Raw genomic sequence first — 103,773 nt, forward strand, 5'->3', positions numbered from 1 at the left:
ACCTGACAGTTGTGCAGAAAACCATCATTGACACCCTCCATAAGGAGGGAAAGCCCCAAGAGGTAATTGCAAAAGAAGTTGGATGTTCCCAAAGTGCTGCTCGTCAATAGCACATCAATAGAAGGTTATGTGGAAGGGAAAAGTGTGGTAGAAAAGGTGCACAAGCAGCAGGGATGACCGCAGCCTGGGGAGGATTGTCAGGAAAAGGCCATTCAAAAGTGTTGGGGACTTTCACAAGGAGTGGACTGAGGCTGGAGTTAGTGCAACAAGAGCCACCATACACAGACGGATACTGGACATGGGCTTCAAATGTTGTATTCCTCTTGTCAAGCCGCTCCTGAACAACAAACAACATCAAAAGCGTCTTACCTGGGCTACAGAAAAAAAGAACTAGTCTGTTGCCCAGTGGTCCAAAGTCCTCTTTTCTGATGAGAGCAACTTTTGTATCTCATTTGGGAACCAAGGACCCAGAGTCTGGAGGAAGAATGGAGAGGCACACAATGCACGATGCTTGAAGTCCAGTGTGAAGTTTCCACAGTCTGTGTTGATTTGGGGAACCATGTCATCTGCTGGTGTTGGTCCACTGTTCAGGGTCAACGCAGCCGTCTACCAGGAGATTTTGGAGCACTTCATGCTTCCTTCCGCAGACAAGCTTTATAGGGATGCTGACTTCATTTTCCAGCAGGACTTGGCACCTGCCCACACTGCCAAAAGTACCAAAACCTGGTTCAATGACCATGGGATTACTGTGCTTGATTGGCCAGCAAACTCACCTGACCTGAACCCCATAGGGAATCTATGGGGCATTCCCAAGAGAAAGATGAGGGACATGAGACCGAACAATGCAGCGGAGCTGAAGGCTGCTATTGAAGCATCCTGGGCTTCCATAACACCTCAGCAGTGCCACAGGCTGATAGCATCCATGCCACGCTGCATTGCGGCAGTCATTGTTGCAAAAGGGGCCCAAACCAAGTACTGAGTACATATGCATGCTTATACTTTGCAGAGGTCCGATATTGTTCTATTTCCAATCCGTGCGTTGTTGATGTCATGTAATATTCTAATTTTCTGAGATTGTGAATTTGGGGTTTTCATAAGCTGTACGCCATAATCATCACAATTATACCAAAGTAAGGCTTGACATATCTCGCTTTGCATGTAATGCGTCTATCTCATATATTGGTTTCACCTTTTGAGTTGCCATACTGACATAAATGAACATTTGCACGATATTCTAATTTTTCGAGTTTCACCTGTATATACTCACAGATAAGCCCATCTGCGGATAAGCCAAAGCCAATTTTTTGGGGTGTATTTTGGCACCTAAAATTCTTGGCTTATCCGCAAATATACACGGTATTTAATTCGGACTTTGGAATCAGCTCAGAAAATTGATCTGTTCCAGTTCAGGCATTCAAGCTGATGAAATGAATTAGGAGTTTTGAAACGGTTCAGTAAAAGTTCTTTTATATGTGTGTTTTAATTGATTCCAGAGCATCCAATTCTGTTTGAGGCTTCAAATCCATTTGGAACTTCCATGCACAAATCTGAACCACCTTTGAATCAAATTTTTGATTGCATCTTCACTCAGCCCTAATACACAGACACCCTGGAATAAGATGGGGCTTGGAAATCTGGGAGATGAGAGATTCCTATGGCCTTTGAAAGTATAACAGTGGGAGGACTAAGACAAAAAGAAAAATTGATACAGGTAGTCCTCGACTTACAATCATAACTGGAACTGGAACTGGAACTGGAACTTCCATCACTAAGTGATGTGGTCATTAAGTGAGTTGTGCCTGATTTTACAACCTTTTTTGTTATGGTCATTAAGTGATGTGATCATTAAGTGAATCACACGGTTCCCCATTGACTTTGCTTGTTGGAAGCCCCCTGGGAAGATCGCAAATGGCAATCCCACGACCCTGGGATGCTGCAACTATGGTAAATACATGCCGATTACTAAGCACCCGAATTTTGATCACATGACTGCGGGGACACTGCAATGGATGTAAATGCAAGGACTGATCATAAGTCACTTTTTTCAGTGCTGTCAAATGGTTGCTAAACAAATGGTCGTAAATTGAGGACTACCTGTTTAGCATTCCAAATTTGTTAGAATTATGTCCTGCCTTTCCTCCAGGAGTTCAAGGCAGTACTTTGAATACCTACTACCCTTTCCTCTAATATTTTCCCCACAACAACCAGCCTGTGAGGTAGGTTAGGCTTGCATGGGGGGAGAGAGAGAGAGAAACTGTCTCTAAGTCAGCTTCCATGTCTGGGGGTGGACCAGAATCTGGGTCTCCTCAGCCGCAGTCCAACACCTTCATCGTTCCATCACACTGAGTCACTAGTAATTCATTAGTCATATATTTAATACTATCTCCCCTCTGCTATATTAAAAATTACAGTTTTGATGCAATCTGTGAAGATCTTTGGGGATGTGTCTGATCCATGAAGCCCATCTATGATTCTCCCACTTATTTGTTTATTCTGGAAGAGACATGAGGCTAGTCTTCTCCATCAGTAAACTATTATTATTATTATTATTATTATTATTATTATTATTATTATTATTATTATTACAGTTAGTCACACAGTCAACCAGATGTTTAGAATGGATTTGGCATTTTTATCCACCTGTCGAGTCTATCATCATCATCATCATCATCATCATCACTATTATTATTATTTTATATGCTGCCCAGTTCCCAATAACTCTGGGTGGTTACAAATAAAAACATTAAGAACAAGAAAAAAATTCAACAGCAGACAAAAATGAAGAGTAAAGATGATGAGGATGACAAAAAAATAAAAAAAATGGAAGTGGAGAAACTTTTACATAAAGGAGAGCTGGTGGATTGTTCCAAAGTACATTTAATGCAAGCATTCCTGCTGGGGTGTCTGCAAGGTATGGTCCAGAAATTCAAGATGGCACCACAATGATGTGATTGAAGCTCTGCCTGTTTTTATGTGTGTTGTATGGACTTGGATCACATCATCATGGCCACCATTTTGACTTTTTGGACTATGCCCTGTGGACAACCTGCTTCCCTGTTTTCAAAACCATGGCAGATGCTTCTGAAGAACTGTCTACAACTTGTGAAAGAGAAGGGAAGCAAGGTACCAAACAACCCTCCTCCTCTTCCTCCTCCTTCTCCTCCTCTGCCTCTGGACACAGTGCAAATTTCACATGGCAGTGGCATACCTAAGCTTTTGGTAGAGGCTAAAAAGCAGCTGGTAAGTATCCCCACCCCTCTGCAGCCCCAGAATTCACAATCAAAAATGGTTTTGACTATAAACTCATATTTTTTTAAGAGAGAAAACAAGGAACATCTGGTGTGCATTCCTGTTTTAAAAGCAAACAGGTAGAAATCTTAAAGCAGAATGTGAAACTGTAGGAATAAAATTCCAAATTAAGAAAGCATTCTTGTTTTACAGTCTGCTGTGCCAAATTGTCCCCTCCCTCTGAATTCACATTCTTCATGAAGTGGGTGGGGGGATTCAAAGTGGGGAGAAGAAAAAGGAAGTCACAAATTGGTTGGTGGGTGACAGCCTTTCCTTTTTTGAACTTCTTTTTAAAAAAATCCAGGACAATAAACTGTCACCACCAAGACCTACGTGTACTTCTTGGCTCCTTCTACACTTCAAAGAGGTTTTCTGAACTATGTTAATGTAAGACTGGAACCTCAAAGTCAGAGATATGCCTCCTGGCATCTGTTTAGCATTACTTATTTTCTGATGTATGGTTTATTATTTATTTCTTTTCCTTCTATTCATCTGCAGCAGCCTAAAGATTCTCCTCTTTCTTCTTCCCCCTTTCTAACCAGGATCACTTGGCCAGCCAACCATTACATGGTCAGGTCATCCCCTGAGGCTTCAATCATGCTGTTGAGACCACCATCTTGATCTTTTTGACCTCCCCTCCTCTTCCCGCGCAAAAATGTTGCTCTTAGCAGACATTAAGGGGTTGGTTTTTTTTAATCATAATTATTTCTTCCAACAACACTGGTGATTGGTCATTTTCTCAAAGTTCCTAACATACAGGATTTCTTTAGCGGCTACTTCTCTAATTGAGTTGATGCTAATATAAGGATAATATTGTAGAATTTGGTAAGTTAGGTGTGGTTCTTGTTACAGATTTTCCCTTGGTTATTATCTCAACAGTGAATCTTGCCTTTCATTTTTGATGTCTTAAGCCAGACTATCCAAAATTTCCTGAGCCTTAGCTCTAATCCATAGTTGAGATGAAATCAATGTCAGCCATGCTCTTTCATGGATTTTTAATTATTTACGTATAATAAAAATCTAACTTCCTGCTATACATATTCATAAGTTCTTAATCTTGTTAACCACATAGCAATGCTGTGCTTTAAGGTAGAAAATGCCACTGAGGCCTTTTGCCACTTTTTATTGACTGGCACCATGCTGGCTGGGGAATTCTGGGAGTTGAAGTCCACACAGCTTAAAGCTGCCACGTTTGAAAAGCACTGATCTAGATCAACAGGCAAGATTCTATAAGAGGCTCCCCACCTATCATAGCCCAAGGCCAGGGGAAAAGCAATGTTTTAAAAGACCTTTTAAATGAGGTCAGGGTAGGGGCCATGTGGATCTCTAGAACAGGGTTCCTCAGCCTTGGCGACTTGAAGATGTCTGGACTTCAACTCCCAGAATTCCCCAGCCAGCCATGCTGGCTGGAGAATTCTGGGAGTTGAAGTCCAGACAACTTCAAGTCGCCAAGGCTGAGGAACCCTGCTCTAAAAGATGCTTTTCCAGAGGGCAGATGAGATGAGATGAGATGAGAAGGTCCACCTCCTGAGTCTCATCAGACATTTTTAATTGATAGGACCTGAAGGATGCCAACTCTGTCAGATCGAACAGGATGGCAGACATCAAAGACAAGATAGCCCCTCAGATACCCAGGCTCCACAGGATGGTGATAGATAGGTAGATAGACCACAATCATATTGGATAGGGATAGGCAAGATCATATTGTCTGAATGTCTTGAAGTATAACTTCCTATAAACCCTAGATAACATGGTCAGTGATAAGGAATTATAAAAGTTGTAGTTCCCAAAATCTGGAGGGTAACTTTTTTCCAATTGCCTAGCCTTGTTTTATGAAGTTTTTTTTTTTTTTTTAATTCTAGTGTTATGATAGCACCTCACTATTGGAGTGAAGAAAACTAGTGGGAAATCCCAGGACTCTAAATTAGAATAGGAAGTTGAAAAGGGTCCCAGAAGAAGACAGTAATATGGATCTCTGTTTTGTTGCCCAGAAAATTCAAGCCACGTCCATAAAGTCACTGAGAGTGGAGCTCAACAAAAAAGAGACTTGATATTGTACCCCAAAATAATCAAAGTGGTACATCGCTGAATGCGCCACTGAGTTGCCTAAAAGCAGCTGGAAAGAGATCACCTTGGAGAGAAGTTATCGAGGTAGCTGCTAAAAGTCAGCGCTGATTTGATGGCACTTAATTAATCATCCTCAATCAATCACCGAAGGAGAAATGTTAGCTACAAGAATGAACAAGTTCTTCCATTTTTTTTCTCTGATGGGTGGCATTTGTCAGGCGTCCAAGAGTCTTCCATCTCTTTGGGGGTAGAAATGGAGCTGGATTTCACCCAACAATCAAGGTCCCTCACCTGCACATGTCTGACATGTCTGTCCAGGCCTGTTTCCTTGCTCAGCCTCTATCAAGAGCCATTCTATCCACAGGAATCCCTCCCACCCCAAGGTTTATTTACACCAACTCTATGGCTGTTTTCCTTGCTCTGATCATAAAGGTTAATACTACTTTCCATTTCAGTTCTTAAGATTTATGGAGAGCATGAAATAAAGCAAAATACATATCTATGTATATAGAGAGATATAGATATACCTAATAGAAACAGGGAGAAAAGGATGCCAGAGGAGCTATTATCCTTGGGCATTTGTTTATCCTGGCCTGCTGGTGGGAGTCAGGCATAAATCAAGGTTTGGAGACTTCTCTTCCCAACCTTTGTTTGTTCTCTGTTCCTTCTTCAACCCAAGGTGAATCGGAGAGAAGAAAAACATTATTTATTCATTTGGTCAAATAATTTTTACCTTGCTTCTCTACCAAAACATTTCCCAATGCATTTTATAATTTATTCAATCAGTACAAGAGACAAACCCTGTTCTATAGATGCAATCCACTGAACCTGATGGGACAACCTTTGGAGTGGACGTGGACAGGGCAGCCTCGCCTAAAAGATGCAACATCTAAAGAAGAAGGATTGGGGGATGAGGAGGAAGAACACTAGTCTGTGTGGTTCTTCTCCATGCAAACATCCCAGTTTACCCTCAAACAATCTTGGAAAGTTGGTTGGGTGGAGTGATAGCAAGCTATCCAAGATCACTCTGCAAGCTTCATGTCTGAGATTTGAATCTGGCCTCCCTTGTCCTCTTTTGACCCTGTAATCATGACCACTGTTTGTCCATCTCCCTGGCAGAGGATATACTGGGTGCAAGCTGGGTAGAGTAACAACAGAATGCAATACTTACTACTCTACATTGTTCAAATGCCCCCAATTTAGTTATAATAGAAGCCACAGGCTGACCTTTTTTTAAAAAAAAAAACCCATTAAAAAGAGCTTCAGGAAGGATTATAAAGTATGTCTTTATTAGCTCATAGTCTTGGTAAAATCATTCATTCACAGAAGGGCTAAAACATCATAAAGGGTCACCAGAAGCTACTGTGAGAGCCTCGACTTGGAGCAGGACTTTCCTCTTCTCCCAGCGAGAGACAAATTAAAAGATCCCTCTGCTGCCCTTTCTCTGACTTAATCACAGCTGGTTTAGTGGTGCAGCCTTCTTGCCACTGAGCAGCACACTTCCAACATTGCATGGATCACCAAAGAAAGCAAGAGGAAACATACCTTATTTCACCACCAAAATCTACATGGGTGTACAAGCTTTCTGCAGATCATTAAACTCAACACCATGGTGGCTGTCTCTTCAGTGGCTGGAGCTTCATCGTTCTTTGGGGGGGGGGGAGCCATCATTCTATTAATTGTCTTTACACAGAGATGTCTCTTTCAAACACCCCCATCTCCCTAACTCTTCAAAAATCCCAAAGTTGTAAAATAGAGGAAAAAGACACACTTTGTGTCTAGTTGAAGTGGAGAACTGTAGTATAAAAGGTATCCAACAGAAAGTATTTGGTGAAAGCTGGCTTGGGAGATTTGACTTCAAGTTAGATTGAAGTTAGATGTGACTTCATGTTAGATTGTCAGATCTACTAGATGGATTCCATCTGCTAGATGGATTCCAAGAGTGTCTGTGGGGATGGTCAAAGAAGCAAAGTGGGGCTTTGCTCCCATGGTTGTGGCTGCCATCTTGATTTTCTTTCCCCTTTGCGGATCCCTCGGCTCAGCAGCCTTTCTGAGTGCTTCTGCTTCCCAAACTAAAAAAGGCTCTCAGGAGTGTTCTCTTCTGATGACCTTGGTTTTTAATAGAAGCATACCTTGGTCACCCTATCCCTAACATAATGAAAGAAGGCCACCATCCTGGGAGACGTTCTTTAAAATTCTCAAATCCTTTGAAATTTTAAAAGTAAATTCTCTTTTGTAAAACTCATATGGAGTTGGTGGTATGCAACTCATGTAATATACAAACTAATTGACCAGAAGGGGGTGGAGAAAAATAACTAATGAGAGCTCTCTCTGCACAGGAGACTTTACCAAGCCCCAAAGTTGCCAGAACTATCTACCTAACCATCAAAGCTCAGAGAGCCGAAAATGGCAAGTCCCTTATAGAGACTGTGGTGGTATCATTTCTAGAGTGAGGTGGTCGTGTTTCACCTGGTTGAGGCATTCTGGATCACTTCTGAGCTTCCTTCATCGTTCCAGACTGCCAGAAGCAGCTTCTGCACATATGCTGAATCTGAATCTGGGGAAAGTTTCAGGTGTATTTTGGAGAAGTGCCCAGAATGGCATAAAGTGAAGCAATGCAAACTTAGCTTTCGGAAGTGTGAAGAGGGAGGCAGTGCTTTGCAAAACTGCTTCAAAGGGGTATTTTGCTCAGTGCCATTGAAGCAAAGCCCTCTCTTCAAGATTTTGCGCCGACTTCATCATTTCAAGGCTCTTCTAAGATTCCATTTTGGCACCTGGGGTGGGGAGAAGTTTGGCAAGAAGCACCCCTGAGCTTCGCAGGTCTGCCTCCCATCAGAAATCAAGCAAAAATTCTTTCTGGCTGAGTTGCAATTTCTTACACTCCCAGCACGTCTAGTAGGATGTCAAGTTATTGGACTGTGAACTCTTTGTCAAAGACCAGAGGTAGTATTCTTTGCCAACAGGAGGAGCTGGACGCAGGGAGGACACCCGGGGAAGACATGGATTTAGAAGCTACCCAAAACTTCTCTGTGCTTTTAAGAGCTTATTTTCTGAAGGGAACAGGCCATCTCAAAAGGATAACATTGTTCATCCTCCCAAAGCCAACACGGGTCAAAATTAACCCTCACTCACCATAGGAAATGGATTCTTTAGCATTATGATTAAATACATCAAGAGTTTTTTAATCTGACATAATTATCTTCAAGCATATATATAAATAAATTCCCCTCTCACCCCTATGGGTGGTACGTGTCTTCCTCAGTCTCGGGTCCTCTACTAGAGGCCTGGGAGTTTGAGGGTTCTGCGCAGTATCTTAGCTGTTCCTAGCCCTGCGCTCTTCTGCACAGAGAGCTCTGATGTTGTTCCTGGGATCTGTTGGAGCCCCTCCCCCAGCTTAGGAGTCATGGCCCCGAGTGCTCCTACCACCACTGGGACCACTTTGGCCTTGACTTTCCACATCCTCTCTATTTCCTCCTTCAGGCCCTGGTACTTCTCCAGCTTCTCACACTCCTTCTTCCTGATGTTGCTGTCACTTAGCACTGCTACATCTATCACTACCGCTGACTTCTGGTCTTTGTCTACTACCACAGTGTCTGCCTGTCCACCTGGATCTGGAAGTCCCACCGGATCTTAAGTCCTATTATTCTCCATGGCCTTCTGTGGAATCTCCCATCTGGACTTGGGGGGGTCTAGCCCATACACTGTGCAGATGTTCCTGTACACAATGCCAGCTACTTGGTTGTATACACACACACACACACACACACATACATATATACATATGCATATACAGATATATATACACACATATATATGTAATCACATACATACTTAGACACATGCATAAACACACACACACACACACACCTCTTCCACTTCCTGATTTGTTGGTGGTGGATTGCTGCTTGAAGCAAAACTTTTTTTTTTTAACGCTACTGATGCTTTCCACTTGTGAAAATTAATATTTAAATTGATTTAGGGCTTTATCCTCATTTAATCTATTTTCCTTTGCCTTCTAATTTCCTGCTTTCCTTACAGCTTTGCATTCTGTCTACATTATTATCTTTTTTTTAAAAAAAAAAACACTTTCATTTGATTGCTGTTAATAATAAGAACATTATATTTTGGCAGTCCCAGGCCCGTGCAAACAGATTCATTTCAACTTTTCATTTTTGGGAAACGGGGGGGGGGGGGGCGGGGAATCAAAAAGGGATGGAGGCTGAATTATTTTTTTCAGAGATAAAGCATATAAATAAACGCATTGAAGCTCTGCAGCGATAGATGTCCAATTCGGTTATGCCTGAAGTAGATGGTGGAAATTGAAGTGCAAGAGGCTGGGGAACATTGGTCCAGAACAAGTAATATGTTTTGTTCCTTTTAGGGTCAACATTTCATCTGCATGAAAGATGCTGCCCAGAGTCAGCTGGACTTGGGCAGCATGCAAATTAAATATAATTATTTATTTCTTTATTTTTATTTATTTGTTGGATTTCTCCCCCGCCCATCTCCCCCACAATGGGGGACTCTGGGCAACTAATTAACTAATTAACTAATTAATTGCCAGGAGTGTCCATTGGGGGTGGTCAGAACAGTTAAGTCATCAGCTGCAGGGATGTGACTGGATATTGTCCTGTTTTTATCTAAAGTGCCTATAAAAACCATTTGAGCCACCATCTTGACTTTTTTGACCATACCCTGCAGATACCCCTGCTGCTGAGAGATGGAAAGAGGGGTCACAGAAAACAGATATACCCCCTGTAGAACATTCTGCCCCATCCAGTTATAAAATCAACTCCAAAACCCTGCCAAGGCAAACTTAAAGAAAATTAAAGGAATTCTCAAGCATCCAAAGGAAAAAAGTTGAGAAAAATATCTTCTTAGAAGGGAAACTTCTGGGACTGCAGATGATTGATTTTCTCACCAGAGGATCTGCTCTGTAATTACATATTATAATGTAACATTCTTCTGGTGCACCATAAACATTTCAGAAGTGGACCGTCCAGTCACCAGCTGCTACCTCTCAGCAAGAAAAGCTGGGTGGTGAGTTCAGAACAGCGGTGTCATGTCAGAGGTTCCTTTAGGAAAAAAACAGATCTGAAAAGGTCTCCTGATATTCAAGAGTCTGGAGGGGGAAAAAATCCATCACTGTGCAAAAGAGTTGGACTGAAGCCAAGGAGCTAGGGTTAGCCCTACTATTATGCATAGTGAGACGTTTTAGGTAGCAGATGATGGATGGGCAAAGAAATGGAAAAGAGCAGAAAGAGTGAGCTGCATATTCCAGAAGGCCTATCTCTGCCCCCTAAGTAACCCTGCTGCGGTGGGGAACAATGGAAGACATTTGCCTTTCCCAAGAAACATCCAATTCAGCTGTCAGCCCAGTTGGATTCTGTCCTTGAAAGGGGAGCAGAGAGCATCATCTTGCCCTTGAACTTAGGGACAGCCCAACAAGGAGACCCAAATTCAAATCCTAGATGAACATCAAATGATGCCTTGAATTCCTTGGAGAAAGTATAGGAGAAACACAAACAATAGAATGAACAAGCCAACCACACATGCCACGGAAGGGTATTTCTTAGTGGCCAGCAATCTGCTCTCCAGTTTGGTCACCCGCCCAAGGAATAAATTTCCTTCTGGGTCTTTATCATTTGAATCACTGCTCTTTTTCCCTTTTCTGTTTCTGTGTCAGTTGGATCCATACACCACCTTATCCACTCGGTCAGAGCACACATATGAGTAGCCTGCTTTCCATGCCTGATGCCTCTGAGAACCTGCTCTTCAGAATAAGCATCTTCATGTTCCTCTTGCATTTCCACCCTCCTCCAGCCCTCTCAGATAATTTTTAAAAATCCCAAGCTTTATGTGGATCAATAGCTTGAAAAAAGGAAGAACAAAAAGACACACACACACACGCACACACATGCACAAACACAAATCTCTCATCTTACTAAATTGCTGCTGGTAAAGCAGAAACACTAGCAACAGAAGAGAGCTCCTTGTCATCTATTTTTCCATTTCAATTGTAAAGTTAAGGTGGGAGGAACAAGAAGATTCTGGAATTATTTCTAAGGGAGAGAGATTGTTTTGGTCTACATAGTTTGGACTTGTGATTCTTGATACTAAGCAAAGGAAAAATAATTTGGAGGCTCTGGAAATCACAGGAGAAATTACCATTTCAGCTCACAACCATCCATGGCACAAAAGGAGGTGATGTCTGGAGAGTAGGAATCTTGAGGAACATCAAACATCGATCAACTCTTCAACGAGACTAGGCAGATATGTGGAAGCAGGAAAGGACAGAGATCAGACTGTAGGTGATATCCCAGGAGCTTTCCTGGCCTTGTGACCTCAGTAGATCTTCATCTGACACCAATCAGAAAGAGGGCTTTTTTAGTTATCCCTTCTCTGGAATGACCTGCCCTTCAAATAAAGCAAGAGTTGATTAACCATGCTACAATGTTTGGGTATGCTAAGAGCATTCTTGGCCTTTGAGAGCCCATTATGGTTCTGCCAGACTAAGTTTGATAGTTGTTATAGCTAGGCTTTTATTATGTCTTCTTGGGTATTTTATGTGTTCTATCATTGTACTGTATTGCTTCAAATGTATTTTTAATTGTACACACTGGAGTTGCACGGCTTGGCAACTGAATTTTAAATACAGTGAAATCAGAATAAAACATGCTGATCCATTTAGAAAAGCAGGTACGACTGGGAGCGTTTCATACATTCTTAGTGCCCTTATTTGGTGAATTCAGCAGAATGGTTATCAGAGCGAGCTACACTAGAAGGATCACAGCATCCACATCTAGAAACTCACCCCTTCCATGAGCACATTTAATGACCTTCAGCAAATCTGCTCCACTTAATCAAGTTGGTGTCAGAATTCCAGCAAAGTAATGTATGATTCAGACCTTCTAGAATTCTATATAAAGCTCAATAGAGAGGTCTGGATGCCTAGGTTGATAAAAGCAATGTTTCTGACATGCATTTGAGGGACACCTTTTTAAAAAGAATAGTCACTGTGCAGTCTTCACGTCGCAGAATGATGTAACTTTAAAAGAAAAAGAAAATGAATGGCACCGCATAGACTGATGAAGAATAAATTGCACACTGAAAAAGAAGGCTCTTTACCCCCAAATCAAAGTCAATCCCCCTATTTTCATTTTTTAAACCAAGGATGAAGAACTCCTTTTTTCTGGTAGGGCCACATTGCTTGGGGCAGAGTGTCCCAAAGCATTTCGCTGTCTTAAGATGAGCAGCCAATGGTAACCTTCTGATCAAAGTCCATAATTGTCTTAGTGTCATAAGTGCATGAGAGATGCAAGATATTGGATTCACCATGCTTCAGAAAGATCTACTGAAACGGCATCTGGGTGTCTGGGTGTATACACACACACCTCCATCTTTTTCCTCCTGGAGACTTAGGTAGACCCAATCAACCATCCCCTTGAAAAATACACATCTGCCTTGGTTGGTGACTAATAACAGTTGAACAAAACTGAGTATATACAAATCAGAACTTCAGAGAAATTGTTGAACTGTGTTTTTTAGAGGGTGGGGGAGTGAGCCAGATGTGTGAATTAAAGAATGTTGCCCAGTACATCAAGACATTATTCACTGTGTCTCATCTTTGGAATTCTGTTATGTTAGAGCATCATTAACTGTGAAGAATGAAAAAATGTGAAGAATGGCTATAGTTAGAGAAGATAATAGCTCCAGGTCTGCAGGGCTTAGACTTACTTCAGTGCTTACATCTAAGCACCATTAACATTAAAGAGAAACTAGCCAGATGAGTTGTGAATTAGACAGGCATGTCATCCCAGGAGAAGATGGGGAAAGGAGGTGAGGTGGAAAAAAACACGGGAAAGGGAGGGAAATCCCCATCCTGGATTTTAAGCAAACTTATAATATGCTGCTGGCAATTATTTACTTTTCACCTTGCAAAATACTTTGGCAGTTGCCTTGCATTTGCCATTGTAACAACGCTGTGGAGTAGGCGATGTTATTCTCGTTTGACCAAAGGTATTTTTCCTAAGGTGGTAGACCAGATGTTCATGCAGAGAGACCAACCAGGCTGAGAAATGAATCTTGCCTCAGCCCTGAAGACTGCAGGCTGGATCTGTCCTCCAACATTTCACCATCCACCGCCTTAGCTACTATCTCTGTCTAATGGTGTGGCAGGTCCATGTTAATGATCAATGAAGGCTGAATATTAGTGACTCACCCAGCATTGCACTACAACTAGAAATGATTCCTCTTGATTAATTTTGGTCTAATTCAGTTTCCTCTGTACCTATCCATCTCTAGAGCCATCCTTCAAAGTGCTGTTTTGAATTCCTCTCCCTGTTGAAGTTTGATGGCTGGCTCCATCTTTTGGGAAGACTCTCCCCCCAAAAGCCTATTTGATGCCAAATCCATGCTGAATTCATTCTCTGTGCTTGAGCTTTTAGCAAGGTGTAACTCTTTTTTTTTTTTTTTTTGCTTATCTTGAAGTGGTTTTATCATTAAAGCAGTCAGATGTTCTCAACCTGCACTTTTCTACATGGATAGCCTATTGTCCAAGTCTACATAAGATCTGAAAATATCATATGTTTCAGGAAGCCTTGGAAAAGTGTGATACTCAATTGCACATGTGTACTTACACCTTGAGCACATCTTAACTTCTTCAGAAGGGAGCTCATCATCCCTTCTATCTGTTCACTCAATATGTGAGGGGCTGGCAGGAATGTCTCCAGTGGCCCATGCCTTTTTTCAACCTTTTGATGACTATGCACATAGGATTAATGAAGAATAAAGAAAATAATGCAGGCAATAATATCTGCCATACTTTGGCATAGGAGAAGCACAGCCAGTTGCTGCCTTCCTGCCATCTTTAAATATGCCAAATGCATGTAGAAGGTATTGTGGGCAAAGTCAATCCCATTTCCCCCTTGCAGTGCATCAAGAGAGTTGTATTTGAATGCAACTGTGTCTTGTGTCCTATCCTCTTGAAAATACCATTTTGGGTCAAAGCTATTGAGAAATGTCTGGAGGCAACTTACATGCGCTTTTGCGTTGTGGTTGGTATGGTAACAGTAGACACTGGGAACCCTGAGCAGTCTTGGAGGTGAATCCAATCTCAGAGACAATCCTGAAGATCAAATGGGGCTAGAGTAGGAAACGCTCAGTGAAACCTCAATGGTCTGATAGGGGTTGACAAGCCTGTCCCCACATCATTCATGCACAATCCCCTTCTTTATGTGCCTGAGTCATGACACCACTACCTGGCAGGGCTTGCACACCGTAGCAACACATTGCCCTTATGCTTAGATGTCACAAAAGCACCTCTTGGTCTTTTGTTTTTTTTCCTTGCTGGCCAAAAAACAGGCCAACAATTAAGCAATAAATAATTAAAGCACCATTAAAAAAAAAAGCGTTTGCTGCTCACTGCTTGGATTTGTTTTTAAATTTTCTGGGAATCAAGCTAGGTCAGTTGATTTCCCTGGCTACAGCACAAATACATCTGATTCCAGGGTTGGTACCGGCAAGCTGGCCCATCTCCATGGCTTCTGATGCTCATTTCGTTCTTCTTTTTTAACCTTCAACGGGGTATAATGTTTCTCAGCCAGAGAACAGCATTTCTTCTCCAGTAAGACTTGCCTACCATTGTGACCCCCCTTCAGATCATTAAGTCCAGGAAGTCAGATTTTCTAGCTGCATTTCAGAAGCCCTCTTATCACACAGCCCATTTCCTGGGAAGTAAAATCAGGAGAAGCTGGAGATTCCATCTCATTTGTGGTGCATATTAATTTTTAAATGTTTCTGGGGAAAGAAGGAAGCCCTTGAAACCCTGCATAAAAGGCCCCCGTGGGAGTAACTTAAGCAATCCACAAATTGCACATTGCAATTTTATTTAGTGAACTGTGTAAGCGCCTATTGACTAATGGAGCGTTTTCTTTAAAAAAAGAGATCTGCATCTGTACAAGCATGGTGCACTTAATAAGCAAACAAGGGGGCTGGAGGGGAAGTAGATTACTGTCTTCCCTGCATGTGGTGGTGCCAATCCATCTTGGACCTCCATGGGTCTACACATCAATACCCTCCTAAATAGAACAGGAGGATACATACTTTGGATATCTTAGAACACCTCAAGGATGATGAATGATGATGATGATGATGGACTCATTGTTGCAGGATCAAGAGGTAATATAAACAATGGCATCCTTATTTATCTCCAAGGCCATTTGGGGGTGGGCGGGTGGAATGTGCACTGAGATATGATCTTTCCTTTGAGTAATGACTTTTTCTATGCAGATCTCATGTCGCCCTTCTGTCTCTCTGCTGTTTTAGCAGTGCCCCACATCAGTAAAAGCAGGCAATTAATTGAGGGGAAATAAATCATTAATTAGCCGGCCAGCCTAATCCATGGGACGTTCTTGTGGATGGATCTTCACAGCGATAATTGTTTGTCTTCCTTCAGCTCACTCCTGTGGAGCAAAAAGCAAATATTTGATCCATGCCTGGCTGCAGAGCACTTGAGAATTAATTGTACCAGCAAAACCTCTTTCCAGCTCATTATCTATATTCTGCCCTGTCACTGGGCTTGATGCATGCTCTCTGGGCTGTAAAATAAACTCCTGTAGAGGAGCGGGTCCACCCAACAAAACCCAAGATCTCTCAACACTCACTTTCCCAAACCTGTGTTTGGCAAGGCACTAGAGAGATGGATTGGCCATTGAGTTGGAGGAGAACAGTAGATGCCAGAGAGTAGAGCTTGGCCAAGGCATTGTGTCTTTATTTTAACTCTGCACAACTGGGAGTCTTTGGGAAATAGGTTTGTCAACAGATAAATAAATAAATAAATAAATAAATAAATATTTCTCCCCCCCCCTTTACCTACAAACACTATACATATTTGGCTGTGTTCACACAACATACAGTCCCATTTTTAACCAAACCATGATTCTCTTAATCCAACTGCCCAATTCATAAGTTATCCACACTGGTTGTATTTGTACAACACACTGAGATGCAGACTAGTTCCTTCCCTTTCAGCCTAACCTCTTATATCAGTGCTTCTCAACCTTGGCCACTTTAAGATGTGTGGACTTCAACTTCCAGAATTCCCCAACCAGCATGCCACTCACCGATCAATCCCGAGGAGCCTATTTTTCCCCTAATCATTTCTGCACATCTTGGGATTTCTGTGTGAATGGTGCCATTTTTGCCTGGACATTGGAAATAAAAGGAAAGTCTCTCTCTCTTTCTCTCTCTCTCTGCCCCTTCTCATTCCCACACATATTCTGACTTGTTTTGATTGATCCTGAATGGAAATGTTGGCAGTTGATTCAGAAAATAAAGTCGTTGTTCGAAGTCTGTATAATTTATGGATTGCACTCAGACAACTTCACGGCAGACGCAATAAGGAAGTGGAAAATGCAAAACCATTAACCGTGTCCCCCACTTTCAGCTAACCATGGCATCATCATACCTGGCCAAACAGACTTTCCCTTTTGCCCCCAAGATCTTGCTTTCATTTCATCCCTAGTCTATGAACGAAGCAGGGACAGGTTGTCCTTGACTGTACCAGTGTTAAAATAATCCAGCGAAGAATGGTTTTCAAGAGATGCTTGGCTCCCAAGCTATTGCTGAATTCCATCTGTTTCCTCTCTTGCCATGTGATTCTGGCTTGCAACGCTGACAGCCGTGAGATATAAAAGTGCACCAAACGGCCACAAGAGCTGCGTCTTAAACAGATGTTCCTTTCTTTCTTGACAACCTTTGTGGTAGCTGTTGTTTTAAAGGTATTTATAAAATTAAAAGGTGGTTCTTCCCAGGCCATAACCAGCCACCCATGCTCTGCCCTTGGAAAGCAGACCGTTGATGAAATATTTATTCCTTTTTTCCTTTTATGCCACGTTTGTCCTTGAATTCCCTGGACTGTGCTGTTATCCATACCTATTTCCAAAGAGTGCCAACATCCGACAAAGAGATGAATTTAATTTTTGCTATTAAAGCAAGAGCTGTTTAAAAAAAAAAAATGAAAGGAACAAAAGTCCTCAGTGTGTGGAATAGCTAATAACAGTCCATTTTAAATAATTTTTACCTTTCTGGCTTTATTACCCCACGGTGTTTCATTATCAACCTCTCTGCTTCATCAGCAAAATGCAGCTTCCTTTGGAGGACAGAAAGGCAACCAATTTACTCACATCTCTCTTTTTCTTCTTTCCGGTTACAAGAAAATTCGTAGAGATAGTGACATACTGTAGTACCTTCAGAAGAACAACCCAGGATCATAATATAGTGTGCGACCTTCCAAATCCAAGCCAAATGTTCAAAACCTTTTTTAAAAAAAAGGGGGGGGGTTCTAGGAATACAACCTGGTGCAAAGTTTTATTTCAGATGGATGAAGATAATACAGTAATAGAGGACAGTCTTGCAGATCTGTCTGGTTAGCACAGTCTTGCAGATCTCACATCATCTTTCAACATCTTTCATCTCTTGATGAAAATGATGGAGAATAGGTTAGCCCATCTGTCTTAAATTATAACACAATGTAAATTTAACACCGGTTCCCCACATTTTCTCCCATATGACCATATTTATATTATAACCACAGTTTGCAGTGCATTTCACCGTACTGTACAGCAGTGTTTCTCAACCTTGACAACTTGAAGATGTGTGGACAGAAGTCCACACATCTTCAAGTTGTCAAGGTTGAGAAACACTGCTATACAGTCTTTAACTTGTTCGTCCTTTGTTTCAAATCTTCGTAACAATTTATATATCTATTATACAATCATCATTTGTACATAACTCTATTTCAAATTCAGTTTTTCTTCTCCATTCCAACTGTCCTTTGGCCCGTATTAAACCTCTCTTCATCTGATCATAAGAAAACGATTGAGAAGAAGGCCCTTCTACTGCTCATGGTTCCCTCTTTTCATCTTAATTTCTTCCTTATCTTGTATTAATAAATCCTCATATGTTCACCATCGTTCTTTATCTGCTGTTTCTCTTCTATAAAAAGTTCCTTGTATGGATGTCAATAATGATACCTTTGGACACAGTCTGGGTTTATAATTATTCCATATTCTTAATAACATCTGGGCTGCAGTGTTCCAAATGTCCACATGAGGGCAGCACATAGTTATAGGGGGACCATGTCTTTCTTTGCTGCCAACTAGTGATTATTCAATGGTTCTGCAGCTCAGAAGGAAAGGTTGGTTGACTATCTCTATTTTTTACTCCCAATCTCTCCCCAAGCAATTTGAAACCATTGATTTGACTCAATGGAAGTGAAGTTAATCTAGGGAACCTTCAGAGAATGCCATAAGCCAATCAATGTTCACTCTCTTTCTCTTTGGCTCATCTATAGAAGGATGCAAAAAATCAGGGTCCTAAGCTCCATCCAGCTGGGAGTATCAAAAAGCCCCGTATCCCTTACTTTGTTGAGAAGGAAGTAAAATAAATTGCTTGCCACCCACAATCCATGTGTACAGTCCATTATTTGTCTGGTGATTTGCAAAGTATTCTGAAAGATCACTATGATGATCAGCTATGACAATTCTCAGACTTTGTGTAAAAAATGTAACATTGCCCCAAGAATTCCCAGCTGTTTTGTTACCATTCCTCGGCTGCATTTTAAAAGCCCTATGAATTAAGAAAGGGAAATGTAGCATGCTGGCAATTCTCTTCTCCTTCTCCTTCTCCTCCCAGTTGTTATCACCAGACTTGTGTGTTGTTATGACAGCTGGATTAGGAGAAGGGAGAGCTACAAATCCCTGTGTGTGTATATGGTCTATTCTCCCTTCTGGAGTAAAAGATGGTTCTGAACAGAAGCACAGAGGAAGAACTCCACTACAGTAGTTGCCTTTTAGAGAAAGGAATCTTCAAAATCCAGGGGTTATCTTTTCTTGTTAGAAAAACAGATTTGGAAATTTAAGGGGAGAAAGCAGGTGGTGCAGTTGCAGCTGAAAATGCCAGATGGGGAAAAACAAATCACCTGATCCTTTGTTGTTACTGAAAATTGATTCCCAGACATCACCCAAGCCTCGTCTCCCTTCAGAAGTTGCTACGCCCTTGAAGAAGCAGCTGGTGTTCTTTCATAAATAGCCAAGAGAGTGGTTTGCAATTGGATCCTTTGAGATGCTACTGAGTGAGGAGTGTACCTGTTAAAAAGGCAGCATGCATGGAGAGAGAAAGACCCAGAGAGAGAGAGAGAGAGAGAGAGAGAGAGAGAGAGAGAGAGAGAGAGAGGGAGGAAGGAAGGAAGGAAGGAAGGAAGGAAGGAAGGAAGGAAGGAAGGAAGGAAGGAAGGAAGGAAGGAAGGAAGGAAGGAAGGAAGGAAGGAGAAGAATGATAGCACAAAGATGAAACAGCAGTTCTGCTCTGAGATGCCCCCTCTGTTACTTCCAAGACTCCATTCTGAAGATAAATCCCGGTCGGAGCTTAACTAAGTCCAGGTTCAAGTGAAGTTCAGGCAACCAGCTTGCAATTTCTCACTGATAAAAACAGCAGGGCGCTTTCCACCACCAAATGCATAAATGGCGGCGGGGGGGGGGGGATTGAGAATATGAGTGCAAATAGCTTTGTGCCCTAATAGAGATAATATTGTTTGCCACTCTCTTCCTCTGCAATAATCCAATTCCCTCATTGTGATAAAGTACTTTGCCTCTAGCAATGTAAGTTTATCCACTCCGCAATTGCATTCCAACCTTATAAAGGAGAAGGGCCAGAAAGAGTCTTGCTTAATTAAAAACCTCATCCTTCAGGCACCAGCCAGCTCGTCACCCAGGGATCAGACAGAGGACCTGGGCTCCAAATGTCCTCCTTACAAGGGGGACATTCAGGAGTGTGGAGAGATGGAATTAGGAAGATGAAAGATGAGATGCCCAAAGGCCATCAATTCTAACCTTTGCCAATAGATAGTGGAGGGAGGGGATTTCTATTTTTAAAAGTCGATCCACTTTGCAGCAAGCTATTTTGCTGCCTGAGGCCAAAAGCAAAGAATATCTAAAGTAGTCCATCAAGGACCCCAACCGCCCCGATTATAAAACACCCAAACCTCACCGAACCTTCTTTCGCCTAGCTGTAAATGTGCAATAATAACAACAAATAATTCAGAGCCTGCACCCGTTCCCTCCCCTTGCAGAACTCCAGCTTTAAATAAGCAGAACTTGTCTCTCAGTTAAGCTATTAACCCCTGGCTTGTAACACATGTGATTGTATTTGTAGATATCACATTAAGCCAGGATTGATTTAACTGGTAGTTTATGGAATAAGCTTTAGTGGCCTGGTTCAGACCCAGTGCTAAATCACCGAAGCAGACTCATTTCTAAAACCTTCCTGAAATATATTCCAATATGTATGTTTGTTTCTGGGGGGAGGCGGGTGTTCCTACCACTTGCAGAAATGTACTGCCAGGAAGGCAAGTTTTAAAGTAATGACTTGATGCAATTAGTTGACTAAAGTTTTAATAGCAACTGAAGTTTTAATAGTGCATTAAAATCCACCTACCTTCACCTCGGCAAGTTGGAGTTGGCAATAAATATCTTTCCAGATGATCAATTTGTAGCCTCCTAAATGGGTAGGTATTATTCATGGATTGCATGGGACACCTTTTTTCAAGGAAGCACTGAAGTTGGGAAAATAGTTCCTGTTCTCTGCATGCCTAACCATAATCTATGGTTGCTTCAAAATGCTGTTCTTCCATCTGTTTGACTGAAGGAAGAAGACAGATCTCTATCAGGCAGGTCCTTCATCTTTCAAAGGTTGGTCATACCTTCAATTTCTTTCATGCGGAGCATTTCTAAAATTAACTTGGAGCCTTTCTAAAATTCATTCCAAAGGAGAACACCACACTCCTTGGCATGGTTTGAAATTTGCACCTATCCTCAAGGTGACCCTTCCCTTCGGAGAAACTATAAGGACAAGTTTTTGGGTGTGCAGACTGAGATTAAATCCCAACAAAATGGAGAAGCTGTTGTTCACTTAGAAGTGAAGACTGGGATCAGATTTCAGCCTGTTTATGGCCTCCCCCATAAGAATGGAGTCTTGGTCTGGGAGGGTTTTGTGAGCTCCCAACTATGTCTGGACCTCTAGGTGACAACACTGACAAGAAGTGAATTTGCACAAGTATGTATAGAGTGCCAAACAGTGTCCATTCCTGAACCCCTGAGCCCCATAACTTAGTAACATCACAGTTAGGCTGCTGCTAGGTGTTCTACATAAAGCCACCCTTGAAGACTATCCAGAAGATTCAAATGATGCAACAGCAGCTAAAACATTAGCCAATGTGTGATGCTGCATTGAAAGACCTGAACTCATTACCAGCTGTTTTCCAAGCACCATTCAACCAACGATTGGTTTCAAATGTTATTTTAAAGCCAGAGAAACCATCTCTTTCGGCATGAACTTGTTCAGGCGTTCAGAGTGGCAAGAGAGACCCTATTAAAAATACCAGCACATCCAGAAGCCCATTGTTGGACATGCAAAAGAGGATCTTCTCTTGTGTTTCTCCTAAAATGCATGATGCCATGATGACTAGGTCTGGGAAGGTCTCGATTTAAGTCCATTGTCAGCTCTGACTCTTCATGGAGTGACTTTGGACCAGTCAGTCTGTCTCATCCCAACTCTCCTCTTGGGAATTGTTATTGTGGGGGAAAAAAATTGGAGGAGGGAGCACTATGGATGTCATCCTGACCTGCTGAAGGAAAGGTGAGATATAACAGTAAATAAACCAATAAACAAATTAATTTTACTCAGATCCCTCCTTTTTCATTTTAGACTGTTTTCTTTAGACAGGTGTTTTGTGCTGTATGACTACCATTTTAATGGGTCCTACCAGATTGTGTCTATATCTTATTTGGACATATTAGCCACCTTGAGTAGAAAGGTGAGTTACAAACTGAAATAAGAAATACATTATCCCATCCTTCCAAATGAGGTAAGAAAAAAAGGTATCCTTAGAAAAGATACAAAAATTGGAGAATATCACATCCTTGTGGCTACGGTACTCTATTACCCTGGACATCACCTTTCTGATATACTTCTCCAGAGAAAGCAGAATGAAGAATGTGAACTAAGACACACAAGGAAGTCTTTTGCAAGTCGGGTTTGAAAGGACTGGCGGGAACACAAATAATTAGGGCAAGCCAAGAGAAGGTGAGCTACCACTCCCATTCCTAATACATCATTAAGCAGCTCATTTTTCAAGGAGACCCAGTGGGAGGAACAAAAGTGAAGCATGAGATGCATCCATGGCAGAAGGGACTCAACAAACATCGATGGTACTATGCAACGAAAGGAATAAGCCCATGATACCTTGAAGTTGTCTTTTATTGATTGGCAGTGCATTGCAGCAGATACACAGACATTACCCACCATCCATCAAGGTGGCTTTCTGGAACCAAGGAACTCAAGAGGGAGAACACCAGTGAACACACTCTTGCAGAACTGGTGATGGGCTGGAATCAGATCTGCTATTCTGTTGGCATCCCTCTCTTTTTCATTCACTAAATCATTTAATTGTTTATCCTCAGGATCCCACTTTTTTCCCCCCCTTAGGCCTTTTGTTGGTTACCTAGGAATCAAACTGATTGTTCAGTGGTAGGACTATATACCAATGAGAGGTCCCAGATTCAGAGTACAGCGGTGCTTGGCAGGGAAAAGATCAGAATTGCAGTCCGTGGCACTTAGTAGTTCTCTAGGATGTAGCTTTGGAAAGAGTTCTTGGAGAACAACTGCCAGAAGAGGTCTGTTTTCCTCAGACTGGTGCCCATAAGAGGTTTTGGATGACAGCTCTAATCAACCTTAATCGGTATGGTGAAAGAAGAGAAGAACTGTAATCCAATACATCTGGAAGGCACCATACTGAGGAAGGCTGAAGAACACGTTATTGGGCTTGGACAATGTTCCTTGACCTAGGACTCTCCAGAGTATTGAGATCATATTTTCCAGGATTCCAAGAACTATCTTCCTTGGGAATTCTGGGAGCTATACTTCTAATATACCTGGACAGCAAAAATTTTGGGAAGGCTGAGCTTACAGATTCAGATCACTATTTATCTGATGTAGAGTGAGAGGCAGTGAGATCATACTAGGATTATATATGATAGTAAACCATAAATGTGGCTTATTGGTTTTTCATGGCATGCAGTGTAAACCTAGCTATTGAAGTTTGTCAGTCATGGCTTACACTTGAGCAGATTAAGCAAATCCAGCCATTAGCAACTGTAAAACCAGGAAATCGGACTTAGCATGTTTACAATCCCAACCAATGGTTTTTTATTCAACAAACCAAGGTTAAATGAACCATGAGTTCATTTTGGGAATGAACTGATTTTAGAACGACTTACAAATATCTCAACGGTGTGCACATACATGCACATATAATAATAAATCAAGATCATGTATACATATATGTTTATCTAGATGTACGTGACTTCCTAAAGCCTTTGGTCAGAGAGTGGGGCATCATTTGAGACTGAATTCCTACTAGCCCAGGCAAATAAATTTGCTTGACACGCTGACCCTGCTCGATGCCATCAACTTCGGAATATATTAGCGACTTCCATTCCACTCCTAGGCTGCCACGAAGGTTTACTTTAGCGTCTGAAATTAGCTGTGGTCAGTGACTTAAAACACACGCCGAGAAAGAAAGAGAGAGAGAGATCTATTCAATTAAAAAGAACTTAATAATGGCCTTTGGACTGGATAGGAAATTATCTTCCCTTCATTATATAATTAGCTTGGGGGATGCTTAATGAGCATTCAGAATGCTCCTTCGTAATGTGCCAGTTACAGCAAACTCATGCCACAGGTGACTGGGTGTGATGTATAGGCCTAGCGCTGTTATTAATGCTTCTGAATATAGTATACAACTATGTTTTGTATTGCTCCCTAATGGTGCAGTTATTCCAGTGTTTGCCTTTGCAAGCAACAAAGAAGCGTGGACAAAATTATCCATTGGGGGGGTGGGGGTGGGGGGGAACAGGAGGATCTAAACTCAGGGCAGCCACGTGGTGTAAAAGCCATGGCGGGGGGCCGGTTTCCATGAACAAAATTCCTTGTGAAAAACAAATCCTGGAGAATTATTCCCCACCAGGGGTGAGTAAACATTTGGGGGCCACTTTGGTGGGGAGGACCGAGGACCTCAGTGGCCTGGGAGTTGTTGAAAATTGGGTGATGTTGCTCCCACTCTCCTGGCCTTCCAAAAAGGTGTGAAACCATGGCTATGCCAGATGGCCTGGGGGCCTGATGGGGGCTCGCAATGCTGGAATGGGCTCGTGGGATGATTGATACTGCTTCCCCCATCGTCTTGATTTGTATACTGCTTTTATAGATTTGTGATTTGAGATTTAATCCAGGTGGGGGGGGGGGTGATATTTTTATTGTTTCTATTGTCTTGGTTTTTCATTGTAAGCCGTCCAGAGTCAGAGTCCAGATGGGCAGCATATAAATTTAATAATATATAAATCAATAAATACAATCACACATACAATGAAACTGGACTTCTGAGGTTTACAAGGGGTTCAAGTTTTTTTTTTTCCTGTGCTTGCCTTTTTGTTCAAATTAGCCAGCATTATAGTTCCATCATAGTTTCCATCTGTCTCAGAATGGCTTGCTGCCACAATCCTGTGGAATGATCACAATGGCTTCCAGAGGGCACTGAAAATGGATTGGTTGGTTCTGGTGCAGACTAAGCAAAATAGTGCTAGAAATACTCAGTACTCTACACGACCATTAGAAGGCCTCAGAGAGTTAGACACATATTTATCTCTCTGCTACCACCTGGTGGTCAATAGACGTTTTGCAATCAAATTCCCAATACACTCCACGTTCTCTAATCTGGGGACATTCTCTCTCCCAATCTCTTCCACAGATGGTATTGCTTTGGCATCAAAAGAGTTTGTACAAATGAGTAACACTTTTGCACAACCTAAGTACAGTTTGGATTGCTGTCCGGCTCTGGATTCGTCAGAAGGAATTCCTGTTGCTTCCAAATGGGTGACCAGCCCCATTCAAGGATGCGATGTCCCCATTTCTAATGCCAAAGAATGGCTCCCCACTGCTGTAATGGAGGCCTTCATCTTTTTTTCCCCAATGGTTTAGTTATTATCTGTTGGTACAAAGTACTTTGGGCAGTCAAAGTACATTGGTACTCTCTGAACATCACCTGGTTAGCAAACCTCTAACTAGAGGAGCACATTGACTGAAGAACAACTCATGGCTTACCACATCACAGGCCACCACCAGCACCACCACCTTCTTCTAATCCAACATAAACCATCCCGTTCAAGCTGGTGACTCTCCTCTTCTGCCTTGTCAGATTGTGAATCCAATACTTGGCTCCTCCAGATCATTAAATTTTGTGTTTTTTGAGGCTGTGTGTTTCACCACATTCCTTTCTTCTCCATTGGCATATGCTGGCGATATCTTCCCCTCCTTTCCATACTGCTTGTTGAGACAAACTTTCTGGTCCTTCCTTTTCCATTTGTAATGTTTGTCTTCTCTCCCTGCAGCTCCTCCAGTTGCAAGTCCTTCTTTTGCACCAAGTGTTGAATACTTACCCACAGCATAACTGAGAAAATTAGCACCACTATCTTCCTTTCACGCCTACCTTTTAATTCCCCCATTCCATCGGCAGCTAGCACTGACTTTTCCCAATGAAAGCATGAGCAGGTGACCTCACATGTACCACGATGCCATCACGCAATGACACAAACTGTATACATTGCCTGCTTTGCACAATGACATCATGATGCAGCAACCTCATGGAGGTTTTGGTGGTTGTTGTTGTTCAGTCGTTAAGTCCTGTCCGACTCTTCGTGACCCCATGAGCCATATCGCGCCAGGCCTTCCTGTCCTTCACTGCCTCCCTGAGTTTGCTCAGTTTCATGCTCACTGCTTCAGTGATGCTATCTAACCATCTCATCCTCTGCCGTCCTCTTCTCCTTTGGCCTTCAATCTTTCCCAGCATCAGGGTCTTTTCCAACGCGTCCTCTCTTCGCATTAGGTGACCAAAATATCTGAGCTTGAGCTTCATTATCAGTCCTTCCAATGAGCGATCAGGGTTGATTTCCTTTAAGATTGACTGGTTTGACCTCCTAGCAGTCAAGGGGACTCTCAAGAGTCTTCTCCACCACCACAGTTCAAAGGCATCAATTCTTCGGCGCTCAGCCTTCTTTATGGTCCAGCTCTCACAGCCATACATTACTACTGGAAAAACCATAGCTTTGCCTGTGCAGATCTTTGTCGGCAAGGTGACGTCTCTGCTTTTTAATATGCTATCTAGGTTTGCCATAGCTTTCCTGGAGGTTTTGGACAGGCACCCAATTTGGACATTCCTCCTAACTATAAACAGCATTTCAGAATTATCCAGTCATCCGGCAACCATCAGAGCCTGGCCTCACTGCTTTGCTGGTTCGGAGTCTTCATTGGAAGCCTGTCTGTACTTGCCAGTTATAACCAAATATTCCAATGGCAAGGGTTGCCTGGTTCCACAGCGTGCTAAGTCGTAATGTGACTTGCTCATTTGTAGCTTTGCCTAGCACGTGAATTCAGTCACTGAGGTTTGTCAATCCAAGCTTAAGGCCTTATGCAAACCCCTTAATTGTCCTCACTGGGCTGTTGACACAGGAGCATTACCCTCAGCTGTTCCCTACGTATTTGCTAAGACAACAGCTTACTCCATCCAGTGGTAGGCCTGGGACTGGTTTGGATTTGTTCCAACTGAAGTAGGCTTTGAAAAGTAGCACAAGATAGAAGGAATTACTTGGAGGCAAAAGGCGCCTCAGAACTTTCACCCCGACTGAGAATATCTTGCAAATTCAATGTTGTTTGTCAAAACCTTGACCGATTCAGTGTTCTTGCAGATGCAGGCAAGCATGGATGGTTTGGTTTCCAAATAATATTTAATAGGAATTGTGAAGCACAATATAACAGCATGGAACAGAGTCTCTGAAAACACACCTGTGACACTAGGCAGGAAAAGCTGTCCCTTCTATTACACAGATCTGCTGGAATTAAGCTGGATAAAGATGTTTCTAGCTGTTACCCGTAGAAGATCTCCTATCTGTTAAATGGAACTGATTCATTCATTATACACCAGAAGCCAGTTTTGCCGCCTTGGTGGAAAAAACTTCAATCTGAATTTGCAAAGGACAGTATGGCAAGATGACCTCTGGAAAAGCTTTCTTGATAGGAGTGTCATTAGAAGAGGGTGGGCAGGATGGATTTCTCCCTGTTCTGTGACACAAAAATGAATAATCTCGTAATATTTAATGTGCGTGCATTCAAACATGGAGATAATTTTAGGTTTTTTTTTTTAAGGTTCTACTGTTGGATATTCCTGAGAATAAATGGGTGAGAAAGCATGAGGAGTGAGAAAACCAAGTTGATGGGTATTTTACTGCAGCTTCTAAGGATTGGACTCCTCATTTATAAAGGTATCGTGCCAAACAGTCCCTTTCTGCAGAAGAATCAAAGATGAATTTAGCAATCCCTTAGTGGCGACCTCAATGAAAGATCAGTGGCTCCTCCTGATCTTCACCACCTTGTCTACGAAATGGCAATTCTGAATTCCAGGTTCCCAAAACTAGAGACCCCCTCCTTTTCTTTTAGGAAACTTGCAATGCAAACTTGAGATACCCCTTCCATCATTCTGACAAACGCAGCAAGTTCCGGACAATGCCACCCGTCTGAGCTTCCCGTTGTCTAAATCACAACCACACCACCTTTCCCAGGCTAAGAAGCCCATGGGGCTTTGAATGGCTATTGAGAACCACCACCTCCCAAATGCCATAGATGAGGCCAGGGCAAAAATTGCATTTGATTTCCATTTGACTGAATTAAAACTGCAGTCAATATGGTTAGCCCGAGGCATATATTTCATTCAACTCTGTTACCTTAAACCAGTGTTTCTCAACCTTGGTAGCTTGAAGATGTGTGGACACCAACTCCCAGAATTCCCCAGCCAGCCATGCTGGCTGGGGAATTCTGGGAGTTGGCGTCCACACATCTCCAATCCACCAAGGTTGAGAAACACTGCCTTAAACATTACAAATTCAGAACAACTTTTGGCGGTCTTGGAGAGTTGCAACCAAAGATTTTGGTGGACAAATGTTCACCTCTAGCCTAAGTTAGACTATTATATCCTAGGGCGGTGGAGTGCTTTGGATCTAATTCTAAGAATGTGGTTCAGAGTACAAACCTAACACTGCTCTACAATGTCTTAAGGCTATCTTTTCTTTTCCTGAGAGTAAACAGCCCTGTTAAGTACTAGTAGTTGAATTTATTTATATATATATAAAAATTAAAAAAATAGCCTGGCTGCTAGGTTCAAGCTCTACCCTCTCGTTCTGCTTGCAGGATGGACCCCAAGCACCTCTTCTTGCTCCACACCCAACACGCATTTTCCAACCGCTTCCTCAATCTGTTTACTGATATGGATCGGATAACTGTCAAAACTGAAATGGGTATAATTGCTCTGTGTTTCTTATATTCCCCACTTCAAGGGAGGCTTCGTAAAGATTCTTGTTGCTGTGGGATGGATTTTTATTAAGGACCTTGGTATTTCAGGGCTTAATGCACTCCAATATTTTTAGGATGGTTTGTCAGGAAGAATTGATTGGCTGCTCACTCACCTTGACTTGACCAAGTGCGTGGACAAGGAAACAGACAAGCTGAGAAGAGAAGCAGTGGCTATCATCAAGAGTCAGAATGGAAGAACAGCACAGCCAGTTAAGTGGAAGCGTTGAGGATTTAATGGCTGTTGCCCTGTTCTCATCCATACCTCCATCTTTGCTAGACTAGTTTTCATTCTAGAAAACCATCTTTTGTAAGCAACACTACTCATGATTCTTTTAATTAGTCAACTGATGAACCCAACCCACAACATTTGGAAGTTTTGAAAGGCAGGCCTCATTTCTTACTAGAAAGGCTTCCTTTTCTTTTCTGTAGGAGGAATAAAAATATCCAAAGAGGCTAAACACTGCCTCCTGTATCAACCCATTCCCATTGTTTCAAAATTTCCCATCTCTACTACAGAGAGAGAAAACACTCTCCAACATAACTGAACGTTTATTAGATCTTCAAAGGCACAAATATTTCCAGATTCAAATTTCTTAAATAGAAAATTTTAAAGTTCATTAGAAAACAAGTTTTCAGCCCCTTTGAGAAACCCAGAAAGACAGGGGATCATTAAACTTAGAAAGCAAAGATATTCCAGGGAAGGGTGATTTATTTTTTTTCTGAAGTAGAACCCTTCAGCAGAGGTTAGGCCTCCTCTTAGTTTTCAACTCTCATCTGAACCATTCTACTTATCTACTTTACTTTGAAATATTCTACAAAAGAACATTTCCCTCCAACCAACCCAATCTTTGCAAATATTAATAGAGTATACTAAATCTATACTGTCTTGGCACTGAATTCTAAACTTCTTTCTTATTATAGGTTACAAATGGAAGAACAAGAAAAACATCTCCTATATAGTTCAAACTATCAGCATGTCCTACCATGTAAAAGGGAATTATCTGGCCTGCGGATTTTCCCCAATTAGCATTACAACCAACTTTATGTGTTGACTGCATTCACACAACATAATTATTCTGGTTACTGAATTCGCTGATTTTCTGAGTTTGCATACGATATCCAACTATAAACAAATGGGTTTCTACAACAGCACACAAATAGCTAAGCCAACAGAGTTGCTAAATCTTCTCCTATCCTGGGAAGTGTGTTGTGCAAATATAGCCATTCAGTCCACTCTTTTTAGTGAAAAATGGAACGGCCACATCTTCTCCAAAACCCTAAAACCCAACCCATTTGGAATTCAGTGGTGAACTGGCAGGGTTGATAGCAGGGAAAAAAAATTAAAACTAAAGAAAATCTGGATGGTTATACTGGTTGGTGTAACACCATACCCTGTTGCGCCATGACAAGGAAGTCTAGTGCAGGAGATGGTGAAGTAGGCTTCATGATCTTTCACCATCCAAGCTTTTTAGAGTCCTCTTGAAGATTTCTCTCTCTCTCCTTGCTCCCAAATAGCCTTGACTACTGGGGATATGTCTTAACCAACCTCTGGCTGATCTTGAAAGGCTAACTAGGACTGGACCTGAGTACTTGGGGACTACCTAGAAATCCCAGGGCCATTCATTACACTGGGAAGTTAAACATCCAGGAATAAGGCAGTGGCAAACCAGTTTTGTAACATTCCCAAGGAAACTGCACAGATGTGTTCATGAAGACATCAGGAACTGAGCTGGGCAGGTGGAAGACATTCCTCTTTTCAATCAATTGTCCATTGCCACCTAAGATTCTTTTAAGTGAATCTGAGGGTCTGAACCTAACACCTTCATCATTCAAAGAAGATGTCTACCACATAGTTGGATTAAAGGTAGATTTGCATCTACTAGCAGATCTCTGGTGATCTGCAGTAGACCAGTATGGGTTACACACTCCCAAATGGATAAAAATAGTAGCAACTGAAATTGCTCCCCACATTTCCTAAATTGTACTTCCAAAATTAAATCAGTTGAATGCATCTAAGTGAGAATTCATATGTGGAAAGACAGCAGTCCTTTGACCTCTGGAACTCAGGATTAAATTCCTGGACACTGAAAACATTCATTCTGAAATCTGTAGCTTTTGCACCAGGCTCTGGTTGATGGCTCTTGGGATTTCTAGTACAAAGAAAGTAGATCCTATAGGATTTTCACTGTTCCTCTATGCTTCATCCCATAGTTTCTGTTTGTTTGGATTTAATTTTGCCTTTCTTTGCACTGTTTTCCTAGTGGCTCTAGATTTGCTCCCTATCCTGTCAAACAACTGCTGAACATGACTGAATTCCCAGTTACAATATCTCAAGATACTCTTTACAGCAGCAGGTGACATAAACAGAGAGGAGACTTCAAATTCGATGGCGTTCTCATTGCTCAGAATCAAAGGCTGACATTTTTGAGACTTGGGAAAAAAACAGAGACCTCTGACCATGTGCAGACAAGGTATTCTGGCTTTAATCTCAGGCACACTTAAAAGTAAGCCCCATTCAACTAACTGGGATCGGCTTTGAGGTAAACATGAACCTATCTGCAAAGTCTACCGAAGACAGATTCTCACCTCTGTTGCTTGTTGTGGCTGTTTCAATTTTTTTTAAAAAAACTGCAGCTCAGATTGTTCATTCTACATGAAGTTCCTTAGTGCATGGCAAGAGCCTCTTGTCCAAAGGCCATATCCCACAAGGCAGTTTTGTTATTTTTCCTAAGAGGGTTTTTTTTTTTTAAAGAACCCCATTACTTGTTTGCCTTAACGGTTTTAAGTGATGGCTCTAAAAGAAGATGTATAGCCTCAGGTTATCCATCCACTTCACTCGTGCCCTCTATGCTGGCAACAGCTTTTGGAAGATCCCATCAGAAAGAGTTTTTAGGAACGTTTTCACAAGATGCCAGAGATACGGAGATCTTCTCTTTGCTAATTACGGGCCCTGAATCCCAGACTATTTTTGCTTCTTGGTTGAATTGTAAGGGAAGGTAGGATCTCTTCAGCAAGAAAGAAAACCCATTCCCAGATGCACTGGCTTAAAATCCAATGGAGGAGTCCCCACGGAGAAAAAATTGCAGGTAGAAGATGACATCGCAGGCAGCTCCAAGAACCACGGTCAAAAGAGCTGAGCTGTTTCATGCTGTCCACCCTCCTTGTGGGATCCCCACAAGCATCCCAGTTATGATCCCTGGGCTGGCAGGGATCAGTTTTTGCCATGCAAGGTGAACAGTGGAGAGAATAAATAGCGTTGCACGAGTTGGATGAAGAAGGACTTTGAACATCTCAAAGTCTTACTTGCTTGGGGCATGGGAAGGAGTAAGTTGAATTCCAGCCTCTTTCTAAGACCATGGTGAGGGAGGCCAGTTCTATGGAGAAGGAACAAATCTGTAAGAAGGGGGCTAGAACTTCTAAGCTGTAGGCTCCAAGGAAGAGGGTTGGGCGTGTCACTCCTGCCTTTTCTATAGTCTATTGCTGGAGGAAGATCCCAGGGGGTCTGCTTGCCAACATCAGCCTTGAGATGTTGCTACTGCTTTGCCCTCCATTGTTGTTAATCAATTTCTTCGCCCATGTCTGGAAAGAAAGATGAAAGAAAAATAACTTGTCAGACACGGGATGGGTGTACATCTCAGGCAGTCTGCAATGACTGCTGCCAAAACACTGGGATGAGGCAGATGGGAGGGAGACCTCAAAGGACAACCTATCGCAGTCCATTCCTCACTCTACTCACTTGTTTTGACAGCCACTCCTATTTGGGATAGGCCCTGTAAACAGGGCTAAATATTTACACAATATTTAGCTCTATATTTCCAATGGTTCCTGAGCATGTGTTCTCACTCTGATTTAGCTTTGAGATGAAAGGGTGAAGCCTAATCAGAGTGAGGGCAAAGTGCCTTACTCTTGTGTCTCATGGGTAAAATCAAGACAGGGGGAGAAGTCTAGCCAAAAAGTGGGGTTTGGTCGTCGCCAAACTTTGCGAGAGAAGACGAAAGTGAGAAAATGGTATCAATTCTCCTGGAGAGGCCACAGAAAATAGTATCAATTCTCCTGGAGAGGCCACTTCTTTAATCTGGATCACTCTGTATGCAAAACAAATGGACTTCGTTGCTGAGCGATGGCCCCATTCCCATGGTTTGAAAGGACCTGGAGCTACGGCATTCGATATATATTTGCTGTGAAGCACAACTGTCCTTACCTTCTTTGATGTCCATGTTTTTCAGAGGTTGCAAGGCTGTCAAAGCAATGAAGAAGGGAGAAGGGATCGGTTTATTGAGCCCCAGAGGATGGTGCCAAACACACAGAGCGAAAACAGTAGCATGAAGTAGTAGATCTTAGTGGGTCTTAACATCTATCTACAAGTATTTCAAAGCAGAAGATTTGGCTTCACCATGTTCCAGGCTGGCCCAACTTTCAACCTTTAATATCATGTATAAAAGCAAGTATTGTACTGCCCCCTGCTGGACATTGTAAAATCTGTAATATTCTCCCTTCTAGACACCACTACGATGAAAATTCTGAGCTACCCATTTTGATTTATCTGGGTCCGTTTTCTGGGTCTTCTAAGGAAATATTGGGTGGGTTATCACAGGCATATGAAATATAATACAGGCCAGAAATGGAAGCCTCTCGAGAATATGTTGTTTCTTGCAGAAAGCTAACATATTCACAGACATCCCCCTCCGCTTCTGAATACTGCAGTGAGCCATTTGGTGGTACCGAAGCAGGCAGTGATGCTCAGCACCTAGGAAAGTGTTGACAGAAGCCAACCTGAGCAAGGTGCGCGCTTTGCTGTCCTACACAGGGAATGCCTGGCTTATACTGAAGTGCAGAGTGCAGTAATCAGACTTCATTAAAACATTTTCTTCATCTACAAGAGACCTTTCAAATACAAGGAAATATGAGGAGTCCTTGGTGCTCTCTGAGCTTGATTGTTGGCTTACAGACGTTTCATTACCCAACTAGGTAACATCATCAGTGCAACGGAGTGTGAGGTTCAAACCTCACACTCCCTTGCACTGATGATGTTATCTAGTTGGGTAATGAAACGTCTGCAAGCCATCAAGCTCAGAGAGCACCAAGGACTCCATGGTTCAACCTTGAGTTACAGATATTTTCTTCTATTGGAAGGAAATATGAGTCCAGGTGAGCAGGGTACCTCATATTGAGTAAGTCCATGAGCTCATCTGGTTCAAGCAATGGCTAAGCTCAAGTTGCGTTTGAGCAGCTGGTGGTTCTGAATTGTAGCAGATTTCACGGTGACTAGCAAGCACGAAAACAGGAGTGGGCGGCCCCAATGGCTTTATTATAGCCTTCGAAGTCCTTCTAACCTTGCTGTCAAAATGCAGGGATTTCTTGGTAAAAATCAGCAGCATGGTTTCTTAGCATTTGGGGTCAGAAAGCAATAGAAACTAGCTGCTTTAAACCTTGGTCACCAGTGCCAGAATCAACTCCACTGTAGCTACCCTGACAAAGCTAAGCAGGATCAGACCCAAATCTAGCGCAGCTCTCAAAGCCAAAGCAAAAACAAACTCTCTGTCCAGGGACAAGTTGACCCTCCCTGGGCTCAAAATGACGTCCTATTTCAAATGTTGCTGCTGAAAGAAAAAGAAAGGGGAAACCAGAAAATATTTTTTCCTGGTCTCCACATGGCTATTCATTTCTAGTCTGTTTCTAGTTCACTGACCCCTGTCTCACACCTGGATCTAGCTGATGGATCTCTGAAAGAAATTAAGAATAAAGTAGATCCCACAGAGCCCAAAATCCATCTACTCTGGATTTGGTAGGAGAGGAAAGATCTGGCAGCTGCATTTCTAGATTCCAAGCAGGAATTTCTTCCCATACAACGTAGAAGTAAGCTAACCAGAGACATTTCCGGGGTAAAATAAGTGCTTCACCACTGAGTCCTCCTTCATTATGTCCAAACTGGTGCTAATGCTCAGGGACGGTACCCTGGCAATAACCTAGGGCAAATCTCTGCCGAGAAGCATCCATCAGGAACGGACAGAAAATCAAAATGCTGACTGACCTGTCTTACATCCTTCCCCATCATTCTGCTCCTCTATTCCTGAAGGAGGAAAAAGATCAAGTTAAACAATTAAGTCACCACAGAGCTGCTGTCAATGCCAATGCTGTGATGGCTAGCACTGTTGAGGACCACCCTGAGTATGCACACTAATCAGATGACGCTCTTGAGACTCGTTCTTAGAGAATCACCTCTATACACACAAGCATGGGACTATAGATGTCGTACAGCTACTCTACTTTGGGCTGAGAGATCTTCTGCAGTTCACTGCAACTACTGATTCAAACCAAAGACTCATCTTACCCACCTTCCTACAGTGGCCAGCCAGACGTTTCCAGAAGCTTGCAAAGGATGCATCAAGCCAGAAGATTGGGCCCTGTAGCTTATATCCCCTTCCCCTATACATGATACTCAACAGGAGGGTTCCATGCAGCAGACCAGCCTTTACAAATAGATCCATGTTACATTATCAGTGTTCTCCAAGGTTGGCTTTGAGTTGCAGATGGTCCATTGCTCTATTAGGTAACTTCATTAATGAAGGAGTTTTGCAGAAGTCGAGTCTGATGATGTTCCTTCGTAGGGGAGTGAAATATCTGCAGCCCACAAGCCAAGTCTGGAGAACTCCAGCTATGCAACATGCCATCCTTGAGCTAGACATATTCACTACCATCACAAGAGATTGCGAGGAAATTTTACATTTATGCCCATGCTGGCTGGGGAATTCTGGGAGTTGAAGTCCACACATCTTCAAGTTGCCAGAGTTGAGAAGGGCTGCCTTAAATTAAAGGTATCTTTTCCCAGGACCACGTGATAACTGTAGAGGACAGCCACCCCCCCCCCCCCAAAAGACATGCTGCTTTAAAGAGTTGCAGACAGGTGCTACCTTCCCATCCCCTTGAAGCATCTTTTTGCTTTCAAATTCAAAGCACCACGCAGCCCTAGAAATGTCAGGGTGGGGGGCAGGGAGAAGGGAAGTCGAAAAGGAAGTATGCATCAAGACAGAGCAAGTCTACACGCAAGTAACAATTACGAGCATTCTCTTTCTCCTCTTTGCAACTTTTCCGGATTTTCTTCTGGCACACATATGCGAGGATGACCAGGAGGATGACAAGGCAGATCGACAACCCCACTGTGACCCAGAGTGCTACTGCTGGAAACAGAAGGTGTTGTCCTGGAAGGAGACAGAGAAAGAAAAGCAGAGGACAGTATTATGGCCAACACCCTTGACCAGGATGACCCAAGGAAAACTCCACCACATGGCTTAGATGTCACGCCCGCAAAGAGCTGATGGCAGCCAAGAGTTTACTCAGAATCAAAGGCCCTAAAGATGCTGGCAAATCTTCCAATTCCCAGGACTTCCCCGGAAACAGCAGGTTGAATTACCCTATAAAACACTTCATTAACCTTTAAATAATTATGCTAATAAATTCAAATAAATGCTGATCTATCACACTTTGCTTGGAGGAGGGGAAGCCTAGCGAGGCGGCTTTCGGCCTGACGGATTTCCTACGCAGCTATCAGTCGAGGGGAGGTTTTGGGTGTTGGCAAAGCGACTTCGTGTCTGCCAATATTTTACAGCTGAAAACAATGCAGGCCTCTATCTTTGCTGGATGGGTCAATGGGTGAGCAACATCCTCCTCATGTGGGGGGAGGAGATTATCGCTCTCTGTTTTATGCAGCCTCCATTCACTTGACTCCATTCACTTGACTTAAGAACTGGGGAATTCATAATCTTTTGGGCTTATGCATGCACTCCCCAAAAACGATTAACTGTCCTAGCATTTCTAACAATCATTCAGCCAGGCCCCCTGTTCAATGCAGAACTGCCCATTCAGAATGCCCATTAAGATTAGGTGAAATAATTTTCCCTGTTTTTCTATTCAAATCTCAAGAAAAAGAATTCAAAACAAGATTCAAAAGTACATTAGCCCCTGAAAACCAAGACTGATTGGGTGTAAATGTGGCATATAGGCCCAAAATATCTGGTTCAGAAGGGTGAGAGTGATCTAGAAAATCAGCTAAGGAAAACTAGCAAGAGGTGTTTAAAAAAAAAATAAAGAGGGTGCATTGGAGGTTTTGCACCCTGAGCTTTAGAATCACCCACAAACCCCTGTCCAGCCTTCCTCAAATGAAAAGAGCTTGATTATCATTTTCCAGACAAGGCTCAGAAGATGGGAGAGAAGAAAAAAGGATCTTTGGCCTGTGAGGTACGTTTTCCTTTCACTAATTACAGAATACGGTAACCCGGCTGATCTGAGAAAAGATGGGCTCCCCTTAAAGGAAATTTTGAGACCCAGATTACAGAATGCGAAAGAGAATCGTTTAGTGCCAAAGTCAGGGAATTCCCTTCTCGCAACCACCTATTCCAGTTGCACCGATGGGTGACAAGATGGCCATCCGCTTTATTTCCATTTCTCTGACTGCCTCCAAGAAGGTTCCACCAGATGTCACACCCCGCTGGGCTCCATCAAGTGGCATCGTGCATTTAACCAAAAGGTTTATGCTCCCTGAGGGGCCCTCTTTCACAAGACAGCAACTGCCGCGCCAAGGACAATTAAATCCTAATTAATGTTACCGTCAAGTGAATAAGGTTACAGAGAGCTTGGGGGAAGTCTATAAAAATTGAAATGACTTGAAGACAACTGGAAGCCTAGCAAATATAGGTTGGCGAGTCACTGGAGCCAGAGTCAGACGGCTCTAAGAAGCAGGTCAGACTTCATCAAAAGCTGATCCTTAAAGGTTGTAATCCTACAATTCTCCCTAGTCTTGGCAGATTGGGAAGACTTGTGGTCTGCAATAACTCTGTAATGATTCTTGCGTAACACTGAGCCTTGGTTCCCACTAGCCTGAAGAAGCCCATTCAATTTACAACCTCAGCCCATCCTGAAGTCCCAGTTCCCACTGCAGATGGCCTCTGATGGGGGTGCCAAAATACAGTGGTACCTCGGGATACGAACTTAATCCGTTCCATGACTCTGGGCGTATCCCGAGTTGGTCGTAACCCGACGCAAATTTCCCCATAGGGTTCAATGTAAATCCGGTTAATCCGTTCCGCCCTCCGAATTTGGTCGCACCCCGAAGCAAATTTTCCCATAAGGTTCAATTATTAATCCGTTCTGGCGTCCGCGGACCACGCGTCAGGGGCGGGAAAACGGCTGGGCGCCACACAGCGGGGCGGTAAAATGGCCGCGGACCACGTATCAGGGGCGGAAAAATGGCCGCGGACCACGTGTCAGGGCGGAAAAATGACCGTACCCCGAGGCGGAGTTCGCACATCGAGGTAAATTTTTGCGGCTGGAGCTGGTCGTAACCCGAAAAGTTCGTTAGTAGAGGCGTTCGTATCCCGAGGTACCACTGTAAAACATCTGGCATTGTTGCTTGTGATCTTCTAAGAATTTAGTAACAATGTATGAAATCTTGCAAGGTTTTGGCATTCTTGCTCAAGGGGTGGCTTTTGATGTATGTTCATGCACTACAACAGTGTTTCTCAACCTTAGCAACTTTAAGATATGGAGACTTCATATCTTCATGGCTGGCTGGGGAATTCTGGGAGTTGAAGTCCCCATATCTTAAAGTTGCTAAGGTTGAGAAACACTGCACTACAACTCCCAACATGCCTCATCACTGGCTCCAATGGCCAGGACTGCCAAACACTGTGCTCTAGCGCATATGGAGGACCACTTTTTCCCCACTTCTGTCCGGAGCCATCATGGATTAAGTCAGAGACTTCTCTACAGAGGTCTGCAGTTCCACCTAAGTCAACCCCAGAAGAACCAATGTAGGCTCCTACCCACTGACTTTCCCAGACTTCACCCTGCCTTTGCAAGGCCCAGACCTGTGATGGTGACAGAAGCGTGGGTCTCCTGGCGAAGCAAAGAATTCTTTATCAGGCAACTGTAGGTGCTGTTAGGTTCAAGTACCACCCGCAGGATGCTCTGGACATCAAAGAGACCCTGCTCATTGGCCACCTGGGAGGTGGTGATGTTGTCAGTGATGTTGTGGCCGTGGCCATCTTGCCAGAGCACGACAGCTTCAGGGTACCCAGAAAAGCTGTGGCATGTCACTGTGACCAGGTCACCCGGCTTCAAGTTCTTGTTGGGTTCCAAGTTCAGGTTGGGCTTGGAGTAGGCAGCTAAAACAGGAGAAGAACGGTTCAGGGATATGACTCACAGTATGAATTGCCTGTAATTCAAATATAACACTAAGCCACCCCAGCACATTATGTCATACACCACTGTGGAAGACCAGACCGCTTGACAAATTTGCAGCCCCCTGGGCTACCTTTGTCCTGACCCATTTGAACCTCCTCCCCACCCCAGCGTCAGCCGGGAAGAGTTGCCAATAAAGCAGCAACCTTGAGACAAGTGTGGGAGCAGAGGCGTGTTTTGGAGCTCTGCAGCCATCGAGAGACAGAGAGCAGCCAGCAAAAGAAAGAAGGTGTTCTTCCTTCAGAGGACGTGGATGGTCCAAAGAAGAGAAGAAAGAAGGAGAGAGGCCCAGCAAGACAAAGCCCAATGTGGAAGGAGGCAAGATCTCTACATGCTGGCCATTAATGGAGAAGAAAAAAGTAGAAATCCCACAGAGAAGAATTAAGGCAGAACAGACTTTGTAAGAAGAAAACATGCCTATAGAATTGTAATAGTACAGAGAATAGTATAGAGCAGTGTTTCTCAACCTTGGTGACTTTAAGATGTGTGGACTTCAACCCATGCTGGCTGGGGAATTCTGGGAGTTGAAGTCCACACATCTTAAAGTCACCAGGGTTGAGAAACACCGGTATAGAGGAAACGTTAGAATAGTAATAGCAATTAGTAATAGTAAACAGTAATAGCAGTGGAACAGAATATATGATAGAGGTAACAGGAAGCACTCACAGATGGATTTGTAAGTTTCACCTGTCACTTTCCTACCTTTGTTTTGTAAAATAAAATGTCTTCCCAACCCTTATAGGGAGATATAAAAGAACACCTGTCCACAGTCCAGTGCTCTGGGGTCTGTCTTGAGTCTGGGTCAATCTAATTGGGTAGGGTTTTAAAAAGAACCCATGACAATTGGTGGCAGCCCAGGATTGGCTCAGACTCAGAAGACTCCTTAAGCATCGTGCATGAAATGTTAAAAAAGGTTTAGCTGCTAAAGGAAGGGAAATTGGCCCTTGTGGACACTTCATCGAAATCTTGGTTGGCCAATAGTGTAGTGACTTAACTATAGAGTGGTCCATTGTTGTATCATTGCTATAACAGAATTACATGCTGCCAGGGCTGGGTTCATATACCACACCAAGCCTAAAGCAAACAAGCCTACTACGGCTTAGTGTTACATGTGAATCAGATGGCTCAATTCCTAGATCTATTCTGGACTGCATTGCTCACCTATGACCACTTGGCCTGACTATCAGCAATCTGGCAAACTTTGCATTCTGACCCCTTGGGCCTCAGACTCCACCTGGCCCCAGGGTCAAGAGAAATCTCCACTGTCAGGTTCTTTGTCAGCTGTCTAATCCCACAAGCAAGAGTCTTGCTGAGTTCTCTTTAGCAAGATTTATGAAACAAACGGGATGGCGTTACAAGAATTCTAGCAACTGAACATTTTCCATTTAGAACCAATACATCCTCTGTCTGGTAGGACAGAGACTTTCTGATCTTCTTTCCAACAGCAGGTCTCTTCACTGACAGCAGAGAAACTTGCAGCTGGCTCTTTATATGGTGGTCCCTTAAAACGTTAGCAGTTTGGGAACCAACCCTAACAACCACCTTTTTTCTAGCTCACCTGCCATTTGTAGAGTAACAGCTGCACTGCTGAAGTCCCGAACTCTGACGAAGCAGGTGAAGCTCCCTTCATCTGAAATCTGCACGTGGCGCAGCAGCAGGGACATGTTGCCTTGGGCCAGCTGATCATAGAAGAGGGCAGTGCGGTTGGCATAACTGCTCCCTTGGTACGCCAGCTGGTCCCGACCCTCCGCAAAGCTATGCACCAGCTGTTTGGTATCTGTCAGCTGCCAGATGAGGCTGAGATCATCCAGACTAAAATTGGCATCCGGTGAGAAGGAACAGTGCAGGATTGCATCATGGCCAACAAGGGCGACCACAGGCTCTTCGGAGACCTTGATTTCCACAGCACCTGATGGGAAGGGGACAACACAACACAACACAACACAACGCAAAGATTCACTGCTGAGTCACTTGCAAAAGCCGGAGAAGAGCTTTGGGGAAGAAGCCTTGCCCTCTTCCATTCCCTTTGCTAGTTCAGCAAAGCTGCAAGTCTCCATTTATGCAAGCCAGGGTACCTCATCACCCCTGGTTCCCAACAAACTAGAAATCCACCATTTGGACTCCTGCTCTACTAAGGTTGACTGGTTCAAGCAATATACTCAGGCACTACATATTTCACTTCATTCAGCAGCTTATGCCAAGCCAGACACTGTGGTTTGCAAACCATTGTTTACCATTTAGCGTGCTGTACAAACCAAACCAATTGTAGCTTGCTCAACAAAGTGTGTTTAAGACAGACCTGACTTTCTGCCTTTTTGCATCCAGCCTCGAGGTCCTTCTTACACAACTATAAGAGAGACCACGGTTCTATTCACACTGGACTTTGACTCTAAAATCCCCAGTCAGGAATAGCCGGAGGCCTATAGGAATTGTCCCCTGGCTGACATATCTGAACAACATCCAGGACCAAATGGAAAATGCTGACGAAAGTGGGGAGGAATCACGTCACAACCCAGAAACTCAGATGTTCACCTCTAGATGTCACTCTTAGTCTAATTTCATCACATCACTCAGCTTTATGCATCATTGAGGCTCTGCATGTAATTTGGGGGAGGGAGACAGAGTTGACTCAAGTACTAACGCTCCAGAGAACCAAAACAAACTGCATTATTTCATTCATGTACAGATACACATTGCTGAGAACGAAAAACTAGCCAGACTTTTGATATGGAATTGCCACTGGAGCAGGTGCGTCATACCATCCACAAAGATTAGAAAAGCTTTGACACCGGGATGGAGAAGAAACATGTTCATATTAATGGTCAGGATATGCACCAGGACCAGGGAACCCCAGATTCAAGTCCACCGTTAGCTATGGAAGTTCACAGGTTGACTTTGGATCATTCTGTCTTAGCCCAGCCAACGCCATAGATCTGCTGCTTAGCAGAAAACTGGAAGAGTGGCCTGTATAATCCTACTTTTTTGAGTTACTGGAAGAATGAAGGGACATAATTTGAACAAACAAATAAATCCATGAACTGGACCTCTTTTCCATGCCAAACTCTGCTTTCCTAATACGTGGGTTATACAAGAATTTTTCAATACAGTCTGACATCTAAACCAGCCTGCAACAATGCATTTATTAGCCCATGTACAACATGGATTGTGTTAAGAAAAGGTTATGTGATAGAAGAGGCATATTAGGAAATATGATAGCTAAAGAGGGTGCTGCACTGACTCCTTACCCTCACTTTCTGTTAGCCCTTCAAGGCAGTCAAGACAAGAAGAACAACCAAGAATACTAGCTGTATCTTTATTGTAAGGTTACATTAACAGAATCTTGCAAGACTGAAAGTATTTCTCTCTTCCTCCCCTCTTACTCTCCAGAAAACTAAGGAGAGTCCCTTCTGAGATGTTTCCCATGCCCTCCCTCCTTCTGTAGGCTGAGATACTTTTTGCATGATGCTTGTCCAGTCTGTGGCTCTCCCTCCTGTCTCCCAAGGTCATTCCCACAGACCATCACACTTTCATCTGACAATTCCAGAAGTATAAGGAAACAGATAGGTTCCATTATAGGAAAACTTCCCTAACCAAGTCAGACTTGGAGCCTGGCAGAGAAAAGTGGAGAAGGCAAGTCCACGATGCTCTCCTTACTTACCTAACCAGGTGGGCAGGAGAAAACTCAGGAGCAGCAACTGGATGCACACCTTCCTTGCAAAGGAACAGTCCTGGGAGACAGGAGGCATACAAGTGTCGGGGCGCATGATCAGAGAAATCAATGGTGCCCTTCCTGAAGGGAAACCAAAGAAGGTAAGACACGTGCAAAAGCCCAGCCCCAGGTTTAGTGTCCATGTTGGGTTGACAACTCTATGAAAAGCTAAGCAGAGTCAAAACAACAGGAGTAAGTAGGTGGCAGAGCTCAGCTGACCATGGGTGATCTGGACAATCCAAGCACGTTGTGATCTGGTTAGTACTTGGATGGGTGATTATCAGAAAATTCTAGGGTTGTAAGCTGGAAAAGGAGATTAAACAAAGATTCTGGGAAAGGGAATAGCAATCCCCTTCCAAGATCCTTCTATAAAATGTCCACATAGGAATCAGAAGCTCGACTCAACTAATAGCAGATTTTTAATTTTTTAATTTATTTTTTTGAGGTGCCTTCAATGAAATTCTTACACATGGAGTATGGTGCTCTTGCATTTATTTGTCAGGTTGGCCAAACGATGCATATCATCACCATTTGTGTCATCCTCTCTCCTGCGGTCTCCAGCCCTCTTGGCTTCAATTAATTCCTGAGGAAGATTTCAGGAAGAAACTCCCTTTTGTGGCTTCATCAATCTGGGCAATCAAGGAGATGTCTGAAGGCCAGAAATAGGTATCACCAAAACCAACAATTCTAGCCGTGGTGCCTTCTGCCACCTTCAACAATCAAGTCAGCTCAAAAACTCCCTCACAACAAATTCCAAACACGCTCTCACCCCTCCCTCAAGAATAAGGTAGACAAATTAAAGCCTTTTTCAGGGAGGGGGGATTTTAAATTACTATCTGGCATAGCACCAAGGTGTGTTTCAATCTGCCAACTCAAATTCTCTTCCTCCCAGCAAGACCCACTGGCCGTCCTGCAAAGTCCAGACAGTTATACCAGCTTCCTTCTTCCTCTGCCTCTTCCCCACCCTTCTCAGCCCTCTAATTATCATTCACATTGTGACAAGTCTATTTATTTGACATCACCAGGAACTCTCTATTTATAAAGTCCTCTGTGTTTATATTTTTAGCCTCCTTCTACCAGGACTCTTCTGGTGTCCCTTTCTCTACCAAGAGAACCCTGTAATTGTCAAGGCTAATTCTTTTTTTATTTTTTATTTTTTGCTGCCAGCAAAGCGTGCCAGCTGCATTACATGGCAGAAAACACAAGCACGCAAGATAATGCAAAATACCAGATTCTCCTAGAAGGCAGCAATGGGTTGGGGAATTATACATGCAAGCTTAGAATTATGTAATAGTCTTTCTCCTCTGGAATTGTGTTTGGATGGTGCCCCAATTAAATACATAATATAATTTTGTATCTAAACTGGGACACTGGATTTTGAAACACCCAACCCAGCCTAATTTCCAGAGAGGTAGCAAACAGTTCAGTGAATATACTGGCCTTCCCCATACACAAAGTTTCTGCAGCTTGGATCTTTTAAGAACAGGCAGATTGGGGGAGGCGTGGGAGGGAGGCCACAAGACAAATTAAAGGAGCTTTCCATCTAGAGCCACAACCCCAGAGGCTGACTTTTTGCCCTCCACAGTCCTTCAAGGAAATCAGCAGAGATGGCACCTACCAGCTGAAGGAAATAAATAACCATCAGCTTTGTCTTGAAAGCATGAGATGCCCATGGGCTACAGAAACAGTTGAGCTGAAGTGCCACGGGGACATCCCTTAAGTTCAGAGATCCACCTTGGCACAGATCTCCTTGCCAAGCCAACCACCCAATCATCATCACGAAAACTCAGACATACCATCAGCTTCCCTTCCAGTTTGAAAACAGGTTTGGTGTCTTGCACCAGACAGCAAAGTTGAACAGCATTTGATTCTGCACTTTCATTTTCTCTCCTCTCACTCACAACTAAACCTTTCCAAGTTGTGGGCATGCAAAGCTGGATCATGGCAGATGGAAATCTCTGGTTTTATTTCCACAATGGGGAACCCCAGAATCCTCTCTCTTTTTTGTAGAATGACTCTAGAATTTGGGTGATTGCAATTACTATTTCCTCCTGGCAGTGAAACTGCAGCAAGAATAGCAGCTTAACTGGAAATCATTTGATGGAAGAACTTTTAATCAGTTAATCAGCCAATAGGCAGGAACTAGGAATAACGTTGCAAGATTTACTGCCTTCTATGGACCTCCAGAGATGATTCTAAACTTGAGGTGCTACCAGTTCAAATGTTCAGTCCAATGAACTTAAACATGCCCAGTAACTGAATGTTTACAAATTAGAAAATAATTAATTGTGGTTGTGCCCTAACACTGCCCTCTTTAAAAAGGGAGGGGAAAAACACTCTTTTTTATCATACAGATGTATTTCTCTAAAGGCAATATTTTAAAAGAAATTATATTTCCTTTTCCTGCTTCTAGCAAACTTTTAAATCCCCAAACCAACTAAACTCATGATCTGCCCAGATGCTGCTGAAATACAATTCCCAATGTAGCTGCAAGTGGTTTTATCTTTAACTTCTTTCGATCCCTTGACTCACCTTTCCTGTGTAATTGTGCAAACATCTACCCGTGGGCTAGCCTTAGCAAGCCCAACTGTATTATGCAGTCCCCAAAACATGCAAAGAGCCATCATAAAATAACAGCCTCCTCCCAGGACTTTCCAGATTAAGTCATGCCTTCCTTGCAGAAGTGAAATGGACAAAGATTGGTCAATCACCCATCAGCTTTGCTTGCTGCAAAAGCTACGGGGATGGTTTCAGTTGAAAAGGAGCACATGTGCACCAGCCTTTTCCAACTGGAAGGTCTCCACATGAGTTGGAATTACAATTTTCAGAATCACTGGCCAGCAATGAGGGCTGGAAATGTTGGAAGCTGTAACCCCAAGACATCTGGAAGACACCAAGTTGGGGAAGGCTGGTGTATAGGCTCCCATCGAATTCATTATCAGAAGCGGCTTCTCAAAGAGGTGTGAAATACACTAACTAACCAGCAGGACTATGGAAATGACCCAACCCTATTCAGCCAGAGAAAAGAGTGAGTCTCTGGCCAGATCGCTCTTTCCCCTGGAGCTAATGAAGTCTTGTTGGTCTCTGGGGAGAGGAGGGTGTGGGCTGAGAAGCATGACCCAAGAAGTCATAATGCGCAGCAAGCTAGCCAATCTTGCCTGCTGAAGTCATTCTGCCAAAGGAAACAGCTGACTACCTCTGTTGCAGCGCAGGCACCCTATCTCAAACGGAGATTTCAGGAAATGAGGAACCAAAGTTTGAATGACACACACAGAGTCAGACACGCGTTAAAACGGGCATCTCCGAGCACTTCTGTCCAGAGAGGGTACAGCTAGATTGGGTTAATTCTCCAATTCAGCACAAGAAGGTGCTTCACACTGTGATGCGCCCAGACCCGAGGGGCAGTTCATAGGAAGCCCACAATCTGCTTTGCTTTGACAATTTCACCTCATCCATCCTGCCCCGTCACTTCTCTGGCTCGAAGCCCAGCCAGCCCCATGGAAGTTCCCCAGCAGGGCCACAACTTACATCTTCTCAAAGACATTAGACTCTGGAGGTCCAACTTCCTAAAAAGTTTGGGCAACATGATGCTTAAATAAGTATGTGTATGCATGTACGTGTGTGTGTGTGTATACACACACACACACCACCACTGTATATTCAACAAACTTTTCATTTGCATCACAGAGATTGTGAATGTGACCTAAGCTGTTCTCTAAACTGGAAGGGGGGTTTGAAATTGACTTTGAGAATTCCCAAGAATATAAATTCTCTTGCAAGAAGCTGATGAAATGAGTTTCTAGATGGGGAGAGTTGTTAAATGGTTTCTTTAATCAACTACTACTGGCTAGGTTACACACTAAACTAATCAATTCAGTGCCTGCAGATGGATTTCAACAAGAATTGGAATTTGCAGTTCCTCATCTTCCCTCCTCGTCTCTTCTTCCTCTTGTGCTGTATCTTTTAGACTTTTAGGCCTTTTAGACTATAAGCCTATAAGAATCAAGTGCGATATATCATCAAAGAGGTTTCAAAGAAGCTTTTGACACCATTTCTGGGAAGACAAGAAGTGATGACATTCCTTGTGTCAAGCATAGAGCAGAATTTGCCACTGAACTTCTGAAAACAAATGACAAGAGTTTAAAAGAATCAAAGAATCACAAGAATTTCCTCAAAATAGACAATGGGAAAACCTTAAAATAAAGTGGTTTGAACAAAACAAAGAAGGTGATCTCATCTTTCTCCAGGATGGATTACTTCTTTCCAGCCAAACCCTGTGCAACAGAATTTATTCATATTTTAAAATTCAACTTTAATTGGAGGAGTAACATCTCCGCAATGGTACCGACGTCCTTTTTCTCTTCTATACCATCCACATTTAAGTTTACCAAATGCTAACTCTGAGTGGGAATCATGATTCATGGTATAATTGAGTACTGAGAACAAGGGTGGAGAGCATGTGGACCTCCAGGCATTGCTGAACAACAACACCCAGAAGCCACAGCAAGCATGAAACACGCAAAGGGAGCCACAGTTCAGCCACACCCCCAGGAGGAACACCTCTGTGCTCCTTGCAGAAAGGGCAAACTCTTGCTAAGGAAGACTCAGCAAGGCCGCTGCAGACTTAAGCCGACTACTCACATCCTTTGCGAATTGTAGCACCCACCGCCCTCCAACAAAGGCACCTCCAGGGTGACACAAAGGGAAGGGTTTCTTCCCACAACGTATGCACTGCAGCTACGGAACTCACTGCCACGAGATGCGCCACCGATGAGGATGGCGTTCCTAAGGGCTTGGATCGGCCACTACCCTTCTCTTCCGTGTGGCAGGCCATCGGTCTCTCGACCCCATCTCGAGATCCCCCAGTTCCTGCGCTCAGAATCTGCTGGGGGGCTTCCGAACGAACCCCCGTGGGGCCGACAGGCCTCTGAACCACCCCGCCACCGCCACCCTCGGCAGCGCAACCCAGATTTTGAGAGCCCTTCTCCTTTCAGCCGCACGCTTTGAATGAAGGTCGTTGTGGGTTCCTGCCAGTCTCCACGGAACTGGGATCGTTCCCAGTCTTCTTTTCTCTCTTCCCTCCCCGCCCCCGGAGAAGGGGGGGCGCTTGCAAAGTGAGCCCTGGCTAGGCGGGAAGTAGGAAAGCGGAGATTTTTTCCTGCCTGTTTTCTTAACTTTTCAGACCTACGTGGCTCGCCCAAGAGAGTCCGAAGCAAAGGGCAGGAACGGACTGAAACGGAGTCGCTCGCTCAGATCGAGTCAGGGACCCGGGCGTACGAGCTTTGTTTCAGCAGCCAGGCGGGGCGGCGGGGGCGGCGCAGGAAAAGCCCCTTCCAGCTCCCTTCCAGACCGGAGGGAGGGAGCGGGGGGGCGCGATCGGGGCAGGGCCGGCTTCCTCCCCCTGGCCGGGGCGTTCCCGGCTCCCCGCCGCCCGCTCCCCGCATTCGGACCGGCGAACTCACCCTGCCCCGCAAGCCCAAGCGGATCCAAGTCGCGCCGGGTAGCCCGCAGCGCCTCGGCGGCAGCCTCGCCGGACTCCGCTCGCCTCGCCTCGCCCCGCCCCTCCTCCTCTTCCTCCTCCTCCCGCCGCCCTCCCCGCCGCTCGCAGCCCAGGGCGGGTCTCCAGCAGCCTCCGCGTGCCCCCCGGGCGCGCACATCCCAACTCGCTCGGCCGCCGCCGGGAAACTCCCCGCGCTCCACGACGGCGCGAGCCGGGCGGAGCCGAGCCGAGCCGAAGCGGAGGGAGTCCCAGCCCCCGGGCCCCCAGGGTGGGGGGAGCCAGATCTGCGCGCCGGGGGACGTGGAAGGGGCCGAGAGGAGGCGGGCAGAGGGGAGGGCGCGGGCGGAGAAGGCGCCGGGGGAGCTGCTCGCGCGGAGAAATCGCGGCTGCTCGAGGTGGCCGAGCGGGGCGGAGGCGCTCTCGAGCCTGGGCTCGGACTGTGGCCTCTTTTCGTCTCGGATCCGGAACGGAGAGCTCCCCCGCGGGAGAGGGAAGCCTCGCCTCGCCTCGCCTCGCCTCAGACGGCCAAACGGAGCCCCTGCGGACGGAGCCAGCCCCGGCGCGGCTCTTCCAGCCAGGGCAGCGCCGAAGAACTTCCCACGGCTGTGCTTCCCGGCGGGGAGCGGAGGCGCTCTCGAAGGCGCAGCCCGATGGGCCAGGGCCTGGGTCCCATCCCCACGTGGCGCTGAACCGGCTTGCTTAGCCGGGTTTGGTCGTGGAGGGCTGGACTCGCCCGAGCGGCGAAACCCAAACCGAGCGAGCTGCGTTGGGTCGGCGGGAGAAGCGAGAAGCTGCCCGCCGTCCCTTCCGGCTGGATCACCGGGCACGGCTGGCGGGCTCTCTCTTGTGCCCACTTTGGGCTCTGGAAGATAAACCAGGACAGCCTTTAGGTGGAGGGATACCCAACCCTTGGAGATAGTGCAAAGATGTTCAAATGTGGCTCAGTGATCTGCATTTGGTTAGATCAGTGTTTCTCAGCTTTGGCCCCTTTAAGATGAGTGGACTTCAACTCCCAGAATTCCCCAGCCAGCTCATCTTAAAGTTCCCAAGGTTGAGAAACACTGGGTCAGGCGGCTTGGCCATCCTCAGACGGGCCTCCAGATCTCAACCTCAGCCATTTTAAGACCTGTGGACTTCAACTCCCAGAATTCCCCAGCCAGCGTGGCCATTGCTAAGAATTCTGGGAGCTGAAGTCCACACATCTTGAAGATGCCCTTGTTGGGAAACTAATCTAGAGACAACCTCGCAAGCCAACATATTGTTCCCTACATCCTACCAACTGGGAGAGTGCATTACATTGCTGATGTTGGAAATGAATAGCACGATGGGTATATATGTACATAGGTGGCGAGACGCTTTTCCTCTTCCCATGCCCTGATGGTTTAGCAAACAAAGAAGGACAAGAAAGAAGGAACAGCGTGAGTGGAAAAGTTGGCCAACTTTGGCACCAACCCCATAACTCATTTGTGCTGACCGTATGACCATAGGGTGCCTACTGAGCATTATTGTCTGGGGCTGAAACTATGAACTAAATTTAGCAGCATAGGAGAGAAATTGTATTTCCTGTGGAAAAGCCTATGTCTGAGTCATGGGCTGACTTCTGAGAAAAGAATGGACGGGAGGGGATCCTGAAGACACCACAAGGTTATGGAGGCTGGCTTGTAAATAGTCAACATATCTTGGATCAAGCGCATCTCTCTGGTTTGTTAGGCTTGGATTTAACGTGTTGCCTTTGTATATCCCACAATACTGTATTGCATGTACCTTGCCTATATATGTGCAATGTATATGTATAGTATAACTGGAACCATGGCATATGGCAGCGGGCAACTTAAGCCCGTGGCCCCTGAAACTTTCAGCGTGGCTCCCAGAACACTTTCAAAAATTGCCACCAGATCCTAATGGTTCATACGACGGAGCGGGAAATGATTAAAATCATGGGGAAAATGGAATGAAATTAAATGGCGTTTGTTTTAGCTTCCCTTCCAGGACCACATGAAGCTCAAATATGGCCTGTGAACTGAAACAAGTTCCACCGCCCCCCCCCCAGTGTAATGTGTGAACCTGGCCATTGTAACTTATTTACAAAACAAACACTCACCGTTAAAACAAAACATAGCTTTGCGCGAGTCACTGTCAAGTCGTGCATTTGACCAATTTTGCAGAACATGTGAGCTTCATAATGCCCTGCTGGGGAGAAAAGGCTTAAACTATTTTATAAGTTTTCTTGTTGGAATATATTCATCTCTGCTCCCCTCCTTTCAGCATGTTTTGGACAGGAGCCTTTTCATTTTCATTGTATATATTTTTTAAAAAAACATTTACTAGATGTTCTATGTCCTTTCAGAGTGAGCTCATGTTTGGATCCTCCGCAGATATTTTCAGTTCCGAGAAAGATGCATCAGCATTTCCAGCACTCTTTCAAAAAAAGATTGTAAGAAAAGAAATATTTCTTTTTTACAAAAAATGGAGAGGCGTTTATCTGACATCTGTCTTAAATGAACAGTGCTGCTTTGACTCCCCAAAATATGAGGTTGATCCGTTTCTGATCTTTGCATGAATGTAGCAACCATGAACCAGTTATTTAAGGAGCATCTGAAAACAGTGTTATTTGATAAGCCCATTCTCCGTTCCGGTTAAGAAGCCACCGGTCAGATCCCAGGCTATTCGGATGAAGATATGTTTTAGGATTATTTTTATGATTTTCTGTCAATGTTTTGCAAGCATCAGGAGCCTCAGAAGTCAAGGATACAAGACATTTTGTTGTAGATCAACTTGTGTGCCTTTGACGTGCTTGTTTCTGCTGCAGTGTTTCATGCTCATATATGAACATTTGGGAGAATGCCCCCTAAACTCACGGGAAATGACTCCAATTAGAATGTACGTGAACCCTATTAACAATTCCAGGATGGAATTATAAATATTGTCCCCAATATTTGCCTGTGTTTTGCCAGTGAGATGCATTCAACTCTGCATCCACAGCTTCCTGTTTTCAAGATGAAACGCTAGAACGAGCTTTTAATGATTACAGTGGCTGTGTTTGGAAATATCAGTGATAATTGGCATCTCTTGGATAATCATCTAAAGTGCTACAGGCATGATTGTCTTTAGCGCATGGTAATTAAAAACATTTAGTAGATGTATTGGCATTTGTGGTTGGCTGGCTTCATGACAGCTTGAAAACGTGGCGAAAGTCAATGAAGCAACTGATGTGGAAACTAATAGTTCTGCAAAACTACAGATTCTCCACTGATTGTCCATTGCCCACCCACCACCGGCTGAAATCCACGGGAAAAGGAAATATAAATCCATGCAAGAATTTGCACGCACCTTATTTTTGCTAGTGGTGTTGGGTTACGTCAGACTGATTGCCCTACAACGTTGACCCTCATCTATGGTTCATTGTACTGCAAAAATCCAAGGGAGTGGGTTAATTAAATGAAGCAGGGTTTTTCCAACCCTGGTTGTTTCCAGAGGGGTACACCCCAACACCCTTAACGCTACAGCCAGTGTGTCTTTTGATGAGAATTCTGGGAGGTGACGTCTAAACATCAGGAAGTTTGCCAGGGTTGAGAAATACTACTGTAAACCAGGGTGCTGATAATCAGGGATAGGATGCAGTGGAAACAACCATTTTCTCAAAATCAGTCCTGCCCTCCTTTTAAGGTCAGATGACAGTCAGTCTGAACCTATAAAGCACAACTGGTTTTGCACTAATGAGTAAGTGAGAAATGTGTTTTGGTCTTGAAGCCTATCCCCTAAAAGCTCCTGGCTGAATACTGTTTCCATTCTGATGATCTGGCCGTGGTTTGTTTTGTTTTTTTAAATATAATTTTCATTGACCAACATTTTTTATAAAGTTAAAAGCTACAGAAAAATAAAAAAGAACATAGAAAAGCGAGCAAGACATAAAAAGAGATAGAAAAGAGAGAGAGAGGGGTGAACAATAGTAGCGGTCCAGAAAAAAGAAAGAAAAAAATATTTAAAGCTATTTCCTATCTCCTCTGCAGCAATTACATAGTTAATACTGTTTCTGCCCTCCCAAATTACATAACATGGTTCCATTCTCCCCATATACAGCCCTTTTTAATCAGTAAATCCAGAGATCACTAATTCATTTTTATCCATGTTCAGCAAAAAGTCCATAAAAGTCTTTTATAAAAGTAGTTATTGTTCCTTCCCTAATCAAGCAAGTCAATTTATGATCTGGCTTTTATTTTGATCAAACTGGAGGCAATTTGATGATTCCAATAATACCCAAATTCTTTTCATTTAACCTCCTTTTCCCCACCTCCTAATTTCATTCTGTTTGAGTTTTTTTTATTTGCTTTTAATGAACTTCTAATGAGCCAATCCGTCTTAATAACTACTGGGAGTTGCAACATTCACTCTGCTATTTTAAATACTGTTTATTCCATCTTTTTTACCTCCTGCTTGTCAGTAATGCATTTTTAATTGGATGTTGGATTTTTAACTGTTGCCGACTATTTTGGAATTCATTCTGATGAAGGGCAATGTGTAAATATTGAAAACAAACAAACAAACAAACATTTAATGGATTGTTTAGATTACTCCATGGAGATCACCGAGTCACAGCCTCTGGTGAGACTGTATTGAAAACCTAATCGTTATTTCTAAACATGCACCTGTGCTTGTTAATTAATATATGCACAGTTTATGCAAATCTGTCTCCTCTTTTGTGTTGTGTTTATTTACTTTCTTTGCCAAATCATGAGTGGCCAAATCCTAGCCAAACCACCTGGGTCTGGCACAGAATGTATATTTCTCCCTCCTCCTAAAGCTGATTTTGACCTGTTCTTGACAGAAGATGAAAGGTTTTAAGTGCAATTTCTTCATATGACAACTGCTTCTGAACTCCCAAGGGCAGGAACAGGCAGAAAGGCCAATGAAGAACCACACATTTAGATTTCTTTGCACTTTTTAATGAGACAGGGAAAATACCCAAATGGTTTTTCCAAGTATGTGGAATAGGAACACAACAGTCTTTGAGTTACGGATAGTCCCCAGTTTAAGAACGAGTTCCGTTCCCAAGGTCTGTCCTTAAGTTGAATTTGTATGTAAGCCGGAACAGTATTATTGTATAATACTGTGTAAGTAGTATTGTGTAATGAACTCAAACTATTGGGTAGTTAACTTAAATCATTGTGTATTTAACTCAAATTTTGCTACAATAAGCTCTGTTCTTAACTATGGGTCATCCATAAACCGGGCATTCTTAACCTGGGGATTCCCTGTATTTATTTAGCTGCTTTTGTCTCAGCAACGTGTCAAAGGGCTGAGTGCATTAAAATGGACTTTTAAGCTTCCCCAAGGAACACCTTCAATTTGTCGATTGTAACTGTCTATCATGTGAGGGTGAGGGTGATAGTCAATAACTTGGATGCCTTTAAAAAAGGAAATGGACAAATTTATGACAGATCAGGCCACTGATGGCTACCATTGTGATTACTGTGACTGAGTTTTACACATCACACACTGAGCCACAGCACGGTTTGTTTGATTCGGGCTTAGATGAACCCGTCATTGTAAAACATGTTTTATGGCTTATTATTGTACAATCCTGGTTTATGGAGGATTATACCATATTGAGCCATAAAACATGTTTTACGAGAAAAGATGATTCTTGAGGCTGGGCTTGTATGAAAGAAAATGAAACTTTACTGAAGAAATAACATAGTGACAAGAAAGCCTGAGTTATTTTAGGTTTGTCTACAGCTCAGATCCTACAATGTCTCCCTCTCTATCAGCGGAAAACAATGGAACCAGGTAACTAACTAGATGGCACAGATCAGAGTCAGAAAAAGGGACTGAATTGAGAGAGGAAGGAGAGGATGATTGATGGATTGACTAATTATGTGCCACCAAGTTGGTGTTGACTCTTCGCAACCACATAGATTTTCTCCATGACAATTTGTCCCTAACCTGATCTTTCACGTCTTCCAACAGTGCCCCCATCGTCGCTGGAACCTTCCCAGAGGTTGATTGATTATGTGCCATCAAGTTGGTATCGACTCTCAGCGACCATATAGATAGATTTTCTCCATGATGATCTGTTCCTTACATGGTCCTTCAGGTCTTCCAAAGGTGCCCCCATCACCACTGTAACCGAGTCCATCCCCTTGCTGCTGGTTATCCTCTTCTCTTTCCTTCCACCTTTCCCAGCATTATAGACTTTTCAAGAGAGCTAGGTCTTCCTGTTGATTGATTACATGTCATCACGTTGGTGTCAACTCTTAGTGACCACATAGATAGATTTTCTCCATGATGATCTGTCCCTAACCTCATCTTTCAGGTCTTCCAATGGCGCATTCGTCGCCCCTGTAACTGAGTCCATCCCCTTTGTTGCTGGTCATCCTCTTCTTCTCTTTCCTTCTACCTTTAGAGCCTTCTCCAGGGAGCTGGGCCTTCTCATAATACCAATCTAAGCAACAGAAGGTGCATTACTTAGACACGTGCGAAGTCACACCTTCAGGCGAGGACAGGCGACAAACGCAGAGTTTGCCTTTGTATATTGTCCCTCCTGATCCGTAAGATGGTCCGCGCATTCAAAGTTGAATCCCATCAGTAAAGGTGATGTCTTCCTAAATCGCCCTTCCTCCTGAAGAGCCTCAGAGCCATTTCCGGGAGAACCTTCACGCTATCCACACCACTCCTAACAGCAATAGATGCCAAAATTAAAGCAAGACTTGTTTTAAAAAGGGAAATACATCTGCAGCAATGCCAAAGACAATCATGCTAGACTGGCAATGTTTCTCAACCTTGGCAACTTGAAGATGGGTGGACTTCAACTCCCAGAATTCCCCAGCCAGCAGGTCTCCGCATGCCCACGACACACGGAGCGTTAAAGCGCAGGGATACCTGGGAAAGCTGAGGGAGGCGCCCCCATCCGCGGAACAGCGGCGGTGCCGAACTGCCGCGGGAGGAGGAGGAGCCGGCCACGCCTTCGCCCGTGACGTTAGCCGCGCGAGGACCGGGCGGGCGGGGCTCGCAGCCTCCTCCTCCTCGCCCTTCCCCGCTTTGCGCTCCCCGCGCCCGCCTCCGTCCGCTCGCCCCCGCGAGAAGTGGGAGCTGAGTTCTCGCGAGACTCCGGCGCTGCCGCAGAAGGAGCAGCTTCGTCGCGCTGAGGAAGAAGGCAGGCGAAGGCGACACCGAAGGGCGCCGGAGGCTCGGTCGCCCGCCTCGTGCTCCTTCCTCCTCCTCCTCCTCCTCCTCTCTCGTCTCCCCTCCCCTCCCCTCTCCTCCCTCGCCGGCCGCCCCCGCGTCCCCTGCCCCGCTCCTCCTCTTCCTCCTCCGCTCGCGGACCCGCCGGGACGATGCTGCGGGGCCCAGCCACCCTGCCCGCGGCCCTCTCGCTCCTCCTGGCCACAGCAGGGAGCCTCTTGCCGACGCCGGTTGGTGCGCAGAACGGTGAGGGAGGGCGGCCCAGAGGGGAGGCCTTGAGGGGGCGAGGAGCCAACCTGAGGCGATGATTGACAGGGGGCGGGGCCGAGGAAGGGCGGGGCGCCTCAGGTGGGTCGGGAGGGGAGTAGTGGGCGTGGCCAGGAGGATCCAGTTCTGCCTCTTGGCTCGTCTCAGGAAGACGAACAGTGCCGGATCTGGCTGGTTCTTGGATGGGAGACCACTAGGAAACCCCAGGGGTATAGGCTACGTTGGGAAAGGGAAAGAAAGCTCAGAAGACAATGGCAGGAAAGCTGTATGGACGTGTCCAGGAAGGGCAGTTTGCCATGGTGGTCACCCTTTCCCTCCCTTATGCGTTGCTGAGGGCGGATCTGTTGCAGCAGAAGGCAAGGGTCTGGACAGACATGCTTGTTTCCAGAGAGGAATAGCTGTCTTTATCTTTCGCAGGGAAGGAATAATGTCCTTGAAGTATAGCCGGAGTATTAGCGTGTCAGGTTTCGGGAATTGCAGGCCATGTCATCAGATGCATGACTTCATCTATATTAGTCTGCCCTAATCTGAAGCTCTCCAGATGTGCAAACACTAGAATCTCCAGGCAGCATAGTTAACAGCTAAGGATTCTGGGAATTGTAGTGACGGCTCTCCTAGACAACTTCAGGGTGGAGAAGGTTGGCATAAGATCTTGGGGACTAGAGTCTTTGGAAACTGATGCAAGGGTAAATTGCCTTTAAGGTCCAGCACACTCCCATGTTTGCATCATTGCTTATTAGCTGGGAGAGGGTAAAAGGGATGAGAAATAGAGGAGCAGGAGTGGGGAAGAGAGGCAGAGCATTGTTGTTACAATATGTTGGCATTACTAGGGAGACTGCTTTGGGCGGTTGGCAGTCATACGCCTAACAAGTAAGACCTACAGCCAAAAATCCAATAGTATTTATTGCTATAGGATTTGTTTTTAGTGATAGGTCTGAAATTTTATTGTAAACTGCCCTCTATTAAGTATTCATGCATACAGTATGTAAGTCCTTTAGTATAAAAATATAAAATTATTAGAATTGTTGGTAGAGATGATAAAAATGTTAGACCTGAAATGCAGGGAGCGTGTTGAAATAGGACACACTTGCTAGAATTTGCTATAGGGGAGTGCATAAAACAGCTTTTCCCAATTTGTCATGTTCTAGATGTGTTGCGACTGCACTTCCTCAAATTCCCAGCATGGCCAAAAGTGCAAGAAGATTGGCTGTTAACTCTGCAGGCCAGGTTCAGATCTCTGCATTGCCACAGAGCTGACTTATTAACCTTAAAATAGCTGTTCTAGCTTAGAATGTTCCTAATGCTGATAAAAGGAAGGCAATACATGATAGATAAAAATGGGTGGCATTATCAGGAGATGAGTTAGGGCAATAAGGAGGAGATTAAATTGGCAAGAGGTTTAATAATATGTGCGGGTGGCAATGGGGAGAGGACAGAGCAGAAGGAGAGGGTCAAGAATCTAGAACACACAAAAATATATATAGTTATTCACTGCTTCAGCTGAAAATTTTGGAGGAAATCCTGCTGCTCATGGATGACCAAGAGGTTTTAAGAGCATCTGTGTCCCTTTATCTACAGAAAGTCAGTCCTTTTATCTTCAGCAGATGTTTAACAAGGAGGAAATTAGTTCATTTTAATGAGCACTTTAGTTTTTCTGAAGCCTTTCTCCTCACTCCCAAGCTATTTTTTTTCTTTCAAAATGCCTAAGAATAGCTGAAGTGTAAAACAGGGAAACATGGCAATGAAAATCTTTAGAGAGGTCTGTGTTCTAAAACAAAAGCATTCTTTGTTACTGCTGTTAGCAGGATTCCTGAAGGAGTCTCTGACGCTGCTCTTTTGAATAATGTGTGCGTTCTCTTTGATCAGATAGAACATCTGTGTGCCTTGTGTTCCTTCTCCACAAAAGAGAGCTCTTCTGATAGGTCTATGATGGAAATCTCCTCCCCCCCCCCCCCCCCCGAGAGCTGTAAGAAGCATGAGTTAGCACCCGAGTGAATGATGGTTGTCAGAGTACAGAATGAATACAGGAAAGTTCAGCATGTCCAGAGAAGATTCAGGAAGTATGTTTAAGGTAAAAGTCTAAAATATGGGCCCATAGGAGCAATACCGCATTTGAACGTCATAGTAGAAAATTGATTTGTTATTTTGATCCCAATATTACATGGGGTTTTTCCTTCACTTTCTTCCTAGTGTGACCAGTATTTTCAAAAAGACAGTTCTGAAAATTACAGAGCATTTTTTCCTGAAATCTTAATTTCAAACAGTAACATGAAAAGAGGGGTGTGTGTGTTGTGTACAGCTTTTCTTTCTCCTGTGACCTTAGTAGCCTGTAAAATCATATCAAGTTTAAATCAAATTGAATAGAAAAGAAGAAATGACAAATAAGGGAAGAGCTGCAGTACTTGAGAAGAAACAATTTGGACTGTTTAAATTATGTGCTGTCATGCCAAATCTGAATATTAAAGCAAAGTTTAGTACAGTAACAGAATTGTAGAGTTAGTGGTTCAGTTTTAGAATTGTCTAGAAATTTATTGAACAACTTTATGTGACTTCTCACTTGCAGGTTTTGGATATACAGTATTCCACTTTTCTGGCAGATAGATACAAGAAGACGGATTGTCTTGTTTGCCTAAATTTGGCAATATAAACAAGGAGTGCTTCAAAATTTGTTATAGTAACATTATCCAGATCTTTAGTAGCATAATTGACATTGCTAGGACGGAGCAGACTGGATTTGTGCAAAAACTAATGATAGGTATCTTTAGAATAGTAACTGATTATATCATGAAAGTGAGACAAGGCTGAAGGTCCTTTCCACGCATGCGTTTGACCTTGATAGATGTTGTCAGTGTTGATAGTTCTAATAATGTTGAAAAGAATAAAGATCTCATATTTTTGTTCATTGTACCACAGTGGATTGCTGTTAAAAATAAAATCTGTATCGTCTTGAGTATGGCTGCTATAGGAGTTGACCGAGGTCAGTCTTTGGAGTGGTCCAGGGCAAGGAAACATATAAATTAGGATGTTTGCCAAGTAATATAAATTCATTACGCACCTTTTACAATAGTTTCTTGATAAGATACATTCATACCATTAATAGCAGAGAGTAATAACTTCAGATATTGCAAAAAAGCGGTCTAGGACCTAAGGATTTGTTTTTTGTTTCCTCTGTATTTAATGTCCTATAAAATTAAAATATTATTATAGAGAAATACAGGAACGTTTTAGCTACCGTAGAATCAGCACATCTCTTCTCAACTTTACCCAAGTAGATAACTTCAATATTATTGTCAGGATTGTCATGTTGTCAATATATGAACATGTCCGTGAAGTCACCAGAAGTCAAGCTTGACTTGACGGAGCCTCTACCTTAGAATCACTGTGGCAGTTTGTCAGAAGAGGCAACTGGAATCCTGCCTGACCAAGAGGCATAAGACCTATGAAGCCATAAGTTTTAGTTTAAATTATCAGTCAGAAGTGCCTTTAAATGGAAGTGAGATCCAAGCTAATTTGACCCTATCTACTTCCTTGGTTTGTTAGCAGTGTTGTACATAGACCTGGATATCCTCTGAATGAGGTAATAAAATTCCTTAGAATGAGGCAGTTTGGTTTTTCTCATGAGCATTGACCATGCTTGTCTGCCTTCTCATGTCAGTATCTTGTCAGCTAAAAGATTATTGGAGTCCTCTTGCATTTGCCTTAATTCCCTGCTAATACTCAGGTATTTGGATATTAACAGCACTTGCTGTCATCTGCTGTTTCTCTTTGGACCAGTGAATAGCATTTGGAAGACTACAGAGTTCGTATTTTTGGCTTTTACTGTCCTGTTCAAGTGAACTTAACCATATTATGTTTCTAAATAGATTTTAACCAACGAAATGCTTTAATGTTGGCAGTTTTGCATATACCATTTGGATTCTAAACATGAATTATTCTTTTACCTATAGCAAGCATGCATTTAAATGTAACTTTTGAGAATTTAGCTGATTTGTCTGGAAGAGTAAAACAACATAACTTGCTGAAACCTCTTTGTCAGATTCTTTAAAGTTATCCAGCCTTTCAAAATTAAACTGCTCTTTAAAATCAGCCTAGTTTTATAGTTTTAAACGCCCAGCATGAAGAAATAGCATAAACAAACTGCAAATGGCAGTTAAATAATTAACTCTGAATTACTGAGATAACATTTTAAATGTGTTTGCTGTAAGATAGTAGTGTACTATGTTTTTAACTTTAAATTTTAAAAAAAACATCCACATTAACACTTTCATTGCAGAGAGGGTGCTTAAATACTGTTTCTTCTAATTGTCTTTTCCCAGTTAAGTAACAATTTTCAAACAGTAGCACTTCAGAAGTCAAAGTCAGAAAAATAAGAAATGTAATGTTGCTGCCCAGTACTACTAATTCCCTGGATATTCAGACATTCCAAAAAGCCATAGCTTGGCATAACATCAGAACAACAAATGGCCATATGTATTGAACAACTTAAGCTTTGTGTTAAATGTGCCATGGCATATTTAAATTGCAAAATAATAGTTACAGATATTTGGATCTGAATATTTTGTGGTTTAGATGATTATTGACATAAATGTGAGTCTGTTTAAGAAAAGTAGCATTAAAATGTTCTAAATAATCAATGAAAACATGTTTTGGACTTTAAATGATAACTGGTACAAACCATAGTTTGATCTAGTGTTTGAAATTAACTGTTATGATTGGGTTCATTGTTAAGTGAATAAAAATGAGGCAAAATGCCAAGGAAGATATCTACAGAAAATGAGCATAACAAATATTATGAAGAGCGAGAGCTACATTGGTAAAAAGAAAAAGCTCAGTGGAACATGAGTGCTCAGTTAATGTCTTTTAGGCAATGGCATAAATTAAGGAAAGGAGTTACTTGTTCTCAAACATTAGTAAGACTAGATTGAAGAATAAGCAGAGAATACAAGGAGATGTCTAACTGAAGTTTTCGGGATCCAATTACAGTTGCCAATATTACAGTAATAGTTGTCAGTACCATAATTTTAACTGTGTAGGAAAGAGGGTGTTGTCTTAAGTTATTCCTTCATAAAATGTACATTTGCTATTTCTAGCCAATTCTGTCTGTGCTAACTATTTGTCTTCTCCACAAAATCATTGTGGTGAATCAGGAGCTGGCAACATAATGCATAATTTTGTATTATATAACTCAAAAGAATTCAAAAAAAATTTTTACAACTCCCTTCAGTCCCAGCCAGCTTACCCAGTGGCAAGGGTTATGGAAGTTGAGGAGCATCTGATGACAGCAGCTGTATGCTCTTGTGCTAAGCTATAGTTGGAGCTAGGGTAGCTCTGGGGTTGTCTGTCTCTCTTCCTACCTGACATCTTAACTGTTTTGTGGTATTCATTTTTGCTTAATCACTTCTTGTATTAGATTCTATTCATTTTATGACTTACACTTCAGTTGTGTCTGTTCATAAACACTAAATGTATCTATTGCTCTTGGCCTCCCTAACTAAACCATATTAAAGGATTAGCATCTGAGCTGGAACCCAAAAGCTGAGAAATACAAATATCACTCAAGCAGAACTCATGTTGAACAGCTCAACTTCCTGCTAACTAGTGTGGGATGCACAAAGCAGAGGAAGGGTTCTGTTTGCATTTTTATTAAGGTTATGTATATTTTAGCAGCAGCTTCAGAACAGGGGGAAAATGGCTCAGCAGGATATTATAGCTATGCACAGGCCTGTATTATGATTCTGCAACATTAACATTATCCAGCACAGCTTTTAGTAAGATGATGCCTTCTGGTCATATTAATAATTTATTATAATATGGCCCATTTCATGACTTGCTGTATAGAATTTACAAAGAAAACTGTCTTAAGATATATGATGTTTGGGTTTGTGTTTGTATTTTAGTTAGAGGCTTTTTTAGAATGCTTTTCTGCCAGTAAGAAATTATTTGTCATCATCTTGAAGAAGCTAACTGAAGCCAATCATACAAAACACCCAGTCTATTCAAAATTATTAAAAACTAAGTATAGCAATAGTCAGAAACTCAACTGTAGTTCTTCCTTAACTAGATTTTCAGTTATTCTATGCAATTGGGTTTGGCAGAGTTTCTTTTTATCAGAAGAAAATAAAATTGTATTGTATCTGGGTAGGGTTCCTGAACTGTGAAAGCAGAAATGTAGTGGCTATAGAATATTTCAGCATAATGCATGTACATGTATAGCTGCACCAGTTGGGCTTCCACCAAATTAAGATTGAAATTCCAAAGTTTTAATATTTTTTAAGAGCATAATGTCCCATCCTTTCTTCACTATTTAGAAGACCAGAAACTTTCTAACAGCTACATTACTAAGAAGTGCTCAGCCATGTGGAATTAAATCAGCAAATCTTTTATGCTTTCCTTGGCCCCAAATTTGAAACTGGAAATGGTGACAAGAATGGTTCCTGATCTCATAGGGAGGTACCTTATGAAGTTGGAGGCAAAGATTGGATTCTTCCTTGGCTGATTAATACTATACTGACTTCCAAGAATAGTTGGCTGATTTCATGGTTGAACACATATTGGAATATGAGGGAAATGGCCGGCTGTCACTCTCCAGGATGACACAGTGTGTAATCAAGCACGTAACCTTTTACATTATCTTGAAATGTTTTGCAATCCAGTTTATGTGTTGTTAAAGTCTTGGCACGATTGGTAATCTAGATGTTAGGATTTTATTTTATGGATTTTAAAAAATCTTTTATTGTCAAAACCATGTGCTATGTAACTATGATTGAGAGAGATAGTATCTAGAACTGAATGCACCCATTACCCAGTTTTGGGTTTTTTTTACTTTGCTGCTTTTCCAAAGCTGTTGAGAAGTAAGGAAAACAACACGAAAAACTATTAGAGGAAGAGGGAAGCGTTGCTGATCTGAAATTCATGCTTGTAGTTGGCCATGGATCGAGAGCAAATGAAATGTTAGTCATTACAAAAAACCACACATCCCACTTGGGCTATTTCATCTCCAGAGGTTGAAAAATACAAGTTTAAAGGAATTGACAATGCTGGTTCTGTTCTGAAGAACTGCTTGGAAGAAAATAGAGATCTGTTTGGCACATGATAGTTATTTGGCACGTGTATATATTTTATAACAGTAACATGATTTTAGATCTTTGTGGTCCATTTGTTTTTAATCAGTATAACTCTGTGACTATTGCAACGTAGACTTCTTTAACTGTTGGCTGCTGTAGGACGTTTAGGTCACTTTATTTGTGAATTTCATACATCACCCTGGGCTTGAAATAAGAGGAGATCAAAGCACAGTCCTAGTGGGGCACGGGTTATGACAGACAGCTTTTCCTAATCCCAGTGATAAATCCAAAGGAGATAATAAAAGAAAATTATTTGAGTTTTAGTAAAAGGAATTCCTGATAAGGCTAAAATTTCAATCCAGTTCTTACCTCTTCCCTTGGAATTATTATTAGATGTAACAAAGAGAAAATAAATAATGTGTTTTTAGATGCAGTCTCTTTCTGTCACAGACACTGAATCTGTAAAACCTGATGGCTTGTCTCGCCAAAGCCTGGCTTTTTGCCAAACTTGCTTGCTTCTTTCGAAGTCACAGTATAACCACTGTTGTAGATGGGCATGTCTCTCTTTTGTTTTTGTTTTGTTTTTGTGTTTCTGCAATTCATTTGCTTGCTTTATAAGATCTTTTTTTTTCTTCTGTTCATCTGTCATGGCATTTCTGCTGCTCCTTCCTCTAGCTGGGTTTGTCAAGTCGCCTATGTCAGAGACTAAACTCACAGGGGACGCCTTTGAGCTGTATTGTGACGTGGTTGGGAACCCCACTCCAGAGATCCAGTGGTGGTATGCTGAAGTCAACCGGGCTGAATCTTTCAAACAGCTATGGGAAGGTGCTCGAAAGCACCGTGTCGCCATTAACACTGCCTACGGGGTGAATGGCGTGAGCGTGCTGAGAATCACTCGTCTTACCTTGGAAGACTCTGGGACATATGAGTGCAGGGCCAGCAACGATCCCAAAAGGAATGACTTGAGGCAAAATCCTGCCATAACGTGGATCCGAGCCCAGGCTACTATAAGTGTCCTTCAGAGTGAGTTCAGTTCTGCAGAGCAGTAGTGCTGTAGTATCTAGAGGCAGTCCAGTGATCCTCACCCTCTCTTGTGACCCTTAGTATTTATTTATTTATTTATTTATTTATTTATTTATTAAATTTATATGCCACCCATCTCCCCCAGTATCACCCACCAATTGTCTTTGTTGGGGGGGGGGGCGTGTTAATGTCTTCATTTGTGATGTGTAAGTGTGTTTTGCCACCTTCTTAATGTGTCTCCTCCTTCCTAGGTTCAGAAGTATTGAGGAGAATCTGTGAAACTGTCTTCTAGTTCTTCTGAAAACAAGCCTGGTATTGGAATGTTTGTTCCTTTTGCTTTTATTCCCTTTTACTTTTTATAGTAGGCTTTGTGCTATCCTGGTTTCTCCATGAGTGCCTTTTCTATTTTACGTTAATTCTTAATCTAACAATTTCTTTTTATTATTTCATTTATTGGGATATCGTGGAATGCCTTCCTCTTCTTCATGATTTTAAGTTCATAGTCTACATCCTTTATTGCCTGTAAAATGTTGGATTTTCCCTTTATAGCTAGTCAGAAGTTTATTTTTATAAACAATATGCATACTGAAACTTCCCAGATGTTGAGTTTCTGCTTACAGTACTTTACTTGAAGCCTGCTGGTTACTTATAATATGAAAGAGGCAGCCAAGAACCTCTCCTTTCTCATTCCTTCATGTAACATTCAGTTAAGTGTCCTCCCATAGGAAGCTAAATTGCATGGGTGATCTCGTAAGTGACTTATTTATTAAGCCATTTATTATATTAATGGCTTAGAAATGATTATTGCATTCTAAGATGTCTGAGATGGATCCTTAATGGCCGCATTGTACAGAGAATAGCAAATGAATTGTATTGCATTGTAAAGCAAGTGGCAATAAATAGTTAATATGTACCATCACAGGGGAACTTTTATTTTGAAAGGTGGCATACAAATTCTTAAAATAAAAATGAGTATTCAGCACACATTGAGTTTCACTTTCAGAAGGGATTGCACAACTTCTTGGGAGATGTCTACTAATGTTAATGGATGTTTACTACTTCCTGAATCATAGGAAATTTGTCTTAAATACTAGCTCCTGAGAAACATCAGTGGAAGGAGGGATATTGCCCCGAGTTGAGGCCTGTAAGCTTTCCAAATGCTTGACTAGAGGGGCCAATATTTTTTTGCCTTCTATTGAAAGCTCAGTTGGTATTTTCAGTGCACTGCAGGTTTATTTTATAACCATTGTGTAGATGATTTCAGACATCTACACATTTCTTCCCTAGAGCTGCTGTTAGAAACCATTCTGTCCTAACGTTTATGCCTGTAAAACTGACAGTTTCTAGTTCTGAGGCATACATAACGAATCTGCATCTGCTTTTCCAAGATTTTTAAAGGTTTTCTGCGAGACAGCAGAACCCATAAGGGAATGAGGTTTGTAGGACATTTCACAATATGGGTTTTATTATGGAAATGGGTCTTTCTTGAGTGCCAGGCACATCTCAGTTGAAGACAAGGCTTACAAGAGAACCTCTACCATTGATTTCATAAAGCAGGCAACAATATATGGGAAGTAAAATTGATTTTTTTGATATCTGCTTTTTTAATATATAGTGATATGAGCCTCTGCTTTCTTTTAGTATAATATTATTAATTCTTAAAAAATCAGAAGGAGTCTGGTAGCACCTTTTCCAACAAGCAGATTTTATTAAAAAGGGATACACTTTTGTAAACTGCAGCTCACTTCATCAAATGCATGGAGTGGCTGAACAAGTCTAGCCTATTTGTAAACACTAGTCTGTAACGTCAACCCTCATATCAAAAAGTGTATTCTCAAAAGTGAAGCATTACTGAGTTCCTAAAAGTCTATTTTAGAAAGATTCTGGTTGCAGTTTACCTTCTATATAAGTATATACATAGGGTAAAAAAATACCTTGAGTAGGATATGCAAGTGTGTCAAAATGGAATGTTATGGTGTTTCAGAGACTGATGTGTGAAGAGAAATTGCCCCACACAGCATATGAGGATTTGTGTATATGTGAAATGTTCAGTAATGACGTGGAAATAAAAAAAAAAATCTTATTTGTTGTGGCTTATAGCGTTCTCCTCTGAGCCATTCAATGAAAATAAATCTGATAGCTTAATCTGGACTTCTGATCATAATATTGTACCATAAATGTTTCTTTGTAAATAGTACAGTACAAGATATAGTTATTAGGACATAGAAAGCAAGCATGTGACACTTTGATTAATATTGCACAGTATACAAATGCCTTTTATAGAAGGCTTAAAGAACTTCCTGCTGTATATGACTGCAACTGATGGGGAAAGCATACAAAACTTTTTTTCATGAGTTAATGCTTCTGTAGTTGGAAATGAGCAGTAAGAAAGAACAGCTAACAGCAGAGGATTGTTTTGTAAAAAAGCAAGAATCAGGTATTTATGATGCTGACATCAAGCATAATGATGTCGATTTCATCACTAAGAGAAATATTGGATGGCCAATTGGATCTTCCAGTACTAGCTGCATGCTTGTCTTACTATCAGTTTTACATTACCCTTTTGCTAAAATCCATCAAACAGCATGCACCAAACCTAAAATAAAAAGATAAAAACTATCAGTATTCTGAAAGCAGTTGTTTTTAATACAGCAGAATAGATTTTAAACCAACAGTATTCTTGAAAATCCAACAACAGCTTGCAGTTCTAGCAAATAAGCCAGTTCTAGCAGATAACCACATGGGTAGGCCACTCTCTGCTCCCAAAGTCTTGTGGAGTATTTTCCCATTTACTTCTGCCTTGTTTCTAATTCTTCTTTTAACAACTATTAGGAAAATGTAATATCAGTCTTACCCAATTTGATGCCCTTCAGGTTTATTTGGACTATAACTCTCAGAATTTCTAGCCAGCATGACTTTTGGCATCAGGCTAGAGAGCGCAAGGCTGACCTATAAATTTCTATATTAGATGGAATTGTTTGTGTTCTTGACAAATATTATTAGTACTGTATTTCATAGTGCATGTAGATGTTGTTGATCAAGTGCCTGTCTACTTTGCATACTTATTTAATTTCCTTTTTTTTTTATTCTGCATCTTGAGTTTATGAGAAATATGAATGTTGAACTCTTTTTTTTTTTAAATATTTTTTTATTTTTACAACAAACACAAAACATACATGAACAAACAAAAACATAGAAAGGCATAAAAAAAGCATCTTCCATTTTATACCGTGTGTCAACCAGTTACCAACTCGTTGGTGCCCCTTTCATAATCTTAAATTCTCATATCATCTATTCAAAATATACTTGTATACTTATCAATTAACAATTATTAATCATTCATAGCTAATCTATAGAATCATTTATTACAAGAAATTTTAACTTTCAATAGGATTAGTAATACATTTTCATCTATCGATTATATGTGTATATATATAATAATTAATATCAAATTTCTATTATAAAATTTCCTAATCCATTACATTACTATATTTTCTCAGTGTCATATAAAATTACTTATCTTCTTACTCTAATTTCAGATCTCAATTTAACTCATCTCTGCACATTCCATAATTTTCAATAACTTCCTCCTGCATAAGTACTTTTTAATTTTTCCAATTCTTAAAAGTTACAGTTCTAACCAGTATCAGTTACAATATCAGTTACAGTTCTAACCGGGTTACAGTTCTAACCAGATTCTTCACTACATGTTTCAACAAAAATGTCTCTAGTTTAAAATCGATATGTTACTATATTCAACCATGTATAAATTTTAGTCTAATCTCTTGAAACATTTACAATCAAATACAATTTTTAACTATATATCTCAGATTTATACTTTATTCCAGCGCTTGCATAATTTTGAGTTCACCCTTTTCATTCAATATCCCAAAATATCTAGCTGTTTATTCCTTTTTCTATATTATTGGATAAGAGAAAGCAATAATAAATGTCCTTTCAAACATTCTGCTTTTTGAAGCTTCTGTCAGTTCCATCATTGTTGTATTCCCCTCGTTTTTTCTTTAAACATCTGAAGTAGTTTCTTTCAATATTGTTTTACTTCTTCTTTTTGTGCATTCTCTTAGTACGATTTTCCATTATAATCTTGTATAATCTTTTTCTCACCCTCAGTGCCAAGAACAAGTCTGTCCCTCTTCATTTATCAGTTGATTAACCCTTTTAATTCTCAGTTTATAAGCCTCACAATAATTCTGTTTAATGTTTCTGATTTCTTGTACTATTTCTTCCTTTTCCATTGATCCCGTTTTATGTTTAATTAAGTCCATTTTAGCTTTAATATCTTTTTTCTTTTTTTTTTGCGGGAATTTCTGCAGCTCTTCTTCCAGTTTTTTATAGTCATCCTCAATAGTTTAAAGATCTTTTTCTGCATTGTGTTTCTCGTATAGTTTATTATCTTGATAAACCTTCATTGAGTCAAAGGATTCTTTATCTTTGTTCTTGCCAAAAATAAGAAAGAAAAAAAAGCAAGAGGAGGGAAAAGACTAAGTCTCTTTAAAAAAAATCCAACTGAGGGGGGAATGGAGAGCAAAGCAGAGCTTCTAGCAGAAAGAAGAGCTACTGCCACTAATCAGGGCTCTTGTGACTAGCTCAAACTTTCCATCTTGATATTTTCAAAATCGCTTTCAACTCCACTTTCTTGTTTATAGTTACGGATGGCACCTGTATAAACATGCACATCCCACTATCTTTTTAGAAAGCACAGGGTCCTTGAGCATGCGTCACAATAGAAGAAAAAAAGCACTATGTCGAGCCTCTAGATGGCAGTGCAACTTTCTTTCGTTTACTTTCTCTTAACTCCACTTTCCCCATTTCAAAATCAAAAAGTATAAATTTCTTATAACAATAAAGAAATCTTAGTCAAAAAAAAGGCTTAAGATAGAGTTATTGAGTATTAAAAAGAAAAAGCCAATCCAGTTAAAAATATATTTTTTTAAGAGAAAAACATCTTGCCAATTCCACTAAAAAGGGAAAGTTGAAAAGAAAAAAAAAATTCCCCCCTTTTTTTATAAGGCTCAATCTCGCCGCTTAATCCACTTTTCTTCACTTTTAAAAATCTCTTTAAGTTACTTAAGGTGTTCTCTAAGAATAGTTGAATAGTAAAAGTCCATCACACCCAGTTGACACCCCTCTCTTCCTTCTTCCTTTGGAGCTGTCCCGGCTTTCGCAGCTATTTTGGCTGCCTCTCCTCCGCCGGCTTCAAGAGCTTCTCCCGGGATCAATCTGGGACTTGCGGCGTCCCTGAGATCCGCGGGACGCGCCCTTTGCGATCGCCATCTCTACGGGACGGCTTAGGTCCATCGGGACCATCCGGGGGAGGAGATATCGGCTGCGATCCTGGGAGCCCAGGATTGCCCGCCGTATCGCCGCAACGCCAGCTCCGCCCTCAATGTTGAACTCTTTAATGGTAAAGTAATGGAACTTTCCAAATAAATTGGAGAGGAAATCTAGCTGGTAATGTTTTCCACCAAGTGTGAGATTTCCTAGTGCTCAGGCTGCAGGGGGAGCAAATACATGAATGCAATATTAAGTGTTCCACGTGGACAACTTGAAAATCAGGTTTCTTTTTTGTGGACTAAATGAAGTGCTGCAGGTGAACATTCTGTGATTTAATTAATTATGCTGATTTCTCAGTCTAGAATAAAGCCATGTTAAATCTGAATATAACTTATATTTGTGGAGGATACTGGTATACTTCTCATTCCAGAGTATTGGTAGGTAAAGATTTTCATGGATTTGGTCACATAGATAGCTAGTACAGTACAATCATATGCTACTAACAAGACGTGTCTGAATCTCTCCTGTTCTCTATTACAGTAACCAGCATGTTTATCCTGCCACTGTTTTCTCTTTCTGAAGATAATATGTATATTTCAGGATCATCCATAAAACTGAATGTGTTTATAAAACATTCTGTGCCTGAAGTAAATCATGGCAAGCCTTGAAATTCTTACAGTATTCTGTTACATAATTATCTTTACATAGGATGGTATGGCTTTGTGCTACATCAACTGAGACATTGGAATGGAATAAATGTTTAGCAGTCGGTCTTTTTAAAAAAGGATGTTCAGATATTTTTGCTCTAGCAAAATTGGTTTAATCCTGCAGTCTATGCCTAAACACATATAATTGCAGAACAAAGATTATAGCGTTGGACAGGATAGATTCCAAAGTTTTTTTAAATTCTACTTTCTATTTAGAGTTACTAGGTATCTTTTAAAAATTGTAAAGATTTAAAAGGAAAACAAACTTTAAAAGGAAAGTAATGTAAGGGGGATCAAGGAAAACACAACGATAATACATTTTGTTATGGAATTCCAGAAATTACACATTAATGAGTTTTGTAGGAGCCTCCAAAATAAGTAGTCTTTGTTGTTTATTAGTACCTGATGTTTAGAGTTACTTAAAAAAAGAATTATCTGGGATGGTGCAAGTATAAAATACAACATAAATATAAGGGAGAGATAAAAAACACTGCATAGCCTGATTTGCATAAGGTTCCTCCATTTTTACCTGCACAGTGGAATGTTCTTGCTTCAGAGGGATTCATGGTGCTGGGTCTAGATACAGTGTGCATTCCTCAGTTGAAGGAAAAGGAAGCTTAGATTGGGATAGCAATGCACTGGGAAAGTGACCACTGTGTGTTCTGCTTTCTACCCAGTAATGCAAAGTGGCTGTGTGTATAATCCCATCAGAGAGCCAGGAGCCTCTGCACAAGCCTTGTAAAAGACCCTGCTGCTTTAAGGAGTTGAGCATATAGATTTGGTTTGCGTTCCTGTGCACCACAAAGCACGTCTTTCAGATACTTTACATAATCTGAATATAGATCACAGGAAAATCCACACATTAATTGGGTGAAGGTTTCAGCTTTTTTTTTTTTTTTTTAAGGGGTGGGTGGAAAAGGGATCCAAAGTAACACAACAGGACTGTAGGAAGTTGGACTCTAGGAAGTTAATAGGAGCAAGGCAAACTCTGAATCCTTTTGGAAAAAAGGGGGACTCCTTACTAATGATCCCACATAAGTATCCTCTGCACCATAGAAAACTGGAACAGTAGATTTGCTACAAAATTGTACAGGTGCTGCTGGTTCCAAAATTGTAACAGCTCTACTTTGGGATACTGGCTAAATAAACTTTGTTTTCTATATGTTTTATCATAGCTTGCTATATCCTTAAAGGTAATCTCTCCATATCTGCATTATAGAATTGATCACTTGAAATGGTCTTCCATTATTGAAAAGCTGAAGGGTGTAATGGCATGATTTTCTTCGCTAGCTTCTTAGAAGACTGGCCCTGCTAACGCGTTTGGAAAAATTCGTGCATATTGTGTTATATTAGATTTTGTTTCTCTTGCAGCAAGATCCTTCGATCTAGAACAATGTGTGAAAGCACCCAAAGATTTTTTTTTTTTAATGGATTAGATTGTATGCTTGTTATATGTTCTTGTGCTACTTATTTTCAACTTCCCTGTAGTGAGGCTAAAAAGAATACCAAAATGTACTTCATTCTCTTTTTTTTTCTTTTGCCCTTTTGTGTCAGTAGATTAGTCCTTGTTGTTGTTTTCCCCCCCCTCTCCTGGTCAGCTGTTTGTTGTATGACTTAATGCCATCTGAGCCAGTAAAGTTGTCTTCCGTGTGTAGTTCTTTTCCTCTCCCAATTCCTCTGCCATTTAATTGTGCAAGGTAGGACATTTGAGTCACGTGAAAACTGACAGTTCTTTTAATGTGTCTCCTTCCTCTAGAGCCCAGGATCAATTCCAGTAATGAGGTGACCATCGTTTCCCCTTCAGTTCCTATCATACTGCAGTGCAACCTCACAACGAGCCCCAGCCCCCTCGTTCGCAGTTATTGGGTAAAAAACGGAGAAGAGGTCCCGGGTGCCGTGAAGAGTACCAATTCAACAGAATTCAAGTAAGTCTGAGAAGTATCTTTCATCTCTGGACATTCAGTGAAGCTGCCCCTGAAGTAGCTGAACAGCCCTTACTGTTGAAACTGGCAAATTTAGTTAAAGAAATTGAGATGCTGCGTATATCCAATCCTCAAGTTTTTATAGAATGTCATTAAGAAATAATGTTCAAAACTTTATGATTTCTGTTGGCCAACGGTGGGTTTGGTGCTACGCATGGTTTCTTTCTTCTTCCATTAGCAAGCAGAATAAATTATGGATATACTCACTTTAAGATATATATGATGATTTGATTCATCTTAACACAGATTTTTAAAAACTTATATGCAGCTTGCCTGAATTTCTTTATATTTTCCAGGGTTGGTATCAATATGGCCTATTTCTTTCTTGGCTTCATTTTAGACAGTTCTGTATGTTTGCCATGAGAAACTAAGCCCATCTAGTGCTACTTGTATTCATGTTGCAAGTGTTTATTGCAGGCTATTAAAAAGTTTGTTAGCATGTCCCAACGTAAAGAGATGTGCTGCATTTTGGGGGGTGGGGCCAGCTTTCAGAAGATCTGATGGTTGGTTCTTCGGAAGAATTTCCTTCTTTGTTACATACAGCTATATTACTCTTGTTCACAGCATCTTGAATTTTCTGGTGTGGCAAAAAAAAGGGGGGGTCTTATGTGTATCACTAACAAGAAAACCAGTCCTAACAACTATGCTAAGTGTCTTTAGATAGTGGTGTAGATTGTTACATTTTAAGAACGAAGCAAATAAATCTGTGCATGAAAGAAACAATGCTGTTGTTATTAAAGAAGCTGTGGTTCAGGATAAGGGTTAAGACATTTGCACTTTTGTTTAAGCAGCATTAACAAGTTTACTCAATCTTCAGCTTACCATATTTTAGACAAATTGTGTTGGAGAAAGTGGTGATAGTTCGGGACTTAGTGTTTTGTTTTAAAATGGAAGATCCTACTTAGAATCACCGTTGGCTCTGCAGAATATTAGGAAGAGCTGTCTTTTCAGGGTTTCTTGTATAGATGGTTAACACTGCATTTTCATGTGTGCAATTTTCCAGCAAAGAAGCTGATGCAAGGTCTTGAACGTTTTAGATTACTTTTTCTTCTGTTAACCAGTGACCTAGAAGCAGCTGAGCAATTATGTGTTCGTAAGCATGTCTGGCTTGTCACCTGCTATTCTGATCCATGCTGCTTTTTCTTTGCAGAATCCCAAAGCCCAGAGCAGATGACTCGGGGGAGTATTGGTGTGTATTTGTGTTCTCTGGCTCCCAGATAGCAAATGCTACAATAGAAGTGAAAGGTACCCGTAACTTTTCCTTTATTTCCTTTCTTCCTCTTTTTAAAGCTTAGCTTCTAAATTTTCCTTCTGTAATTCCCCATGGAGCATTTTGTTTAGCGTTTGCATGTCACAGTCTTCACAGATTTTGAATGCTCAACCTTCCTCCTAAACTGGAACCTCTAAGGAATTGTTCATCTCCAAAATGCCCACACCGAACATAGTACATGTTAAAAAAATGTAAAATAATTATAGATGCATCAGTGCTATTGTTTCTTTCTATAGGTTTTTATTTTGCTACTTGGCCATGTTCTAACAGATCCTTTGAAGCTGCTAAAAAAAAAATATCTAAGCTGCAACTATCCCTAAGACTCTGTGTTTTCCTGTAGGAATAAATGATGTATCTTCCAACCTAGCCTAAATTGTTCAGGAGAAGATGTAGAGGTACCTCTCTTTTAAGAATGAGAGCATTTTTCTGGCAGTAGTCTGGTGTTCTGCCCTCTGCTGTTGCTACCTAATTTGCTTGCTCCTGTGGCCTATCATCACAACTGGAAAAGAGTCCTGTTCAGTACAGTGAAATTCCACATCTGGGGGCTTTTTTCCATCTTTTGCCCAGTCTTTTCTGAACACCATTGAGTCACTCAATAAGATGCAAGAGATTTAAAAAAAAGTTTCCAAAATGTTTGGAAGTGAGATTATATAATAGTTAGATATAAAATGGAAGAAAGCTCTAAATAAATAACCAGTGGCAGAACTGAATATGTTAAGCCACAGAAAAGCCTATCGCTCTGCCTTCTTGAGTTTTGAACAATAGGTGAGGATTTTGAATGTCATTATATAGGCTTGTGACAGTTCTACAGATAAAATGGATTGAATTACAGATGGCTCTCCCCCCCCCCCCTTTCCTTTTCCTTTTTGTGCCTGTTAGCTGCTCCTGATATTATTGGGCACAAGCGAAGTGAGAACAAGAACGAAGGGCAGGACGCAGTGATGTATTGCAAGTCTGTAGGCTACCCACACCCAGACTGGATTTGGTTTAAAAAAATCAATGGAATGTCTATGGTGAGTAGAAGATTGAACCCTGCTACGTAAGCTCCACTGTTGGCTGAAGTTTGTAATGCAAGGCCGATAATTGAAACTAATCCAGTATTTTTGCCTTCTCAAAGGAACATAATTCTCTCTTGCTCTGCCAGCTGCTTATGGGGGCTTTTTTTGTTTGCTTGTTAAACTTGAGATATTAGGATCAAAATTGGGGACTTCTTAAGAGCAAAACTAGACATGATCCTGGAACCAAGTGCTAAATACTAGGCAGGAAATCTCTTGCACGTGCCCTGCTTTCTAATGCAAAACTAGAATTAAACATCACATTGCATGTGGCTTTTCTCAAGCTTTCTGCATCCTCTTCTGACTAATCTCACCCTGCTTCCCCTCAAAATTGTCCCTCCACGGCTATTTGAAACAGAAATGCCACCTTCCACCATGAAGGAACCTAAGTAGGCTTTAAAAGGCAGGAGAATATCAATAAGTAGAATGATTATGCTGACAAGCGTGTCATGCTTCTCTCATGCCCACACGATCAAGCTTTCAGAGTGGAGAATATTGAGCTCACTGAAAAGGCGGGGTGTGGGCATGTAACAGAATAACCCTTCTCTGGAATGCTTGGTAATCTTGCTGTGGCCTGCCCTTCTCATCAGGGGATTGACAACACTTCCGGTCGCTTCTTCATTACCAACAAAGAGAATTACACTGAACTCAGCATTGTGAAACTCGAAATCAATGAAGATCCCGGTGACTATGAATGCAACGCCACCAACTCAGTGGGCACAGCAGCTGAAATTACCATCCTGCGTGTGCGTAGCCACTTGGCTCCTCTGTGGCCCTTCCTGGGAATCCTGGCAGAGATCATCATTCTCGTTGTTATCATTGTTGTTTATGAGAAAAGGAAGCGGCCCGATGAGGTTCCAGATGGTAAGTTTCTTCCGTCCTACTGTGTTTTCTGGGAACCCGGCCCTCTTCTTTTACTTCAGAATCCTCCCTTTTAAAACATTGGGGCCATCGATCCATAGTTCCAAATCTTGTGCTGCTGAGGACTGTCTGAAAATTCTTGCCTCTGGGTCCTTGCATATGAGAGGCCTTGACAGAGGTGATACCGACATCTCTTTATCTTTAGAAATACTCCTTTTTCCTAGCAAAGGGCTGGCAATAAGAAAAAGGGACCTGTGAGACATTATTTTAAAGGCAACGTTGGTTGTTACTAAATTCACTCTGCATAAATGCAGCTTCGGTCAGATACATACCGTGCTGTCTTGCTGGAGGGGGAAAAGAAGAGTTTTTCCAACATAATTGACAAACTTTTTAAGATCTCTTGACCACAAATACTTGCAACCCACCTTTTGTATGAATGATATAAGATCTAATGCTTTAAGCAACTAAAACACGTCGTAAGGGAAAGCTTTTGCTCATACCTGCATTCTCCTTTAAATGGTGTAGATGGGCAGCCTTTTGAAATTGTGCACCGAACCTCATAGAATCCTTCAGGGGCTTCCCAATGGGAAGGTAGGGCCGTGACCCATTGGCGTCGTAGTCATCCCGTATCCCTACTCTGCTTAAGGTGCCTTGGAGGGAGTGAAGCTTTAATCTTATTTTCTTCCCCGGGGGAAGGAATAGTAATTTATCAGAAACTTATAAAGCAACACAAAAGCATGAACATGCAACATAAAATAAATGGCATTTTTCTTTTAAATGGGGAAGTTATTTTAGAAACAAAGCAAGTGGTCGGCCATCCCCTGTCTAACATGGATGGAAGAGTCTTGAATAAGATACTCTGTTCATGAGATAATGGCTGTGTCATGTAGACAATATAATACATTAAATTGCAACTGACTCTGGGTAGGAACAAACACTGCCAGTGTGATGATTCTGGACTAGCCATTTAAGATAAGGTGAAATTTTTAAAAGCATGGTCCTGGCCAATAACAAGTGCTCAGAGTTAAGGTTTCATAATGGATTCCATCCTACAGTCCTGTTTTTGCACAGCTGCTATGGCAAAATGTTCAACTTTTTGGAATGAACAGGTTTGATGCTCAAAGGGAAAGCTGCTTTGGTAAGTTTGTATGAAAATGAGCCAACCTTATTATTATTTTTCACATAAAATCCAATGACAGAAGTTTTTCTTCTTCCAGTTTCCAAACGTACGTGTGTCTATTCTGACTTGGGCCATTAATTTTAACTTGGTCAACTGGAACATAATCTGCATCTGGAAATATACAAGTGAATCTTTTAAACAGTTCCCAGTCCGTTTTTTAAAAAGTCCTTTTTATTTTATTGTTCTGCTTCTTATAGGGTTCATCTAGCAGTAGCATTAGTGGGTGTGTTTAAGTAGAGCTAACCATGACAGCCACATTGCAGCTCAAGGAAGATTGCTAGTGTACTAATGTGGACAGATGCAAGTTCTTTCTATTCAACCAAAGGAAGTAGAAAGGATTGTTTATTTCTGCTGCAGCTTCCCGGGCAGACAGCTTCTGGATAGGAAGGGTTTGGTGGCTGCTAAGCTCTTCACTTCTAATAAGGTGCAAACAGATTCACAGACCGTTGGTTGACTGCAGCTTTCAATTTGGCATGAAGGCAGATGTGCGTGACCTTCTTTAGAAGGGACTGGTTTTTGTTTGGCGGGTGGATAAGCATTTCCTGATGCCGGACTGGTCTCATTTGAATACATCTCTAGAAAGATACACGTGCCCGGAATGAATGGGTAAACATTCTTGATAATCCCTTTGTGTTCTCAGTTGCTTGAGAGTTTGCTTCCTGACTGTGATGGGATCTGATGGTGGATAGTGGGGACATTCTTAAGGATGTATTTCCTAGCCTTTGCAATCGATGCTTCCTTCTAAGCATCAGAACTTGTGGAACTTCCTTATTGCATTTCTGAAGAAATTTCAGTACTAACTTCAAGCCTACCTATCTGGCAAGAATGAATGGCTATTTTCTTTTGGCTGTTTCAGTTTTTGCACTAACTGTTGAAGAGGGGAACCACCCAGAACATACTAACACACTGAAGAAGTCACTGGGTCAGTAGTTCCAGCAGTGTTTAAAGCCAGAAAATGCTGAAGGAGAGCTTAAACCATTACCCTTACTGCTACATCAGTGGTGTGCTTCTCTCAGGGCCACAGTCCATCCTTGAGTTTCACATGTGGAAACCAAATTTCAATAAGCAGATGGGCATAAAACAAAGAATCGGGGACGGCTAAGACAAATATGCACCAATTTGAATTGTTTTACATTTATATGTAATTAATTCAGTGAAACACTGTTAATAGGACCACTCCTGATGTATTTTTATAATTTTCTCCTTTCTGTTAGCTGCAGTGGAGGATCTCTGAATTGGGTACCTCAGCTTGTGTACCCTATCCTGCATATATGGGATATCTAAGATGTAGGCATATGCTTAACAAGAATCATTCATGAATAACAGTTGTGCATAGCAGCTAATTCAGTGTTTTACTTTGTTAAGGTGAGCAATTAATATCTTCATCAGGTCCAGGCCTGCCATCCTTATTGCCTGTAGGATCCCATTTTGAGCATCAAAACATACTCTGGGCCAAGAATAGGAAGGCTTGAAGACACCTGTTCGAAAATGCATTTACACAGATAGTATACCATGTATGCATACACGATATATTAGTGATTCCAAGGGTGTGATGTTGGTCTCTTTGTTTAATCAGTCTATCATAGCCGTGTCTATTCTGAGCTTCTGTTGTGTTGGGACTGCAACCTCCGAAATTCCCAGCTAACATGCTGAAAAAATCCTAACTGCCCTATATAAATGGCCAGGATAAGCTAGTGTGTCACATTTTTTTTAAAAAAAGAACTTGCCTATAACTCTATTTCAAGCTCACTGCAGCTCTCACGGGGCACCTCACCTTCTGCTACAACATAGAATCAGCAAATCAGCATAAAAATCTGAACTTGTTTTATTCAAAAGGAGCGTTTCACTTCTTTGTTGACATATTTATGCCTTATTTCTCTTTGTGAGATAGTTGCATGCCATGCATGGAGAGTGTTCTTCAATTGGTCTCAGTTCAATGGTTTTGTGAATCAGGCTGGCATCAGTAGGTTCCTTTTGTACTTACAGTGACAAGACAGGCTGAAGTACTGGTTTGGTCTAGATGTACCTAGGACACCCTATTACCTGGGTATTCTCAGTGCAGTTGATGTTCCCAACATGAAAGCAACTGATCACTTTTTACCTAGGCTTTCCGATGTCCTAGATTTGTGTGTTCCTTGGAGTAGGGATGAGGAATTGCCTTCTTTACTACTGTATATGCAAATCAACAGCCATTTATTCAAAGAGAAAAATACCCCATGAACCTTGATGTATGTAATGCCTTAGTTCTGGGACTCTGGGACTCTGTTCTTAGTGAATGAAGCACCTGAATTTTTGCTATGTCGTGTTGAAGTTAGAGAAGCCGGGATAAATTTCTGCAATAATTGCTTGTGAGAGGCAGAACAGGTCTTAGTGACAGTTTTCAATAATTCATTTGGCTGTAGCTTTTGTTATTCAAAGATTTTCATATTATAGTCAAGTGATTACCTTCCCCTCCTCTGGTCCTGCCCCTTTCTACATTCAAAATAATTATTATTTAATTATATCAAGCCATGTAATAATGTATGATTGCTCCAGTGAAAAAAAAGCTTTCTGTTGGATTAGTGATAAATCAATAAACACGTGCTGTTCTAAAAGGTGTGTGTTTTGGAGTAAGAAGAAAGTAAAAACTTCAGCTGCTTTTCTTCCAGCTTCTCTCTGTGTTAATTTTAGCTTAAGCTGTGGTAACATGTTTTCCTGTTTGTATTATTTTGCAATTTGGAATAAAATAAAGAACGTATGATTTTCTTTCTTGGCAGGGCAACTGTTCCATTTTTATTGCATTTTGTTCTAATACTGATTTTCTTGGCTTGATCCTAGTTATAAATAATAATGTGAAGAAAGCAATTTAAATAGCCCTCTTTTCTTTCCTTTCTACTTGTCACTTCGGCACTCACCTAATCTCCTTAGCAAAAAGTAGGTTACGCTTTGGGTTTTGCTTCTCTGAAAGAAAAGGAATTGCTGCCTGCAGCTGAGATATTCTTGTATGCCGACAGCACAGAAAGCCAAGCTTAATGAGCAGCTTTGTCCTTTATCCCAAGTGTTAATTTTCATAGATGCTGTTTCCAATTCAGTTGGATTGATTATGACCAGATGTTGCTACTGTTAAGTGCCAGGAATATCCCCAGTGCGTGCTCACTCAGGCAGTCTTCTATGGAGGAGGCCTCCTAACTCAAAGGTTTATTTTTTCATGGTGTGTTATGTGATAAGGAATTTGCTACTAAATGGACAACTCAGCAAACTGACTGACTCCAGAAAATGATGAACCCACATGCTTGGATGACACCCCAACACAGAGACCTTGTGCTTAAAAAACATCCTTTTCAAAGGTTCTCAGTCTGCATTCTTGCTCAATTTAGTTGTTATCTTTCAGCAGAATCCTGTACCAGCAGGATGCTGTCAAGGTGCTAGCCCTTACTCCCTTGTGTAATCTCAAGGTTCCAATCCTTACTCCCATGTGCATCTATGAGATACTCTCAGACTTGAAGAATTGGACAGTTCTCAAAAGATCTTTTCTGGTTTATTGAAGTCTGTTGCTAAGGCTGCAAATTTCCCTGTTTTGTTAACACTTTCCTTTTACTCTCTTACCAGCAACAACATTCAAGCATGAGGAAGTTCCTGGCTAGGTTCCCCTTTTATGGCAGAGTGGTAACCAAAGATGATGTTGGACCAGAGAAATCTAAATGCCATTCAGTCTTTACTCAGCATAATAAGCATATAGTTCAATTTATTTAATCACATTTATATAGCCACCCATCTCACACAGTGACTCTATAGAAACAATTGTTGATAAGGCAATCATGGGCAACAAAAACACAAGTTCTTACATTTTGTGCAATCCTTACCTTACCCTAAGAAATTCGAAATCCAAATTGCCAAGGTAGAAGACTCAACTGAGTGGCCAGCCCAACTGATGACTTGTTGGAATGGCTACAGCATTAGACCCATTGCCTTTCACCTAAAAGCCCAGTCCTTTTATTGGGCTCAGGCTGTTGGATCACCTCCCTGAATAGACTTTCTCATTGGTTCTCTCGTTTCTTGTCTTGGCCTTGGCTACATAAGTACAGTTACTAAATATGCTGTGCTTATATAACCCCATAACTTGGTTGACCCCTTGTTAGTATATGTGGGAGCAGCAAATATAATACATTAACAGATTGTGCTCTTTATAATTGTATTTCAGAACTACATACAAAGTGGAATACAGCATAAAACCTGAACATCACAATATAATCTAGAGAATTTCCATCAGGTCTTGCCCCTTGATTTTTTTTCAGATGGGTTGTACTAATTGATACTTGGCTATCTTCATAAAAATACTATTTATGTATTCCATGCATTTCATTCTATTGATACAATATGCTGAGCATAACCACTACCATAACTGTTTATCAAATGTCATCTCAAAACTTCTGTTTTCAGTTCTGATGTCTGATTCACAAGAGAAAGGAGCTGATCATTAGTGCATCTTGAAAACTCACAAGCTTAATTCCAGTGTTGTAGTTGCTATGAGGTGTGGTTCTTGAAAGTCATTTTTCTTCTATTTGATGTTTATCTGGAATAGTGTTTTGCCCTTTATAAAAGAATTCAGACCACTTACATATTTCAGGTCTTGCATTTGCATTAAAGTGAATTTTTCCTTGTAAAAATAAATGTTCAGGTATTCAAGGCTCCTGAAATATGAAAATGTGCTTATTAGATTTTCCATAGCTTTGTACTTTGCATATATTTGATAACAAAACTCTTTGTTCCAGAAGATTTGCCCATATATGCACATAGCTAGTATGCTATATTTTTTTATTTGGAAAACAGTTCTGTAAAGGGTTTAATATGTTGCAGGTATGTGCATTGTAACATATACTTGGGCTGTTTATGGGAAATGTCCCCCAAAGTAAAAAGTATGTTTATTGTTCAGTATATTTTGGGCTATTGAAATGTTAATCAAAATACTCGTAATAGATTCAGATTGCCTTGGCTTCTAAGATAGTTCTTTCCCTTAAGCATCTATTTTACCTTTTGTTCAACATAATGTCCCTCCCTCTAAAGCAGTAGTATCCAATTTAACTTGATAGAATAATCTGTAGATTTGTTTTTACAGGTAGTCCTCATTTAGTGACCACAGTTGGGACTGGCAACTTGGTCATTAAGTGAAGTGGTCACTAAGTGAAACCGCAGCTATGCTTACAGTCTGACTTCAGCTTTCCTTTGCTTTACAGACCTGTGAAGGTCGTAAATGTGAAGATTGGTCGTAAAGTTACTTTTTCATCACTGTTGTAACTTTGAACAGTCGCTAAACAAGGCAGTCTCTAAACGAGGACTACCTGTATTATTTAGGATCCTGGTTGGCATTTATTTTTGGACTTCTGCAAGAAGATCCACTTGTTGCTCCTTAACAAATCCATACAATGTGGCCTCTTTTCCTTGTGGTATTCCAGGTTAGAAAAATGGACTAGAATGCATTCTGTCATTTATTTCCTTCTCTTTCGCCTCTTAGCTCTTTCATTGGGAAGATGTAGCCAAGGGCTACATATACCAATGGAAGAAAGATGTTCCTTTGTTCACTTTTCCCCTGTTTCTAATTTTTATCTTGTTCTTTCCTTATGTCAGGTTGTGACTGGTCAGAAATAAGAGACCTAGATCTAGACCGAAGAGAAAGAGGTAGAGAGATTTCCGGATCTAGGTCTCTTAGAATATCTATATGTGTACACACCTCCTCTGTGCTAGAGAAGAACAGAGGATAAAAATACTTCTCTGTTGACTCCCAAGTACAGATTCCCACTGTATATTCCATTCTGTTCCTCTGGCAGAGAAGCCAGGGTCCAAAATAGACTATTGATTAGCCCTTTCTTATTCTCTTCCACTTCCTTTTGCACCTAAACAAAATTCCCAAACATCAATTTAAAAATTGAATGTACCATTTTTATATAGGGTTTATAGGATTTATGCTTGTCAATTTTGGAAGGGGATGTGTTTGTAAAATTCAGCTTGTGATTTAAAAAAAAAATCTGAGGTGGCAGCTTGGAGGGCTTCAAAGAAACAATGCTTTTTACATGCATGTGCTCTTCAGAGGTCCTTTGTTTTTGTGGTTGACTAATTTTTTGTGTCATAGTGCAAATGTGTAAAACAAGAAGTTGGGAGTCTTAACTTGATGAAGTCAGTGGAATGCCATTATGGTAGAGCAACACTGCTGAGTGAGAGTCTTGGAACTGTAGTCTGAAAATTGTAGCCTGTTACTTCCAGGTGGAATGTAGGGACCTATCTTAATTGACCTCTGGTTCAAATGCTAGCAAATTAGAGCATTACTAGAACGTGCTGAGTTATATTGTTATTTGTCAGTTACTATGACTTCTTTTTTTCCCCTTTCAATTGCATCATTCCTTTAAAAATGGTGGTAAGTGAGAGCTTGCATGCTTTGGAGTTCGTTTATTCTCCGCTTCAGTCTATACAATGCACAGTTCATAATGTTAACACTTTTCCTTAGTTTTCTTCATTCCCATTCACAACTAATTTGGGCTTCAGTTTGCTGTTGAACCTTCATTTTCTAATTTGTACCATTCTTTTTCCTATAGTTCTGTTTCTCCCCTTTACTGGTCAACTTCTCTAGGGGTTTGATCCTTTTGTCTGTCACATACCATATATGGTGGGATGGGTTTTGTAAAGGTTGAGTGGCGGACCCACGAGCTATTGACCGACAAAGGCTTTCTATAACAGCCACGCTTGACTTGACTGGACATAGAAAGGAGAAATGGCCATCTTGCGAGTCCACGATAGAGTTGCATGTAAACTGTACAGCCCCAAGCTGTGCCACCTAATGCCTTCATGTTAGAGCATCCATCTTGCTTCCTCATGTAAAGTCAAATCCCAGTTTTGTTCCAATTTCATTTGTAAGCTCATTCTTGTTCCACCTCCGTGTTTGAGGACCGGTATGTCTCAGGTGGCATAAGTTGGAGCTTGGTTCAGAAGGCGTTAGCCCAAATGCTCCCAGAAAATCCTTGTTACAGGCTGCTGTGATTTGAAATGAGGCTTTGAGCAGAATGATTGTTTGGAACACGGCACTACTAACCCTGCTAATTTCTAGAAAATGAAAACTAAGAATACTCCTCAATGTCAGCACCAGCAACGCTTATATAATAGAGAGTCTCTAGCTTAGGCTGCCTTTGAGATTTTTGGGGAATTGAAAGGTGTTTGTTGGAGGGGAAGCTGAGTTTTATTGTAATGTGCTTCATGTTTCAAAACCCGATGTGTCTCTCTATATCTCCACTGTATATACAGCACATTGATGTCTGGTTGTCCTTATTAGTCCTAGTTCTCTGTACCTTGTTCTGATAGTTTGCTGTTAGTAGCAGACTTTTGTGGACACTGGTGTGTTATTTTGGCTGTCCAGCTGTTGGTTTGTGGTTAGCTCTTTTTATTTTGAACGTTTCCTTCCTTTTTGTTCTGGTAACTGTGCTGGCGGTGGCTTTGCCTCTCCGTTGCCTCAAAGGTACAGGTGGAGTAATGTTCAGCTTGGATCAACATTACTCCTAGTGTGTGCTCATGCAGTTGCCTACACTGTTAAGACTGTAGTTTCCATAAATGCTTTGTGTGCCCTGAGTCCCCTTGTGGAATCCTGCTGAGTTTGTACCAAAACAACAAATTACAAGAGAACTTTTTGAGCTTGCCAACGATATATTAATAAATAAAATTGCAATGTAGTGCAGAAAAGGTTGCCAACTGTAGGTGTCCTACAGCACACGTTATGGATTGGGGGTTTTTTTATTGTTTAAAATGTGCCTGCCTTTTTATTCCATGTAATATAAAGCACAAATGAAATGTCCAGTTGATCATAAAGAAGACTACGTGAAAAGGGACAAGTTGATTTTTTTTTAATCTTCTAAAATTTAAAAAGGGACAAATTTCTGGCCCTCCCAGGTAACAAGCTGAAATTTCTGTGGCGTGTAATAGCTGGGTAATATTACTTGCGTACGTAATCACAACAAAAGCTTGCTGCTTTTGGAGGGGCTGTTCTGTATCAGTCAAAATTGCATCTTCTACCTCCTGAAACATTTTATTTAGAACTTCAAGCAAAGTGTCTGAAGGACGGCTCTGGAGAAGAGATAGTATATACATGAAATCATGTACCAAGTGTTCTGAGGAGAGCTAAGTGGGGCAGGGGGGTGGGGAAGCATTGATTTTAGAAACAAACAGCAGGATTTTACAACTGAAATGTTGGTTTGTCTTCTCATCTCTCTTGTAAGATTGAACCACTGGAACTTGGGGACAAGATGAGTATATCCACATTTGCAAGAATCTGTCCACTACAGTTGCAGTTTTTCATGATAAGCATTCAAAGTGTTAACTGAAATAATTCTGAACAACATACTTTGTCATCTAAACTCAAATCCAGAAAAAAAAAAAACCTTCATGAAATCTTTGCAATTTCAAATGGAATGGCCTTTAGATAAAGCTATTTGTAGACAATATTGCATACTATCCAGCAAAAGTTTACCATAGAACCTAACTAAGATCTTCTTTCCTTCTCTCTTTCCTTCACTGGGTCACAACAAAATCTTCCTGCAGATGATGAACCAGCTGGGCCAATGTAAGTATTTCATGGGCCTGTTCTTCCTATCTCAGACCATTTGTGCTTTAAATGTTCCATCTTTCAGGCAAGTATATATGAATGTAGAACACAATATTCCAAGGCAATAAAGAATTGTTCTTTGGGGGGTTAGCATATGGTAAACACGTTCATGTTCTGTAGAAAGGCGCTGCAATGCCTTGGAATCCTCCAAGGCCTGCTTTCGCTCCTGTTGACACAGAGAATGGCTGTCCTGCCTGGAATCTCTTACTCCATTTCATTGCCATCCTTCATGCCACAATTATTGCATCTCCATGCAACTGCTTCAGTGGGTCCCAGGTTACTGAAAACAATAGGGTGCAGAAGGTATAATGTGCTAGATTTAAAGCAGTTTCACTAGTTCTAGGTTAGTTGTACCCTAAATCTATTTTCCAATCGTTTTAAATTAGTGGATGACGCTTGTTTGATGATTTTACTGACGTTTAAATTTGAGTAACTAAGAAGGTTTTCAATTACCTCTCCTGTGAAACAGTTTTCTGTACCACCAGTAGTACCCCATGGTCCACCACTGTAGGTAAAGATATTTTATTTCAAATGATGATTTTTAATGTGGCTGCAGGTTTTGCTTCTTGTTTTTTTAATGGGAGCAGGGGCTTGATTGTTTTGAAGTTGCAAGATGCATTTTTGCAGGCCGGTTGCTTTTCGTGTCCAAATCTTCCATTATTTGGAGGTTGATCATTTTAGAAGTTTATACTTTTCCCCACTCATCGCCCCCCCCCAAAACACCCCCAAAACTTAAGTATGCACAAAAAAGGGGATGTGGGAACCAAAACTCTGTCACATTGAATTTGTAGCTTAATCTGGCCTTGTAAATCTCACTGTAGATCAGTCAGGATGTTTCTGCATGTAATTAACTATCACAAAAGGAAAGAAAAAGGAGGAGCAATAGATCTTGGAAGTTTTCATGTTAGTGGAATTGCCATCTTGAACAGAGTTATTTGGGGAAGGAAAAACTACATATAACGAATCCTTCCCCAGAGCCAGTGGTCCTTTTCAAAATAACAGTATAACACAAATATTTGGAACAGAAACCAGCGCATTCTGCACAAATGGATATAAATAACGCATTCAGCAGCCACTAAAATGATTGTTCTGGAAAGTGATCTCTGTTCTGTCCACATGGTTTTACAGTGATCTAGATGAGTGTTTGTCACCCTCAGCAACTTTAAGAGGTATGGACTTCAATTCCCAGGATTCTCCAGCCAGCCAAGTCCACACCTCTTAAAGTTGCTGAGGTTGACAAACATTCATCTAAACCTTTCCTTTTCCTTTCCTTTCCTTTCCTTTCCTTTCCTTTCCTTTCCTTTCCTTTCCTTTCCTTTCCTTTCCTTTCCTTTCCTTTCCTTTCCTTTCCTTTCCTTTCCTTTCCTTTCCTCATTATGTGTAAAAACAATTTTTGTTCACAACTTTGCTCTTTCCCCAATGTAATTTGGATGTCGTTTTGTCTTTTGTAGGAAAACTAATTCCACAAACAACCATAAAGATAAAAATCTACGTCAGAGAAATACAAATTAAAAGCCGTGCTTATGTAAGTTTGTATAGAATGTTACATAAAACTGTATTATCATATTTATTTACTTATCCACTCCGGATTTTTGAAAATGCATAATGGCTAATAACTAAAAAGGTGTGCATAACTGTATAAGATGGGGTCAGCTGTATATCAGAAATTATTTGCAAGTTAGGCAGCATTAACACTGAATGGGCCCAGCCCTACTCCTGAATATTGATGGGGGGGGTTTCTTTGCACAGTTTTGGCTGGTAGGACAGTAAAAATTGGGCCCATGTCACACACAGCTGGGCCACATCTGTACAGGGTTATAATGATCCACTCTATGTGGTATGCCCCTTTAAAAAAAAATAATACCGCCCCCAGGTATTTTTCTGATCTTGTTACATCAGTTCAGTTCCATATGCATTTCCAATTCACCAAGCTAAAAAAAGCTCTAAATTCTTTGGTGCTGGGGAATTTGTTCAGGATCCAGCCTAACCACTATATTCAGGAGAGATGCACACAGTGTTTCAAGTCAAAATGTTCTCACCACCAAATGTCTTGCACACCTCAGATGTTCAACTTCTGAGAGCCTGTGGTGGGTGCTACTGTTTTCTGATACCTGAATGGTTGAGGCATGAAACAGATGGGGGGGGGGGTGTTATTATGCCAACCTGGTGATGCAGTTCTTCACAAGGTGTGGTGGTTTTCCTTTGGAAGCTTGTGCCATGTTGCCAAAATAGTTTTATTTTGCCAGGCAAGTTAATGTTAATTGACCTTCTAAAACCATGAATTAAAAAAAATAGTTTGTCTTTATTATATGATTTTATATTGAATAATTTTTGGTATGCTAGGATTTTGGTAAACACCATTACAAAATACGTGGGTAAAAAATCTAAACGAAAGGAACATAGATCCGTTCTTCAAAGAAATCCGAGTATTTCTGATTATTATAAACACTCATTCAGCTCTCCTGACAATAGACAACTTGTAACAAAAAGTTATTTTTGATGTTCTGCCATCTCTGTATTGGTATTTAGAAACAAGCCTGCCAGAACTCATCTGGGCTTATTCCTGAGAAAGTGTGGGATTACGGTTTTGTTCTAGCTGTAGGTGCGTACTGTATTTAGGAATCTAATTAATCACAAATTGTTCTTTATTTTTCAGAGCTTTACGTTTGAGAGACTGATAGAACTATCACCTGCTAGACTGAATTCAGATGGTTGATTTTCAAACTTCATTTTTCTCTGATGCTTTTCTTTCAAGTGAGCAACAATGACTGTCTCAAGCATGCCTTATTTAGTCAATACTTTTACTAATGCTTCAGAATAGAGGATGTAAACTATTCTGGGCTTAATGTGCTGTGGGAATGTTGCTTTTTTCCTTTGAGAGCATTAAGTATTACAGTAAAAAGTCCAATCATGCATGCAGCAATTTTTTACTTAATGTAGCTGTTCAAATTAGCTCTGAAATGCACCTGCTGCCATCTAGTGAGAACCTTTTGTAAAGTACAGCAAAACCTAAAATATATATACAGTATATATTTATATTTGGAGGGTGGGGAAACCAGACTACAGTGAGTATTTGATTTTTAAGCTGCTAAATTCATTCCTTATATTGTGTGTCTGAGAGAATTATGTCCAGTATGTAGGAGGAATAATGTAAATTGACATTTATCCTAAGGGCTCAATCTGTACAGAAAGAATGAGATGTCCTATAATTACAGAATGCAGGACCTGGTGTAGTCCAGAAGATGATGATGAAATGCAGTGGGACACTTTTGTTTATACATATTATGATGGCTTTAATTTTTTTCCTTAAATCATGTATATTTCTCATCATTTTTGCACTGATGGGTTCACAGTCTTGTATATTCAATTCAGGCCGAATTTTATAATTTATTCTTTCTTGTTTGTTTTAATGATGTTGAAACGTCACAGCATGGTGATACTCTATGCAACTCGTTTGTTTCAGTTCGACATTAATTCATGTTGATTTAGGACGACTGTAGAATCACAGACATTACAGGGTTCTTAGATTATGGGGGTACTTGTAGATGCATGAACTTGTGGTGTGTATATTGTTGAAGTGCAACGATATGTATAAAAGGGATTCCACTGTTTTTAAAAATAAAATATAAATAAAACCCTCGCTGTGGGACCATTTTTAAATTGGAATGTTCCTTAATCATGATTAAATTAAGCTGCTTCATGTCATTATTGGTCCTTTACTGTCTACTCAGACAGCTTTATTACAGTCCTGTTCCTTGAGATTACACATGGGACACTCGGCTTCTCTCAAAACATGTAATGTGGCTCCTTGTAGTGTTTCATCTGTTTCTCCACCCTCTCTAAAAATGCAAGGAAGCTCTTGTCAAGGAGACACGGTCTAAATCACAGGTTAGGAACTTGTGGATCCTCAGATATTGTTGGATTTCTCTCTTCATCCTGGACTATTGGCCACGTTGATTAAGGCTGACTAAAGCTGGAGCTTAACATGTTTATTTGAAATACAGGAGGAAGTCAGTCTTCCCAGCTTGATGTTCTTTGTGTGCAGGGGACTACAATTCTCATAAACCCCAGTTCACATCTCTGTAAAATAAGTTCACAAGGCCTTCTCAATAGGTCAAGTAGGATACCTTCTATGGCTGTATCCATCATCCTAAAACATGTCACAACAAAGCATGGCATTGAAGGGCAAATTAATACAGTCAATGTGCACCTTGTGTTGTACTGAAATCAAAACTCACATATCCTACAAAGTCCACCTTGAAGAGCCAAGTCTTGATAAACCTTCCAAAACCCTCAAAGAGTCAGGGCACTTGTTCCAAAGAAGGTAAGCAACACCCTACCCACCCATGGTCCTGGGATCTGGTTGGGACCTGGAGGGTATCTGCCCACCACCTGGTCAGATACGGTGGACGTGCTTCAGATCCCTTCCCTTAAATGGTGCCATCTAGTGGGACCTGGGAAGCACGCCTTCTCATAACTGCCCCTGCCCTGTGGAGCACCCTTCCCCCAGAGATCCAGCAGGCCCCACCCTCCTTGCCTCCTAGAAAGCCTTGAAGAGCTGGCTCTTGCCACAAGCGTTGGGGTAGGATGAGGCTGGAGCCCAGTAAAAAGGCGTGTGTCTGTATGGGGGAGAGTTGCGCCGAGGTGCCATTTCTTGACTTTTTATTCTGACTGGGGGAGGGCTGCTGTTTTTACTGTTTTGTGTGCTACCCAGGGTTGTGGTTACAATATGGGCAGCTATGTAAGTCTTAAAAAATGCATATGCATAAATAAACTTTGCTAAAAAGGTTTGTGGGAATGTATATTCATATTCTATCTCTCTCCCCCCTCCCCTCTCAATTTCATCTAGAGGGATTATCATCCAGTAAATCAGAATTAGAATGGTATCTTCCCTTGTCCAGTTCTACCTTTGACTGCACCTTGCTCTTTTTCCACGTGAGACCTTGTCTTGCCCTTTGCTTGGTGTCTTTTGTCATTCCCTGCTGTGACTTTGTCACATTTCTCAGCTCCTGTTCGTTTTCCTACCCAGCTGCAGCAGAATCCCTGGGGTCCTGTTGAGGAATCTCCTGCAAGCTGCATTGAAAATCTTCTCTCTGCCTTTGCCACAGATGACATTTTGCCTTTCTTCTTTTTGAATATGCTCAGCATGCATTAAGTCAAAACATCTATTCTGGGGACTTTCAGGTAAATTTGAAAGCCAGGGCCAACATACTTGTAAAATATGTCATGCTACAATCGCATTCTTCGCTGCATGTCTGTTGCTTCCCTCCTTTTATTGCTAATACAAGAAAAGAAAAATGGCAGGTGAGTGGAATGTACATTTAAAACACATGAGTAGGGGAAAAGGACACGGGAATAAGATAAATGTTTATGTGGGATCAAATAGTGCCATTCCATTTTTAAGCAAGTAAAACCTTGATCGCATGGATTCACTCTGTTGCATCAATACAGAGATTCAAATGTTGAGAGGACACATCAAAATGCATTTTCATTTTTCTAACCAGTGAAATTTCAGAGAACCTATTTTTTTTTAATGTTCTTATTTATGTTGCAGGAGTACAGCTATAGGAAAAACATGTAGTGCCATACCATACAAATAGATGAGGCCTTGGTTTCAGCCAGCCTAAAACCCAAAACCCTTAATAAATTATTTAATTTGCTCATTTCTCCTATTTACCATAACTTTATGTCTCCTCTGAAAAGAAATGGCCGGGTATCTATCAAATTAATTGTCAAAAGTCTTGGCAGTGTGTACAATAGTTCCTACAAAGATGTGAAGCAATGTGATCCTTGGGTCACTTAAGCTTGCTGTGAAGGTTTTCTTACAAGGGCACTTCAGGCAGTTCACATGTATTGGGGGGCATCTCATAGGTTGGGAGTGAATGCAGCTCACGTATATATGGGGGGGCACCTTTTACCATCACATTAGGTATCGTGCAAAAAAGAGGTTACCTTCCCACCTTTCAGCCCACACAACTAAGAAAGGAGATTTTAGGAGTTGCCATCCTCATAACAGAGCAATCTGACTTACACCTTGATAATCATTCCTGTACAAATGAACGTGGGTGCTTGACTGCAGACAAGAGACGGGGACTATATATCCCACCATGAAGCTGGAGTTGCACCAAGGGACGTTGAAATACAACTCAAGAGGGTCAAAAAACTGGGGCGGGGGGAGATGTAATGGTATGTGGGAATGACTTTGGGAGACAGGAGGAAGAGCCCAGCCTAGACAAGGGTCTGATAAATGAAATCTGAGTCCAAAGGAGGGATGAGGGTGGAGAAAGAAGAGACCCTCCCTAGTCCTCTGGAAGGTAAAGACGGGAAGGGGAGAAATGCTTTCAGACTTGCAAGATTCTGTTACTGTAACCTTACATTAAAGGTAGCATTAGTACTCATGGTGCTTTTCTCGACTACCTCAAAAGGCTGACAGAAGGGAAATCAGGCCAGTGAAGAGTGAACATATTAAGTTCACATTTCGACTAACAGAAAGCAGAAGTGAACTGAGTTTGAATTGTTTGTATCTTATTTTATTCCAGAGAATAGCTCAGCAAATGGGCTGAAACCCTTTAAGAACATAAGAAGTGTCCTGCTGGATTGGATGCCTGGCCCGTCTAGTCTAGCCATCTGTTCTCCCAGTGGCCAACCAACTCCACAAGGAAGCCCATGAGTCTCCCAGCAGATGGTCTTCAGAGTTCCACTGCCATTGAGGGTGATAGCCATGGATCCCCATGACTTCCATGGATCTTTGTTGTGAATTTTAGAGATCCCATGTTTAGCAAATGTCTTTTCAAAGCTGCTTGTAATTTCTGAAAGGCACCAGACCACATACAAAGTGGTTGGCAGTTAGTTTTGACAACTGTCATTGTGAAATTACCTGAAACTCAATATAAATTGAGTGAGTATTAATGTATTGTTTTTCAGAAATCTTTTTCAAAAGGTCATAGTCCCACTGATTTATTTTCCTGGGTCTTTGATGGGAAATATTACAATAGCTAAAGGTTAGGTTTCCTAAATGTTGTTCTACCCACTCCATTCATATTATGAAGAGTCCAAGGTACAATGTTGTTAAGTGTTCATACACAGAGCCAAAGTGAATTACACACTCTCAAAAACAAAATCTAAATCATGCTGATTATTGACAGATAAATTGCCTAATTTTTAACAGCAATCACCGAATCCTCAAAAGGTGGAGGTTGAATGATAAAAATCTCCAAACTGCAGGTTGTGGTTTATCTCCCAGGATGTCTGCCTCCATTAGCAGAGCTAGCTCTGGGTGATAAATGTTGTGTTTTCTAAACTCTCAGATAATCTAGCTAAATGGTCTGCTCTTTATTGAATTTACTTGGTCAATAGCATCAACTTCCCAGCTTTCATTTTTCAGTGGGAAGAGTCCCATGTTGAGGCGGATGGGTTATTGACACAATATTCTAGCTCACCAACTCTTCTAAATGACTGGAGGCTAGGAGGGCCTGGATGAAGAGAAACAAACTCGGCAACGTGGAGCCTTCAAGAAACATCCATTCTGATGTTGCTTGGTGTGGTGGTGGTGCTCTCTCTTGCTCGCTGTCTCTCTCTCTCACACACACACACACGCACACACATGCACACACACTAGAAGGAGCAGATCCGTGACTTGACATCCTTTTGGACTCCTGACCCCTCCTTGAACAGCAGGTGGAGGCCACAGCCAGGGTTACCTTTGCTCAGCTTGGCCTGGTGCACCAGTTACAGCCCTCTCTGGACCAGGAAGGCTTGGAGATGGTAAGTCAACACCAGTTGAACTAACACTTTATCAACACCAGTTGAACTATTCCAATGCGCTGTACATGGGGCTGTCTTTGAACACAAATCAGAAGCTATGACTGTTAAGAAATCCATGGCAGCCTTCTGGACTGAGGAAACCAGCTATTGCAGAATTACACCCATCTTGAGAACACTACACTGGTTGCCAGTAGGTTTCTAGGCCCAGTGCAAAGTGCTGGTCATTACCTGAGGGACCACCTTATCCAGAATGGTTCTACCCATCCCGTGAAATCATCTATGGAAGGTTTGCTTAAGGCCTTGCCTCCACAAGAGGTGAGAGGCCTGCAGTCTTCTCTGGGGCTGTCCCCACATGATAAAATACGTTGCCCTTGGGGTGCATTTGGCATGTCCACTCTCAACAATCAAGAAGACCAGGCCACCATCTTGACCTTTTGGATACCCCCTCCCCAGATGTCCCTGGAACACACATTATATTACTGAAAAGAATAGAAAAACAGCAGAATCTCTTGGTCTATATCTTATGATGCCCCATCCTTTGGTATTAAATACAGTCTTACTCAGGTGCTAATAACAAATCATTCTAAAGACAGAAAGCAAACACTGGCAGATGCCAAGTTGCTTGTCTTGATTTGTCTTCCTATAATATTTCATTGCTAACAGGCCCTGGAAAGGTGTTTTTTTTTACTTGTTTGGTTGACAAGTGTTATTATTTTGACCATTTTGATAACAATTCCATCACCTCTACTAAATAGATTGTAAGGCACTTGCATATTTTCTTTTCCCCATATCCTCTGTGTGGCACAAATGCAGTTGTTGAATCCCAACCGTGGGGTAGGGTGGGGTGGGGAGGGGAGAGATTTGCAAAGGCAAAAAGCTACAGCCAAATACCTGTTTTCATGATCGCAAAACACAATGACTAGACATTGCATGTTTTGCATTGTGTAGCCTTCTTTGGGAAGAATATAGAACTGAAAGATGGCTAAGATACACATTAAGTGAAAGAACAGGCAGGTCATTATTTAATTTAAAACAAGCATTGGGCTCACACCACAAGCATCAGTATGTTCCTGACCATGGTATAGTCAGATCCAAGAGACCTCTGCAGTGTTGGGAACGTGAGTTGCTCATAAGAACATAAGACATGCCCTGCTGGATCAGACCCCTTGGCCCATCTACTCCAGCAGTCTGTTCTCATAGTGACTAAACAACTGCAGAAGGAAGCCCACTAGCTTGATCTAAAGATTTGAATTTGGATCCTGACGTTAGATCAGCTAGCTGGCCCTAAAGAATTGGATCTTGACTTAGTCACACACACAGCATTTCTGCTCTAACGACCAGAAAAGACACTCATCCGTTTCTATTTGAAGGAGTAGTCTTATTCAAATCAGTGGGGTCTAATTTAAAAACTTAATAAGTCTATTCTAAATTCATGTAAGCCTGAGCCCAAAGTGATAATTTTGTACATTTTGCTTAAATCTTTGGACATCCCTGTTCATGTCTCCAAATCCCCTTGATCTCACAATTTGCTCAAGATAACGGGAAATAAGATCTGACTTCCTTGTGCAACTTCTATGGGAATGAATGGGAGCAGTCAAGAAATACGAGTCTCTTTCCTTCGTTTCATTTGGATGGATAAGCGTCATGAAAGCGTCTCTGCCGTATTGTGTTCAAGGCACAGATTTTGAATATTCTTGATGTTTTGCCTTGGCTAATCAGAAGACAGGGACAGAACCAGCCTTCTTCACTAGGTGGGGCTGTCACATTTCCCAGCAGAATGTGAAAGAAATGAGTGAAAATTCTGTTATTTCTTCATAGACTATACTTCTGCAGGTCACTTTTTCTGCTACAAAGATGTGGAAGGAAAAAGAAAGCGAAGTTTTCGGTTCAGATACTTCTGCATAACTGATAAGGATAACTGACACCATATTTTTGCCAATGTTTTATATGTAAAGAATATTTAAATAGCAGAAAAGTGAGGTACAGTACATTCTTCTAGTAATGAATGAAAGTTTGCCCATTCCCAAGTGATATATAACTTTATAATAATCAGCTGCTATCTAAAAGCCAAAGAAGAAACTGTTTTTCTCCTTCAAGCTGACGGCTCAACTGCAATTTGTAAGAAAGTTGTGCGATCCTGCACAACAGCCAGTTGCCATTTCCGGTACAATATTCTACTATTGTAATCTATTAATAGTACAAATAATTAACAGAGTAATATTCCCACTAATAGTATTAGAAAGTATTTACTGTATTAAAACATAACATAGTAAATATTGCGTTTACTCTTTTGTATTCTCTTTGTCATCTGGCGGTGGTTGCATTTTCTTTGGGGCGTGACAGTAAAGGTATTCTGGTCTCTGTGTACATAAAACTAATCAACATCGTTTCAAAAGCATGTCCTAGTTTTATAAAGGTAAGCGTTGGCGAGAAAACCAGTCATGTTGGCAAAACTCAGTTTTTCACCGATTTCTTAGCAGTGACATCTATCCTCCTATTGAAGATATCTATAACTGAGGATGTGATGTGTGTATATTCTTCTTCTGGGGAAGGGAAGAAAGGAGAAGGTCTGGGAAGAGACTCAGAAGCCTATTGCCATCCCTTTTCCACTGTGTTACAGTATTTTATTTTATTTTATTTTATTATTTCATTTTATTTATTTTTGCAGGTCTTCCCTTGGCTCCGATGTTTCTTGTTGCCTAGCAATATTGGCCTTGATTTTCAAGCCTCCCACACAAAGCTGTGTTCTCCTGTGGTCTCCCTCAAGAGCTACAGTTAGTGCGATCAGGGAAAAACTTGGACAATGCCTATGATCTGACTTCATAGAATCGTAGAACCAGAGGGCTGGAAGGGGCCTTGGAGGTCTTCTAGTCTTGGACCACACACGATTCAGACCTGCGTATCTCAGAAATCCAGGCCAGGGAGGAGAATCCAATTTCACTGGTTACTCTTGTCCTAGCAAAAGCAGGAAAGGAAGACTTCAGGTGCCCAAAATAGCTTCCTTTCTCCCAACGGCTTTTAATGTGCTTGTTTGTTTTTAGTTGTCTGGTTTCACCGAGAAGGTAAAGCCATTGTAAAAGTGATCCAAGTGAAATGGGTTTCTAGAATGGTTATTTGCAGGAGAAAGGGGGGCAGGGGGAAGGCCGAGAAATGAGTAGCTGAGGTTGTATTTCTGGAGATCTTCCTTCTAGTCAAAAATTATTTGCTGGTGGCTTTCAAGGCAACTACCAGTCTTTCTTGTTTCCCCTTCTTTTTTTGTGAAGGTAATCCAGTTTGAGTATTTCCCCAGATTCTCATCTACCATTGTTATGTCTGGTCTCATTTGTGACACCTAACACTCTGTCCCCAACATAAACCATGACTCAGGGTGTATCCCTCTGAAGCTCTGTGGCACATAGTCAGATTTATGACACTTGACAGCTTTTTGTCCCCCCCAACAACAACCAACATCCTCCATGTTTTGGGTGGTATAGTCCAATCCCAAGAGGTGAGTTGACCATGAACATTTGACATGGTAACAGTATGCAAGACCCCTCATAAGGCAGGAAGGGTGAAGGAGTAGAAGGGCGTGTGGGTGCCAAAGGGAGAGCTTTTCCATTTCCTCCAATGGGGGCAAAAATTACTATGTGAGGACTATACCATACTGCAAGTCAATGCAAAAAAATATCAGATTTTTCTATTAGATTAGTTACTGAAAAGATTTAGGGTCAATAAATCACTTGCTGGATTTACTGGGTCAGTAAATCACTTGCTGCTCCATCTCCTTCAAGTCAAGCTTGACTTCAAGGAGCATCAATGTAGGGTTTTTTGGCAGCCTTAAGGAAGTGGCTAACCATTGCATTCCCAGCTGAGCCTGCAGCCTGGGGATTTACTGACGGCCTCCCACCCAAATGCTAACCAAGACCAATCCTGCACAGGTTTCTCAAGAACAACTGAGGTCAGACAGGTGCTACCTGATCCAAAATAACAATTCTCCTTTTGTTCCAAAGATGCAGTAGAGAATTTTTCCCCAACCCAAGGCTGTCTCAGAAGTATTGAATCAAGTCCTATCATTCCCAGCCAGCCTGTCTAAGGATGATAAGATTTGTGCTCCAAGATGTCTAGAAGATGGCAGCAGACTGGGGAAGATTACTCTGGAAAGGTCTGATTTTCCCCACACGATCTCCTGCCTGCTGTTACCCCTGCTTAGCAAATAGCATTGCTGCCTTGTAAAAGAGAAAAATCCATGCCAGTTTGGAGAAACATGAGTGTCAAAACACTCAGGGGGGAGCTGCATGCTGCTGGAGATGGCAATTCTTCTCCCCCACACACACACCTCAACACACACACACACACACTCCAAGCAACAAAACAAATTGATTCGTTCTGACTGGGCAGACACACAGAGCCCGTTCGGCAGGACTTCCCTTCGTGCACCCAGCTGTTGCGGATAATAATGACAGTAATAAAGCCATTCCAAGATGTCAAACCGATTCCGGTGAAAGCAAAAAACTGTTCCTGGATGCAGATTAAGACGGGGAGTTTTCTGTTCCTGTTCCAAAGTCAGGGACTCTTTTAAAAAGGCTCTCCCGCTTGTAGTATTTCCCTTGTGGTCTTATTACAGCCTCAGGAGGGTGTAGTGTGTGTGTGTATTTCCTGCCTTCTTTCTAGGACATTCAGATATTTATGCTTTTCCAAGATTTTCCTTTCCTTTCCTTTCCTTTCCTTTCCTTTCCTTTCCTTTCCTTTCCTTTCCTTTCCTTTCCTTCCCGCAAAAGATATCTTGGAAAGCTCTTTCTTGTATCTTTTCCTTGCTTTTTTTCTTTTTAAAGGACAAGGGTTATAATATTATAATCCTGGACAAGGATTATAATCCTGGTAATGCTTCTTTTTTCTTTTCCTTGACTCAGAGGCCAATGCTTTTAAAACCCAAGAGCCAATCTTGTCTCAAGCAGTTCTGATGATGAAAGGGACTCTATCTTGGGAAATCATTCCCTTTCCAACTTGGTCTGCATTTCACTCTGGTGCAGCGTTTCTCAACCTTGGCAACTTTAAGATGAGTGGACTTCAACTCCCAGAATTCCCCAGCCAGCATGGGGAAGTCCACTCATCTTAAAGTTGCCAAGGTTGAGAAACACTGCTCTAGCACAATAAAAAGATGAAAATGACCTTTGAGCTGAGCTGGACTTCCTGCCTGTGTTCGGAAGTGCTTCCCTGCTATGTCTTCTTCTAAGACAGAAATTCATTCTCTGTTGCTCAAAGGACCAGACCAGAATGAGTGGCTGGAACTGCACCCAGAAGCAGATCTTAGCAAAACTTTGGAGCAATTAATGAATGGGAACTGGTGGTGGATTCTCTTGTGATTTTTAAAGGAGAGACTGGATAGCCATCTGTCCACCATGTGGCAGCTGCAAATTCTGGAGCTGCTAGAGGTTGGGTGGACCCCCTTCCAGCTCTACAATGCTACGATTATGCCCCAAGAATTGACAAGTCAGAAACAAGACTTCTACCCTACTGTTTTTTCCAACATCTCAGGTTTCAATGTGCAGATCTTCAATTTGGTAGGTGAGGCTAGGAGAACAAATTCATGGAAGCTGCAGGCTCTTGGTTAAAGCAATAGAGCCCACGCTCCAATGCCGGTGGGATTTAAGTTTAAATTCAAAGCTTAGAAAGGACAGTAGGATTCCACCAAAAGAAAGGACTCTCTGATCCCATGGAGTTTGGTTTAAGAGTGTAATTTGTGCATGTGGTGACATCAAAGCCACCTGGGCTGGATGTTTCCAGAAGGGAGATAATGCTTTCTTCTCATATTCTGTTCCTGCAGCACCGTTTCTTCAGAGAAGCTTCCCCATTTCTTAACTAGGTTGATCAATGACTGTGTTTACCCAGCATGCCTGAGGAGCCCAGGTAAAGGTTTAGTGGCTGAATTAGCTCAGCTTTCACACTTTGCCAGCGCAACCTTGATTTGCTTTTTTTGTGGTTAGCGTATGGTGCTGATCTCGTTAGCCCGTGTCTTGCTTTCAACAATCAGGTTAAGCTTTACAAACACCATCATTATATCAAGGACGAATTGAAGCTGGCTATGGCAGGCAGGTGAGGAAAAATCCATTTCTTGCTCTAATGCAGTGTTTCTCAACCTTAGCTACTTTAAGATGGATGGACTTCAATTCCCAGGATTCTCCAGGTGTCCATGGTTCTTACTTTCAGTCATTCAAAGATTACAGTGACTTTGTATTTATTTACTGGGAGCTAATATGACTCCCTCCATTATTATTAACCCCAGTGAGGCATCATCATCATCTTCTTCTTCTTCTTCTTCATCATCATTATTTCTTTTGCTTTGGTTACTTCTCCAAGAGAATGTTGTGGGTTTTATCAACCTAACTGTTTTTAAAAAGATCAAGGTAAGGCAGAAAGGCTTTCAGAAAATAACCTGCCATAAAAAGTATAAACTCCCATCTTCTTCTATGAGCAATTGCAGCGATGTTGCGCAACTTGGCTTCAATAAAAATTTATTTGCTATCTCTCCCTCCTTTCAAATAGAGCCACACTGCTGCGGATGAAAAGTGCACGGAACAGGCTGAGCAGAGCTTCGCTCTGAATCCGCTTCCCTTGTTTCATCTGACTTCATTAAAATCAACACCTCTCCCCCCCCCCCGCCCATTTTTAAATAATTTATCTCAGTTATATCAGACATTCTCAGGACCAGAGAATTAGTACTCACTACTCATACCATTTTCTTGGTCTAATGTTTAGTGTGCCTTTGTCCCTCTGGGAAATTCAGGCATATTGATGGAGAGCTTGAAAGATAGTTAATTTTTCCTCCCAGTCACCTCATCTCAAATATCTATTACACACTAGACTACAGAAAAACGACTGCATGAGGTGAAGTCCATCAAGATGTTAGCTAGGAGTGAAAGAGCAGCTTTTAACATTTCTTTTTTAAAAGTTAGGATCTAATTTCAAACAAAGAGGCATTTATTTGTTTTTATAAGCTTTCTCAGCCCTCTTTTCTCCATTTTTCCCCACAACAAGAGCCCAGTGGGGAAAAATGACTGTGTTTGGAGATGCCACCTTGATGACCAAGCCTGTCCTGCATCTCCTAATATTTGAAATGTAATGTGGAAACTCCCAAGTTATATAGAAGCTCTAATCTGATTACTTGCTTGGAGATTTTTAAACTTCACCTGCTTTTTATCTCAGGTTTGATTCAAGCCCTCTTTTCTGGTTGAGTAAGAAAAATCAGCTTGAACTCTCAAACATAGCTGTTCCTGCCTGTATCAGGACAGGAGAAATGGAGCTAGTCTGACCATTTTTGGCAAGGTTTTCCAGAACATGAGATCAACCACTAAGAAAGAAGGACCTGTCTTGTGTTGCTATCAAATATATCTCCAATATGGGGAACCAAAGAAATAATTCTGACTCTTTAGACAGCTGTGAATGCGATTATGCCTTCTTTCAGACCAGGGTTTTCCAAAGTGGTAAATATTGACCCCCAAGGGTCAATGGGACTATCCATTGTTGCTGTTGCTGCTGCTATTCATAGTACTATTAGTTAAAGTAGTATGTATTAAACTTCATGAAGGGGTTGATGAGCTGAAGAGTTTGGGGACCCATGTTTTAGACCATCTGGTTTCATGTTCTAACAGGGCTGGTGAGTCATAAACAGGCACTTTACATTATGCTTCCAAATGGGCACAGCCATGGAAATTAATGTGATTGCAACCCTCCTTCCTTCCTTCCTTCCTTCCTTCCTTCCTTCCTTCCTTCCTTCCTTCCTTCCTTCCTTCCTTCCTTCCTGGCAAGATTTTTGGAAATGGTTTACCCTTGCCTTCTTCTCTCTAGGGCTGAGAGAGAGTGACTGGCCCAAAGTACCCAGCTGGCTTTGTGCCTAAGACGGGACTAGAACTCACAGCCTCTCTCTTCCTAGATGCACTTCCCGGTTAATAGTCATATTCTTTTTACCTCTTAAATGGAACCCCAACTTCTGTTCTTAGGAGCTAGGCAAAATAAGTTATAGTTCAACATTGGGAATGTATTATGGGCTTTGTTATGCTACAAAGTTTGGATCTTGACTTTTTTGGAGAAGATAACTTGTAAATTAAAACCACTAGAGGAATACAAAAGAGGTTTGTTTTATGCAGATTGCTATAATCGTACCTCTTCCTTGAAGAATTCAGGTACAACATATCTTTCACCCAACGAAGGTCAGAAACTTCAGGGAACATGAAAAATAAAATTAAAAGTATTGAGGGGGAAAAACAATCTTTACAACACAAAGTCTCAGATGCTCGGAACATATTACCGGATGGGGCTCCTGCTCTTTTTCTAGACTACATAGAAAAGCAGACTTTTGAATCTCATTTCCTTTCCGGCAACCAGAGTGGTCATTCTGTTGATCTTCATGTTATGTTCTTATAAAATGGGGCCTTCTGTTAGCTGTAAGCAAAGACTGAAAGCATAGAAACTGAAATGAGAGGTTCAGTATTATTTTCTCTCATTCTTTCTTGCTCTTGGTCTCCCTCCCCAATTGTCTCTAATGAGAATTACTTTCAGAGCATGACCCAAACATGTTGTACAAGATAATCACTGGCAAATTTGGTCAGTATTATCTTACATAGCCATTATCAATGGATGTTTCAAAAGGTAAACTCATTCCAGCTCTTCTGGAGGGCCCTTAGGGATTGTGGAGCCATCAACCCCAACCTTAGTTCTATTGTCTTCTTTTACAGTACTAGAGTTTCTATTATGTGACTTTGTATAGTTGATGTATTTTTTTAGACTTGCGAACTGCCTAGAATCGAACCAAACTGTGAGGGTGAAAACATTTCATAAATAGAAATAAAATAAGACTCCTTCTGCCAGAACAGATAAAGCGAGAAACTGAGAAACTGAGAAATCTGTATAATAAAGAAGACCCCCTACAACACCCACCATCCCTCCCTGCCACCACTTGCAAACACAAACGCACCCACCACCCCTGTTAACTCTCCTACCACAGCCTCCAGCCTAGAATGGAAGCATCACCCCTAAGGGTGTCCTTCGTGGTCTTGCATCCCACTGAACTCTCCATGGTCCTGATCATCCTCACCTCACCAGGGATTTGATACTCAGACCTCTCGGCTCTTCCAAAGTGGTTGCTTCTTTCCGATTTATTGATCACATCCAATGGATTTATTTCTCAGATCTCTATAGCTTAACCTAACCACCACCTCTTCCACTCTGTGTTTTGCACACAAGCAGATGGAGCGACTCTACTGCTAATAGCGTGTTCCTAATTCTACTTTCTGGATGCAAATGGAGGTAAATGATGGCGTTTGCAGTTGCTACAAGAGCTGGGGAATCACGGCACATTTCTTTTCTTGTCTCAAAGGGCACTTCCATGATTACCCCACATTCCAAAAATATAAGGAAATCAATTAGGGCCCCTCTCTTGAGAAAGACCCTAATTGTCTTTTCACTCTAGTTGGCTTTTGAGTCATCTGTGATGCTTGTTTTCTCTTACCTGCTGCTGTTGCTTTTCTAATGTAGCTGTTTTATCTCTTGTTGGTCTTCAATTGTTCCACTGGATTAATCTGCATGTTCGAGCGATTTAACATTTTCAAGTGGTTGTGTATATCTTATTGTAATGTTTTCTGGACTATTGTAAATCATTGTGGAGGGCTCAAGGTGGTTTAAATTCCCTGGAAAGGGGATGTAAATCTTTGTCAAATGCATTACAACAGTTATTATACATCTTCCACAGTTGCATGTATTATTTGTGACACTAATCAATAATATATTACTTGATCACTGCATTTGTATTTTAAATAGTTTCCTATTTTTTAAGTGTAACCTGCCCAGAGTCATTTTGGAGTTGGACAGCCTCTAACTTAAATCAAATACATACCTACAAGATACATTAACCAAAATGACACATAAGAGTTTCAATTATTTGTGTTTCTGTTTCCCATTTATATCAAGTTTCCTATTGGGAGGAATGATAGAAAAGACAATGGGGGATCATGCTTCAGATGCTTCACTTATAAGGTCTTCAGTTCCAAATCAGTCCCCAAAATGGGAGATGTGAATTGAACCTTTGAGTCTGCTTGATATCAAATTATATCCAAATTTCAGGGACAAAGGCGATGATTGCTCTGGAAACACCAAGTCCATTAATCACTCTATCTGTATCTTCCAAGGGTGAAGGCCCTGGCAAAGAGTAGAAATAAAGAAAACTTACAGTCTTAATATCAGCAAGACCAAGGGGTAACTCCATTTATGCAGTAGGTATAAATAATACCATGAGGATCAATCAGTTCACAAGGATTTATTTCTAAGCAGTGATCCTAAATAAATGTGGGTCTAACTGTACTGCTGGCTGCTTAATTACACTGATATAATGCTGCCACTAGAGAGGATTGGAGATCAAAATAAATTATTGCATTTCACGTACCTAGTGGATTATTTTGGTGAGATGTGTACATGAAGTCAGAGGGGTCAGCTTTTCCCATAAGCCATGGCTATGGGGTACATCACCTTCCAGTTGCTTTGCATCACCTGACCATGCTTTGCTTGATTAACCCAGTTTCCTGCTTTTGTCCAACACTATAGAGCATAAACTAACCACACACTAGACTAAAACACATCTGGCTTCTTTGTATTTCAGTGTGCAAGTCCAGCCAAATTTCTCCTATTTCAGAAATGAGTCATGTGCCAAATCATTACCTGGACAAACCCGTCTAAAATTATGGAAGAAGAGTGGTTGAGTTGATTCATCTTCTGGAAAAATGTTCCATTTTTTTCTTACCTGGAGACAGGAATGTAAATGACTTTGGAATGTATCTTTAATCCACTTTTTCTGCTGCTTCGTGGATCCATTTGAACTGGTGCCCTGGCTTCTGTTTTCTAAATGTTCACCATAGAATGTAGGAGAGGGTGTTAAATAAACTTTCCAACACTTTATATATAATTACTGTCTTGCTATTTAGACAGTAATTGAATCTAAGTCCTACACTTTTGTCCAGAAAAGAGGATATCAGGTAGTTCAAATGCCAGGTCCAAAAGTATTAGTTAATAAATGATGAAATCAGATATACTGCTGTTGGGATCCTGCTCAAGTTGATCTTTCTTAGCCAATTGGACAAAAGGCAAATGAAGATCATAAATCAGACACAACAGATAGGCCCCAACCAAGCCATCTTTTTCACTAATTGCCCTAATCTTTGGGCAAA

At 41.6% G+C, this 103,773-nt stretch overlaps 2 protein-coding genes across 4 annotated transcripts; one reads left to right on the forward strand and one right to left on the reverse strand.

Annotated features, from left to right (window-relative positions):
- Window positions 1–31,322: 31,322 nt before the first annotated feature.
- Window positions 31,323–48,400, reverse strand: CD276 (CD276 molecule). Of its 2 annotated transcripts, none has more exons than XM_088148445.1 (8): window positions 48,274–48,400; window positions 42,761–42,892; window positions 40,661–41,011; window positions 38,730–39,026; window positions 35,925–36,065; window positions 34,898–34,936; window positions 33,068–33,103; window positions 31,323–32,445 (listed from the first exon to the last, which is right to left on the reverse strand). In XM_088148445.1, the coding sequence occupies exons 2-8, from the start codon at window positions 42,864–42,866 to the stop codon at window positions 32,423–32,425; spliced, it is 993 nt and encodes a 330-aa protein (XP_088004571.1). In that variant the 5' UTR covers window positions 42,867–42,892; window positions 48,274–48,400; the 3' UTR covers window positions 31,323–32,422. The 2 variants fall into 2 exon arrangements, with proteins under 2 accessions (XP_088004571.1, XP_088004572.1); XM_088148446.1 differs by lacking the exon at window positions 48,274–48,400 and adding an exon at window positions 47,562–48,256.
- Window positions 48,401–55,370: 6,970 nt separating this feature from the next.
- NPTN (neuroplastin) lies at window positions 55,371–88,477 on the forward strand. Of its 2 annotated transcripts, none has more exons than XM_088148450.1 (8): window positions 55,371–55,727; window positions 71,606–71,774; window positions 72,982–73,076; window positions 73,981–74,114; window positions 74,747–75,020; window positions 84,754–84,775; window positions 86,269–86,342; window positions 87,474–88,477. In XM_088148450.1, exons 1-7 carry the CDS (start codon window positions 55,646–55,648, stop codon window positions 86,327–86,329), a joined length of 837 nt encoding a protein of 278 aa, XP_088004576.1. In that variant the 5' UTR covers window positions 55,371–55,645; the 3' UTR covers window positions 86,330–86,342; window positions 87,474–88,477. The 2 variants fall into 2 exon arrangements, with proteins under 2 accessions (XP_088004576.1, XP_088004575.1); XM_088148449.1 differs by having other exon boundaries at window positions 55,384–55,739.
- The last annotated feature ends 15,296 nt before the right edge of the window (window positions 88,478–103,773 follow it).

Source organism: Python bivittatus, unplaced genomic scaffold (assembly GCF_059951505.1).
Source record: "Python bivittatus isolate LINGU-HERP-01145 unplaced genomic scaffold, Pbiv_v1 ctg000530_np1212, whole genome shotgun sequence".
NCBI lineage: Eukaryota > Metazoa > Chordata > Lepidosauria > Squamata > Pythonidae > Python > Python bivittatus.

Bases quoted from the DNA above. Each gene is read 5' to 3' on its own strand.
- CD276 (XM_088148445.1), bottom strand. From the start codon at position 42,866: ATGCGCCCCGACACTTGTATGCCTCCTGTCTCCCAGGACTGTTCCTTT. The intron at 34,937-35,924 runs GTAATTGTTACT...TTCCTCCTTCAG, and splicing joins AGAGGAGAAAGAGAATGCTC to GAATAGAGGAGCAGAATGAT. The intron at 32,446-33,067 runs GTAAGGACAGTT...CTTTCTTTCCAG, and splicing joins AAACATGGACATCAAAGAAG to ACATGGGCGAAGAAATTGAT.
- NPTN (XM_088148449.1), top strand. From the start codon at position 55,646: ATGCTGCGGGGCCCAGCCACCCTGCCCGCGGCCCTCTCGCTCCTCCTG. The intron at 74,115-74,746 runs GTGAGTAGAAGA...CCTTCTCATCAG, and splicing joins AAATCAATGGAATGTCTATG to GGGATTGACAACACTTCCGG. The intron at 75,021-84,753 runs GTAAGTTTCTTC...ATCTTCCTGCAG, and splicing joins GCCCGATGAGGTTCCAGATG to ATGATGAACCAGCTGGGCCA.